General features: G+C 39.2%; 2 protein-coding genes and 3 long non-coding RNA genes across 8 annotated transcripts; 3 read left to right on the top strand and 2 right to left on the bottom strand.

The window, feature by feature from the left end:
* The first annotated feature begins 12,221 nt into the window (after nucleotides 1-12,221).
* On the top strand, nucleotides 12,222-38,488 carry CCDC198 (coiled-coil domain containing 198). 2 transcript variants are annotated; one of them, XM_042943344.1, is made up of 6 exons: nucleotides 12,222-12,470; nucleotides 14,932-15,014; nucleotides 28,020-28,106; nucleotides 29,455-29,553; nucleotides 30,366-30,525; nucleotides 38,242-38,488. In XM_042943344.1, exons 1-6 carry the CDS (start codon nucleotides 12,248-12,250, stop codon nucleotides 38,475-38,477), a joined length of 888 nt encoding a protein of 295 aa, XP_042799278.1. In that variant the 5' UTR covers nucleotides 12,222-12,247; the 3' UTR covers nucleotides 38,478-38,488. The 2 variants fall into 2 exon arrangements, with proteins under 2 accessions (XP_042799278.1, XP_042799277.1); XM_042943343.1 differs by having other exon boundaries at nucleotides 29,452-29,553.
* Nucleotides 38,489-88,620: 50,132 nt separating this feature from the next.
* On the bottom strand, nucleotides 88,621-107,382 carry NAA30 (N-alpha-acetyltransferase 30, NatC catalytic subunit). The gene is made up of 5 exons (XM_042943342.1): nucleotides 107,321-107,382; nucleotides 106,268-107,036; nucleotides 100,458-100,581; nucleotides 98,618-98,673; nucleotides 88,621-88,964 (listed from the first exon to the last, which is right to left on the bottom strand). The coding sequence occupies exons 2-5, from the start codon at nucleotides 107,033-107,035 to the stop codon at nucleotides 88,827-88,829; spliced, it is 1,086 nt and encodes a 361-aa protein (XP_042799276.1). The 5' UTR covers nucleotide 107,036; nucleotides 107,321-107,382; the 3' UTR covers nucleotides 88,621-88,826.
* On the top strand, nucleotides 107,369-127,179 carry LOC122222757. 3 transcript variants are annotated; one of them, XR_006203856.1, is made up of 4 exons: nucleotides 107,369-107,467; nucleotides 109,002-109,105; nucleotides 111,215-111,324; nucleotides 127,150-127,179. It is a non-coding gene; the product is annotated as an uncharacterized LOC122222757 (long non-coding RNA). The 3 variants fall into 3 exon arrangements; XR_006203855.1 differs by lacking the exon at nucleotides 107,369-107,467 and adding an exon at nucleotides 107,824-107,972; XR_006203857.1 differs by lacking the exon at nucleotides 107,369-107,467 and adding an exon at nucleotides 108,002-108,101.
* An 18-nt stretch (nucleotides 127,180-127,197) lies between these two features.
* On the top strand, nucleotides 127,198-140,816 carry LOC122222754. The gene is made up of 4 exons (XR_006203853.1): nucleotides 127,198-127,225; nucleotides 134,655-134,743; nucleotides 139,745-139,877; nucleotides 140,526-140,816. It is a non-coding gene; the product is annotated as an uncharacterized LOC122222754 (long non-coding RNA).
* LOC122222755 lies at nucleotides 131,908-139,241 on the bottom strand. The gene is made up of 3 exons (XR_006203854.1): nucleotides 139,166-139,241; nucleotides 134,551-134,734; nucleotides 131,908-132,042 (listed from the first exon to the last, which is right to left on the bottom strand). It is a non-coding gene; the product is annotated as an uncharacterized LOC122222755 (long non-coding RNA).
* Nucleotides 140,817-144,179: the final 3,363 nt, after the last annotated feature.

Below are 144,179 nucleotides of genomic sequence, written 5' to 3'. Positions count from 1 at the left end.
ACAAGATCCAAAATGGTCACTGCTGTTCTTCTTTGTGCCTATAATAAAGCTTCATTAGGAGCCTAATGAGAATTTAAGGACTTTTTTCCTTACGCTATTCTGAAGATCTAGAACTAATTAGACACCCAGAGTGCTTTTCCACAGAGCCTGGGGCAGAAGGGAGGGGCACAGGGAAGTTATCCATTCTTTCAATAAATGCTTACAAGGACCTGTTACAGGTTCTGCATTGAATGTTTAGAGGGTAGGGGTGAAAAACATCAGAGTATGATCATGACCCTGCAGGACTTTATAATTTACTACACAATAAAAGATGGAGCTAGGATTCTAGGCTGGATTCTAGGCTAGGATTCTAGGCTGGATTCTAGGCTAGGATTCTATGCTGGAATTCATATCCTGGTTAATACATTAATACATGCCATGCGACTCTGGGTGAGCGACTTGGCCTCTGCAAGCTTCCATTTCCTCTTTGGTAAAATGGAATAATAACGGGACTGCCATCATAGTGTTGCTGCAAGAATTAAATGAGATAATGTATTTAAGAAATTGTATAGAATGTCTACTGTAGAGTTAGAGCTCGTTGCACGCTAGTTACTATTGTTGTAAGTAACCAAAAGCAGGTAAGAATCACATTAATCATGAGAACCATGAAGATAAAGTTCCTGAAGACAAAAGTGTTTCGAATAGGAATATACTTTGAAGAAATCTGGCCCCCTAGAACTGGAAGTGTCATGAACCATTTGACAAGAATGAGCGCTGTAAGTCCTCCCCAGATAAGGATTCCTCTTCTCTTCAAGGGATCCAAACTCCGGCCCCACCTCTAGACCGGTACATGCTCTAACCCCACTGTGTCTTTGTGCCAGCCACTCCCTGGGCTCTGGACCTGACTTCGTGGCGCTGTTTCCTAGGGCCCTGTCCCTCCAAATGTAAAACCAATCTTCCTAAATCCTAATCTTCTCAACTCCAACTTCCCTGCTCCCCTGACCACAGGGCAGACAACGCCAGTTCTCCGCTATTCGCCCTGGATCCTCAGTTAGCCTTAACATTTTTCCTTAAAACTTGGGTTTTTCAGGGTCACCTGTGTGGCTCAGTCGGTTAAGTGTCCAGCTCTCGATTTTGGCTCAGGTCATGATCTTGCCATTCGTGGGATTGAACCCCGAGTTGGGCTCCATGCTGAGCGTGGAGCCTGTGTGGAAGTCTCTTCTCCCTCTCTCTCTGCCCCTCCCCTCCCCTCCCCTGCTCTCTCTCTCTCTCTCTGTTTCCCTCTCTCCAAATACATAAATAAACATTAAAGAAAAAAAAAGTTGTTTCTTTCACACAGATGTCTTTCCTGCCCTCTAGAAACAAGGTAAGATCACACATGTGACCAAAAGTCTGGGCAACTAGTTTTCTCTCTTAGGCATATTTCCATGTCTCCTTTGCTGGCCTGGCAAGATCTGTGAGTGGGGGGAGGGTATTAAGAGTTTCTTGTAGGTGGGTTGGACCTGCAGTCACGTACTCCAAACCCCTATGCTTGCCCTTTAGAGCAAACACAATCATTATTAGTTGGATGTCACTTTTTTGGAATGGAGGGGCCCATGAACTTTTCCCCTGGACCCGGATGTCAAGGACAGGCAGTGATGGTGCAGAGAAAATGACAGGCGCTGCCAGAGGAGCCTGCCTCCAGGGGGGCAGCAGCACGTCAGCCCTGGGCTCTCCCTGTACAGCTCCGGCCCCAGGATACACCTGGATATTGTAGAACAGCTCATCAGGCGAGGCAGAGTGTTAATGAAAACAGAGTGCATGGGAATGGCATCAAATCACTTGGTGCTTTGGGGTCTATTCTGGGGCTCGAGCAGATCTGATTGCATAATAGACCCATTTGACATAATTGGCAATGGGAGCTGGCAGTTTCTTTGCTTATTTGAGACCTGCAGCAGCTGGCACGAGAGACAAAGGGGGCCGGCATCATCTGGAATGAATCTAGGCAAATGCAGGAAAGGAGGAGCCATTCCTCCCCCTTGGCCAGCGTTCTAGGCTCTGTGGTAACGTCCTCTGTCCTGACCCCCTAGGCGTACAACCTCTGTGGCCCCAAGGGCCTGACTGATATCTTCACGTGGAACCTGCAAAGATAAGGTTATAAAGCCTGTGTATCATGGCCAGATCTAGGGAAATGCAAAGACGGACATCCCACTTCTTCTCCATTTATTCTTTAAAGAAGCCCTGAGACTCCTGTTGGAACAAGCTCAGCCCCTTGGTAGAAGTCAGATTTGTCATGGTCCACACTAATTTGAAACTTTGAGATTGAAATAGTTCCGTTGCATCAGAGTTAGGAGCACAGGCTTTGAAAGTATCACCCTACCCTTTATTCACTGCTGGTACGGGGGCGGGGGGGTGGGGGGTACAAAGCAGGATGGCAATGGATGGCTCGATCGTCACCTGGCAAACCCATGGAGCAGCCTTAGCATCCAGCCTCCCCAGTGGACACAGTCGGCTGCATACAGGACCAGCTGGAATCAGTGTTGCTAACTGATTGAACCTGCATCTAACAAGGCTTTAGACCTAAGCCCCAATTTATGGACAACTGAGGGGCTGGAGAAACAAGTTAAATGTCACCAAGAGGAAACAGATCCAGAATAAGGGATAGTCCACAGTCTCTTCAGCAAGAGACTGCGTGTCAGTGGCATGCAAAGGTGGGAGGGTTGCTTTAAATGAAAAGATTTGACATTTTAGACATAGAACAACCAAAAACACGAAACAAAACAAAAGGCTGTGGCCTCAGACATGTTACTGAGCTTCCCCGAGCCTTACATCCTTGCCTGCAAGAAGAGAATAATGAGTTCTACTTCACAGGGCTGTTGGGCACCGACCTAGAGGGGAGAGCCCGAAACCAGCCGCCATACTGGGGCACCTGGGTGGCTCAGTCGGTTAAGCGTCTGACTCTTGACTTTGGCTCAGGTCATGATCTCCTCGTTCGTGGGTTTGAGCCCCGCCTTGGGCTCTACGCTGATGATGCAGAGCCTGCTTAGGATTCTCTCTCTTCCTCTCCCTCTGCCCCTCCCCTGTTCAAGCGATCAGATCACTCTCTCACTTTCTCCTCTCTCTCAAAATAAATAAATAAATGTTAAAAAAAAAAAAAAAAAACCAAAAAACTAGCATCAGTGGGTATCAACTTCAGATCCAGGTACACACTACATCCTCCCTATGGATGTCTACAAGTCTGATCATGGCAGGCCTTCCTGCTTACCACTGATCAGCTCCTTTACATAACACCACCTAACCTACCCTGTTGGAAATACCGTCTCCCCAAATTCAAAGCCCCTCATATACTTGGTCTTCCTGAATTAAGGCCAGAAAAGTGGCTGGAGGCCTGCCAGCTTGGGAATGTAGTAAGACATGCTTAGCAGAGACTGGTGGTGCCCAGCCCCATCCCCTAGGCCTTTGCCATTTCGGGCACACTGCCAGCACTAATCACCCTGGGTCTCGGGGCTTTCTCCGATGGGTAGAGCCTGCTCTGCCCTCAAGAGTGTGGCCAGCTGGAAGTGCCAGGAAATCAACATCTCTCTACTGTCTACCTGACAGTTCTCGGCCAGTGACAGGAGTGAACATATACATAGCCCCTCTGGTGGGTGTCTCTGAAGTATGTTCATTTCCCATGAACCCAGAGCACTAAGTTCTTCTCACTCACAGAACAAGCTAGGGAACACCCCCCCTTATTAGCTTTATTATTTTTTAAATATAATTTATGGTCCAGTTGGCTAACAGACAGTACATATAGTGTGCTCTTGGTTTGGGGGGTAGATTCCCATGATTCATTGCTTACATACAACACCCAGGGCTCATCCCAACAAGTGCCCTCCTCAATGCCCGTCACCCATTCTCCCCTCTCCCCTGCCCCCCCCCATCAACCCTCAGTTTGTTCTCTGTATTTAAGAGGCTCTTATGGTTTGCCTCCCCCTCTCTGTTCGAAAGACCCCATGGTCTTCTGTTAAGTTTCTCATGTTCCACATATGAGTGAAAACATATGCTATCTGTCTTTCTCTGCCTGACTTATTTCACTCAGCATAATACCCTCCGGTTCCATCCACGTTGCTGCAAATGGAAGGATTCCATTCTTTCTTGTTGCCAAGTAGTATTCCATTGTATATACAAACCACATCTTCTTTATCCATTCATCAGTTGATGGACATTTGTCCTCTTTCCATAATTTGGCTATTGTTGAAAGCGCTGTTATAAACATTGAGGTACACGTGCCCCTATGAATTAGTGCTCCTGTATCCTTTGGATAAATTCCTAGTAGTGGTTTTTTTTTCCTTTTCTGAATTACTTCCCCCACCCCCCACCCCGACACATACCCCCTGTTTTCTAGGAGCACATCCCAAAGAAACCACTTGTACTGGAAGCCTTGTCTAACACCACATAAATGTGTTTGGCTTTTACCCTACGGGCTGTGGGAAGCTGTTGAGGTACTCACCAAACTGAAGCTATTAGTAGTGTTCTAGAGATCCAAGTTCTGCACCCCCACCTTCCCTTTCATTCATCACTCCTGGATTTTGAATCCAGTAGGGGTCTTAAGTGCTGTGTCTCATTCATGTCAGATTCTTGCCATGTAGTGCCTGGTGCAGTCAGTGGGCTGCCTCCAGCTTCTCAGCAACAGCAGCCTCCCCGCCTTGCTTCCCCAGGAGCAACAGGCAAGGAAGTTGGAGATACCCCTAGAGACTTTGGTTACACAGAGGTTATGCATTGTAGCCACCGTGGCTGTGAACTGTTACGTAGTAATTAACTAGTACTTTCTGCTTGGAGTCATCTGTGGTCTAAGTGTAAAATCCTACAGAGGGTGTCATGCTAGTTGTAGCAAGAAACATCTAGAAGGGACAAAGGTCTGAGGGAGCACCTGGCTGCCTATGAATCCAGTACCAGCGACCTAACCTTCCACAGGAAAAATGAGAGAGCCCTGGAAAAGACTCGTGGGAAACTGTATATGCTAATAAAGAGAATCCTAAGCCCCTGCCTTGCTTGGGCATGCTTGAGCTTTGCTGCCAAGATCCAGAACAAGCCATAAGCCCTAAGATCAGGCAGCTTGCCAAAACTGTTAGCAAGGCTTTGCGTACTGCTCTTAGAACTACTTTAGAAGGAGTATGGGTCCAAGTGGGTATTGGGATGGGAGATTCTTGGCAAATTTCTTCTCAGAAGAACCCTGACAACTTCTGGGTTACATTTTTTCCTTCCCGAGAGAAGCAGATGGAGTAAACTAAGATTGAGCCTGTCGTTCTATTATTCTATTGTTCTAAGCAAGATACACCAAGATTTTTGTCCCTTACTAGGATACAAATTGGAGCAAGGAAGCAAATTTAAGGTTAGCAACTTCTTCGCCTATATCCGTTTGTTTAGTAATCACGCTGATTTGCTTTTTGTTTGCATTTTAGAAAGAAAGAAAGGAAAGAAAGGAAAAGGAAAGAAAAGCAGAAACTTGTCCTATACGTTAAGACTGGATGTCATCACAGACACATAATTTCTGCCCTGAGGAAAGTAATACATGAGGTCAGAGTGGCCAGGAGCTCAGCCACAGGTAACAGGAAGCTTGCTGTCCTCACCACACTTCCAAGTGACCTGAGCCAGATCAAGTTTCCTGGGCCACCTGGACAAATGAAGACTATCAGACAGAAGGCCAGAGCAGTGATGGTGGTATTTCTCCTTTGGGTGGCATTGCATTGAATGGGAAAGAAATATAATATAGGAGGGTATGAAGGGAAAGGAAAATCTTTTGGGAAGGTCTCTTTGTTTGGTTTTCTCTACATTTCCTCTAGAAGCAATTAAAAATAAATAAAATACAGACTTTGCCTGAGCAAGGAGACATCCTTGACCTGTGCAGAACCCAGAGACAATGCATTTTACAGCACATCAGTGACAATGGGGATTTATGAACTTGGACGCTAGCAATGGTCTGACTAGCATTTAATTCCGTTGACACTTGCCACTAGCTAATGCTTCACTCTGGACCACTTTGGCCGACCCTGAGCTTTGGGACGTCTGGCTTACCGTGCACACCTCTACCTTGTTTTTATGCCTTCTTGAAAGCTAAAAGCTCTCATTTTCACTTCCGGGCCCACAATTTAAATTTCTAAAGGGAAAAAAAAAAGACTCTAAAATGTTTTGGTTTTAGTAGACATTAGTAAGAAGAAGCCTTTGCCTTAGGGGGAAAAAATGCACGATCTGCAATTTAGACCCATAGCCTCAGTGACTGTTTAGACCAGAGAAGGCAGATTAGAGGTTAAACTTCAGTGTAAATTCTTGAGACAAACTGTGGACAATAGTTAAAATGTAACCTTATTTTAGCAAAAGAAGGGAGGGAGGGAAGGAAGAAAGAAGGAAGGTTTCCTAAAGACGTCTTTAAAAAGATCATTATAACCAAAGGCTGATGTTCTCCCAATGAGAGATAAAATATAGAAAAACTCCTTGACCTGAGTGAAATCCATTAGCAATCCATTTTAAGAAACTCATGTAGGCACTGGCTGTCTTCAGAGTAGCAGGTTTGTGATGTTAGGTTTTAGCATTTAGCATTTAGCATTCAATAATGCCCTTGCAGATTTAGGTAAAGATATAGATTTGATCCAACTGATCTCATGTAATGGTTTATTTTTTTAAAAAGCTTCAAGTCACCCTTTTTCCATTTGTTTCACTTCAGCACTTCCACCAAGTAATTCTGGCTGTACTGTCACCCTCATACTCAATGTATGGATAAATAGAGAGGGAAATAATCACTAGGAGGAAAATTAAGGTTTGGGTCATACATCAACTCTGCTTAGTTGGCATCCAAACACATAATTCACATTGCTGAAAAGACTCCAGTGATTGCTTAGCCATTACAGATCAATTGCAGAAAAGCCTGTAACATTATTAGAAGCATAATTTAGGAATCCTAACAACATTTAGGATTTAAAACCTCACTTACTGAACAGCCAATGCATAGTAATTAACCCAGGTGTGAAATTAAATTCAACCCTAAGGAATAGTTATATATGTGTGGTTTTAAATCCTGTTTGAAGCCTTTCTAAGGAAATTGCATGCTAAAGGATCAAAAGGCAGTGTAACCAAACTGACTCCAAACCACCACCATTCTACCCTAAGGAAAATCACCTCACCATATACCATCTGCTTAATATAAAACATCCAATGTATATATCCATAGCCCATTAAGAAACTCATTTGTCCAATATTAGGCTGTTTGAATTTTATAATGCACTACCCGGTAATATACACAGCCATTGAGCATTTCTATACTTTTCTATTTGTCTGTAGCTACTCAGAACCTACCACTACTGCACTCACCATTTCCTGTTTGATCACATAGCACCTGCTGAGCTCCCTGCAGAAAATATGCCTTTCTTTGGCCCAGTCTCCTTATCTCCAAGAGCCATCCAATCAAGGTGGAGAGTCAAGAGAGTGGGAATGACCCTTGGGAAGTCCACCAAAACTAAGACAAGAGTTATCAAATCACAGTCCTATAAATCAAGCTAGGAAAAGTCTTCACACAAGAAAAAAAAAAATAGCTGTGGTCTTGTCAGCTCTGATTAGATATTATAGAGTAGATCTAGCTGTAAGGAAATGTAGAGATCACCTCACCCAATCTCTGATCCCAAGCTTCTACATAAAGCCCTCTGTCATTCAAATGTAAAACTTTCTACTATTAGAGAGCAGGAAAATCCACATATCTCCAATGAGTGTATATTGAGTTTCTGTAGAATTTAAATTCACTGCACAAGATTCCTTAAGCTTTGCACAAGACCAGTTAGGTGTAAAGCAAGAACAAAAGCAGAGATTTCTGGCTGTGAAAAGTAGCTTTGTAGCTTTATCTCCTTCCTTTGTATGTAAAGGCTGAGGAGGAAGGTTAAGAATAGGGCTAATAGGTGCTTGGCTCATTCCTTGTCTTGAAGAAGGGAGTGTCTTGATGGAAGGCATTCAAAGAAAGGTCCAAGCACTCTGAGCTTCTGCGGCACGGATATCACTTGGGAGCTCCGTGTACTGGTTGCCTATGGTGCTGCTCCACGTTGGGGGCTTCAATCCCTCACTTGCAAGTGTAGCACACGTGGTGGGGCACCTGGGTGGCTCAGTCCGTTAAGCATCAGACTCTTGGTTTCAGCTCAGGTGATGATCTCATGGTCTCGTGAGTTCGAGCCCTGCAACAGGCTCCACGCTGACAGTGCGGAGCCTGCTTGGGATTCTCTCTCTCCCTCTCTCTCTCTGCCTCTCTCCAGCTCGCTCTCTCTGTCTCTCTCAAAATGAATAAACTTAAACAAAATTTTTTAAGAGACTGATAAACTTATATTCTCATTTCATATTCACCATTCTTTTTTTTTAATTTTTTTTTAACATTTTTATTTATTTTTGAGACAGAGAGAGACAGAGCATGAATGGGGGAGGGTCAGAGAGAGGGAGACACAGAATCTGAAACAGGCTCCAGGCTCTGAGCTGTCAGCACAGAGCCCGACGCGGGGCTTGAGCTCATGGACCGCGAGATCATGACCTGAGCCGAAGTCGGCCGCTTAACCGACTGAGCCACCCAGGCGCCCCTCATATTCACCATTCTATTACAAATAGCATCATGTTATCACCTTTACAAGCAGTAATGCATATTCATAACCAGGCTAGAACTGGGGAGGGATCATTCTACACATCTTTGATAGTCTGGGAGTCCACGTTTTGGTGGGTGAGAACCTTTCAGTGTTTTCCAGTCTTACGGTTAAGAAATTACATCTTACATATAACCCCATAGGTGAGATTAAATTCTGGTTTTCCTCTTTTAGTGAAATTATTTTTCACCATCATCCTTATAAAACTCCTTTCAGCCTATGAACATTTTTTTTAATTTTTTTTTCAATATATGAAATTTATTGTCAAATTGGTTTCCATACAACACCCAGTGCTCATCCCAAAAGGTGCCCTCCTCAATACCCATCACCCACCCTCCCCTCCCTCCCACCCCCCATCAACCCTCAGTTTGTTCTCAGTTTTTAACAGTGTCTTATGCTTTGGCTCTCTCCCACTCTAACCTCTTTTTTTTTTTTTTCCTTCCCCTCCCCCTATGAACATTTTTTTAATGATAGTCCTTAAGCACCACTGTTTTCCCAGGGGCCCAAGTAATGTATACTTTCCTCATTAGTCTCTTTTATACTTAGGTGTAAACTCCTTTAGACAGGAATATGTCTATTTTAATGGATGCCAATGGTAGTAAGGACTCTCCTATTACATGTAGATGTGTTGCAATACTTTCTCATGAGGAGGAGAATACTGGCTAATGTTAATTGAGAGCTTAATGTTATGTCAGATATTATTCTTAGGGCTCCACATGGAATCAGTTGATAAATTCTTCATGAAGTATTATTAACCCCATCTTACAAATGAGGAAATCGAGGCACAGAATGGGTAAGTAATCCATGCAAGTTACAAAGCTTTAGAGTGGCCAGTAATAAAAAGAGAAACAAACACGGTATAAATCCACTTCTTCGATCTCATTTCCTCAACAAATATCCAACTTCCTTCACAAAGTCTCATATTCTCCACAGATATAGTCTCTTGAAATTAAATAATAATAAGGCTAAAGTTGAGGACAGTACCCTTCTCACTGGTCCATATTCATAAAGTCCACCATTTCCAGCATGATTTCTCGTTATCCATTCATTTGCCATCCTTCTCTTTCCCTTAAAAATACTTAAACTGTATCCAGAGATAAAGCTGATTCAAGTATTTCAATATTTGTAATTAAACTAGTCTCCAGTTGCCAGAGGTAAATTTGCTTGCAGGTACTGTTAATACATGATTCTTTCTTAGAAGTCTTTCTGCCACAGAGAAAATTGTGTGTAAAAAGCAAAGGGAGTAAGTAGGAAAAAATTAAGCTTGATTATCTTTTTAGATGAACTCTCTTGGCTAGTGAGATCCTCTAAATCCAAGGGAGCCCCTTAGCAAATAGATTTTGCAAAAGTAAAAAAATAAAAAATATATTTCTCTAAACTTCTCAATAGGGAAATAATGAAAACCTAAGAAATCTGTGATCATGAGCAATTAAACCTTGAAATTCAGTTTTGTTTCTAAATTTGAAAAATAAAATAAAAATCACCTATATAATTCCACCATTCAAAAATTACTCCTTGACCTTTCAGCACATTTTCTTCCAGTCTTTTCTGCCCATTTTTAAAACATTGTCAACAAGCTATCTTTGAGGGGTGCCTGGGTGGCTCAGTCGGCTAACCACCAGACTCTTATTCTCAGCTCAGGTCATGATCTCACGGTTTGTGGGATTGAGCCCCACGTACATCTCTGTGCTGACACTGCAGAGCCTGCTTGGGATTCTCTCTCTCTCCCTCTTTCTCTGCCCCTCCCCCGCTTTCAAAATAAATAAACAAACATAAAAAAAATTTAAAATAAGCTGTCTTTGAGAACTTAAGGTTTATTTGAACCATGTATTCAAGAAGTTTATCCCTGGGTATTTACTCAAAGAAAGAGAAAACACTAATTCAGAAAGATACCTGCACCCTATGCTTATTGCAGCATTATTTACAAGCCAAGATATAGGAGCAGCCCAAGTGTCCATCAATAGATGAATGGATAAAGAAGATGCAGGGCACACACATACACACACACACACTGGAATATTACTTAGGCATAAAAAAGAATAAGATTTAAGATCTTGGGGCACCTCAGTGACTCAGTTAAGTGTCCAGCTTCGGCTCAGGTCATGATCTCATGGTTCATGAGTTCGAGCCCGCATCGGGCTCAGTGCTGACAGCTCAGAGCCTGGAGTCTGCTTCGGATTCTTTGTCTCCCTCTCTCTCTGCCCCTCCCACTCACACTCTCTCTCAAAAATCAATAAACATTAAAAAAAAAGATCTTGCCATTTGCAACAACATAGATGGGGCTAGAGTTATTACACTAAGTGAGATAAGTCAGAGAGAAAGACAAATGCCATATGATTTCACTTATATGCGGGACCTAAAAAACAAAACAAATAAACAAACAAACAAACAAAAATAGAACATAAATGCAGAGAACAAACTGGTGTTTGCTGGAGGAATGAGAGAAATAGGTGAAGAGGATTAAGAGGTACAAACTTCCAGATACAAAGTAAGTCATGGACAGATACCATATGTTTTCACTCTTATGTAGATCCTGAGAAACTTAACAGCAGACCAGGGGGCAGGGGAAGGGGGGAAAAAGAAGTTACAGAGAGGGAAGGAGGCAAACCATAAGAGACTCTTAAATATTGAGAACAAACTGAGGGTTGAAGGGGGGTGGGGGAGGGGGGAAAGTGGATGATGGGCATTGAGGAGGGCACCTGTTCGGATGAGCACTGGGTGTTGTATGGAAACCAATTTGACAATAAATTGTATAAAAAAATTTTTAAAAAAAGTAAGTCACAGAGATGAAAAGTACAGCATAGTGTGTTTAGTCAATAATATTGTAATAACCTTGTATAGTGACAGATGGTAACTACTCTTATCATGATGAGCATAGTGTAATGTACAGAATTGTGAAATCACTGTGTTGTCCACCTGAAACTAATATAAAATTGTATCTCAACTATATATACTTCAAAAAAAGAAGAAGAAAAAGTTTGTCCCCTTGTCCCCAGGAAAGAAATTCTACTGTCTACCTGCCCTCCTGTAATATATTAATCAAAGGCAATTAATCAAAGGCAGTTGAAGTCATTGAAAGAAAAATAAAATTATTTTAGCCACTCTACTGTTACCTTTCCTATTTGGAAAACAAATTCTTCAGTTAAAACTAAAGGTTACCAAATAATGCTTAGCATGCACCCCCTCGTTTCTGAAGATGATTTAGCTATTCTCAGTTGGTAGCTCTTAACGACAGTATTGAAAGTTATGTGCAATGAAAGGGTCAAGTTTAAGACTTCTTTAAACCTCTGCTCTCCACCCCTGTGAATGGCTTCCTGATGTTAGAGATTTGTGTAATGATCAACAGTGGTTTTGTTTCTACTACTGAGTCTTTCAGAAAGTAGCATACCCAAGTCAATGTTTAACTGGATTCTTTGGGTCTGAAATGGCAGAGTGGGAGTTGAAGGGACATCTCCGTGGAAACCAGGCTCCCAGGAAGTGGCCAGAGGGGTTACTGTGGGGTGAAATAAAGCTTAGAAATATGTCATGAAGTGCTTTGCGCAGCTGGGGTAAAATTCTGAAGTACCTTAATTAAAACAAGCCAAGTTAAAGGCCCCACACCACTTCCCTCGTGGTTGTTCTTTGAGTATCTTTACCGTGAAATGGGCCTGAGCCACTCTAAGCCTCACCCTAGAGTGACCAAAGTAGCACCTTTGCAAAACAAAGAGGAAGAACTCCCCTCTTCCAGCCCCGTGGACTTTGCATTCAGTCAGAATCTGGAAGAAAAGAGTTCGTATTTGTTCACAGGACTGCAGGACCAGAACAAAGCTCTGGAAGGTCAGCTGCCGCCTCTACGAGAGACCTGGTATGGAAGATACTCTGCAGGTAAACGTAAGACCCATCATGAAATCTGTGTATTTGGGCCAAGGAGAGCTATTGACAGATGTGCCTGGCTGTCTGTTTCTATAACAATATCAGAAAGTTTCTAAATTGCTGAAATGTAAGGGAACATCTTTCAACTCGAGGCTGAGTGTTTCTCAATTGTAAGTATTCTGGGTACATTAGAACGGGTATGTAAACTGCACAGAGGGCTTCTTACCATTCTGCACTGGAAGGGAAAAAATCATTCTGTTTCAGCTTAGTTTATAGTGCTTTCGATGTTTATACCTAGCTTTGCCAGATGATTAAAATTATATAGATAAGATGTGATAAATTATGACAATCATATGTTTCAGTTAGATTCTAAATTCAAATCATTCTCTCCAGCCCCATTTAGTGCATCAGGCTTTGTTGTTTTGAAAGCAACCCTTTCGGAGTGAATTCATTCTAATGTGAAGTTGGAAACCACCCCAAACAGAATTGATTTATTGCAATACAGATGAGAGGATGAGTCATCCCCTCCCCAAGCCCACATTCTTCACGCAGAATATGCACTAAGTTCCGTCATTTGCAGAACTAAGAGAATTTTTCCCATTATGATTGGAAGCTCTGAGCCTGAAGTGGCTATAAATTATCCTGGGATATTTTAGAAGACACCTAACATTTTTATGAAAATCACAATGATAATTAAACAGAGATTCTCACTTGGGAAGAGAAATATAAATATATAATGTGTACATATGTGTATATCTGTGTAATTTTTTTCTTTATTTATATTCTGGATCGATAACACAAATAAGTTCCCATTATTGGTCACCTTGGCCAGAAAGCCTGATATTCTTGTTCCGTATCTGGTACATCTCATCTGGACTGATTGTCACGGCTATTTTCTGTAGAACTGACAACTCTTGACTGGTTGCATATGGCCTATTTTTATGTTCTCCAACTTCCTAAGCATGGGAGTGGGAATTTTCCTCTAGTTTCATTGAACAATTCCTTTTTATCCAAAAAGGATAAATAATTCTTTTTTATCCAAAACAATTCTTTTTTATCCAAAAAGAAGTTTTATCCAAAACTTCTACCCAGAGTTTTAAGATTCTGGTAACTGAATAGTGAAAACTAAGTCTAATGCATTAGAGTCCCACCTGAAAAATATTCTTATTTTTGAAATGACAAAATCACATTAAAAATAAATAACAAAGGGATGGTAAGCATCCTGATTGCCAATTTCAAAAGATCCATAGTCTAACCCCAGCTCCACTAAATACCAACTTGTATGAATTTGAGCAAATTACTGCATCAATTTCCTTCACCTATAAACCAAGGGTAAAATAACTGCCTGACATAGCCTATGCCATTTGGGATGAATTGAATTAAATAATGAGGTGTTATCACTGAAATCATAGTATAAAAATAAGGAGAAGTCAGGCTGCTGAAAAAAAACTGTTGCCAGAAATACATCTTTTAATCAAAAATGCTATTTCTTGTCATTACTGTTGTTTCTGTCTTGTTCCATATGCTGGCATCTCTTGAAAGAGAATAAGGACGTGGAGAAGTTTTTAACATGGTCATTCAAATGTTGTAAGGATAGAAACTCATAATTATGCAAGGATTTTTCTGTTTAGAATGCAAAGTGAAATTGTAGGATAGTCCACACAACAATCTAGAAATTAGAATGCTTCCAGATTTCTAAGAGGAAAAGACAAAACTTCATTCATGCAGCATTGGGCATGGTAGCAGTCCTAATACCCCAGGATAATTAAGCTAAAAAATAAAACCCATAATGGACCTCTTGAGTCCTAGCTCTCTCTGTTTCTAGCAAGGCTTAACTCTGTAGCCTGTTTTGTGTCATCAGGAAAGATTATTTATATATTGTATTATAGGGAAACTTGTGGGAATTTCTTTCCCTAGTTGGAGAGACTATTTAATTGGGAACATACAATACTAAACGTTGCATACTCCTATTATACACTCATGGTCCATTTTTTTATTACCCCTCTATCTAATACCTATCCATCCATCTATCTATCCACAATTCATCTCTTTCATCTGAAAGGAGAATTTATTTTCATTTCTTAAGGATATATTTTTTCTAATTTCCCAAATTTATTTTGTAGAGATTTCATGAAATGAAAACAAGTGAAAAAGTTTCTATTTTCCAGACCAAATTCTATGTTTGAACGATATTTGTAGTCAACACATTGTCAATTTTTCAGATTTTCCTCTAAATATCAATCCAGGGAAGAAATGAGGAAAGCAGAAATTCAATCCTGGATATGGGCTAATATTTTATCACTTGCATCCATGTATGACCTTTGATTTATGTGTTTCACCTCCACATTCAACATGTAGGTTGGACATATATAACTAAAAAGGTGCCAAAATGTATTAACAAAGTCTAATAATTAGCCCAATTTAATAGTAAATTTTTAAATGTTTTTTTTAATTTCTTTCCTAATCTTTCAAGTGCCCAGGGCCATGTATTTTGATATCCCACTGGAACACGGAGAAACAAGTATTATTAAAAGGCATCCACCCCGAAGACTTCAAGTAAGATGAATTTAAAAGACCTCATAAGGAATTTCTTGGATTTAATGGTAACATCCCTTTTTAACTATAACATAAAGAAGGGATATTGAAAATGACTAAGCTAATGAGAATGTTGTTAAAGAGAATGTCATCAATTGCAAAGACCATATTTCTTTAGGATTTCCTTTTGTAATGATTTCACTTTTAAGACCACCACCAAAAGAAGGAAATACAGTATCAAAGGCACAGGCATGATGGGATTCAAAAGACCTTTGCATTTTGCATTTGATGAGTTATAACAAACAACAGTAACAATAATAACAGCTAGTACTATTCTAATTACCACCTACTTCAAGTCAGATACACTCTGGGCAACTCGATCAATGTCCATCATTTAATCTTCACACCCTTTCTATGAGAAAGGAACTAGTACCTTTGCTTTGTAGGTGTGGTTTAGAGAATTAAGTAACTTGTCCAAGGACAGTGGAGCTCAGACATCAAACAGGTCTTCAAAGCCCATGCTGTTAACCAGCAGCATAGTTGATCTCTACAGACCTTCTATCCCTAATCTTTTATCGTTGTAAATGTTAACTGGTTGCTGAAATTGAGGACATTGGATTCCAAGGCAGCAAAGCAAGAGATTTAAATGCATTCACCTTAATATTTAATGAATTCTCTCTAGAGAAATATAAATTCTAAGGACTCTCATCCTAGATGAGGAAAGAGATCTGAGTGGGTACCTGAAAATGAGCATCAGCTAAGAGAAGGGTTTGGGCTCTCCTGTGAGCAGGATCTATCACTGACATTTGGAAAAAAAGGAATTGGAACCAAATCCCACCTGATACACAATTCACCCAGACATCTGGACAAATCCCAGAGGTATTTAAGCTCATGTGCTGGGGATTATTTCTGTTTCAATTGGTTTTTATTTACCTGTCTTCTCCAGAAGTTCACAATCATTTGAAATGATTATACCTTTTGTTCACCAAAAGAGCATCTTTTCCTAAAATATTAGAAACCTCAAAACTTTTTAAAAGATAAATAAAATATAATTATATCAAATTGATATATAATTTTAAAACTTTTGGGCATATCTTTAACTAAACTGGACAACTTAAAAACTTTACCTTTTATTCCTAAATCAAATGTAACTTTCCAAAGAGGTGTGCTTAATATAATGTTCCTATGGAGCCAGTGAGCTGAATAACTCAAGTAGAAGATATTACCATAACCAGTGAAAAGTATATGTAGCCATTTGTAGTTCACAAAGTACTTTTTAGATCTATCAACCCTAAATCAGCTAAAGTTAGGCTTTGATTCTCAAGTCAGTCAAGCGCAAAAAGGAGAACTTTGGTGTTTCAGAACAAAAGAGGGTATCCCCACATCCTAACCAACCCCCTTAAAAATGAAAAATCAAGAAAAATGAATTATTTTAGTGCAAAGACATGCTCAGTCTTATATCTTCAGTCTCTAACACTTAATATGTACTCCCAAAAAGCTTATGAATGAATGAATGAATGAATGAATGGTGAATGAATAGATGAATGAATGACAATGTGACCCATTATCCCTGGTAGGAACAAAAATCAAAATGCCTTCTCCCTGCTATTGAAGACCAGCAGCATCCTGTATTGTAAGTCTAATTGACTAGTTGACAACATGATGAATTATGAAGATATAGGAGTGTTTGTTGAACCCAAGAACTGGGAGGCACTTGGGCTTCAGGGAACAGCTTTGCCTTGGAACCTGAATGGCACAACTCTCTCTGTGTCTCCCCTGAGCTTTCCTTCATGCATTCTTTATTCTTCCTGCAGATCAACTTTCTTTGCTCCTCAAGATCACTTGGTGAAATATGGACAAACTTCAATTCCTGAATTTGTATTTTTATAGTTCCAGTCAAATAGACAGATTCACCTGGCTCTTTAGGCTCCAATTTGAAATTCCTAGGAGAAAAATATCTTATTGGTTCAGCTTTGCTCATGATTCTAGTTCTGTTCCAATAAGCTATCACCAGAGGATATGCTTATGCAGTAGAAATGTAGGCAGAGAAGCCCCCCACCACCACCATAAATTCTGGAAGCAGCTCCCAGAGAAGAGGGAAATCACTGGGAACTTGGCAGACATTCCCAAAGATATCAACTATAATTATCTTCACAAATGAGGCTCAGCACATTTTCCACCACAAATGGGTTTTTGAGAGAATAATAAATGCTGGGTTCCCATGACATGCTAATTAATAGCCTAATGTCTGCCAAAGAAAATTCTAAAAGTATTTTTAATTATTAAACCAAATCTAATTGCATCCTAAATAATTTTAGTTGCACATTTGGCACTCTCCACTTCCTAGACATCTACTCCTCAAGTAAAGAGCAGGTCATGAACTAAAGTTCTCCAACTTGGAGCTGCTAAGTTCTGGGAGCCTCTGCCAGGGAACTCTGAATCCAACGTGTTCATCTTGTGTTGGAAGTTGATCACCACTGTCCCTCCTGGCCTGATTCACTTTCTCCTCCAACCATCTCTAGTCCAACCTAAGGTGGAGATGGTCAAATGCCCCCACCCCCAGGGCCCCAGGTAATATGATTTCCTCAGATGACTCCCTCCCTCAACTCTCAAGATTTGCTTAAACCTTACCTTCCTAGAGGCTTATCACGATAACCTCTTGACAGTTGCAATCTTTACCCTGGCGATCCTGGGTCCCCTGATCCGCCGTGATCTTTTCTTTTCCCCAGAGTACCATCTAACACACCAAGAAATTTACTTCTCTAATGTTCATTGTGTATTTTCTTCATCACCTCCCTGACAGTGCTAGAATATAGTCTTTCAGAGAGGCAGGGATTTTTGTCTGTTGTCTTCACTAATATATCTAAGTGTCTAGAACAGTACCTGGAACATAATAGGTGCTCAATAAATACGAGTTGAATAAATGTTGAATGAATGAGTGCAAAGGGGAAAAGATGAGTATTAAGACTGCCGGGAAGAGACAAGGAAGCTGGTTCTGACCCAGACGGTTTCATTGTTTGTTACCAGTATTATATGATTTGCCACCAATTTATTCCCTTTCCTTGTCTTTTCTCTTTGCCCATTCTCTATTATATGTTTCTTTGTGATATGTGTGTGTGTGTGTGTGTGTGTGTATACATATATATATATATATATATATATATATATATATATATGTATGCAGGTAATTGGCTTATATTGCCTTATATGATTATGAAGGCTGGCAAGGCAAGTCCAAAATCCACAGGGCAGGCCATCAGGGAGGTCAGGCTGCAAATGCAGGACATGAGCTGAAGCTGCTGTCCACAAGTAGAATTTTCTCTTCTTCAGGGGAGCCTCAGCTTTACTTTTAAGACATTTCAACTGTCTGAATCAGGCCCACCCAGATTATCTAAAATAATCTTCCGTACTTAAAGTCAAATGATTATTGACCTTAATCACATCTCAAAAATAATTTCACAGCAACACCTAGATTAGTGTTCAAATAACTGGAGGCTGTAGCTGAGGCAAGTCCATGCTGACCATCAAAATACACTATGGGAGTTTTACCCTCCTATTATGAATAAGGTCTTCCCCCCACCCCATTTTCTTTTTTCTTTTCCTTTCTTCTTTTCTTCTTTCTTTTCTTTTTTAGAGATGGGGGAGGGACTGAGAGAGAGGGAGAAAGAGAATCTCAAGCCAGCTACATGCTCACATGGAGCCCAACACAGGGCTCAATCTCATGACCTGAGATCATGACCTGAGCTGAAATCAAGAGTCAGATGCCCAATTGACTAAGCCACCCAGGCGCCCCTCTCCATTTAATTTTCTAAATGATTATTACTTGTGAATAAGAAAGCTTTTGAATTTTGCAGATTGAATTTTGTGTTCCACAACTTTATTGAAATGAATTCTAATTATCTATAGATTCTTTTAGATTTGCTATGTAGATGACATCTGCCATAAATAAGAATAGTTTTTTCTCTTTCCTCCCAATTCTTATTCCTTCTTTTGTTTTCTTGACTTTTGCTTTGGCTAGAGTTTTCCTCCGATATTGAATACCAGCAGTGACAATGGGCATCCTTCTCTTATCTATGACATTAATACATATGGTTCGAAAACTAAGTACATTTGCAATAGGGTTTTGATAGATGCTGGTCAGAGTCCCAAAAGGAATCAGATGCCATACTCAAATTAGAATAATTCAAGGAAATTTTCTTTATAAGTAACTGTTTATGAGGTTTGGATCAAGGGGACCACAAAGGATATTGCAATAACCACTAGTGGCAGCTGAGGAATAACCATCTCTGAGCAAAGGGACTCAGAGAGTGAGACTCTTCTAGAACCTGGAAGGAGACACTCAGGTAGAGGAAGGTGCTTTGAGAGAAACAGGAGGACACAACCAGCCCAACACGCCCTTGCAGGAAGGAAGCCAGGGGGAGAAATACACTGTTCTCTCTTCTCTCGGATCTCCTGCCAGGATGTCTCAGTGGCTAAACCCAGTGGGAAGCCTGAAGGCAGAAGAAACTGGTTACTCACAGGCAGAGAACAGGGGAGAGAAATGTGGCAAGTGGACCTAGAGAACCAAGTGGGAGCTATCTGGCACAACGCCATTTATTAAATTGTTGACATTCCCTTTATTCCTAGTGTGGTAAGAGTTTTTCTTGGGGCTCGGTGTGAAATTTTATTGATATTTCCCCCTTCATCTATTAAAATAATCATATGAATTTCCTTTTTAAACCAGCTGATACAATGTAGTACACTAACAAACGTTATGATGTTGAACCATGCATATATTCCTGGCATAAATCCTACTTGGCCACAAGGTACATATACAAATACATGGCAGGATTGTCTATGCTTAGGCTTTTCACATCTATTTTCATAAGAAAAAATTGTCCTATAATTTCCTATACTGTCTTTTATTAGTTTTGCTTTCAGGGTTGTAGTAGTTTCGTAAAATTCACTGATTATCTTTTTCTTTCTTCAGTTGTCTATAATATTTGATGTAACACGGTTATTATCTTAAAAGTTTGATGAAACAGGCCTGTGAAACCACCTTTAGCCACCTGGACTTTTGGGAGAATGAGAAATTTTCCAACTAACTAAATTTCTTAGTTGTTTCAATTATCTTATTTCTTCCTGATTCAGTTTTGCTAATTTATATTTTTCCAGAGTATCATTAATTTATCCATTGAAGCTTTCAAATTTATTGTTATAAAGTCTTAGCTCCTTCATCTTCAACTTCTAACACACTTTTTCTATTTGAGTATAGTTGACGCACAATGTAATGTGAGTTTCATGGTGATTCCCTATCTCTATACTTAAGCTGTGTTCGCCTCAAGTGTAGCTCCCATCTGTATAACTATACAATGTTATTATAACACTATTGACGATGTTCCCTATGCTGTGCCTTTCATTCCTGTGACTTATTCGTTCCATAACTGGGAGCCTGTATCTCCCACTTCCCTTCACCCATTTCGCCCATTCCCTCCCCCTTTTCCCTCTGGCAACCACCAGTTTGTTCTCTGTACTTATGAGTCTATTTCTGCTTTTTGTTGGTACATTTGTTTTGTTTTTTAGACTCCACATCTGAGTGAAATCATATGGTATTTGTCTTTCTCAGTCTAACTTATTTCACTTATCATTATACTCTCTAGGTCCATCCATGTTGTAGCAAATGGCAAGATTTCATCCTTTTTATGAATACGAAGATAATATTCCTCGTATTCAACATTTTGGTAACACTTGTAAAACTAATCTTCCAACTTACATTTTGATGCAGCTCTCTTAAACCAGATAGAAAAGTAGAGAATAACTCAGCCTCTGATTTCAAGCTGTGATCTTTGCTCTAGTTTGCCATCTTACATGGAGCATTTTTAGGTCCCCTTTAATTTGTAGAAATAACTCACAGCCATCAGGAGGCCTGAATGCCATATGGATCAGCTTCCTCTAAGTATGTATTTTTTTTTCTGGCCCATGGAGATATATATCTCGTATTAAGGGCCAACCACATTTTTTTTTTTTTTGTTTTTGGTTTTATGTTTTAGTTTTCATTGCTAGATGTTTGGGACAAAGAAAATTATTGAAATGTGGATTCATTGCAATGCCTTGACCAGAAACTCTTCCTTGGGCTTATAATCTCTTACTCCAAGACTGTTCTGGACACCTTTACCTTCTTCCCAGAACCTTAAAGGGCATACATTCTTGAGTCATTGTGCCAAACAAATTTTGCAATTTCTTTGAGCTCCTGCCTATCTTTATCTTCCTGTTAGGACACAGAAGCAACCATCTCAGGTCAGTGCGTCACCAAGCTCAGTGACTTCTGCTTGATTTTTAATCTCCATTTCTGAATCTTTCAGCTGACATTTCACTTGATTTTCCTGACCATTTGTTTAATTTGAGAAGCCAAATAACCCAAAAACCTTTAGATAGATAACACATTTTTTTATACCATGAGACTTAAAAAAAAAAAAAAGTGTCATTCTACCCTTCCAATTCTCCAATAAGTCCTTCCCTTGTATTCTCTCAGATGATGAAGTGAGGCATCTTGCTTCCTAATCAGGGAAAAGGAACATTGATATGAACCCCAGAATTCTAGGGCAATTTGACTGGTTTCTTTAGAGAAGCCAATTTTCCAACAATATTTTCTGCATAGCTTCTCAGGCCAAGTGCAAATACTTAACGGAGGGATCCTACTTGTAATGTTCATTGCTGCCATCTAGTGCCCTTTGTGGAGGAATAGAGTGATTCTTAGTTTCTTTCCAAAGGCCAGGAAGAAAGCAATTGCCTAGAGAGGGTTCTTAAAGACACCTACTATTTAACCCTTATCAGAATTATGGGTTTAAATAAAATGAGTCTGAAAATAGAAGAATATAAATTTACACTTCCAAATAAAAACCTGGCCCTAAGTATTTATGGATAAGTTATTTTAAATAGGTGAAAATATTTAAATGGCTGGTTTCTTCAGACTCACATTTTCAATAATTCTCCACACACAAATCCTTTGTGGTCTACTCTGATGTAGCCCCTTTATTCACTTGAGGCAGTGTGGAAGCCACTAGACCCCAACCTGGAAAATCATCAGAATCCCTTAGAGATACATTCCAAAGAAACAGTTGAGAAGCTGGACTTCATTGAAATTAAAACCTGCTCTGGGATACCTGGGTGGCTTAGTTTGTTGAGCATCTGACTTGAACTCAGGTCATGATCTCTCAGTTTGTGAGTTCAAGCCCCACATTGGGCTCACTGCTGTCAGCATGGAACCCACTTTGGATCCTCTGTCCCCGTCTCTGGGATCCTCCCCAACTTGTTCTCTCTCAAAAATAAATAAACATTAAAAAAAAAAACAACTTTCTGCTCTACAAAAGACAGTGTCAAGAGAATAAGACAAGTGAGCATATGAAAATATGTTCAACATCATGTGTCATCAGGAAAATACAAATTAAAACAAGCATGAGATATCACCATACACATATTAGAATCACCAAAATCCAAACCACTGATGACACCAAAAGTTGGCAAGGATGTGGAGCAGCAGGAACTCTCACACGCTGCTGGTGGAACGCAAAATGGTAGAGCCACTTTGGAAGTCAGTTTGGTGCTTTCTTATAAAACTAAACATACTCTTTCCATACAGTCTAGCAATCATGAGCTTTGGTATTTACCCAAATGAACTGAAAATTTATATCCACACAAAAGCCTGTACGTGGAGGTTTATGGTAACTTTATTCACAATTTCCAAAATTGGGATATAACCAAGATGTCCTTCAGTAGATGAATGAGTGAAAAAACCATGGCACATTCATATGATGGAATATTATTCAGCACTAAAAAGAAATCAGCTCTCAAGCTATGAAAATACATGGACAAAACTTGAATGTGTGTTGCTAAGTGAAAAAGCCAATCTGAAAAGGCTGCATACTGTTTGAGTCCAATGATATTGACATTTCAGAAAAGGCAAAACAACAGAGGCTATAAAAAAATCAGTGGTTGCCAGGGGATAGGGAGAGGGAGGGAGGCATGAATGGGCAAAACGGGGATTTTTAAGGCAGTGAAACTATTCTGTAAGATACTACATTGGTAGATACACATGCCATTATACATTTGTGCAAACCCATAAAATGTACAACACCAGAGTGAACCCCCAAGTTAAACTATGGACTTTTAATGATAATGACATGTGAATGTAGGCTCATTAGTCATAACAGATGGTAAGGGATGTTGATAATGGAGGAGGTTGTACATATATGGGGATAGGGAGTATATGGGAATTCTCTGTACTTTCCACTCAGTTTTGCTATGAACCCTAAAAATTAAAGTTTATTATTTATATATATAATATATATATTCATTCCCAAACCTGTTAAGTCACAATCCCCAGTGAACAGTCCAGGATTTTTTTTTTTTAATTCCAGGAGATTCTGATGATCAACCAGGTTTAGGAGCACATAGAAGAGGAGGGAGCTGGGGATTTGGAACTAGACAGACCTGAGTTTGAATTCTAGAGTTGCCACTTTCTTACTAGGCAACGTTGGACAAGTTATTAACCTCTCTATAATGGGTAATCATCATAATTACCCACAGTGTTCACAGGAGGATCGAACGAGCTGACATGGTGTGACCCTGGGCGTGATAGACACAGGGGCAGCTGTAAAGGCACATGGGCCTCATCACCAGGAAGAACCGGAACCTGAACCAAGTCCAGGGAGTGGAACAAACACTTCCTTGTTCTCTCCCCTTCATGCCCCAAATCCCCCTTCAGCCCTTGCTGATTCTTCTTCCCACAGGTGCCTGGATATCTCCCCTTGATCTCTGTTCCCCCCACGTTCTGATCTGATCAGCTGTTACTTCTTACACCAGCAGGTCCCATTTGCCCATCATCTTTATGTTCTGCAGAGAAGAGGGCCAGACAAACCTCTGTCTTACTAGTACTCATCACCTCTCATTACATTCTTGTGCAGTTGCTATGTTAAAAAATCTACTTTCTCACCTAAGGTGAGAGTGGAACAGAGAGCCACTTCCTACCACAAATGCAAATTGCCTGGCACATGTCTAACCTAAAGATGAGTTCTTTCCCTTTGTCTCTCCTCCCCATCTCCAAATCCTTTCCCTTGTCTTCTTCCTTGCCCAGTGAGCTTTGGGTTGCTCCAGCAGAAAGGAATGCAGGATGTTTTCCCCAGAACAGCTCAGGTCCAGGCCCAGAGCAGGAAGTTGTTCTGCAGGGAAGTAGCTGGAGGTACAGGTCATGCTCCCCACGAGTGCTGGCTGCTCAGCATCCATTTCCCTGTCTCCCCCTTCTCTTTTTTCACTCTGATCACCTTGAAAGCCAAGCTGGCTTCCAGGTCTACCTCTTAATAATGCAACAAATCAGACTAAAAGGAAAAATAACTTCAAAATAAATTATCATTTGCCTGCATTGTTGGACTAAGGTGGGAGTAGTGCTCACACTGTTTGCCTCAGTGTGGCGTCTTCCTCTTGAGCCATCTCTTCTCCATGTCCTTGGCCACCTCATCCCCATCTACCAGCTTGTTAGTATTAGAGCTCCTCAAGTCTTGAGCCCTTGGCTCTGCTCTTCTCACTCTTACCCTCCTCCATGACTATGGCTTCAGTTATTCTCTACCCAGGGATGATTCCTGAACATGCATCTCCAGAACAGATGTCTCCTCTGAGTTCCATGCCTGTATATCTCATTATCTACTCAACGCGTACACTGGTACGCCTCAAACTGAATTTGTATCCTCCTGTTATATGCCATTCACACCTGGCCTTCCCCTAGGATTCCAATCTCAGTGAATGATAACACTATCCATCCCTTTGGATGCCATTTGGACCCTTCGCTCTCCCTCACCAACTAGAACAAATCTTGTTTGGTCAGTTTTTAATATTTGTGGAGCCCATCGATTTCCCTCCATGAACCCCCAACTCATCTCTGTGGTCCTCTTCAATGCTGTCCCCACATCTGTGACTTCTCTTCTCTAGTTTTCACAGTGCAGCTAGAGTAATCATTTTTTAAAAAGCAAATGTAATCACACCACTACTTTGCTTCATACATGTCAATGACTGCCCACTACTCTTAAGAAAACCAACATCTTACTTGACACATCTCCAAAAGCAGGGGAATTAAAAGCAAAAATGAACTATTGGGACGTCATGAAGATAAAGAGCTTCTGCACTGTAAAGGAAACAATCGACAAAACTAAAAGGCAACCGACGGAATGGGGAAAGATATTTGCAAATGGCATATGGGACAAAGGGCTAGTATCCAAAATCTATAAAGAACTCAGCAAACTCCATATCCGAAAAACAAATAATCCAGTGAAGAAATGGGAAGAAGACATGAATAGACACTTCTCTAAAGAAGACATCCAGATGGCCAACAGGCACATGAAAAGATGCTCAATGTCACTCCTCATCAGGGAAATACAAATCAAAACCACACTCAGATATCACCTCACACCAGTCAGAGTGGCTAAAATGAACAAATCAGGAGACTACAGATGCTGGAGAGGATGTGGAGAAACGGGAACCCTCTTGCATTGTTGGTGGGAATGCAAACTGGTGCAGCTACTCTGGAAAACAGTGTGGAGGTTCCTCAAAAAATTAAAAATAGATCTACCCTATGGCCCAGCAATAGCACTGCTAGGAATTTACCCAAGGGATATAGGAGTGCTGATGCATAAGAGGACTTGTACCCCAATGTTTATAGCAGCACTTTCAACAATAGCCAAATTATGGAAAGAGCCTAAATGTCCATCAACTGATGAATGGATAAAGAAGTTGTGGTTTAGATATACAATAGAATACTATTTGACAATGAGAAAGAATAAAATGTGGCCTTTTGTAGCAAAGTGGATGGAACTGGAGAGTGTTATGCTAAGTGAAAGAAGTCAGGCAGAGAAAGACAGATACCATATGTTTTCACTCTTATGTGGATCCTGAGAAACTTAACAGAAGACCATGGGGGAAGGGAAGGGGAAAAAAAAGTTACAGAGAGGGAAGCAAACCATAAGAGACTCTTAAAAACTGAGAATAAACTGAGGGTTGATGGGGGGTAGGAGGGAGGGGAAAGTAGGTGATGGGCATTGAGGAGGGCACCTGTTGGGATAAGCACTGTGTGTTATATGGAAACCAATTTGACAATAAATTTCATATTAAAAAAAAAAAGAAAGCTATTTAAGTAGTTAAGTTTATAGTACACCAACCGAATGGATAAAAATCTACATCATTTATAAATACAAGAAGAAGAAGAAGAAGAAGAAGAAGAAGAAGAAGAAGAAGAAGAAGAAGAAGAAGGCGGCGACCACCATCTTTAGATAGAATGCCCTATCAGGACCTACAAAACTTGGCCCCTGCCTACCTCTCCAGCCTCATTTGAGCCATTCTCCCCTGACTCTGAACAGCAGTCAACTGACTTCTTGCAATTTCCTCAACAGATCATACACTCTCTTACCTCAGGGTTATTGTTTATGTTGTTCTCCCCACCTGGAACACCTTAGTTCCCTAAAATTTCCTAAGTGTCCAACTTCTGCTGAAAAATTCATCTTCAGGAAACTTTCTTGGACTGCCTCCTTACTCCTCTCCCCCTTGTATTAATTTTCTAGGGCTGCTGTAACAAAGTACAACAAACTGTGGGGCTTTAAATAATAGAAATGTATTATCTCACAATTCTGGATGCTAGAAGTCCAAGATCAATGTGTTTTAAGGGTTGGTTCCTTCTGGGAGCTGAGAGGAAGAATCTGTTCCATGCCTCTCTCTTAACTTCCGGTGGTTTCCTGGCAATCTTTGTCACTCCTTGGCTTGTAGGAGAATCATCCCCATCTCTACCTTCACAGGTGTTCTCCCTGTGTGCATGTGGGTATGCAACCAAATTTCCCTTTTGTAATGAGGACACCAGACATATTGGATTAAGGGTCACCCTGCTCCTGTGACCTCATCTTAACTAATTATATCTGCAAGGACCCTATTTCCAAATAACATCACATTCTGACATATTGGGGGTTAAGACCTCAACATACAAACTGGGGTAGAGGGCACAATTCAACTCATAACAACTTCCGTTTCCAAAGTGGAGTCCTCTGGTTACATATTGTCATGGTTCTGCCCTGTAGACCTTTTCTACAAAGTACAGATCGCAGTTTGTAATTATCAATGAATAATCACACAAGCAAAATGTGTTTGTTCCCCCCATAGATTGTGAGCTCCGTAGGGACCATATTGCTTTTGTTGACCATTGCACCCCCATGCCTGGTACGCACTAGTTGTTCAGTACGTACTCACTGAGTAAACACATAAATTCTACAGCCTTCCAGGTCCCTGCCTGCATGTCAGCGTGGAGAGACCCACCTTTTGTCTCCTAGGCCTGCTCAGTCATTTCCCAACGTTCCAACTTCCAGAGCATTAAGTCATCGAGGCAAATAGGGTTGAAGGCAGATCCGTTGGTTCATCGGTTGCTTCCCAGTCTTAGTGATCCCTTGAAACTCCAATGTGATCTTCCCCACAAAGACAATCCCCTGCTAAGGAAAAAGAAAAAAAAGTGTCCAAGATTTGTAAGCCCATTGCACTTTCATGTAAATGTGCCTCAGGAGCACCAGTGATTATTACTGAGGAGGCTGAGGGAGATTCTCTGGAGATCTTAAAAATAGGTTACTTCCCTAAGGACTGAAAGAGTTCAGCTGGGCAGTTAAGGAATGAATAAAAGAAATTCCTGGTGCCTCTTTCATCGTTAATACTCTAAGACCCTTGTTGTTTGATAACTTTGGACTTGCTCCCTCGATGCACACAGAAAAGGATTCTTAGTCTTTTAACTCCCTGACAAATATTCAGATCAATAAGTCACTGGCATCGGTGAAAGAGAATAAAGAACCCAGATGAGTTGAAAACTCTTGCACAGATACAACTGTAATCCTGTTGAAATCGCCTTCCCTGGGTGCTCTCAGGAATAAGTGCTGCTTTTGCAAAGTGGTAAGATAGTTTAATGTCTGGCTTTTATGTTTCATCATCTCATGGCATGAGGAATGCTGAATACTCTAAATGTTGGACTTCTAGAAGCTTGAACCCATTGACCTGCCACAAGTAATTACTTCTGAAAGGCTCCTGAGCCAGCAAGAAGCCAGAACAACTCACGGAGCAAAGGTAAACGCAACGCTAACTGGAGGGGGTGAGTAACCGGGGGGGAGGGGTGGGGAGGGGCAGGGGTGGCCTGTCCTTTCATTTACTCCCTGCAAGAAGACCTCAAAGACAAATCAAACTATTAAGTCATTCAGAGTCAAGACTTCCAAAGCTATCCATTCTCTCCCAGGCCTGCCTCCAACTGGCAAAGACTCTTGTCTGTGAGGTAAACTCTGGGCCCTTCTCCACTTCCTGGTGAAAACAGGAAGATGTAGATAAGAGAGAGGAATTTTTCTTGGACACTGCTAATTCTAGAAGTGTTCACATTTATGAAAAATCTAGTATGACTCTCCTTTCATTTGTCCCCTCAAGTTAAAGCTTTCCCTTCATTCTCAGTCTTTTGGCAGAAATCCTATCAACAAGGTGTCCCTGACTTATTTACCACAACCTCACCAAAAAACGAATCCTTGGAAAATGTCTTCTAAGGAGCTTTTCCTTCTATAAGTTTGTTACTTTCTGCTGAGACAACTCCCCTCGTGTAGACATGAAAACTGTGAGATTTTCAACCCTTTCCACTCCTGATTCATTGTCAAGCCAGCAAGGTACTGCTGCACAGCTAGCTGATGTAGTCAAAGATGCCCAGGTGCATTTAGACCCTCAAGGTCATGTTTGTGCTGCTGACAGCACTGTAGAGATGGTCCCCTCGTGAGGCTCACAACAGCCAACATAGTCACTGTCCACAGGGCAGCGTAAAAGATATCATGGAGCACACCTGGCTCCCTTTCCTGGCCACAGCAAGGAATGAAGAAGGGTGTATTCACCCCTGGTTGCCCTCAGTAACTACACTGTCCCACTGGGGTTTACGATGCACCACGGGAGATCACCAAAGTCACAAATGATCAACTTCCTAATATTCCAGGGCTTACGTTGGTATATGAGGGTACAGTCTATGGAAATGCGTTCCACTTAGCCATTTGGTGGCTCCCCTCTAATTTCATGTCCAGACAATTAGTCAACAGCAGAAGAGGCATTTTGAAGAAAGAGGCCAGTTTTATCAAACCAGAACACATTTCTGGGGAGATAGGAATAAATGAGATGTGGAAAGATATTTCCATTTCAGATATGCAAAACTCTACAGGAAGCTTAAAAACTGTATTAGACACAGAGCAAAGCTTTAGTCACTGAGGGCTACCCGGAAAGGACTCAGTGGAGAACTACAATGATCCACCTTTGACATAATAAGAGATCTCTATGGATTATAACTGATGACTGATTAAGATCTCGCTCTGTTCCAAAAAGAATTGCAAGTTGTGGATTGCAGAGTCCGTAACAAATTGCCCAGTTGTAATGAGTGTGGCATCTTTCACAGCAGGAACTGGAAAAGACAATGCCAACTCCAGGATACATTCCCGGGAAAAGACAATATTTACATAAGATGAGAATGTTGGAAATGAACCGGAACAGACAAGAGGTAAGTATGAGGAGAGAGAAGAAGAGTGCCATATTTAGCACATTTACTCCACATAATCACTGCCCTCGCACATGAATGTAGTTTAGCATTCATCCCCAGTCTTTACTTAGCATTTTAAATTTGGTCATTGGCACCGAAGCTTCCACTACTGGAGCTGGAAAGAATCAGCAAGATCCCTTCTGCTACCGACTGTTGAGTCTTTTCTTTGTTTTCAGTCACAAGGACATATCTGTGCCCCAAGTCTGTTTTTTCTTCCTTTCCTATATTTTTTTTTTCATAAATTGCTCCTATGATGTTCTGGCTCCAGCAGGAAAATGAGGTTAGATCATTTTTCTTGATTTAGTAAAATAGAGGGGGGGTGAGTTGGTCTTTATTTTGATACCTAGGCAGCCCTCCATAATTCACACCATAGAATTATCTTACCAGAATGATCTCTTAGAACACACCCTTTTACAGTAATGTCTCCTGTAAGTGTCATATTCCAAATTCCTTACTCGAGTGTTTAAGCCTAAAGTCACTGTCTTCTGCAATTCTAAATACATCACTTGCCTGCCAACAAATGTTTTTACAAAGCTCCTCTTAAATCAAACCATAGCTTTTTGAGACTGTGGGCATATATTCTCCCCTTTCCTAACGAGCCTGTCCTGTGCAAAGAGAAAGTTTCCATACCATCTAATAGGAAAAAAAAAGTGTGTTCTGATTAGGGGACCACAGTTAAGCACTCAACTTGCAAGGTGACTGATCTGTTGACCTGTTCTGGTGACAGTAGCTGAGGGGGAGAACACTAATCGATTACAGTGGATCATTTTCAGGCCCAAGCAGAGTTGAAAAAAAGTCTTCACAGGGAGGCAAGGATTAATAAGCAAAAACCGAGGGACCATAAAGTCAAGAAAATCCTTCAAAGCATCCCAAGAAATGATGGCAGGGACCTTCCAACCTTTTTGCCAGATGAAACCTTGAACAGAAGTCCAGGTGAGTCATGAATTATTTTTTTTTTAGCAAAATAAAATATTTCCAGTGTTTTTACGAACTATAGAAATGATCCCTGAAAGTATAGTCTTTTTTCCAGTGTTTTTAAAGCTTCATCAAATAAACTTCCAGGGAGGGTGTGGGTATATATAGCAAGTAGCCTTGGGTTTCTGCTGATATGTGCTTCCTAGAATGTAGTGATCACACGATCACGTGATTTTGGGTGGCTGGGAGGAAAAGACAGAAGCTTTAGCACTGCAGTAAGATGTCTCTTTTTAGAGGCTAACTGTGCTTTACAGGCATCCTTGCAATCCTTGCTCCAACCTTGGGAAGGAAAAGGCAAAAGAGCCTCATCTTGTGATTAAAGAGAATGGACCACGTGGCCATATGCAGACACCCTCCCCCACCCCACTCTTCCCCCTGCAGCCCTCCCAGGCTCATTCAGAATGTCTAAAACTGAAGCCACCATCACTGCTCACCCCAGGCTTGCTCCGGGGGCATCTGCTGTCTCAGTGGGTGAGACCTCTCTCCACACTCTGGGCCACTCGAGCCAGAGACCTGGGGTCTTTCCAGCCCTTCAGCTCCTACTCCCAGCAGCTGGTCAGTCACAAAGTCCTGTCGATGTCACCTGGCACCGAACTCTTACCTCTCTCACATTCCCAACGCCACCCTTAGGTCATGTGTCATATCAGCCTCCTGACTGTGTTCCTCCCCCAAGTCTTCCCCTTCTTCCATTCACCCCTCTACCCTGATGCTTCTCTGTATGGTCCTCAGGCAACCAGCACCGGCATCACCTGGGGAGTTGTTGGGCCCCAGCCAGAGTGACCGAATCAGAAAATGTAGGGGCGGAGGCCAGCAGTCTGGGTTTTTAACCCCACCCTAGGTGATTCTGATACTCCTAAGGTTTAAGACCCACTGCTTTACTTGGTAATCCAAGTATTAGCCACAGACCAGCAACATCTGCATCACCCGGGAGTTTATTAGAAATGCAGAGCCCCAGGCCCCACTCTGGACCTACTGAATCAGGATGTGCATTTTATCAAGATTCCAAGGTGATTCTCATGCACAATAAAATTTTAGAAGCGCCACACTAATAGCAAAGTAATCTTATCAAATGCACATCTGACCATATCATTCTCTTGCTTAAAAAAAAAAAAAAATCCTCAGTGAAAATCCATCAGCCTGAAGACAAAGAAAAAAAAATCCATCAGCCTGAGGACAAAGACTTAACCCTTCACCCTGGCACTCTAAGCCTTCAAGATCTACTTGCCGCCTACCTTCTGGCTTTCTCTGCTGCCATTCTTGTGCCCAACTTTGCTTCCAGCCAGGCCAGATCGCTCAGTGATTTCCAACAGATAACCGTGTTCGTAGTCTCTGTGCTGTGTTGTCCCACCAATTAGAATCCTGTTAAGTTTGCCTGTCCATAGTCCCCCAGGGCAAACCCACCCTTTGAATATATAATATTTTCCACATAGCAAGACTGACCACTGAGAGATCTACAGAAATGCTGGCCATGTCTCTGGAGGTCCTGAGCTTCTCAGATGCAAAGTTGCCAGCTGAAAGAGACACTGCTCCTGCTCAAAGGAATAGGATGCTTAATCAATAAGTTCATCAAATAAGAAAAGGCTAAATAATTGAAAATCTACTTGGGGAATCTATTTAACCTATACTCCCAGTGCCAGAATGAAATATGCTATGTAGGCACATAGATAAACAACTGCGACAATTTAAAAAACATTGACCAAACAATCCAAAAAAGTGTCTCAGCTAAAGTTAGATACTTAGAGTCATGGCTTGAGGGCAAGCCAAGAAAAACCAACATTGGTAAAATCTTTGGAAGATGTCCCAGATCTGGAGGGGTCCAGGAAGGACTGTGGAGAAGAGGGGTTCTCTGCATTCTGCTTTTTCTTTTAATTTTTTTTAACGTTTATTTATTTTTGAGACAGAGAGAGACAGAGCATGAATGGGGGAGGGTCAGAGAGAGGGAGACACAGAATCCGAAACAGGCTCCAGGCTCCGAGCTGTCAGCACAGAGCCCGACACGGGGCTCGAACTCATGGACCGCGAGATCATGACCTGAGCAGAAGTCGGCCGCCCAACCGACTGAGCCACCCAGGGGCCCCTTCTGCTGCTTTTTAAAGCGGATTCATTTTGTTCTAATTAAGGTTTGTTGAGTGCTTACCATGAACCAGACACTGTCCTCGACCTGCAACATGCATTATCACTCTCAAGCCTCACGCAGCCTGTATAGAAGGAGTTACTATTCACCCTCATTAGACAGAGCCAGGATTCCAGGCCAGGTCTTTCTCCCTCCAGAAAGTTCACTCCACCCACCCCCAGCCCCTCATATATCTTCATGGGGACTCCAGGGACTTGGAGCTCTGTCCAGGACAACTTTGGCAAAGCCTACAAATATAAAAGTGTCACTTTTCAACCTTATCTTTCAAGAGCAGACTGCCCCTCTGCAAAGCCTACAGATTTCACCACCATACTAGGCACATGCTTGAGCTGTGATTCCTTTTTACTTATTCCCAGGGAGCATCGTTGCTTTCTCTGTCTTCTGAAAGCACTTCATTTGCTTTCTCTCAAAAGGGAAGCAAAGTCAAGATCATAGATTTACAGGAGCTTTCTGAATGCTAGTCCAGTTCAGGTAATTAAGATCCTGCTGTACCCATCTCCTCTCATTTAATGCTGTATTTGCCCATTCATGTTCCCTCTTTGGGAAGGTGGGATGAGAGTTTTAGGTCTCTTATAGGATAAAGTTCTGTCTTTGTTTTCTGCTGCCTGTTTAAAATAAAAATTTACAGGGGTCCTTCAGTGGCTCTGTCGGTTAAGCATCCAACTCTTGGTTTTGGCTCAGGTCATGATCTCACAGTTTGTGGGCTCGAGCCCTGCGTCAGGCTCTGTGCTGACAGTGCTGAAGTCTGCTTAAGATTCTTTCTCTCTCCTCTCTTTCTGCCTTGACCCTTGTGCTTTCTCTCTCTAAATAAATAATAAATAAACTTAAAAAAAAATAAAATTTTACGTATATTTTACATTTACATACTTTAAATACATTATATATTTACATAATGAATTACATATACTGTAATTATATAATAATTACATATAACTTATTATACAAAAATTACTTATAACTTATATGATGGCCCACTTGTTCATAACTTACACAAAGGGAACACTGCTTTCTGAGTGCACAATTTTATGACTTTTACCATGTTTATGTGGCTCCTGCCTTTTCCAGAAGCCATGATATAGTATCGTAGGTAGAAAAAGCAGTGAAGCTGAGGGCTGCCTGGGTGACTCAGTCGGTTAAACATCAGACTCTTGATTTAGGCTCAGGTCATGATCTCATGGTTTGTGAGATCGAGCCCCATGTCAGGCTGTTTGCTGACAGTACAGAGCCTGCTTGGGATTCTGTCTCTCCTTCTCTCTCTGCCCCTCCCCTGCTCTCTCTCTCAAAATAAATAAACATTTTTGTTAAAAAAATAAAGAAAAAACAGTGAACTTGAAATCAAAGTTCTTTATTTGAGCTCCCCAAAATATGTTTCTAAATGCAAACTCCATGGGAACAGGGGCTTCTTTTTGTTTCTAGAACGCAGTACCCAGTAGCCTCTCAATAAATATTGGCTATATTTATATAGCTATATAGCTTTATTCTGTATATATATATAGAGAGATTATTGCTCCACTGAAATTATTTAACCTCTTTGCCCCTCAGTTTTCACGTCTGTAAAATAGGAATAAAGTCTTGTCTACCACATAGGGTTTATGTCAAAATTAATCCAATATGTGTAAAAGCATATATACAATGTAAAGTGCCAAACACATGCATGAGAATATAGACAACTGAAGAAAGATGGAACTGATGTCTCACAGTGAAAATAACTGTATACTTAAGGGGAAGTATCACCTTAAATATATTATTGTCACCTTCTCAATTCTGGTCTTATCGGGCCATCTGCTCTATTATCTACTTAGTATTTTTCTTTAAAGCATCCTGGGGGTGGGTGTTTTATTTTTTTAAATTTATTTTTGAGAGAGAGAGAGACAGAGGGCAAGCAGGGGAGGGGCAGGGAGAGTGGGAGACACGAAATCCGAAGCAGATTCCAGGCTCTGAGCTGTCAGCACAGAATGCGATGCAGGGCTCGAACTCATGAACCACGAGGTCATGACCTGAACTGAAGTCGGATGCTTAGCCAACTGAGCCAACAAGGCACCCGGTGTGTGTTTTTTAAATTTAGCCTGTGAATGAAATAGCTGTGAAATTATGGATTTGATATAATGGTGATGCATTTTGCTAAGACATATATATATTATAAAATGCATAACCATCAAACTTTTTTAAGGTTTATTTATTTTTGAGAGAGTGCGTGAAAACAGGAGAGGGACAGAGAGAGAGGGAGACAGGGGATCTGAAGTGGGCTCTGAGCTGACAGCAGAGAGCCTGATGCGGGGCTCGAACTCGCAAACCATGAGACCATGACCTGAGCCAAAGTTGTACGTTTAACTGACTGAGCCACCTGCATACCCCACCATCAAATATTTTTGATTTTTTATATAATCCTCTTACTGTGGAAAAATCACTCCCTTTTCGCCCCAATGACCTCTGTTGCTTTCCTCTCTTCCCAAATTAATTTTGAAGTTGGATACACTTTTTCCTCTGCTCTGCTCAACCAAAACCCATTTAGGTTTTTAAACATCGTATTTTTCTTTTCTTTTTTTGTTAAGTCCAGCAATGCTGGAGAATCAAGCAGGGATTTATAAAAATCTAACAAGTAAAAAGAATCCAGCTCAGAAGTTCTCAAACTTTAATGCTATGTACACAGAACTATGTATATAATAATTTATGAATGATTTAAGAGATTTTCAAGGATAAAATTGAACATGTGAATTTGGCCTCACACTCTACTTTAGGCCTGCATTATCATAACATCAAGAGTGGTGTGGGACTTGAGCTATTATTAATATTGCATTAGATCCCACCATTAACGAACATTCTCTTCCTGTTCCAAAGTTCCTGCCTCTAGTCAGCAGAAAATCTCTGTTCCCAGTCTCCATGGTGCCTCTAACAGTGCTTGGCTCATTTGCAGAGCAGAGATGATTACACCCCCTGGCCCCAATGAATGAAATCATCCCCAGGTCCCAGTTACCAGTGCTTCTCACCACCCAACATTCTCTGATTGGCTTACTTGTTCACTCATCTATTCACAGACCCGCTTCCTGGCTTTGGTGCCTATGCAATAGTACAGACAACAAACAAACAATGACAGTACATCCGGGAGACCTCACAACCTGAAAGTCAGAAGGTTTCCATGAGGAACTGATATTTCAGCTGAGACAGGAAGTAGCTGGACAAAGGGGACAGGAATCCATATCTGTGTGAGGACCAAGGTGCTGGAACATTCAGAACTGTTTGTGATTACAGCACGCGCAAAGGCTCTTGACTGGGAAGAGAGATTCAGGTAGTGATCAGTGATGGCTCTGAGGCATAGGCAGGGCCCAGAGCACCAAGGTCTTGCAAGTCGTGTCAAATAGGGACTTTGAACTTGAGCTTAAGATCCACAGGAAGGCATTGAAAGGTCAGGGGAGCCACACAATCAGGCTTACATTTTCAAGCATCATTCTGTCCACCCTGTGGAGGATGAATGGGAAGAGAATGCAAGCGGATGTGGGGAAACAAGTGATAAGGACATAGCAGAAATGCAAGTGAGAGATGGTGCTTGGACCAGGAAAGTAGGGTAACAGGAGAAAAGGAGCTGAATGTGAGATATTCAGGAGATAACGAGGGGCAGAACCTGGTGCTGAATCAGATGTGCGTGTGTGGAGAGAGCAAGAAGGCCAGGAGGATTCTTGGGTTTCTCTTGAAGAACTGGGCAGACAATGGGGGAAAACTGGGGCCATTTGCTGGATTAGGGTAACTGGGAGAAAAAGTGAGTTTGCAAGAGAAAGAGAAGGTGAGTCTGACATGTTGCCAGGAGACATAAAAATGGAGGCATCCAGTTGTAGCTCAGGAGAGAGACTGGGGCCAAAGACATAATTTAACTGTCATTTTCTGTCACTACTATATGTATAGGCAATAACAATAATTATAATAACATTCAAGGGGGGATCAGGGTAGTCCCTTACTGAGGCAGAAAGGAAACTAATGACTCACAAAGCACAAATCCTCACACTGAGATGCTTGATTTTCTCATATAACAGTTTGTAACATCAGTTATCAAGGGCTTAAATGAAATATGCCATAAGGTTTGATAAACAATTATCCTTAAGATGAAATCCAAAAGTTATGGCTGGTTCAACTAGATGGAGGGGACATTCTGGGTTTTGACCCAGGATGATTTTCCTAGCTCAGAAGTGGCCATTTCTTTGGTTTACTTAAAAGCCTCCTTCCTTGAATAAAGCCCCTGTTGTTCTGAAATGCACTTTAAAAGGGTAGAGCTTAAATAAAAAGCTATGTACATATGTACATAAAATCCTATACCAAATAAATTAAATATATTCTTAAAAGTATAGAAAGTGAAATGAAATGCATGACCCTTTGAGCTCCCTAGTTCTATAGGTCTGGGGCACAGCCCAAGCATTTGTGTTTCTAAAAGACTCCATAGGTGACTCTAATATGAGGTGAGAGTGGATGTCAAGGTCAGAAAGTGTATATCATGTGCCTGGCACATAGTAGATGTTCAATAAATAGCACAAGGCAACATCACCTGTGCAATACTCTTGCCAAAAACGTGTAACCTTAATTTAATCACAAGGAAATGTACAAACCCAAATTTAGGGCCATTCTACAAAACATTTGATCTGTATTCTTTAAAATGCCACTGTTAGGGGAAAAGAAGAAGACAATGAAGGGGGGATGGAGGAAGAGGAAGGGGAGGATCAAGACTGAGAATGAGGGAGAGAGAGGAGGAGGAGGAGGAGAGAAGGAGGGAGGAGACAGAGAAAAAGGAAAAGAAACAGAAAGGGAAGTGTCTTGAATTAAAGAGACAAGAAAATAAAATTCAATACATAATCCTAGATTGGATCCTGGATCTAAAAAAATAAAACACAAACACACAAACAAGAAGCAGTTATAAAGACCATTACTGGGACAACCATGAATATTAGAATGTAGACCATATATTAGAAAACAATAATATATCAATGTTAAATTTCCTAAGTAATTTCCTAATAGTTATATTGCAGCTATGTAGGAAAAGTGCCCTTGCTGTGAGATTTGTGGTGATGTATTTGGGGGGATGTAATTGCAACTAATTCTCAAATAGCTCAGCTGAAAACGTGTGTACATATGTTCATGCATGTGTATAAAATGAAAGCAATATTGTGACAAAATGTTATCAATGAGTTGGGGCATATAGGAAGGTATTATATTATTCTTGTGACTTTCAGAAGATTAAAAAAAAGTTTTTTGAGAGAGAGCGCATGAGCCAGAGAAAGGGGCAAGAAGGGGTGGTGAGAAAGAGAGAGAGAAAGAGAATCCCAAGCAAGCTCCATGACCAGCACGGAGCCTGATGTGGGGCTCAAGCTCATGACCGTGAAATCATGACCTGAGCTGAAATCAAGAGTTGGACACTCAACTAACCCAAGCTCTCCCAAATATATATATTTATAAGAACATCAAGCAAATTATTATGTGTTCATAAAAATCTAGGCACTTAATAAACAAATAAGTCATTGTTAGGGGGAGAAATTCAATAAACTTTAAATTTTCTGTAGGAAATTCACAGAATGAAGATTTGGGGGAACATCAAGCAAGGAATGACTGTCGCCCCCGGAAAATTGGCAAAATGGAAATGTGGCTCCGTGAACAAGAGGCTCGGGGACAGCTTCTCTGGGACAGTTCTAGTTCTGACTCAGATGAGTTAAGGAAAAGCGAGAAGAAACCACAAGCACTGGTCAGGACCAGGACAGAGAGAATCCCACTTTTTGACGAGTTTTTTGATCGAGAATAAAAATGCTATTCACTGACCTAGACATTGTGTGCATTGAAAGTTCGCTTTCCTGTAAAAATTCTTCAGGTTGGTTATATGAATTATTTGGAGGAAACCAATCACTATCTCTTCATTTGGAGTCTTACGGTCAACAGGTCTGTCATGTATCGTTAACTATGCTGCATAACTGCCTCAAAACTTAGGGCATTTGATTGTCCCTCTTTTCTGTGTCTTGCTGGGCTCAGCTGGGTGGTTCTTCCGCTGGCCTCTTGTGGGATCTTTGATGTAGCTGAAGTCAGAAGGCAGCTGGACTGGAGTCATCTGGATGTTCAACCAGGGCTGTGAAGCAGTGGGACCCCACCCCTACCCCATGTAGTCTTAGAGCCTCTTTATGTGGTTGCTCTGAGTGGTCTTTCCATCAGGGTAGTGAATTTACTTTTATATGAGCACAGGACTCCCCATGGCAAACGTTCCAAGAGGAGGAAGCAGACCTGCCCAGCCTCTTAAAGCCTCAGAATGGAATGGGCTCCCCATCACTCTTACCACATCCTATTGGTTAAAGCAAGTCACAAGCCCAGATCATATCTGCAAAAGAGAGGTCTACACGAGGGCACGGATTCTGAAGTGGGGTCTGTGGGGTTCATCTTTGAGACTCGCCACCACACCACACTTTTAAAAAGCAAATTAGATCTTATAAAACAAATGGATGGGAAAGTAAAATGGATACAAATGAGTTTTTAAAATGGATACAAATGAGTTTTAAAAAAGTCACAGTAATGCTACATTAGACAGTAAACTCACTGAAGTATTCTTGCGAGTTAGCAACTTGTTGTAACAGAGGGGCTACAGGAAAGAGGTGGAATAATGCCAAGTGCAGAAGGTCTTTGCGAATAAAAGCTCAAAAGTAAATGAAGATCTCTTAGATTACGATGTACATCTTAGGACTCTTTAAAACTAAAAGGAATCTTAGAAATGTTCAGCTCAAAAGTTACTATTAACAAAAATTCAATTTTTAGGCAATTTTAAAAGCTTCTTTTGTGTAATATTAGACTCCACTTTTAGCATAATCTAAAAATAGTTTTAAGCCATCCAGAAGCTTCCAAGAATTTAGTGAAACTTTAAAACAAACCAAAATAAAAACATGCTTTTAAGCCTTCACTGGGAAACTTCTAAAAAGAAAATAGGTGAAACACCACCCAAATTTGACACCCAGTACATTCAGCGCAGTCACTAAGAAGCTAAGAAGCCTGAGTGTCAGGGGACAAACATTCGTGTTCTTGCAAGGACAGAAGGCAATTAGGTCACCCCTGGGCATTTCCGCTCCCACTCCCTACTTTTCTTTTTGCATATTTCCTGCAAAAGAATACATTAATTGTTTGACCAGCCAGTCTTCTTGAAAAAGTAAGATCTCTGAGAGAAGAGACAAGTCCAACCTCTTCATAATGTCCTCACACATTATGGTGCATCTGGAAGGCTTCAAACAGATGCTGACGATTAACGGGGATTAAGCATATCCTCATCGCTCTGGGCTGTGGCTTGAGACTGGACAATACCCCTTCCAGAAGCTCCCTCGACTGAGAGCTACATCAGGACATGGACCATGTCTCCTCCCTGTGGCATCCCCACTTCCTAGCAGGACATCTGGCACAGGGTTTATTATTAAATGTTTGTTGAACTCATTAATTTCTGTGTTGAGTTAACTAGGCAATTAGAAATGTACTGGTTTCTCTCCAGCTATGCAGTTGCTCATCCTCATTTCCATCATTTCCCAAGACTCCTAGAAATACACGGTTGATTATGCAGTAAAAAGAAGGGAATTTTTGTTTCAAAGGCTTCTGGAATTTATACACTTAAATGGAGGGCATAAATTAAGCACTGCCTTGGGTTATTGGAGCTAGACACATATGCCAGTGAGGATGTCGTAGTTCAAAATATTTTTCGGGACTCTATCAGGGCAATGCTTTCTCTGTTTGAGTTTATTTGCCCACTCCATGTGGAACTCCCCCTCATTTAATTATAAAGTCAAGAATTTGAAATTATAGTAATAACTACTAATGTGCATGGACTGCTTATTGTGTGTCGAATACTCTTGGGGGAAATGCTTTATATATTTAGTCCTCACAACAACTTTGTGGGTCAGAATTAATACCATCCCTATTTTATAGATGAGGAAACGGAGGCACAGAGAGGTTAAGTAACTTGCCAGAGTCACCCAGCAGAACTTCCTTTTGGAGGAGACTGTTGCTGACCAGAAGGGACCTGATGGGATCCAGGAGCACCCTTCTCCACTCCTTAATTTTACCTCAAACTCACCAGCGGCAACATGTGGCATTCCACATTTTTTTTCTAGTACGTGGTGGATTTTTTGGTTTTGGGGGGCTTTTTGTTGTTTGTTTTTGAGAGGGATAATACCGCACTGGAAAGGGCCAGAGCTTTGCGGGATTATTTTTCAGCAAGGAAGAATTTCCTTGGAGGCTGATAGCTTCACTGTGGGCACAGGGCAAGATAAGAACACCTGAGAAATAGCTCAGGAGGGAAAGTTTCCAGGAAAAGGGAGAGGGGCCCACAAAGGCAGATGAGAGAGCCAGGACAAGCTTACCTTCCTCACCGTTTGGTCCGGGAGCAGGATCGTGAGCAACCCCACCGGAAGCCCCATCCAGGATGGGATTCCGTTAATCAAGACACTAACAACGATTAGGATCTACGGGCCCACCTTTTCCTTTACCTGGGCTGGGGTAGAACTCGGGCATTGGGTTGGTGCTTCCTTTCAAAGCTCCCAGGTGAGGCTAAGGTACAGCTAAGGTTGAAAAGCACAGCTTTAGCAGTGCACTCTATTTTACCAAATATATCAACTTTTGCCTTTAAAAGCAACAACTTCTGAGTTAATTTTTCAAAGGTAAGGACATGAAGCCTGGAGCTCCACAAACAGTAAGAGAATGTTCGTTTTGTTGGTAATTGTCTCAGAACACCAGCCCTTTACTTAATCTTGAATTTGTTTGGGGGCAATGTAGGGCCATCAGTAAATACAGCTGTTGCTGGTGAAAACCATAAAATTCAGGCTGGAGGCAAAGTTGTCAATTTTCTTCAACTGAAAATCTCCTGCTTTGGAAGGAAAAAGGGCTTGTCTATGGCCACATGCAGGCTTTCTCTTGTGAAAATAATATTTTCTTTCTTGCTCTGAATTTTTTGTGAGAAAGAGAAATGTCCTTTTTTGGTACCCTTTTGAAAATGTGCTTTTTAAAATTTTTTCTTTCAATTAGGAGGCCATTTTTCCTATCTATTTGGATGGTAGTTCTGAGTTACTCTGCTGGGTTTAACTAAAGATGACTCTTGCATTATAAACAAATGGATACCATTTTCTGCTTGTTCAGAGCCTTTAAAAACAGAAAACAAAACACTGGTTTTCTAAGCCACTCCTTTTCTTTCCAAGACGGCATACCTATCATCAAATCATAATTAATATCAACTATTTTCTGCCTCGAATGAACAACAAAAGCCTATTTCCACACATTACCACAAAATATCACGAATTTAGAATACTGTAGGGAAGACTGGGAGAAGGTAGGCTAAGAGGTAGGTTAGGAAAGGTCAGAGCACTAAAAATGTGAATTACATCTCATTTTTTTTTTTTTTTGAATTACATCTCATTTTTAAAGAAACATTTTTTTTTACTCAGGTGCGGAATAAGCAAAAACATTTGAAAACTAAGATAATAGTTAAGGGTTTTTTTTTTTTTAATTTTATTTAAATCCAAGTCAGTTACTATAGATGCCGGCGAGGATGAGGAGAAATGGGAACCCTCTCACACTGTTGGTGGGAATGCAAACTGGTGCAGCCACTCTGGAAAACAGTGTGGAGATTCCTCAAAAAATTAAAAATAGACCTACCCTATGACCCAGCAGTAGCACTGCTAGGAATTTACCCAAGGGATACAGGAGTACTGATGCATAGGGGCACTTGTACCCCAATGTTTATAGCAGCACTCTCGACAATAGCCAAATTATGGAAAGAGCCTAAATGTCCATCAACTGATGAATGGATAAAGAAGATGTGGTTTATATACACAATGGAATACTACATGGCAATGAGAAAGAATGAAATGTGGCCTTTTGTAGCAACGTGGATGGAACTGGGGAGTGTTATGCTAAGTGAAGTAAGTCAGGCAGAGAAAGACAGATACCATATGTTTTCACTATTACGTGGATCCTGAGAAACTTAACAGAAGACCATGGGGGAGGGGAAGGGGGGGAGTTACAGAGAGGGAAGGAGGCAAACCATAAGAGACTCTTAAAAACTGAGAATAAACTGAGGGTTGATGGGGGTGGGAGGGAGGGGAAAGTGGGTGATGGACATTGAGGAGGGCATCTGTTGGGATGAGCACTGGGCATTGTATGGAAATCAATTTGACAATAAATTTTATATTAAAAAATAATAATAAATAAATCCAAGTCAGTTAATATATAGTGTAATAATAATTGCAGGAAGAGTTTATTTTTATTTTATTTTATTTTGAGAGAGAAAGAGGGCGCAAGTGAGCGAGGGGCAGAGAAAGAGGGAGAGAGAGAGAAGTGGGGCTCACCCAAAGCGGGGCTCAAAGTCACAAGCCATGAGATCATGACCTGAGCTGAAGTCAGATGCTTAACAACTGAGCCACCCAGGCCCCCAGGAAGGGTTTATTGTTAAATGTATAATTCTTAATAACTCTGCAACTCATTCATACTTTCATTCATTCATTTAACCATGTATTCAACAAATGGATTTTGAATATCTACTACATGCCAAGCACCAGTCCAGATGCTGAAAATACAAGCCATAAACAAATAAATTTCCCAGTGGGTTATGTGACAGTGGGAAGCAGATAGTGGAACACGTGATACAATTTTGGGTCATATTAAGCATTGTGAAGAACAATGAAGAAAGTAGGAGGATGGCATGAATAGAGTGGACTGTTTCAAGGAGGCACTCAGGGAGAGATGCTCTGAATGAAGAGAGGGTATAAGCCATGAGAAGACCTGGGGAAGAGCAAGTACAAAGGCCCTGCGGTGAGAATGAGCTTGTAATGCTCATGGGCCAACAGGAAGGCCAGAATGGCAGAAGAGCAAAGGGGACACTGTCAGGGCTGACATCAGTCAGAAAGGTCATCAGGGCCCAGATGAAGGGGAGCCCAGAGGACCACAATATGATGATGAGCTCTATGTGTAACAGAATTTCAAAGACAGAAGGGCCTGGTCCTAATCTAGACCCACATCTCCAATATGATCGTGAACAAAGGCACACAGACTCACTAAAGTCACATGGCCATAGCTGACTCACCTGGGGCTGACTCTTGACCCAACTGAACTGGTTAGAGAGGACCTCAGGCTATGCTTGTGGCAGGAACCTCTGCGAGCAAGTTCAGGAGCAATGGATAGTAGTGTTCTGCCCTGTGGGCCAGAGTACAGGAACATTGCTGTAGTCAACAGAGACTGAGGGAAAGGGACCCGTCAAGGCCCCATAACACATGTGTTCCTTATTCCCAACCCTCCTGAGACCCTGTTGCCTCCCGCTCTTCATTCTGAGACTGTATCCTTCTAGTAAATTCTATCTTCTGCTGGGCCAGGTCCAGTTGATTTTTTATTTCTTAAAACCAAAGAATCCAGGGGTGCCTGGGTGGCTCAGCCCGTTGAGCGTCCGACTTTGGCTCAGGTCATGATCTCGCGGTCCATGAGTTCGAGCCCCGCATCGGGCTCTGTACTGACAGCTCAGAGCCTGGAGCCTGTTTCAGATTCTGTGTCTCCCTCTCTCTCTGACCCTCCCCTGTTCATGCTCTGTCTCTCTCTGTCTCAAAAATAAATTTTAAAAAAAGTTAAAAAAAATAAACAACAACAACAACAAAGAATCCAACTAACAGGTACCTTAAACAACACCTCTTTGCCTTACGGCATAACACTGTGGTGTGCTAGAATTTGCTACAGTGGCCAGTTTCAGCTCCCAAGAGGAACTACAAGGATCTCTTTCAAATCCATGTTCAGTGATGCCATGTCAGCCATAGAGGGAGTATTTACATCGTAAAAATTGGCATATGTTACAAATCAGGGCTTTTTTTCAGAGAGCTGGATGTTAAGTATTTATCAGCACACCTGTCTAGAGGTGAAGACCAACAGGGTCTAGAGTCAGAGCCCACAACCCAACTCTGCCACTTGTTGTCTTGGGTAAGCTATTTAAACTCTCTGGCCACAGTTTAATCATTGTAAAGTGGAAATAATGATAGTGACGGAGAAATAAGATAATACATACACGATGCTTGGAACAGTACCTGACACATAATAATAACTGCTCAGTACATGTTAGTTAACTAGCAGTATTATTCCCATTGAAATTAGAAACAAAATTAGAATTTCTGTGGTTCTAGAAATCTTGTCTGTTCGCCAAGACATGAAATAGAAGCCAGAAGTACATAACTATGAAACCGTGAAAGCAAATGTATCATGATTCACAGATGATGTGATTATATGCCACTATGCAAAGGAATCAAGGACAGGCCTTGCTGATGACCTTATCCTCGTGAGGGGTGGGGAATATCTTAACAGTGCTGCCCTTTGTCCTCTCTGGCTTTGGCTCAAAGATACTCATCTTGAAGATATGGGGCACTGACCTCCCTGTCCCTAGCACTCATCCCAACCTCACTGGCCAATGTTACTTCCCACTGTACTCTTAGCACTGGCCTTGCCTCATGTGCAAGTTCCATGGTTCTGTCCTGCCTACTTGGGTCCCACCTCAGTTTGGATGGTGTTACTCACCCTCAAAGAATCAACTCTATTTTCTATGCAGTCCCTGAGGTGGGCTGTCCATCCCACATCCTATGCAGAGTCCCAGTGGCTCTCAATTCTCATCTCCCTCCTATCCCTTTTCGGAGGCCTTGGAAAATTTTCAGATATTCTCTCTGTAACCTGCAGGACTCAAGGCTTAGGGAATGCAGCTGGTAAGGCCCCGTCTGCAGGAACATGCTTTGTTGCCATTATTCCTCTGCTGCAGCCCCCAGATGTTGCTACAAAGAAGGTCCATAATTTTTTTAAGAGGACCTTCCCCCTGCCCCTAAAAAAAATATGTTTCTATACACCCTTCAGACAGAGACAAAGCTTTTATGCTTTTAGGTCAACAAATGTTCCTAAGGGCAGGAATAATAGCCAAAATACTTAACTATACTCAGAGGACAGGTAGCAATCAATCAGTATGGTTCCAGCCTGGTTATCTAAACAGGACTTATGGAGTTAGAATCTACCTATGATCTCTACAGTATCCCTCAATGATCATGTTAAATGTAAATGGTCCACAACACAATTTAAAAACAGATGGCCAGATTGAATTAGAGAGCAAGAACCAACTCTGTGTTATCTACAAGAAGCCAGCTTTAAATATAATGTCACAAATAGCTTAAAAGTAAAAGAATGAACAAGGGTACCATGTCAACACTCATCAAAAGAAATCTGGAATGGTCATATTAATATTAGACAATGTAGGGGGAGGAGCCCAGGTGGCAGAACAGCATGGAAGTTTTTTGTGTGTCTCGCGTCCATGAAATACAGCCAGACCAACACTAAACCATCCTACACACCTAGAAAACTGATTGGAGGATTAACACAACAATCTGCGCAACCTGAACCACAGAATTCAGCAGGTACGTGGCACGGAGAGGTGAACTTGGGGAGAAAGAAGCCGGCGGCGGGCAGGGAGCCACTTTTGCAGGCAGATAGAAGATGGAGACTGGGGCGGGGGGAGAATACAGGAAAAGCACTCCTCCCCAAAAGCAGCTGGAGAGAAAGTGGAAAATTGGAAACAGCCACAGGGACTAAACTAAAAAGGGAGAAAGGAGAAAGGAGAGTGTTTAAATTCCATTAAGACTGTAAACAAGGGGAGCACAAAATCTGCAACGCCACAGCTCGATACTTGGCAGTGCTCTGGTGGGAAGGGCGAATCCCCAGGAACAGGGTGGGGTCCAGGAGGTTCTTGGGCCACACGGGGAAAAGCGGTTCCACTGCTGGAAGGACACTTGGTAGAGACTGTTGAAGCCACCTGGTCACAGCAGACCCTGGAAAACAGCCACATTCACTGGTGCTGGAACGAGGTTGTCAAGGGTGAAGCCTGGTGCCAGGTGTGTGTTGTAATTTTCCATAATCCCTGAAATGCTGCTGCTACACTATCTCGCAAACTTTTTCTGGGGCAGGCTGGCACCTGGCCGCAGTCTCAGGGCACTGGCACAAGCAGGGTCCAGCAAGTGTTCCTGGGTGCAGCCAGCATTCGGCCATTGCTCAGTGAGACCCTCCCACAGAGGGGTGGAATGGGTCAAAGCTGCAGTCCTTCATAAATAAGGGGCCAGGGAAAACAGGTGCATCTGAGACAAAACTCGGGCGAGAGGTACAGCCTGGGGCTTGGTCACGGACAGTGAAGGAGCAGGGAGTGGACGAAAACTGAAGACAGAGGACAGGTGCGCCATTGCTGATCAGGGAGAACAGAGTTCTGATACTAGAGACTGGGTATCTGAGACGCCATTTTCACAGCTCCCGCGAACGCAGATACGCACATACAAGCGCGGCAACAAACCACCCCAGTAGGCTAGCAGTGCTACCCAGTGGAGAACGGAGCCATTACACTGAACCCCGCCCAATTGTGCCAACCTCACTCTTCAAGAACACAAGTCTCACCGCCTAGTTAGTTTATGGACTATAAAGCACTACATAGTCTGACTTCCAGGGTAAAACGAAGTAATTTCAGTCCTATTTCAATTGTTAGCAGGTCCATCTATTAAATTTTCTTTCTGTCTTTTTTTCTCTTTTACACTATTTTTCTTTTTCTTGAATACAGAAAGAAAAAAAATCATTTTTGTTTTCAATTTTTATTAAAAATATTTTTCTTTGGGGTGCCTGGGTGGCTCGGTTAAGTGTCTGACTTCAGCTCAGGTCGTGATCTCACAGTCCATGAGCTCAAGTCCCATGTCGGGCTCTGTGCTGACAGCTCAGAGCCTGGAGCCTGCTTCAGATTCTGTGTCTCCCTCCCTCTCTGACCCTCCCCCGTTCATGCTCTGTCTCTCCCTGTCTCAAAAATATATAAACAGTAAAAAAATTAAAGAAAAATAAAAATATTTTTCTTTAATTTTTTTTACTATATTTTTACTTTTGTGTAAATGTTTTCAAATTCTATCTTCCATCATTTTATTTTAGTCCACTTCAGTGTATTCACCTTTTCAAATTTTCAAATGATTTCCTTTTTTTTAAACTTTTCTTTTTTCACTTTTTCATTTCTTTTCTTTTTCTTGAATGCAGAAAGAGAAAAAATTCATTTTATTTTTAATTTTTATTAAAAATATTTTCCTTTAATTTTTTCTACTATATTCTTTACTTTTGTGTAATTTTTTTCAAATTCTATTTTACTCCCATCATCTCATTTTAGTCTACTTCAGTGTATTCATTTTTTCAAATTCTCAAACGATTTCCTTCCCCCCCACCTTTTTTTCTCTAATCTGTCAAACCACTTTCAACACCCAGACCAAAACAAACCTAGGATCTAGCATCATTTATTAGATTTTGTGTGTGTTTTTAATTTTTTAATTTTAATATTTTTAATTGTATTTTAATTTCAATTTTTCTACCTCATTAATTCCTTTTCTCCCTTCAAAATGACAAAACGAAGGAATTCACCCCAAAAGAAAGAGCACGAAGGAACGACAGCCAGGGATTTAACCAACACAGATACAAGCAAGATGTCTGAGCCAGAATTTAGAATCACGATAATAAGAATACTAGCTGGAGTCGAAAATAGATTAGAATCCCTTTCTGCAGAGATAAAAGAAGTAAAAAATAGCCAGAATGAAATTAAAAATGCTATAACTGAGCTATGATCACGGATGGATGCAGCGGTGGCAAGGATGGACGAGGCAGAACAGAGAATCAGCGATATAGAGGATAAACTTATAGAGAATAAAGAAGCAGAAAAAAAAAGAGGGAGATTAAGGCAAAAGAGCACGATTTAAGAATTAGAGAAATCAGTGATTCATTAAAAACAAACAACATCAGAATCATAGGGGTCCCAGAGGAGGAAGAGAGAGAAATAGGGGTAGAAGGATTATATGAGCAAATCATAGCAGAAAACTTTCCTAACCTGGGGAAAGACACAGACATCAACATCCAGGAAGCACAGAGGACCCCCAGTGGATTCAACAAAAACCGACCATCAACAAGGCATATCACAATCAAATTCATAAAATACTCAGGCAAGGAGAGAATCATGAAAGCAGCAAGGGAAAAAAAGTCCCTAATCTACAAGGGAAGACAGATCAGGTTTGCAGCAGACCTATCCACAGAAACTTGGCAGGCCAGAAAGGAGTGGCAGGATATATTCAATGTGCTGAATCAGGAAAATATGCAGCCAAGAATTCTTTATCCAGCAAGGCTGTCATTCAAAATAGAAGAGATAAAAAGTTTCCCAGACAAACAAAGTTAAAGGAGTTTGTGACACTAAACCAGCCCTGCAAGAAATTTTAAGGGGGACTCTCTGAGGGGAGAAAAGATGAAAAAATATATATATATATATATACATACATATACATATATTTGATATATATACATACATATACATATATTTGATATATATATACATATATATACATGTGTATATATATATATACATATATATATATGTATATATATATCAAAAGCAACAAAGATTAGAAAGGACCAGAGAGCACCACCAGAAACTCCAACTCTACAAGCAACATAATGGCAATAAATTCATATCTTTCAGTACTCACTCTAAACGTCAATGGACTCAATGCTCCAATCAAAAGACATAGGGTAACAGAATGGATAAGAAAACAAGATCCATCTATATGCTGTTTACAAGAGACCCACTTTAGACCTAAAGACACCTTCAGATTGAAAATAAGGGGATGGAGAACCATCTATCATGTTAATGGTCAACAAAAGGAAGCCAGAAAAGCCATACTTATATCAGACAATCTAGACTTTAAAATAAAGACTGTATCAAGAGATGCAGAAGGGCATTTTATCATAATCAAGGGGTCTATCCACCAAGAAGACCTAACAATTGTAAACATTTATGCGCCAAATGTGAGAGCACCCAGATATATAAATCAATTAAACAAAAACATAAAGAAATTCATCGATAGTAATACCATAATAGTAGGAGACTTCAACATCCACTCACAGCAATGAACAGATCATCTAATCAAAAATTCAACAAGGAAACAATGGCTTTGAATGACACACTGGACCAGATGGACTTAACAGATATATTCAGAACATTTCATCCTAAAGCAGCAGAATATACATTCTTCTCCAGTGCACATAGAACGTTCTCAAGAATAGATCATACACTGGGACACAAATCAGCCCTAAGTAAGTACAAAAAGATCGAGATCATACCGTGCATATTTTCAGACCACAACGCTATGAAACTCGAAATCAACCACAAGAAAAAATTTGGAAAGGTAACAAATCTTGGAGACTGAAGAACATCCTACTAAAGAATGAATGGGCTAACCAAGCAGTTAAAGAGGAAATTAATAAGTATATGGAAGTCACTGAAAATGATAACACCACAACCCAAAACCTCTGGGACGCAGCAAAGGCAGTCATAAGAGGAAAGTATATAGCAATCCAGGCCTTCCTAAAGAAGGAAGAAAGATCTCAGATACACAACCTCACCTCACGCCTTAAGGAGCTGGAAAAAGAACAGCAAATAAAACCCAAAACCAACAGAAGACAGGAAATAATAAAGATGAGAGCAGACATTAATGCTATCAAAACCAAAAGAAAAACAGAACAGATCAATGAAATCAGAAGCTACTTCTTTGAAAGAATTAACAAAATTGATAAACCACTAGCCAGTTTGATCAAGAAGAAAAAGGAAAGGACCCAAACAAATAAAATCAAGAATGAAAGAGGAGAGATCACAACCAACACAAGAGAAATAAAAACAATAATAAGAAAATATTATGACCAGTTATATGCCAATAAAATGAGTAATCTGGAAGAAATGGACAAATTTCTAGAAACATATACACTACCAAAACTGAAACAGAAAGAAATAGAAAATTTGAACAGACCTGTAACCAGTAAGGAAATCAAATTAGTAATCAAAAATCTGCCAAAAAACAGGAGTCCAGGCCAGATGGCTTTCCAGGGGAATTCTACCAAACATTTAAGGAAGAGGAACATTAAGGAACACCGATTCTCTTGAAGCTGTTCCAAAAAATAGAAATTAAAGGAAAACTTCCAAACTCTTTCTATGAAGCCAGCATTACCTTGATTCCAAAACCAGACAGAGACCCCACTAAAAAGGAGACCTATAGACCAATATCCCTGACGAACATGGATGCAAAACTCAACAAGGTATTAGCCAACCAGATCCAACAATACATTAAAAAAAATTATTCACCACGACCAAGTGGGATTTATACCTGGGATGCAGGGCTGGTTCAATATCTGAAAAACAATTAACGTGATTCATCACATCAATAAAAGAAAGGACAAGAACCATATGATCCTCTCAATAGATGCAGAGAAAGCATTTGACAAAATACAGCATCCCTTCTTGATAAAGACCCTCAAGAAAGTAGGGATAGAAGGAGCATACCTTGAGACCATAAAAGACATATATGAATGACCCAACGCTAATATCATCCTCAATGGGGAAAAACTGAGAGCTTTCCCCCCAAGGTCAGGAATAAGACATGGATGTCCACTTTTGCACTGTTATTCAACATAGTATTGGAAGTCTTAGCCTCTGCAATCAGACAACACAAAGAAATAAAATCCAAATAGACCAGGAGGAGGTCAAACTTTCACTCTTCGCAGATGACATAATACTCTATATGTAAAGCCCAAAAGATTCCACCAAAAAACTGCTAGAATTGCTTCATGAATTCAGCAAAGTTGCAGGATATAAAATCAACACACAGAAATTGGTTGCATTCCTATATACCAACAATGAAGCGACAAAAAGAGAAATCAAGGAACTGATCCCATTTACAGTTGCACAAAAAACCATAAAATACCGAGAAATAAATCTAACCAAAGAGGTGAAAAACCTATACACTGAAAACTTTAGAAAGCTTATTAAAGAAATGAAGAAGACACAAAAAAATGGAAAAAGATTCTATGCTCCTCGATAGGAAGAACAAATATTGTTAAAATGTTGATACTACCCAAAGCAATCTACACATTCAATGCAATCCCTATCAAAATAACTCCAGCATTCTTCACACAGCTAGAACAAATAATCCTAAAATTTGTATGGAACCAGAAAAGACCCTGAATAGCCAAAGTGATCTTGAAAAAGAAAACCAAAGCAGAAAGCATCACAATCCCAGACTTCAAGCTATACTACAAAGCTGTAACCATAAAAACAGCATGGTACTGGCACAAAAACGGACACTCAGGTCAATGGAACAGAATAGAGAACCCAGAAATAGACTCACAAACGTATGGCCAGCTAATCTTTGACAAAGCAAGAACAAATATCCAATGGAAGAAAGACAGTCTCTTCAGCAAGTGGTGCTGGGAAAACTGGGCAGCGACATGCAGAAGAATGAACCTGGACCACTTTCTTACACCATACACAAAAATAAACTCAAAATGGATGAAAGGCCTCAATGTAAGACAGGAAGCCATCAAAATCCTCAAGGAGAAAGCAGGAAAAAACCTCTTTGATCTTGCCTGCAGCAACTTCTTACTCAACACGTCTCCGGAGGCAAGGGAAACAAAAGCAAAAATGAACTACTGGGACCTCATCAAAATAAAAAGCTTCTGCACAGCGAAGGAAACAATCAGCAAAACTAAAAGGCAACCGACAGAATGGGAGAAGATATTTGCAAATGACATATCAGATAAAGGGTTAGTATCCAAAATCTATAAAGAACTTATCAAACTCAACACCCAAGAAACAAACAATCCAGTGAAGAAATGGGCAAAAGACATGATTAGACACTTCTCCAAATAACACATCCAGATGGCCAACCAACATGTGAAAAAATGCTCAACATCACTCATCAGGGAAATACAAATAAAAGCCACAATGAGATACCGCCTTACACCTGTCAGAATGGCTAACATTAACAACTCAGGCAACAACAGATGTTGGCGAGGATGCGGAGAAAGGGGATCTCTTTTGCATTGTTGGTGGGAATGCAAGCTGGTGCAGCCACTCTGGAAAACAGTATGGAGGTTCCTCAAAAAACTAAAAATAGAACTACCCTACGACCCAGCAATTGCACTACTAGGTATTTATCCACGAGATACAGGTGTGCTGTTTCAAAGGGACACATGCACCCCCATGTTTATAGCAGCACTATCAACAATAGCCAAAGTATGGAAAGAACCCAAATGTCCATCGATGGATGAATGGATAAAGAAGATGTGGTATATATATACATACAATGGAGCATTACTCAGCAATCAGAAAAGAATGAAATCTTGCCATTTGCAACTACGTGGATGGAACTGGAGGGTATTATGCTAAGTGAAATTAGTCAGTCAGAGAAAGACAAATATCATATGACTTCACTCATATGAGGACTTTAAGAAAAAAAACAGATGAACATAAGGGAAGGGAAGCAAAAATAATATAAAAACAGGGAGGGGGACAAAACATAAAAGACTCTTAAATATGGAGAACAAACTGGGGGTTACTGGAGGGGGTGTGGGAGGGGGGATGGGCTAAATGGGTAAGGGCCACTAAGGAATCTACTCCTGAAATCATTGCTGCACTACATGCTAACTAATTTGGATGTAAATTAAAAAAAATAAAAAATAAAACAAGTTAAAAAAATATTAGACAATGTAGACTTTAGAGTATATAACAGACATCATGACTATTAGCATCCAAAGTTACATATCCTTTAAGTTTAGCAAGAACGGAAATAAAATATCATATTGCATGCTCCCCCCAGCATGAAAATCAAATCCCCAAAAGGAATCTAATGGGCATGCTGCATCACATCCCCACATTTGGGAAGGCAGGTCCAAGTGATTGAAAGCCTTGCAGAACTACATGGAGTTGGGATGGGCATTTTCCCCCAAGAAGGGATTCAAGAACACTGAATAAAAGCAGCATATGTCCATGACAAATGGATGTTTCTGGACTGGCTATGTCCCTAACACATCACGCAAGTATAAAGCATAGCAATGGCGCCATCCCATCCAAGAACAACATGCCAGTGATGGAGGAGATAGTGGGAGTTCTGAAACAGACTTTTACTAGGAAATGACTCTCTGAGAGAATGGATAAAGAAATAATTTCTCTTCAGAATTTATCAGCACAAACTCTAAATTTGGAGATTCTAGGAACTAGAAAAGATGTTATTGAATCCAGGTTTTCAGGAAGGAAACACAATGTTATTTTACAGTGTCCTGTGTTTTGTACCCCAATGGACTTACACAAATGTTCCTGTCATCCTTCAACATTTCCCAAAAATAATTTCCTCCAAAAATATAATCCAAACCTTATCCCACCATGTAAATTTGGGAACTCTCTCCATTGACGTCTGGTTTATAAGACATTGAAAGGCTTCTTGAGGGCAGGTAAGACTTACGATCAAGTGAAACACCTAAAATCACAGACTCTAAATGAAGGGGAATTTAGGGACCTTCTATTCCACCGTCTCTCCCACAGGGGTTGAGATAACCGAGCACTCATAGTGACCTTCAGGAGAGATTGGTTGACCAACTGATTATGATACACACTGATTTAGCTTCTTTGGTAAATGTCTTAATAACTATTTGGAAAGAGACTTGTTTTTCACTCAGTGTGTTTTGCAATATAACACAGACACACACAGGCACACACACACAAACCAGCCACCACCCATCCCACCCTCCAAAAAAGAAGCAAGAACCCCCAATATTTCTGTCGTTTGTGATCTACTCATTACTGGCCTTCTTCAGTCTAAGGGTTGTAGAAGTTTGCCACCTACTGACTTTTTGCTGAAGTACCTTGTTCTCCTTGAAATATTGCAATCATAATTCAATGTTAGAGACATGCATTGAGGTCTGTGGTTTTTTGTAACTATTTCCCAATAAAGCGTGAAGAGGTTTTTTTTTTTTTTTAATTTTCTTAAAATAAAACCCTGTAAGAAAGAGAACCAAAAGCTCAAAGATCTCACACAGATATGAAAGTGTTCAGTGCTAATGTTCATTTGAAGGCCCTCTGCTGGTCATCCTTATTGTATGTACTTCTTAGTTGGGAAAAGGAAGGAAGGAAGGAAGGAAGGAAGGAAGGAAGGAAGGAAGGAAGGAAGGGAGGGAGGAAGGAAGGAAGGAAGGAAGGAGGGAAGGAAGGAAGGAAAGAAAGAAGGAAGGAAGGAAGAGGAAAGGAACGTAATCACAAAAAGTTGAGGACAGTGAGATTGTTTTCTAACGTCTTTCAGTCCTCTTTCCCACTCCAGCATTTCTTTCCTTGCTTGTTTTCTTTCCTGGGAAAATGGGTATTCCTTATTACCCTTTCTGGAAAATAGGTCAGTGGATTTGGCCCTGACCTTCTGTCTTGTACTGAGTTGGCTTCCGTTTTTTCCATTATTCTTTGCAAAGTCCATATTATCTAGCTTATGGCTTCTTTCCTGACCTAGTATTTCAGAGATATTCCTAATATAGGCTATGTAATACATACCAAGTGTTTAAAATAATATTTAATTACCAATAAGCTTGGAGCTCTTAGAGGTAGACACATAAAGCCATCCCAAGTATTACACAGTGATGTCCTACAGACCAGGTAGTGAACGTGTCAGGACAAGATGCACCACCCACCAAATTCTGAGGGCAGAGTCTATCCCACTACTTATTTTCTCTTCCCTATTCCCATTTTTTATTTTTCTCCCCATCTCTCTTTCCTCTTCAGAATCTGTTGGGCTACACTGCATCTCTTCCCTTTATCCTGCAGGCTGAGATCTTCCCTGGAAATACTGGAAAATAAAATATCTGTCTATTTGTCTACAGGTATGGGAAAGCCAAACCACGGAAGTTTTGAAATTCCTTGTGGATATCTGATTCTATGATAATCAATCAATTCACTATAGATCTGATTTAAAACATACCAATATAGACACAAATGAATTGCAAGTTTTTTTTTCAGTAAGTGAAAACTAGTTAATAAGGACTGACCTATAATAACCATAACTTGTAAAGGGGTATGATTATAATGATAATAAAACTTAACATTAGCAAATCAACATGGCGGTCCAAAGACAAGGAATAGGGAGATCACAGCAAATATAGACAATTAAAAGTATTGCCAGAGTTAGAAACCTTTGAAATGTGGATGACAGTCTTTGCCACAGTTTCTTAATCTAAATGTCAAGAGAGTAACAGAAATCCTTGATGATATACAGATACATCAAATCCTGAGCAGAAACTCATGGTTTCTGGTCAGAGATTTAAGGTTAATCTAAGCCTTGTAAATACTTTTAAATATTATGGAATAGAACTTCTTCTCAATGAGTACCTACTACGTTGCTGCCCTATTGCTGCATAACAAACCACTTCAAAATTCAGTGGCTTCAAATAATTATTTATTGCTCAGATTTTGCAGTTTGGACGAGGGTTGGTAGGACAGCTTACTTCTCTACGTTTGACATCAGTAGGGGCACTTCTGGCATTGGAGGATTCACATCCAAGACAGCTCACTCACATGGCAGGCAAATTGTTGGCTATAAGCTGGGAACTGTCAGCCCAGGGCTTCAGTTCTTTTCCATAGGAGTCTCTCCATGGGCTGCTTAGGCTTCCTTATGACATGGCAACTGATTCCAAGAAGGAAATGGAAACTGTCAGTCCTCTTAAAGGCTGGACTTGAAATTGGCAGTGTGACTTCTGTCATGTTTGGTTGGTCAAAGCAGTCGGATTCAAGACTCAGGCTCAAGAGGATGGGGAATACATTTTTCTTTCTTTTCTTTTTACATTTTTCATATGTATAAATTCAGCCTTGGAAATATTAAGTAACTTACTAATATTATGTGGATGTAGAGAAGCTAGAAAAGAGAACTGAGGGAAATTTTCCTTTTCCTTTACCACCCAAGACCATTTGCCACTTCTGCTTCATGCAGAGTCCCTGGAGAAGAGAAGAGAAACAAGGGGGGACAGGAACAGAAGGCATAAGGGAGAACTGCAGACATTGTCAAGAGAGTTGTTTCTCCAAACATCACACTTAAATGCAAGCTCTATGGGGGTAAGGACTGCTGTCTGCTTTGTTCACTACTATAGACCCCACACTAGCCTAGGACAGGTGCTTCACAAATATCTGTTGAATGAATGAATGAATGAATGAATAGGCAGTATGAAAAGACCACCTCAAGTTCTAATCCAATGAACAGACGAGGTAGAGGATTTGGAATTGTATAAATATTTTATATAAGCAAAAATAGAATTAAATAAAAAATTAAAAAGCATCGTCTAAATATTGAAAACAAATAAACCCAAGTATATCAAATTGGTGGCATGACCACACAGAGAATCACTATTTCAAATAACTCTGAAACACAGCATTTTAACTCCATATCATGAGTGGGATATGCGATAAAAGCCTAAAGGTAAAAGAACCTAAAGGTAAAAGAAAATAAATTGTATCAGTTACCATACTGATAGTGATAGTATTTGAAATTACCATGTGTTTGTTAGACACTACAGCACGTAAATAATAATGAACCAAGGTTTTCAGCATGACAGCTAAATATAAAATCAAAGAAGTTCGGTAAAACTCTATACTTACAAATTTGAATTGGAAATTTCAATATGAATGCATATTTTTTTCTTTAAAAAAAAATATATTTCCCAGCTCTAGCCCCTAAAAGGGCCTGAAAACAGTAACAGTCTAGTAGCTTTGAGTACAACCTCCACCCAAATTGTGTCCTCTAAAGACTACATACTACAGAAAGAAGTCAGGACTGCTTGGAGAAACGACTGATTCCAGGAAACAGCAAGAATGTGTAAGATGATCCTGGGCCACTTCGTTGTGCAAGAAAGTGAAGAAATTATCAAGTACCACTGCAATCATATTTAAGGGTTACCATTTGCCGGGGTGGCTCAGTCAGTTGAGCGTCTGACTTTGGCTCAGGTCACGATCTCACGGTTCATGGATTTGTGGGTTCGAGCCCCGCGTCCGGCTCTGTGTTGGTAGCTCAGAGCCTGGAGCCTGCTTCACATTCTGTGACTTCCTCTCTCTCTGCTCCTCCCCTGCTCACACACTGTCTCTGTCTCAAAAATAAATAAAGACTTAAAAAAGTTTTTTTTAAATAAATAAAGGTTACAGTGGCCTTCAGAAGGGGCTCCAAATGGCCAAAGATGGATCAATTTGAGTAAAGAGAGTAACCGCAATGAATTACAAATATGAAATATTAAAAAAGATCTATTCGTTTATAATAAGTAAAATAATAACTCAAAAGACAAACATAGTTATCACTTTGGAGATTTCCTTTTTTTTAAAATTAATTAATTTATTTTTGAGAGAGAGCATGAGCAGGGGAAGGGCAGAGAGAGAGGGAGAGACAGAATCCCAAGCAGGCTCCATGCTGTCAGTTCAGAGTCTGATGTGAGCCTTGATCTCACAAACTGTGAGATCATGACCTGAGCTGAAACCAAGAGTCAAACACTCAAACCGAGTGAGCCACCCGGACGCCCCATCACTTTGGAGGTTTCGACCACACCAACTCATGATTCTTAAAACTAGTAAATAACAGGAAGGAACTAGCAATTAATCCTGCCTTTCCTGTATAAATTGGATTTCAGCATAACCAAATAGCATGAAAGAAAATTCTTGGTAGAAATATTCCTACTAAATAAATGCAAACAGAATGGTAGAATTAGATGGACACCACTTTGCAACCCCTAATAAAAGAATGAATCTAAGCAGTGAAAATCGAAGAATACTAAATCTGAAGGTGAAAAGCTAATGGTAGTTTTGCAATGGAGAGATCAGACTGACATACCCTGAACTTATTGACAAATCTTTTTCTTTTTTTAATGAAGGGTATATCAAGAGCTGTGAAGGGTCTGAGATTTTACCCCATTTGCAAGATAACAAATTAACCTGCCAAATTTCATGGAAGCTGATTAAATGTATAGACTCTGAGTTAAAGACTGTGATGTTTAATTTTATGTGTTGACTGGGCCATGGGGTACCCAGATATTTGCTTTAAACATTATTTTTGGGTGTGTCTGTGAGGTCGCTTCTGGATAAGACTAACATTTGAATCTGTAGACGGACTAAAGGTTGATTGCCCTCCGCAGTGTGGGTGGGCTTCATCTGCTCCACCCAAGTCCTGAATAGAACAAAAGGCTGAGCAAGAAAAAATTCTTTCTGTATTCAAGCTCAGCTGCCACAATTGGTCTTCTCCCACCTTCAGACTTGGATTCCAACTGAAACTTACACTATCAGCTTTCCTGCTTCTCAGGCCTTTGGACTCAGACTGGAACTTATACCTCCTGGGTTTCCCAGCTGCATGACTACAGATCTTGGCCTTGTCAGCCTCTGTAATCATATGAGCCAATTCCTTACAGTAAATAAGTCTCTCTGTCTGTCTCTGTCTCTGTCTGTCTCTCTCTCATGTGTGTGTACGTGTGTGTGTTTCTCTGGAGAATCCAGTCTAATACCAAGGACTATCAATTACAGCAATAAGCAGTGGCTATTTTTAGTATCATCATTTTTAAACTGGTTCCCTGAGCCCCAGTTCTAATAGAGCAACACAAAAAGGATCAGATGACCTTGTATATTTAGTGGGTTGTTTTACAGGACAGGAATCCCAAGTTTAGGGAATTCTGATATTTCATACTGTACAGCAAGCTTGTCTGTCCTTTGCTCCAGCAACAGATACTATCTCTTTCTTCTAAGACCGTTCATAGGCAAACATCCTTGAAAAGATAATATAGACAAAAAGCAGTTAAGCTTCTTTCTTGCAAAACATGGAGAAACGCAAGAGCCCCACGGAGAATTGTCTACCAACAGTCTAATCTGTGGATCAATCTTCACATCACTAAAAATGGGGCGTCTGATGTCTCCTGATGTGATACAATAAGAAGTACACAGCACCACCTAGGAGTCATCCTTGCCAAAGAGGAAGTATCTGGATCTCATCAAGTCTAGAGATCTCACTGCTAGCTTGAAAATAATAAAAGAACAGGTAGAACAAGGGAATAAAAGATCAAGTTGGGGGAGGAGGCGATCAGCCAAATCTAGAATATAGGAAATCGTATGCAATCAATGACCCAGTTCCTTCAACAAATCAGCGGAATTTTCGAAGATGGGAGGAGAAGGACAGACTCAGGAGAGGCACCTGGGTGGCTCAGTTGGTTAAACATCCGACTCTTGATCTCAGCTCGGGTCATGATCTCACGGTTTGTGGGTTCGAGCCCAATGTCAGCCTGCTTGGGATTCTCTCTCTGTACCTCCCCCACTTGCTCTCTCTCTCTCTCAAAAGAAATTAATAAACTTAAAAAAAGAGAGAGAGAGACTTCAGAAACAAGGCGATGTGTGGATCTTGTTTGATCCTAGCCTAAATGAATCAACTGTAGTATAGTTTTTAGAAAATGGAGAAGATATGAGCGTGGATGGGGAATTAAATATTATTAAAACTACATGAAAGAATTATTATTGCTAAGAGTTATGTTTTAAAAAATCCTTGTGTGTAAAGCTAATTACTGAACTATTTGTGGATAAAATGATATGATGTCAGCATTTGCTTTAAATTACCTTACCACCACCATCACCAACAACAAAAGTGGAAAGAGAAAGATGAAACATGACGCTATTAACTGTTAAAGCTGGTGATAGTACATGAAAGTTAATAATACTGTATTCACCTATTTAATTTTGAAATTTTCTGTTGAAAAGTTTAAGAAATAAAACTGTGGAAGAATGAAAAAAGCAAAAACAAAAGTGAGAGAAGTGAGTTACAAGCATAAAAGGTGGGGGGGGGGGGCGGGGGGAGGCCCTGGCAGAATTGCTTTAACTTAGACTTTAGTGGAACATCTCAGATATTTGGAAGCCTGCCCTTCAATTTTTTGACTTGAAATAACTTCCATTTTTCCTTTTCAATGTGAAATAGTTCATACCTTTTGTCCAATGAGAAGATAGAATTCCTATGGCCAAACAAACAAACAAACAAAAAAACCTTAAGTGAGGGAGAAGAATGGAGGTAGGGAGAAACAGAGGAGCGAAGGGAGAGGGAGACACTGATACAGATGTATCCCCTTTTCTCGTGGATTTTATAGTCTAACAGAGGAAACATCCGTTAATGCAATAGTTACATCTATGAGTGTTTAATTATTATTGGAGGTAAATGCTATGAAGTTATAGAGGATATTTCTATACGAATGAACAGCACAAGAACTTGTGAGGCAAAAACACCCACCCTAAGGAGTAACCCTGATGGTTCTGAGATCTGACGAATAAGCAGACGTTACATAGACGAAAGGGTTAGGGGAAAGCTGTTTAGGACAGTCAAGAGAGAAGGTGTTGACTTAGGATGCAGGGAGGAGAATACATTGAAGGGGGCACCAGAGTATACAAAGGAGGGAGACCCTAGGAGATCCCTGCAGTGGCCCCACCAGAAATACTGGTGGTTTATGCTAGAATAGTGACAATGGAGATAAAGAGAAGTGGACCCATCGGGCAGATATTTAGAGAGTAAAATTAATCCATCTCGGTGATGGATTAGATATGATGATGGGTATGGAAGTTTCATGTTATACTCAGTATTATTTCTGTGGTATACACCCAAAGCACTGACTTTTAGGGGCGGCTGTGCTAGTGCATCACTGGATGGGTTGAGTTGTAGGGTGCCAGGAAAAGGGACTGAATTGGTCCCCAAAAAGGACTGATCCAAGTATTTTACATGAAATCTGGAAGACTATTAGGAGAGAGCTGGGGATGCTGTCTAGCCCATGCACCACACTCACATATATTCACACCCACTGCCACACCCTGAGGAAAGAGGAATCACTTGAGGTCAGGAGATCTGGCTTGAGTTCTGGCTCTGGCTCTTAGAAGCTGGAAGACATTGGTCTATTCAAGTTTCTGGGTCAGGAACTCAGGTGCTGCCACTGAGGTCTATGGACCATGCGATCCTTGACTCATGTAATGGGCACTGGGCTGGAATCTTGAGAGGAAGAAACTGGGGGAGGTGGGAGGCATCCAAAGTAGCAGTTTAGATCTGGAAATGATGAGTTCCACAGTAATCCTTGGAGAGCAGGCTGGTCTTTTCTTATGAAATCACACAGTGGTCCTTTTTATTGTACAAATGTAAAGAAAAAACCCTCTATGAAATATTTCCACTCCAGAAGAGGATCTTTGCTTTCACTTTGCATAACCAAGGCCTGGTTCCCACTCCACCCATGAGAGGGAAAGACCCAGGATTGTCTAGCAGGCTAGAGTCTACTGTTTTCTCTAACAATTGTAGATCTGGAGAGAGGGGAGAAGTGTGCTGTGTAACAGCTCCCAGCTCTTACTGCTAGGCTTACTTTCATCCATGAATAACATCCCTTGGAAGGGAAAACAAAATCAAAATACAAGAGGTTCCCCAGTATAGTGTTTATTGCACAAAGCACTGGACTTAAAGACAAAAGACCAAGGGGCACCTGGGTGGCTCAGCTGGCTAGGCGTCAGACTTCAGCTCAGGTCATGATCTCACAGTTGGTGGTTTGGAGCCCCACGTTGGGCTCTGTGCTGACAGCTCAGAGCCTGGAGCCTGCTTCGGATTCTGTGTCTCCCTCTCTCTCTGACCCTCCTCCACTTGTGCTCTGTCTCTCTCTGTCTCTCAAAAATAAATAAAAATGTTAAAAAAAAAAAAAGACAAAAGACCAAGAGTCAAAACTCTTCACGTCCACTTACTAGCTGTGTGATCATGTACAAATTTCATATTCTCTGCATCTCCCTTTCCTCATCTGTGGAACTATGATAATAAAGTCCCCTCCTCACCAGGTAATTATGGTGATTGAATGCAACACTCTGTGAAGAAACTCAGCATAAATGATTAAAGAGGGGTTGATTGATAGTTGCTTTCTTTCTGCTGAAGAGTATAATTTTTCCAGTCATGTGTCCTTGTTCTACAGGGAAAACCAAAGAAAGGAAATACACTTTAAGTAGGATCATGCAGCATGTGTACTCAGTCTGTCTCCAGTCACTTCTGAGCCTTAAAGAACACTAACCAGCCAAACCCAAACATCTCAAAGCCTGGCCCTTCAAGTTGGCATGCTGGAGGACAGCCTGCTGCAACTCTGCTTGGTCAATCAAGGTTCTGGCTTTATGCCACCCTTGTTGGACACACTAGCACAGCCTTGACACATTGGTGATGAACAAGCATAACATTTGTCCTGCAGTTGTAGGTGCTGGAAACCAAGGTTCATCCCACTGATACACTTGTTGACTGCGAAAGCTTTGCTGAGTCCTAATGAAAGAAGATTTTAACTGCCTCCATTTTCACCCCTCCAAACTTTCTAATTGATTAAGTTCTTTCCAGCTTATCTCTTAATGGGCAAAAGACTCCTCAGGCAGGACATCTCTTGATGGGAACAAAACTACCCTCTCAGGCAGTAAGGACTCTCCTGAGCCAGGAAGACCCCATGTGACTGACCCCAAGACAATGATCGACTTGAATTTTACTGCCCACCTGCATGTAGCTTTCTCCCACATTTTTCTTATATAAATCTGGAAGTACTTTTGGCCCCTTGAAGACAGTCTTTGAGACGCTAGTCTGTGGTCTTCCCGATGTTGGCCTCACTGAAATAAATTCCTTTCTTGTTTCACCGCCACTAGTCTCCCTGCCTTTGGCTTTTGTCCATGGTGAGTGGCAGAATCTGATCTTTTGGGGTCCCCAGAGCCGGGTGCTCTGGCAACGCTGAACTTTGGCTACACTAATGAACAATTCTACCTTGCTTATGACTAGGAGTGATCAACTACAGATTCTAAACTGGAACTCTCCTAGATTTGAGTGAAAACATGTTAATCCAGTATTTCTCAAGGTGTGGTCCCTGGGCCACCTGCTCCTGAAACTTCCAGGGGTCTCATTAAAACGGAGGCGATCCCCAGAGCTACTGAATCAGAATCTCTAGGTGTGGGCTCAGGGATCAGCATGTTAACCTTCACCACAGGAGTTTGGATGCTCATTAAAATTTGAGGGCCCGTTAAACAAACCCTTTCAAACTACTAAGGCTTAAAGGGCTATATGTAATAGATAATACTTCAAGCCAGAACAGTGTTTAAGTATACTGAAGTGCTGAATTCCAAAATATTGGTTATAATTTTAAAACGGAGTGCAATCTGAGGGGTGCCTGGGTGGCTCAGTCAGTTAAGTGTCCAACTTCAGCTCAGGTCATGACCTCACAACTCTTGAGTTTGAGCCCCGCGTCAGTCTCTGTGCTGACAGCTCAGAGCCTGGAGGCTGCTTCAGATTCTGTATGTGTCTCTCTCTCTGTCCCTCCCCTGCTCACGCTCAGTCTCTCTCTCTCTCTCTCAAAAATAAATAAACGTTAAAAAAAAACGGAGTGAAATATGAAATGTGTAAACTGGTGGCAAAATCTGATTTTTGATATTTTACTACATTAATCAAACACATTGGTTGTACTAAAATGGGCAGGTCTGTCCATAAGGTAATAAAAATGATTTACTAATGGCTTCAATAGAGTGTTACATCAGTCTCTGATAATTAGAAGAAGCACAGTAGATAACCACTTGCCACGTGTAACAAGTGAATGTGAACCTTTCTTTTAGGCTTTTCCTTGCCTGCTATGAACTTAGAATTGGATTTAAGTAGGAAAAACACTTGACATTATACTGAGTAGCAGAATCTCCACTTCAAGCTTCATTAAAGAGAATACATGCCATCTCTTCCTCTTCCATATCCCTTAGTTAAGATATAAATTTGGTCAGTGGGGCTGGAGCCAAAGAGGCAGGCTGTGTGGTTAGGACATTGGTTACACACAGGAGAACTGACCGTTGGATTGGAATTGAAGGAATCAGCAGAAATTCATGGTTTTTAACATATACACATAGATGGAGAGATGAATGGATGGATGGATAGATAGATAGATGGATAGATATGGATGTGTATATGTGTGAGTGTGTCATATTTCCTAGTCTGCTGAGAAGACCTAAAAGCCATGACATTCCAGTACTAATGATCACCATGGTCATGGTTTCTAAATTACATTCTCCACTAAAAGAAACCAGGACACTTTAAAGAAATGACTGATTTCAGGGCTGCTGCAGGGAAATAGCAGATGAGCCTAGAATGTGGTGTTGTGCCAGAAAGTAAAGAAGTGTTCAGAGAATGTTGGGGCGTGTCAAAAGGACATAGGAGCCAGCCTGAGGCGCTAATAAGGAGAGCAACAGGTAATAACACACTGAATAAAACAGAAATCCATGGGGCGCCTGGGTGGCGCAGTCGGTTAAGCGTCCAACTTCAGCCAGGTCACGATCTTCTGGTCCGTGAGTTCAAGCCCCGCGTCAGGCTCTGGGCTGATGGCTCGGAGCCTGGAGCCTGTTTCCGATTCTGTGTCTCCCTCTCTCTCTGCCCCTCCCCCGTTCATGCTCTGTCTCTCTCTGTCCCAAAAATAAATAAAAAACGTTGAAAAAAAAATTAAAAAAAAAAACAACAGAAATCCATGAGTCCGTACAGATAAAAATTAATTTATAAATAAGTGAAAGGAAATGAATTATAAGGATTCTAAATAATAAATATAGAGGGAATATTGGAATTAGAAAATCACCACTTGGAAACTATCATGGCACTAATTTATTTAATTCTGAAATCACCAGTGGGTGCTAAGACTAATGAGTGAAAATTTGATGAAAACATAATATTTAGACAATCCCAAAGGATCTGCCCACAAAACACTTATTCATTGCTTTTTAATAAATGAGTAATAGTTATTCATTTTATAATAAAATAACCAGGAAGATAACCAAGGGACAAAAGGGAGCAGCAACAGTAATGGGACAAATAAACACTATGTGCCTCCTGATATTATACACTGAGAGGAACACACATCACTTCCGTAGTATTCCTGCCAGAAATGTATAATCTGAATCCAATCATAAGGAGACACCAAAAAGAAAAAAAATTGAGAAACATTTCACAGAGTAAATTTTTAAAACTGTCAATGTCACAAAAGATAAGGAAAGACAGGAAAGACTAGGGAACTGTTCTATATTGAGGGAAACTAAAAGAAATGACAACTAAATATAACACATGATCCTAGATTGGATCCTGGACTATTAAGGATATTACTGGGTCACTATTGGGACAGTCAGCAAATTTTGAGTGCGGTCTGTGGATTAGATGATAGCATTGTTCAACATTAATTTCTTGTAGTTATATAAAAGAGAGCATTTATTTTTAGGAATTATACATTGAAGTATTAAGGGGGAATAACTCAAATGGTTTAGGAAAAATTAGGAATATCCATGAAAGAGGAAATGATAAAGCAAAAGTGGTAAAATGTTAAGGTAGAGGAGGCAAAATTTGTCAATGTCTTGACATGTTCTTTCTCTAAGGCTTGCATATTAAACTGACAAAAGACAGATTAACAGGAGAAAAAGATTTATTCATGTACACATGGGAGCCAGTAAAAGAAGTAGCTGGCTTCTTAAATGGTTTAAGGTAAAGGCCTATAGAGTAAAAGCTTGGTTGGTGAACATAATTCATTCCAGAAACATGCTTGTAATCCAAAGCACTTGTATATCACAGTGAATTTCCCCATAAGAAATAAGGGGAACTCAGATGATTTGTTCCACAACCCAAAAATATTCATATAAAAATGATTATAGTACTGGAATATAATATAAAATAATAAAGAAAATACAAAATAGAAAGAAAGGTAAATAAATTAACCTGCACTTACCTTGAAAAGCATCATGACTGGTGTGAGGGAGACCAGAGAGAGGAGTGTTATTGTGTAGAATGACTTTCACTATCACTACCGTACTCACTGCTATCTATTGGCTCAATGGAATTTTGTTCTGCATGGGGGCCATTGTATACATGCATATGGATGTTGACTACAGTACATTATTAATAAACTCTTGTCAGATCACAACCAACACTGCAGATATACAAACAATAATAAGAATATTATGAGCAATTATATGCCAATAAATTGGGCAATCTGGAAGAAATGGACAAATTCCTAGAAATATATAAACTACCCAAATGGAAACAGGCAAAAATAGAAAATTTGAACAGACCATAACCAGTAAAGAAATTTAATTAGTGATTTTAAAAAATCTCCTAAAAAACAAAAGGCCAGGGCTGAATGGCTTTCCAGGGGAATTCTACCAAACATTTAAAGAAGACTTAACACCTATTCTTTTGAAGCTGTTCCAAAAAATAGAAATGGAAGGAAAACTTCCAAACTCATTCTCTGAGGCCAGCATTATGTTGATTCCAAAACCAGACAGAGACCCCCACTAAAAAGGAGAACTCTAGACCAATGTCCCTGATGAATATGGATACAAAAATTCTCAACAAGATACTAGCCAACCAGATCCAACAATACATTAAAAGAATAATTCACCACAATCTAGTGGGATTTATACCTGGGAGGTAGGGCTCGTTCAATATCCACAAATCAATCAATGTGAAACATTAATAAAAGAAAGTGTAAGAATCACATGATCCTCTAAATATATGCAGAGAAAGCATTTGACAAAACACAGCATCCTTTCTTGATAAAAACCCTCAAGAAAGTAGGGACAGAAGGATCATACCTCGGGACCCCCGGGTGGCTCAGTTGGTTAAGTATCTGACTTCAGCTCATGTCATGATCTCACAGCTCCTGGTTTCAAGCTCCACATCTTGCTCTGGGCTGACAGCTCAGAGCCTGGAGCCTGCTTCATATTCTGACTCTCCCTCCCTCTGCCCCTCCCTTCTCACGCTCTCTCTCTCTCTCTCAAAAATAAATAAAAACATTTAAAAAGAAAGAAAGAAAGATCATACCTCAAGATCATAAAAGCTATATACGAAAGACCCACCACTAATACCATCCTCAATGGGGAAAAACTGAGAGCTTTCCCCCCAAGGTCAGGAACATGAGGGATGTCCACTCTCACCACTGTTATTTAACATAGTATGGAAGTCCTAGCCTCAGCAATCAGGTAACACAAAGAAATAAAAGGCATCCAAATTGGCAAAGAGGAAGTCAAACTTTCACTCTTTGCAGATGACATGATACTCTATATGGAAAACCCAAAAGATCTCACCAAAAACTGCTAGAACTGATTCATGTATTCAGCAAAGTTGCAGGATATAAAATCAATGCACAGAAATCGGTTGCATTTCTATACACCAATAATGAAGCAGCAGAAAGAGAAATCAAGGAATTAATCCCATTTACAATTGCACCCAAAACCATAAAATACCTAGGATTAAACCTAACCAAAGAGGTGAAAAATCTATACCCTGAAAACTATAGAAAGCCTTTGAAAGAAACTGAATAAGACACATAAAAATGGAAAAATATTCCATGCTCATGGATTGGAAGAAAAAATATTGTTAAAATGTCGATACTACCCAAAGCAATCTACACATTCAATGCAATCCCTATCAAAATAACACCAGCATTCTTCACAGAGCTAGAACAAATAATCCTAAAATTTGTATGGAACCAGAAAAGACCCTGAATAGCCAAAGTGGTCTTGAAAAAGAAAACCAAAGCAGGAGGTATCACAATTCCAGACTTTTACCTGTATTACAAAGCTGTAACCATCAAGACAGCATGGTACTGGCACAAAAACAGACACTCAGATCAATGGAACAGAATAGAGAACCCAGAAATGGACCCACAAACATATGGCCAACTAATCTTTGACAAAGCAGGAATGAGTATCCAATGGAAGAAAGACAGTCTCTTCAGCAAGTGGTGCTGGGAAAACTGGACAGTGACATGTAGAAGAATGAACCTGGACCACTTTCTTACACCATACACAAAAATAAACTCAAGATGGATTAAAGACCTCAATGTAAGACAGGAAGCCATCAAAATCCTCAAGGAGAAAGCAGGCAAAAACCTCTTTGATCTTGGCCACAGTAACTTCTTACTCAACATGTCTCTAGAGGCAAGGGAAACAAAAGCAAAAATAAACTACTGGGACCTCATCAAAATAAAAAGCTTCTGCACAGCGAAGGAAACAATCAGCAAAACTAAAAGGCAACCGACAGAATGGGAGAAGATATTTGCAAACGATGCGTCAGATAAAGGGTTAGTATCCAAAATCTATAAAGAACTTATCAAACTCAACACCCAAGAAACAAATAATCCAGTGAAGAAATGGGCAAAAGACATGATTAGACACTTCTCCAAGGAGGACATCCAGATGGCCAACTGACACATGAAAAATGCTCCACATCACTCATCATCAGGGAAATAAATACAAATCAAAACCACAATGAGATACCGCCTTACACCTGTCAGAATGTCTCACATTAACAACTCAGGCAACAACAGATGTTGGCGAGGATGCGGAGAAAGGGGATCTCTTTTGCATTGTTGGTGGGAATGCAAGCTGGTGCAGCCACTCTGGAAAACAGTATGGAGGTTCCTCAAAAAACTAAAAATAGAACTACCCTACGACCCAGCAATTGCACTACTAGGCATTTATTCACAGGATACAGGTGTGCTGTTTCAAAGGGACACATGCACCCCCACGTTTATAGCAGGACTATCAACAATAGCCAAAGTATGGAAAGAGCCCAAATGTCCATCGATGGATGAATGGATAAAGAAGATGTGGTATATATATATATATATATATATATATATATATATATATATACACACACACACACACAATGGAGCATTACTCAGCAATCAGAAAAGAATGAAATCTTGCCATTTGCAACTACGTGGATGGAACTGGAGGGTATTATGCTAAGTGAAATTAGTCAGTCAGAGAAAGACAAATATCATATGACTTCACTCATATGAGGACTTTAAGGTAAAAAACAGATGAACATAAGGGAAGGGAAGCAAAAATAATATAAGAACAGGGAGGGGGACAAAACATAAAAGACTCTTAAATATGGAGAACAAACTGGGGGTTACTGGAGGGGGTGTGGGAGGGGGGATGGGCTAAATGGGTAAGGGCCACTAAGGAATCTACTCCTGAAATCATTGTTGCACTGTATGATAAGTAACTTGAATATAAATTTTAAAAGATAAATTAAATAAAGAAAAAAGAAAAGAAAAGAAAAGAACTGTCCATTGGTGCATTGCAGTGACAAAAAATACACTAGTGCCAGTTGTGGGCACCTTCCAGCGTTCTGAAAAATCACTGATTTCTACCATGGCCTGAGACGGAGCATCTGAGCATGGGAGACGATCACCCACAGTCCCGCAGTGAGAGAAAGAGAGAGGCAGAGAGAAAAGAACCGTTGGCTCAGTTGTGAGCATGTGACATTAGGCATCACGTGCTACCAGTTTCGCAAGACATTGCTCGCCTATCAAGTTAAAATTTGTTAGAAATGTTTGCTGTCTTCCAGAACACTGGAACACTCACAGAACAAGTTAGTCGCAATCCAAGGCTTTATTGTATACGAAACTTGATAGAAGGAAAGGTGAGAGAAAGACTTTTCTGCGAGGAATAAATAGGTTTCTTTAGGACAAACAAATGGGTGTTTAGAACAATCGAGAGATAAGAAAGTGATAGTGTTTGTCAATATAGGTATGAATGGTTTTTCTGTCTCCCTCAGGGACAAAAAACTCCTGGGTGAAGGAATTTGGGTTAGACTTTATTTATGTTTTCCCTTCTGGGAGTAGATCTTCCCAAAAGAAGGAATTTATTTTACAGAAATTGCCGCTTTTAGTTAGATCAGGAAAGCTCCAAAAACGCTTCTTTCTGCATCTCTTTATTCTCAAATCATCTTGATACCAACTCTGAGGTTCTGAGTGGTTACCTACATTAACAATTGGGAAACCTCTTTTTTTTTTTTTTTTTTTTAGAGAGAGAGAAAGCATGCACAAGCAGGGCAGAGAGAAAGAGAAAGAGAGAGAAAGAATCTTAAGCAGTCTCCACACACAATGTGGAGCCTGCTGAGGGGCTTGATCTCACAACCCTGGGATCACAGTGTGAGCCAAAATCAAGATTCGGACTCTCCACCAACTAAGCCACCCAGGTGTCCCAACAATTGGGCTATCTTGATGGACGATATGTAGGAGTCCTTTGTATTATTATTTGAAAATTTGAAATTATTTCAAAATAAGTTTTTAATGTGTACCCTAACCTCATAAATTGGAAATTTAATTTAAAAAAAATATATATATAGTCATCTTGCTTTATTCAATTGCCAACCCTGAAGGGAAGATTAAATATAAAAGGAAAGATTTTTTTTTAATTTTTATTTATTTATTTATTTATTTATTTATTTTTAATATATGAAATTTATTGTCAAATTGGTTTCCATACAACACCCAGTGCTCATCCCAAAAGATGCCCTCTTCAATGCCCATCACCTACCCTCCTCTCCCTCCCACCCCCCATCAACCCTCAGTTTGTTCTCAGTTTTTAAGAGTCTCTTATACTTTGACTCTCTCCAACTCTAACCTCTTTGTTTTTTTCATAAAAGGAAAGATTTAATTTCCATAAATAAGTGAGTAGTAAATGTCTACCCTTGAGGAAGAGAGCCCTGTAAGGAACATTAGTAACTCAATCCAGGAGGAACAAGGTATTGTCCAGGATGCTCAGAGCTCTTCAGGAAGAAATGCAGCCCCACCTGTCAGACAACAGATCTCAGGCTGAGTGTAGGATAACCCCTTAGCTGAAGCCTCTGCTGACAGCTTCCTGGTATATAACCCTTTGCAAAGATGACCTGGGTCCACAGTTTGATTCTCTTGCCCAAATTCCCTTCTTAGAAACTTACATAATATACAGATCTTCACGTTAAAATAACAGGTCCTTGCTTTTTTTACTTTGCGGAATGCAAGTCCCGATATTTTCCACTAATAACAATAATAATACAAGCAATTCACATGTATTAAATACTTACTCTGCGTCAGGCCCTCTGCTAAATATGTTACATGCATTGTTTTATTTAATCATGCCCATTTCTCTGTGAAATAAGGACTATCATTATTCTCTTCCTTTTACAGAAGAGGAAACCAGATGCTCTGAGTGATTAAACTCTCCAGGATCACAAAGCTGTTAAGTGGCTGCATCTGGGTTTGAACCCAGACTTTCCAATATCAAAGCAGATACAATTAACCATGATATAAGATGCTGTGCTATGCCTCAACATTCTCGGGTTCCCTCTAGACTCCAGTTTGTAGTAATAACTCAGGGTCAAAATTCTGTGACATATATACCATCTCAGTTAAGAGAAATCCTGAGATGCCCAGATGGAAGTCATCTCAACACAAACCCAAGAAAGAGGGGAAGTGCTCTGCAAATAAGAGCTACCTTAGGTCAAAGCCGATTCCCATACTGCCAATGCCTTTGGTTGCTTCATTGCCGTGGCAAACTGGTAAGTGTTAGCTATCTTTAGTTCGCATTGGTTAAAGGGCTGACAGAAGAGGTTGTTTATAAAAGATATTGAAGAATACCCATCTCCAATTTTAATTAATTTTCCTTTATATTCTTAATTAGAGACTCTTGACTCAACATCCTTATTTCCTCACCTGAGTATTACATATGGCAAATAGCTACTCCTGAACGGTATCTACTAAAATAAAATGGGAGTATCAAGGGCCAGGACCCAACTAGAAGAAAATCATGATCCCCAACTCCTAGTTCAGTCCTAGGAGTTCTCAAACTTCTTTTCTGCTTCCATACACAATGGATGATAGTTAAAGTGTGACACACGTCCTTATACGTTTTCTGGAGGAATGCTACCCATTTCTCTTTCATTCAAGAAAGGATATCAGAATCATGTGAACTCAAGTGACATCATTACAGGGATGCCATTAACTCTAATTTATGAAGAAGAACACCTTTTGTAAACTTCTATGTGTTAACTATCATCAAGAGTAAGTCACAAGAAGCTAGGGAAATGATATATGTTATTTGTATATATTCTAGGTTAAATTTATTGCTTCCTATTAAGCGCTATTGTATTTTTCCCTCTTCTTTTTCATTACTTCATTTTACCTAGATCACCATCATAGCTGATTTGGGGGAAGCATAGTAGAAGCATGAAGTCTATTAGAAATTTCTTCTGCCCAAGAATTCATACTTATCAAGTCTGGATCTCTTCATCGTCAGCTGGGAGACAGGGATGGTGAGGACTGAGATATAGAAAGCAAGGCTAAGAATCTCTCTCATTCTCTCTCTCTCTCTCTATCTCTCACACACACACACACACACACACACACACAGATTTATTGAAGTATAATTGACAAATAAAAATGATATGTATTTAATGGGGTGCCTGAGTGGCTCAGTCAGTTATGTGTCCAATCTTGATTTCTGTTCAGGTCATGATCTCATAGTTTGTGACATCAGACCTGCATCAGGCTCTGTTCTGACAGGGCGGATCCTGCTTGGGATTCTCTCTCTCCCTCTCTATGCCCCTTGCCTGCTCACACATGCACTCTGTCTTTCTCTCTCCGAAAATAAACATTTTTTAAAAATTGTATGTATTTAAGGTGTACCACTTGATGTTTTGATATACATATACATTGTGAAATGATCACTGCAATCAAGATAAATAACATATCCATCACTTCACATAGTTACTATTTCCTGTTTCCCTTTTTCGTATGTGTGCTGAGAGCACTTAAGGTCCATGCTCTTAGCAAGTTTCAAGCATACAATACAAGGTTGTTAACTGTCACTTTGCAGTATGTTAGATCTCCAAAACTCATTCATCTAGCATAAGTGGAACTTTGTACCCCTTGACCAACATCTTCCCATTCCCCATCCTCCACCCCCAGCTTCTGCCAACCATCATTCTACACACTGCTTCTGTGAGTTTGACTATTTCAGTTTCCTCATATAAGTGAGATCATGCAGTATTTGTCTTTCTATGTCATCCCCACATACAGGACTTCTCTGGTTGTAGACCATTATCATCTAGGCCTTGGTGGCCTGACTTTGGTCACATTTGTCTCAAAGGTGACAGGTTACAGATCAAGGTCCAAAAGGATCAGAGGATGGGTTCTTCAGCCCAGGTGGCAGCCACTAATTGTGTTGTCTTATATTTGGATTCTACCCTTATATTCCCAGACTTCAGAGAGCCGCGCAGGTTGATGTCACAGGTACTCCAAGCTCTGTCCTTGGTCTGCCTATGTGACATAGGCTCTGAATACTTCATTATTAAATGATGATGATGTTGATGATGACAAATTTGAGTACATCATGTCATAGCTATTGGTAATGTTTAATCATTGCCACAAATATATGAAGTAATTTTTATTATTTCTATTTTCCAGATGAGAAAATTGAGGTTTGAAGTGTTTAAATAACTCATCTAAAGTCAAACAGAGACTTTATTTATTTATTTATTTATTTAAATTCAAGTTAGTTGACATACGGTGTAGCATGGGTTTCAGGAGTAGAACCCAGTGATTCATCACTTACATATAACATTCAGTGCTCATCCCAACAAGCTCCCTCCTTAATGCCCTGCACCCATCTAACCCATGCCCCCATCTTCCTCCCCTCCAGCAACCCTCAGTTTGTTCTCTGTATTTAAGAGTCTCTTTATGGTTTGCCTCCCCCTCTGGTTTTGTCTTATTTTTCCTTCCTTACACTATGGTCATCTGTTGTGTTTCTTGAATTCCACATATGAGTGAAATCATACGATATTTGTCTTTCTCTGTCTGACTTATTTCACTTAGCATGACACCCTCCTGTTCTATCCACATTTTGCAAATGGCAAGATTTCATTCTTTTTTTATTGCCAAGTAGTATTCCCTTGTATCTATATACAACCTCATCTTTATCCATTCATCAGTTGATGGACATTTGGGCTCTTTCCATAATTTGACTATTGTTGATAACACTGTTATAAACATTGGGGTGCATGTGCTCCTTCAAATCAGCATTTTTATATCTTTTGGATAAATACCTAGTAGTGCAGTTGCTGGGTCATAGGGTAGTTATATTTTTAATTTTTTGAGGAAGCTCCATACTGTTTTCCAGAGTGGCTGCACCAGTTTGCATTCCCACAACAGTGCAAAAAGGTTCCTCTTTCTCCACATCCTTGCTAACATCTGTCGTTGCCTGAGTTGTTAATTTTAGCCATTCTGACAGGTGTGGGGTGGTATCTCATTGTGGTTCTGATTTGTATTTCCCTGATGATGAATGATGAGTATTTTTTCATGTGTCTGTTAACCATCTGGGTGTCTCCTTTGGAAAAGTGTCTATTTATGTATTCCTTCCATTATTCACTGGATTATTTGCTTTTTGGGTGTTGAGTTTGATCATTTCTTTACAGATTTTGGATACTAACCCTTTATCTGATATGTCATTTGCAAGTATCTTCTCCCATTCTGTTGGTTGCCTTTTAGTTTTGCTGATTGTTTCCTTCACTGTGCAGAAGCTTTTTATTTTGATGAGGTCCCAGTAGTTCATCTTTGCTTTTGTTTCCCTTGCCTCGAGAGACATGTCTAGTGAGAAGTTGCTGTGGCCGAGGTCAAAGAGGTTGTTGCCTGTTTTGTCCTCTAGAATTTTTGTGGTTTCCTATCACATGTTTAGGTCTTTCATCCTAAAGACCTTTTATCCATTTTGAGTTTATTTTTGTTTATGGTGTAAGAACATGGTCCAGTTTCATTCTTCTGCTTGTCACTGTTCAGTTTTCCCAGCACCACTTGCTGAAGAGACAGTCTTTATTCCATTGGATATTCTTTCCTGTTTTGTCAAAGATTAGTGGGTCCATTTCTGGGTTCTCTATTCTGTTCCACTTATCTATTTGCCTGTTTTGTGCCAGTACATACCGTCTTGATGATTACAGGTTTATAATACAGCCTGAAGTCCAGAATTGTGATGCCTCCAGCTTTGGTTTTCTTTTTCAAGATTGCTTTGGCTATTCAGGGTCCTTTCTGGTTCCATACAAATTTTAGGATTGTTTGTTCTAGCCCTGTGAAGAATGCTGGTGTTATTTTGATAGGGATTGCATTGAATATGTAGATTGCTTTGGGTAGTATCGACATTTTATACTACAGTCTATACATTTTATAGACGTTTTAACAATATTTGTTCTTCCAATCCATGAGCATGGAATGTTTTTCCATTTCTTTGTAACACACACATGATTTGAACCCAAATCTCATTGACTCCCAAGCAGTGCTTTTCACCCTGACTTGATTTTGACTGGGTTGATTTTGCCCTTTCAATATCCTTCCCCTAAACCTAGACCCTGGCAGCAGCTCTGGTTTTCCTGCCACAGTCCTCCAATATTCCATCATCCTTGACAGGCAGAAACACAAAGATGGTCAGTATTGACGCCATTTTCTAAAAGGGCCTCAGTCTCTCCACAAGTCTCTTGAGTCCTCCAAGCATGCCTATGTCGCAAACGGGCTTCCTGGAAAAGCAGACCGTGGGATGGAGGTCAGCATCCTGAAGTTTGTCAGGAAGTACTTTTAGGGAGCAGGATTGAGCAGAGATGGCTGGGCTGGCATGCAGCCCCCACCAAGTCTCAGCCAATCGAAGGGGCGTTCTGGTGCCGGGATGGCTGTTGAGCACAGGGCCACCGGCCTTTCCTGCCCGCATTACTCAGGCTTTGGATATGCGCTGCCCTAGGAAGGCACGGAACATTGAGCACAGCAGATCTCTTTGGCTGAGATAGTTCCTGAGGGAGGCTGACAGCTGAGGATTGTGCGGGCAGAACTCCCAGTAGCAGGGAAGATTAAGGGGGTATTTCCGAGGGAGCTTTGTAGATGACACCTCCTCCAACACACACACACACACACACACACACACACACACACACACACACACACATATCCACGATACTCACAAATGCCTTTGGAATTTTGTCTTTCAGAGCAAGGACAAAGAGAGGCTCCAAGATGCTGGTTATGACCCGAAAAGAGAAAATTGGGCTGCTGAACAGATCCAGCCAAGTTGCACTACTCGTGTCGCCCAGTTTTCAGCTGCTTACAAGTGAGAGGACTTCTCCCTTGTTTCCTAATGACTCTTTCAAAATTTGCCTTCTGGAGCTCTGACTCACCACACATCTGAAAGCTTATTTAAGTGTTCCCAAGCTTCCCGTTCGAATATAGGGAGTCTACTGGGAGAATACAAATAACTCTAGGACCCCCTGGCCTTCAGTTAGCCCCTTCTCCTCCCTTCTCGAGACTTCTGCCATCTTGGACCTCACAGACTATGTGATGTGAAAGGAGTGGAGATTTTTCTCTACAGTGCTAGATGCCATGACTGGTACATAGTGGGTGCTCAGTACAGGTCAGCTGCCCAAATGATGTGTTCTAGCTGGGGATTTAAACACCTCTTCTATTTTGGGATGAGCACTGGGTGTTGTATGGAAACCAATTTGACAATCAATTTCATATATTAAAAAAATAAAAAATAAAATAAAACAAAACAAAATAAAATAAAAACCACACACACACACACACACACACACACACACAAAACACCTCTTCTAATCCTTGCAACAATCCACCACTCAGTCCCTCAGTCTTTGTGCTGAATGGTTGCCCACTGTCTGCCCAGTGCAGATTCATTTTCCAGGCTCGGACTTGGTACCAAAAGGATTGAAATTACTTCCCAGGTGTCCCTCTACCTAGGTATCCAAACACATAAGCTAGCTGGTAATTAATTTAGTTAAATCCTTGAGGCCTAAAAAAAATTAAAAAAAAATAAAAACCGAGCTCACACATAGCATTCCAAAGAGAATTCAGTACTTCCCAACGAAGTCAAAAATACGGTTGGCTCACATACAACACGCAGAAAAGTCAATCACAGTTTCCCCTTAGTGAAGGCAAACTAAGCAAAAAAGCTACCTATCTCTAGAGGTAGATGCAATGATTTTTGCTAACACTGTATTTTGGAAAGATAATATCCTTACAAGATTTTTAAATGTCTTTTTGTAAGAAATAAAATCATTCTGTGTTAAGACTCAGAACCCTCTCTGTATCAATTCACAAAAATCTCTAATATTCTTTCCCTTTCTTCTATTTAAATGACAAGACTCTTGGCCCTTTTGCTTCCATCAATTTTTGTTTTTTGGCCTTCTCCTTGCTGTCAAGAGGCTGATGTGACTGAAAAGATGTGTCCTGTTCTTGGCTCTGCCAGCAGATGGGCTGTATAGCTGACTTGACAAGTTTCTTTGGGTGGGGGAGACAGAAGTGACATATTAGGTGGCCAAGGAATGGGAAAATTTAGGTTATGGGTTAGAAAAACTTGAAAATGTATACTGTAAGTTTTAAAAGCACCATCAGGTTTTTTTTTTTTTAAGTTTATTTATTTTTGAGAGAGAGAGAAACAGAGAGCAAGCAAGGGAGAGGCAGAGAGAGAGGGAGACAGAATCTGAGGCAGGGTCCACGCTCTGACCTGTCAGCACCAGAACCCGATGCGTTACTCGAAACCACGAACAGAAGATCATGACCTGAGCCCAAGGCGGATGCTTAACCGACTGAACCACCCAGGTGCCCCAAGCACTGTAAGTTTTAAAGCACTAAAGTTATTCCTCATAACTGAAGTTACGTGCAAATAACTTTAAAACAAAATAAGCGTCCAACTGCATTAGGTTTTATGAAAAGTTATTTCATTTGGGACAAAATATATACATCAGATATCTCAATTTCCATCCAACTTTCTTCTTCAAATTTATAGGTCTCATTCACAACTTAGGGTTAATTGTAATGTGTCTGAGGATTTGAATGTTTGACATGATAAAAAGAATCTTTATGGTCATAAATACAGTAGGCCTTTGCTTGTTTCTCTTTTTAAAAGAGCAGGACAAAAATTAAGAAAGAAAATTATCTGGGATCTTACTGATTCTTCAGAGTTTTTGCCTTCTTAACATGTCTGTAATCATAAAACAAAACAGTTTGGCAATTACCTCTGCGTTCCACACAGAGCTTCAGGGTGGCCCATAAGCCTCACAAAAGCCATTTGACTGGCCCTGTCTTCTTTGTGCTTAATGTGATGGCTGGCCCAGAGCAGGTCCCCAGTAACTGTTTAATAGGTAATGGAATAGAGCTGTTGCCTCATGGCAGGAAATAATCTCTCATGACCTGATGATGTAAAGGTAAAGAACATTGGCAGGAGATGCACACATCCATGAAGAATGTTGGAAGAGGAGAGAAAGGGAGGGAGGGAAATACACAGATTGTCTACCAGTTAACACCTTTGATCCTTCTGATGATGTTAAGTCTGAAAACGTTCTGTTGTGCACTTTAAAAAGTAATCTGCATCCATTAATACTTTTAGGTAATAAGCATTTATTTTATGCCTAACATGTTCCAGGCACTGTTCTAGGCAGTGAAAAAATACAGCCATGGACAAATTCCCCACTGTCATGGAGTTATACTTCAGTGGAACCTGTATCACCAACCTGAAAGGCCAATAGTGATAACCCCATTTTTATGAGTAGGGAAATGACACAGGTTTTCTTCCATACTATGCCTGACATGCCTGAACTGTCCGGTGTTATCAAGTGGCACCGTTTCTGTATATTAGCATCCAAATGTATTTAAAGGCAGCTTTATAGACAAACCCAATCACTTTACACTGTATAACCAGCAACTGATACTCTAATTCAAGCAAGTTTTTACCACCAGGAAAATGGTCTATTTGAAAAATACATACATACACATACACATATAAATACATACACATACACACATATATACACATATATACACAAATATAATCTAATGTTTGCATTAATGTAGGCTTAGCACTATGAAGAGAATATTAATATGCCCCCAATTTTGCATGGTGTTTTGAACTATTTTTACATACTTTAAGTAGACTTCAAACTTGATTAATAATCAAGGTTGCTTTTCTATGAACTCCATCCTTTCCCTTAAACAGAAGTATTTCCATGGGCTTATTTGACTTTTAACAAAGTGAAAGTTTACTGGAAATATGGCAAGAGTTACATGCTAAAGCAAAACATTTGGAAAATTTAAAATTAAACAAATATATAAATGAGTGTTCAACCTTTACAGAATGAGACAATATGCAAGGAAACGTTTTAAAAAAGAAACCAAATTCAGTCCTCTTGAAAGATACTATAGACCTAATGATTAGACAACAATTAGATATTAAGAACCACTTGATCCTAAATCCTTCAAAGGATTGTACAAATTGGACCTATTGAACAGTTTGAGCATTTAAATTTTATGCTGAATCCAACAGCTGAATTTAAATAATTTAGTAGAATTCTTTAATGTTTTAATTTTATCCACCAGAGTGAAACACATTGGATTCTACTGTCTTTCGGTTTCATCAAACACTGAGTGTGGTGGGAAGAAAACCTGATCAAGGAGACTCAGGAGGCCTGGGTTTGGGTCTCATCACTGTGTATGACCTTAGACAGAAGTGTCATTTAAGCACTTGGAGTATCAGTTTTATCTTTCCATCTCAACAGACCTTTTTAAAGATGGAATTAGGGGTGCCTGGGTGTCTCACTCAGTTAAACATCCAACTCTTGATTTCTGCTCAGGTCATGATCTCAAGCTCCATGGGATCAAGCCCTGTGTCAGGCTCTGCTCTTACAGCACGGACACTGCTTGGGATTCTCTCTCTCCCTCTCGCTGACCTTTCCCCGCTCCTTCCCGTGCACACTCTCTCTCAATATAAATTCAAAAACTTAAAAAAAAAAAAAGATGGAGTAAAGGTAGGTGAAACTGCTCTGAAAACTGTAAGAAGGCATCTCATCGCATCCAACTTACTACTACTATTACTCTGCTGTTCTCCCAGCATTGGAGAGAGAACACTAATCACAGCTCTCTCCAACTCCGGGCTGAGGGGGTCACACCCCAGCAGCTACAAGTATCCCGTATCAGGCCAGACCACACTGATCCTCTCCTCAGTTGCACAAAGACGTCTAGGTGTTCTTCTGTGTCTCCAGTCAGTTGTTCTTTTAAACAAAATGAAAACTGGACTCACTGATTTGAGAGAACCAAGATTCTGTATGTAATTCACACTCTATATGCATTTAGTGTAAGCTACACTACCAAAACCTTCACCAAACCTCCTGATTTGGTACATTCCTAGCAACTCTAGCCACGTAGTTTAGGATTTCCTTAGAAGTTCTGATAATTGATCGATGGATGAATGGATAAAGAAAATGTGGTATATATATACAATGGAGTATTACTCGGCAATCAAAAAGAATGAAATCTTGCCATTTGCAACTACGTGGATGGAACTGGAGGGTATTATGCTAAGTGAAATTAGTCAGTCAGAGAAAGACAAAAATCATGACTTCATTCATATGAGGACTTTAAGAGACAAAACAGATGAACATAAGGGAAGGGAAACAAAAATAATATAAAAACAGAGAGGGGGACAAAACAGAAGAGACTCTTAAATATGGAGAACAAACTGAGGGTTGCTGGAGGGGTTGTGGGAGAGGGGATGGGCTAAATGGGTAAGGGCCACTAAGGAATCTACTCCTGAAATCATTGTTGCACTATATGCTAATTTGGATGTAAATTTTAAAAAATAAAAAATAAAGTTAAAAAAAAATGAGTGGGTAGACAAACTGTGGTATTTCCATACAGTGGAACTTTTCAGCAATATAAAGGAATAAACTATTGACTCAAAAAAAAAAAAGTTCTGATAATTGCTGTAACAAATTTGTCCTTATTTCTCTGTTGATCCCTTTTTGACCACAGTATTGAGGTGTTTGGATATAGGGTGATCCTTATCCTTTCCCCACCATGTTTTCTTCCAAAAGAAAAACAAAAAACAACAACAAAAAACCCTGCATTCACTTGCGCGTTCATCCCCATTAAAATTTTGTGCCTATTTTACCAACCATATCTTTTCCTGCTCACCCAAGTGCCTTTTCTGCCATGGTTTGTTGATATTTCAAAAGCCCAAGCCCTTCTCTTAATAGTCATTCCTTTGTCACTGTTGGCAATTTTGCCAGATTTATCAATTCCATTTCTTCCCCAATGTTTCTCCATGTTTTCCCACAGGAAAACACTAAGTACTTGGGGTACTAGGTACAGCCCCTGCTTTCACCCTTACTCTGCCTCCCCACTTACTCTTTCCCTTTGTCATGTGTCTGTACCTCCAAATCTACTGTCCTCGTAACAGAAATCTTTCATCCTCTTTGAAAAAAGTAGCCTCCACTCTTAAGTACTGAGAACTAAGGATTGATGGGTATGTGGGGGAGAGGGGAAAGTGGGCAATGGGCATTGGGGAGGGCACCTGTTGGGATGAGCACCGGCTGTTGTATGGAAAGCAATTTGACAATAAAGTATATTCAAAAAAGAAAAGAAAAAAGTAGCCTCCTCTGTTTTCATTTTATTTATCCTCCACTTCTTATACATCTCAATGCTGCCATGAAAAACAATTTCCTAGAAATTGGAGCATTAATACTGGTTGTATGATGACTAAGGATTACTATGTGTAATGGTATTGTGGTTTTGCTTTAAAAATGAGACCTTACCATTTGAGATAAGTACTGAAATGTTTATAGGTAAGATATAATCTCTGGGATTTGTTTTGAAAAGATACGAGAAGGGGTGGTGGGGAATGATAGGGCCAGACTGGCCATGCTGTTGGACCTAGCTGAGAGAAGTACATGAAGAGATCACTATACTCTTCTATTTTAATATTCTCTATAATAAAATGGCAGAAAGTTTTTTCCTCTTCACCTGCTATAGTTTGGGCTACTCTCATAAGATCTAACATAATATTTGGATGACTTTTGCCATTTAAATGTTACTACAAAACCCAATGCCCAAAATACAAAATTACTACATCCTATGGTATATATACTAACATTATGTATACCAATATTAAATACCAATAATACAAATTACCATTTATTCTTTACTATGCACTAAGCTACTAGGCATTGTTAACGTGATTTACATAAATTATCTCAATTTATTCTTCACAATATGCCTATCAGGTAGTAATCACTAAAGGCTCAGAGGAGGTTAAGAAACTTGCCCCATATCATAAGGATGGAAATAAACACTTTAAATAAATGTTCATTACCAGTCCCAAATATGAAGAATATAATTATTCCCACAATAACTCAAACACAATGCTCACATTCATATTGATGTACTTCATTTCCAAATTATCATAAGCTATCAAGTAGACTTGGCCAAAGACAAGGTTGAAATCAATTTACATTTACCTAGTTAATACTTGGTGGACTTAACAAATTTTATTTGCATTCACAATAAAATCAAGTATAACGCTAGCTGACTGTGCAGTCACTGTTTACAACCACAGTTGGAGGGAGGGAGGTAGCAAAGTTTAAAGGCAGCAGGTTTAGCCCCCTTAAAACAATCAATAGCTGTGTGCAACCATGGGAAATCTGGCCCTAAAGATGGTGGTGACCAATCCCCTACATGTTAGGCCACTGAATCCTGAGTAGTTCACATACATACACAAAATTTAGTGATTATATCTTAGATCAGCTTTAAAAAGGTTCATGCAATTGTGGATTTTAATGCAGCACAGTTCCTTAACATTGTCATTACGTCCTTAATGGAACTAATGCATTCCTAAACATATATTTTCACAAATTATTTCTACTGGCTTTAACTAAAAAACTGAAGATATTTTCATCTGGAAAATATCTAAATCCCAGGAAATAAAACTTAAGAATCCCTGTTTAAGGTACAAAATTGTTTTTTCAGTTTGTGCAACCTGCTGGCTTTTTAAAGAGTGTTTCTTTGGCATGAAAGGAAAACATAGGAGACATACAAATCTTTGTTAAGCTGTAAATTAACAAATCAGGGTACACGCTTCCTGAACACAGATCTCACTAAGAATATGTTTACTAAAAAAACAAAAACAAAAACAAAAACCCTCAATGGGACCAGAAAAGGCTATAAAACGTTTTTTTAAGAAATTTCAAATCGATTCACTGTGTAACAAATCCAGTAACAAATGTCTTTATACAATTTCTTTAAAAGCCAGGTCCTTCTCCTAGCATATGGCAAATTCTTTTATTTACAAAAGCGCACATACAGAATCTCAGGAAATTGAGGTATTAGAAAATTGAGATATATTTATACAGCAGAGGTAGTAATGAAAATCCATAACTAAAAATGAGCTTATTTCTTGGCATTATCAAAACCTTACATTATAACCCCTACATTGTTTACATTTTCTTAAGTAGTAGAAGATAGATTTTGGCACTTTGGTGGTCTTTGTTATCCCTAGGTCTTTTAATTTGACGATCAAACACTGATTGCTCACAAACATATGCTTTGAGCTCTTTCTCCAGCAGTGTTAACAAGCTGTACCAAGCCCAGCACTCCCTTTGGCCAGGTGTTTTCCACCCCCCACTCCTGCCCTTTTGATGAATTAAATGAACTAGATGACCGACTAGAATCAAAGGTAACACACAACGTGGCCAGAGAAAACAGCAAAATTAATCTTGTTCTCTCAGAACCAAAAAACACTTGCCTTTCCATCAGCATGAATGATCTTCCAGAATTAAAATTTAACTATAAATATGATATACTTTCATATTCGTTTGACCACTGGTAAAATGAGAAATGCCCAACCTCATTTAGGGATGAAATGACCTCAAATTCATATAAACTGAGAAATTATTAGGCTTAACTATGTAAAGTATCTTAACACTGAAAAGACAGGACAGTCTCATCAAAAGCTCATTTTTGGCACTTGAATTTGTGCATCTCTGCAACTCAGAAGACTTCCAAATAAAAACTGAGAGGGCTCTCAGAAGGGCTACATCACAATGGGGGCAGGGAGAGAGGTGGTGTCAAATACTGTATTGATGCAATAGACAGTCAATAGAAACAGTGCAGCTATACTCTTGCTTAGAGATCACTTTTAATCATGACCCTTCCATTTCATAGTTCAATAAATTAGTAGCCTTAAAAGTCCTATTGAAAAAATTCTTTCCTTAGTTACTCTCACTTAAATATTACCTAAAGCTATGCTGTCCAATAGCCACTAACCGCATGCGACTTTAAATTTCAATTAATTAAAATCAAAAATTCTCTTCTTCAATCATAGTTGCTTCTCTTCAAGGGCTCACTAGCGACATGTGACTAGTGGCTACCATACTGGAGAGCACAAAGAACATTTTTATTATTGTAAAAAGTGCTATTGGATAGCACTGATCTGAAGAAAGTGCAGTGTGCTATATGCTCATGAGATTTTTCACTCTTTTTGAAAGCTGTTTAAAAGTATCACTATATCTCTGGGCTACAGATCAACAGTGATCTCTGCTCATAGCTGTCACAGGACGGTGTCAACTTTCCGACCATCACTCAGACAATTTATGAGGTACTCAGGAGTTTCATGTAAGACTCAAGTAAAACATGAACTCAAGATATTTTCACTATCTGACTATAAAAGAACAAAGTGAAGATTGCATGGATGATGAAAGTAATTCAGCACTCGTATTTAAAACAGATCTCTTTCTTCTACTAATATCCATAAATCTTCAAATATAAAAGCATGCATAACTACCATTTAAAGCTTCTCATGAGAATGGGGCAAATAGCCCAGATATTGCTCTATTTTACTTTGGTGTCTTAGCAAGGGGGCGGAGCTGGGGGGGGGGGGGGGGGACATTACTTAAGTACAAACAACAACAACAACAAAATAGTAAATTAAAATAAAAACAGTCTTAGGAATTGCTACCAAACAAGGACAAAAAACCAAGTTTCGGTTTTAGGCATGCAAAAATGCTCTCATTTGTATTGATATCTGATATCTGAGTGGACTAACTTTGAATACTTTTAGGAAAATCAAGTTCATGTTATTTTCAAATTTACTTTGTCAGAACACAAAGTAGATAATAATTATATATCACTTCTTCCAAATAATTCTTGTATGGGAGGCATGAAGTGGGGAGCTGAATAGATTGCTTTTTTTTTTTTCTTAGTAGGTAAAAGCAGAACAACTCAATCATAAAATGCACACAGCTGTATCTAAAAGAAAAATGCAAACACAACTTAACCAACTTTATTTGACTGCATCTTATTTAGACAGCTTGCACATTTCAAATCCCATTAAATCTCTCTCTCCAAAAGGATATGGGACAATAGAAGAAAATTATGCAGCAATATCCAGTCATCAAACAGCAGTCCAATATTTTGAAATACACGTGATATTTTATAGATACTCAACTCATATCTGACGTCAATATAATTTATGGTTATGTTTTTACAAACCTGAAAGCCCTGTAACATTATAGCACTCATTTTAGTGATGTCATGGTGCACTGAAAAGTAACTCTGATGCACTACCAATTTGCTTTTATCTATGCTCCTGGAAAGTGATGAACTTCATGATTTTTAGACACCATAATAAATATACACATCCAGTCTTATACATGTCAGCCAATACCATAACACAGGGCAAGGTAAAGTTAAAACATGTGACAAACAAACTCCTTTACACAGATTTGTCAAGCAAGTAGGGAGGGTAATTGACTCAGTAAGTAGGGAGGGTAAAAAAACCAATTTTTTAATAATTTTACTTTTTTAATTTTGTTGGCTTCAACTTCAAAAACTACTGTCTGGTTTCTGATCTGTGGACTCCCCTAGAATAGTTTCATCCTAATGTAAGGGAAATTACAATCAGTCCACACATCAAAAAATGGTAGCATACCCGTTAGCTTCTTCAATACTAACATATATAGCTTCATGGTAGCATGTATAAAATGTTCAGCAGTACGAACTGCCAAACCAGTGTCAGTGGATAGTACAGTCAGTCTTTAAGAGGCAGCACCCCGTTAAAAGAAAGTTGCACCAATCTTGCTCAGTTTTAGCCAAGTGAACTCACGCTATCAATTTTAAATGAGATTGTTTTAAGATTATATAAGAAAGATGAAAGCCCAATATCAAAAAGTAAATGAATGTTTGATGCTGCTTCAACTGGAATGGAGACTTAGTTTTGATGCTGGGTTATCATGCTAGACATTAAAATTTTAGTCTACTTAAGTAAACAATTATTGTATACCCAATTAAAGACATAAGGTAGACATTTCTGTTCAACATACACCAGGCTGAACAATACGGCAACCATCTGACTTTTTAGCCACATGGTTAAGGTCACGTTTACAAACACCCAGTCAGTTCAGCGAAACCTGGTCAATTCTGGGAGAAAAGGTCAGTAGAGATGGTTTCATTGACAACCCACCAAAACATAATGGCTGAAATGAAAATCTAGCATGTATCTATCTACTTTAGAACTGTCCCCATTAGGGAGTCAAGCAAATGTATGTTCATCAGCAATCATTACTAATGAATCAGCAAGTCAAATATAAAGTGGTGAGATAAAATTTGATAACCCTTTTAGTTCAGTTCCCTCCATATCAACAGATATGGCATCACTATGATTGGCATTCCTCTAAATGCTAGAGCCCAAATGACATTTGATCAAAGACATACTCAAAACAGTCAGCTGGAAAGCTGAGTATTGAGTGATCGTTATATTTTAACGCCATCAGTACTCTACCCATTAAACTTTCAAGAGCAATATAAGATGAAAGAAAAAGTTGACTTTAAAAATGAGGAACTATAAATGATCCCACCAGCAGGAAGATTTTATTTTCACCAAATCTGTGTATCTTTATTTTTAAAATACTTGTTACCATGTTCACTTTCAAGACACTGCACTGAGCAAGGAGCAGCTTTCCTTTAAAAAAAAAAAAAAAAAAAAAAAGGCAACAAACTTTCCTGAAAGGGGGCTTTTACCAACTGTTAATGGAGGTAGGGTTTTTAAAAATACAGTAATTATAGCCATAAAATAAAATTCAAACCAAATCCTAGAACAGAAGTAAAGCATATCCAAATTAAAGAAAAAACAACATAGATTCCTACAAAACATTTTTCACAGAGAATCAATCTTTTTTTTTTTTTTTATGGGTACCTAGGTTTTCCAGTTAAATTATCCATCACAGGTTTCCTGACTCAGTTGAAAGCAATTAACTTATAAATTTGTTACACTGCACAGATTGACCAAAATACAATGTAACTGAACATGGTGATAACTATTAAGAAAACCCATAAAACTCACTCCAAAAAAATACTCCAATTTTCCCTTTTGTTTTTCTGGAAACTAAGCAAAGCTTCCCCAAGAATTTGCTTAAGTAAGTGAAAAGAAAATAAAATCAGTTTAAAATGGATACAATGAACCTTCAAATTTATTTCCAAGACCAAGAACCAAAAGTGAAACATTTTAAGAAATGGAAGCAATGTGAATCCAAATCAAGTGGGAAAAAAGTTCCAGCTACTTTGTAAAAGCTGTTCTTCACAGCTTAGCAATAATTTTGATTAAATAAAATCATACCGATTTACATTAATTTTCTATTCTTTTCCAAAAATTCCCTCACTCTCAAAAAAAAAAAAAAAAAAAAAAAAAAAGTGCATCCAAAACCCAGCAATTCCCGGCTCCATCAACTTTTCTCATCCCTTTTGAGTCATTTCTCAAAGATTTTCCAAGTAGATTCAACTTCTTACTGTAAGGAAAGAAGGGACTTTACAGTAAACCACTCTGTCACTCACCTGGAAAAAAGTATCCAAATTATAAAAATCTGAAATAATTTATTATCAAATTTAGAATTTAAATAAAAACAAAAGTTTGCTTGCAAAGGCCTGAAAGAAAAGGAAAAGAGAGCATGCATTCAAAAACTAGAGATGAAGACAAATATACTTATCTACACAGGCACTGGCAGACGCAATTTAATTGTTATCTTTACTCATTGTAAGACACACCCAACCCTACATAACATTTTTTTTCATTCACTAATCACTGAGGTACCAATATCCAAGAATGGAAAATTTAATATTGAAAAAATAAAACCTAAAATTGAAGCTTTTCCCCCACCCCCTTCAGAAAACTATGGCAGGTTTCATGTGAAATGTTAGTATACTTAGAGATTTTTACAATCTACATTGGCTTTTTTAGGAACAAAAATCATGTTCCACTTACTGGTTCTGTGACAAAATGATCACTGTGTAAATAACATTGTCAGCAGACTTTGCAAATGAACAAACAAATCTTGGCTATCAACTGGCACATCTTGCTGGTACCAAAAGAACTCTTTAAGTTTAAAACAATCTCTTTTAATTCAGAACAAATGCGCCATGCCAAAGTGCAACAAATATTGTGCGACACTCAATGAGACACTGACAGGTAAGAGCTGCATGGAAATTACTAAATCCACCTGCAAAGCAATTCTGTACAAATTGCATTGCATGCAAAGGTCGATTCTGCGTGGTTGGAAAGTTGTTCCTTGGTATCAGTTTCTCAACGCAGCCACAATTTAAGTCGCAGTGCATCAACTCCATTTAAATAGTATCTGAACAGCCTCTTATCTCGAACAAAACCAAGATTTTCATAAAGTTTCAAAGCAGACTTATTCGTTATTTCTGTTTCCAAAACAACCTTCAAAAAAAATATGAGAAAACTAAGTTATAATTTTATATATTTGAAATTAGCTTATAATTTTCTTAAGTCGACAAATCACAAAGTAAACATCAAATATTTAAGAAAAACATTCCATATCGGTTTTAAGATTGATGGTGAAAACAACAAATGTTAATGATGTAAAGAAAGAACCCAGAAAATGGTCATCGTAATAGTAATTTTCTCTTGGGGCAAGAGGAGGTAGGAATGTGGACATTTTCTGTTCTATTGATTTTTGTGATGTTTGGAATTTTTAGCAATGAGAATATACATTTTATACTAAACCAAAGATGAATTATTTCCCCGTGGAGAAAAGTAGTGTGACAAAAAGATGAAGAAAAGAAAAAAAATCAACAATACAAACTTTAAGAAAATACAATTTGACCTCCAACTCCTTACTCCTATATTTTCATTAATGTGTCGTCATTTATCCTGACAACAACTACCCTATTTGTCTAGAATCTAGACCAGAATCTGCAAATTACGGCCCTGGAGCCAAATGTGTCTATTGCTTGTTTCTGTCAATAAAGCTTTATTGGAACACAACCATGGCCATTTGTTTACATGATGTCCATGACTCCTTTTTCAACACAAGGCAGAGTTGAAGAGTTGCAACAGAGATCTATAGTCTGCAAAGTCTATAATATTTACCCATTAGGCTCTTTGCAGAGAAAGTTTGCCAATCCTAGACCAAAGATACCCAAACATTAGTTAACTGGATTGCAGACACCCTCCTCTGGAGTTTCTGAGTAGATTTGGGGTGGGGCCCAAGAATTTATATTTAAAAAAAATTGCCAATTGATGCTGATGATGCTAGTTGGAAAACAACAGTCTGAAACCATTGACTATACATTATGGACATCAACACCGAACAGAAGAACACATAAAATATTAACTTCTGAGTTGTTTTTAGTATTACTGAACAATGGCCCTGACAATGAAGAACTGACACTTTTTGAACATTGTGTGATTTTCTTTTATTATTATTATTAATTTATTTCTACCTTCCTCTACCCAAACATCCTCTATCCCATCCTCCTACCTTTTATATACACAGCTCTATTTGCCTTTCTATTGATTCTCAACCTACCTCATTGAGAATTGTCAACAAAGTGAGCCACAGTTACTGTTGGGATGTCATAACCCTCAGGTGTTTGAAATGAGGGCAAAGTATTTGAAAAAGGGCAAAGTATAATTAAACAAGGGTCCAAGTGAAGCCTATGAGTCACTTTCTATCACAAGCTACCAAAACATTTGACAACTATTCAAGTAGATGTAAATAATAGAGAAGAAAATGTACTTCATCATATCCAAAACTGAACTCATGATCAACTCCTCCTCAATTCCACATATCAGTAACAATGCCTCAAACCTGAAAACCTAGGAGTCACTATTGAGCTTCTTTCCTCTCTACCCACCCCCCCCCCCCATATACATCCAACCACTATTTCTCTTCTCTCTTAAATTTCTCAAATAACCTCTTTTCCTTCTATCCCTACTCATACCACTGTAGTCCAAGCTGGCATCAACTTTCACTGTAATTACAAGATACTCCTAACTCAAAAAGTCTCCCATTTTCTTTAAGTAGAATGATGTTCTTGTTAACCTCTGTTTAGAACCACTTACTGACTCCCTTTTGTCCTCAAGATAAAGTTCACAAATTGTAGATAATCTAGGGGCACCTGGATAGCTCAGTCAGTTAAGCATCCGACTCTTGATTTCAGCTCAAGTCATTATCTCATGGTTTGTGAGACAGAGCCCCGCATCAGGCTCCACATTGACAGCCATGATCAGGCATGTCAGTCATTGACAGTCATGATCATGTGAAATTGTGATTTCACAATTCATGAGACTGAACCCACATCAGGCTCTGTGCTGAGCCTGCTTGGGATTCTTTCTCTCCCCCCCTCTCTTTGCCCCTCCCACACTCTTTCTCTCTTTCAAAATAAATAAACTTAAAAAAAAGTTCAAAAAATAAATAAAGATAATCTAAACAAACTTAAAAGGCCCTCAAATTATGGCATCTACCTACCTCACCAACTTTGCTTTAGGTCTACCCCCTGGTTCTCCATGATCAAGACTAAACTTTCAGTTTCTGGAACGCACCTTGATCTTTCCCACCTTAGATCTTTCACATAAATTGTTTTCTGTCTGGAGGGATGCTCTTCCTGTCCTCTTTGCTTTTGGCCTTAGCTTGTTACTTCCAGACTGGATGGATTATCCCTTTCTTTTTATACTACCCCGCTGACCTCATTCAACATTTGATGAACATGTCATCTCTCCTAGCTGATGAGCCCAACAAGGGCAGGATCATGTATACCTCCTTCACAGCCATTTCCTGTATACCTAACACTGCCTGACAAATAGAAGGCTCTCAGATATGTTAATTATATGCATCCTTAGCACCTTTCATTATATTACACACATTACTTAAATATTAAACAAAAGTATCATTAAACTTTTAAATGACCAAAGGACTTAAAGAGAAAGCATCATCTTAAAGCAACTGAGCAAATCACATGCTAAATCTTGAATTTTAAAAGATCTAAAAACAGGTAATTAATAATTCAGGATAAAGAGAAAATGTTCCTAGGAAGGAACATTTGTCTTATTTCTTTTTTTTTTTTTTTTTTCAACTTTTTTTTTTTTTTTTTTTTTTTGGGACAGAGAGAGACAGAGCATGAACGGGGGAGGGGCAGAGAGAGGGAGACACAGAATCGGAAACAGGCTCCAGGCTCCGAGCCATCAGCCCAGATGCCTGACGCGGGGCTCGAACTCACAGACCGCGAGATCGTGACCTGGCTGAAGTCGGACGCTTAACCGACTGCGCCACCCAGGCGCCCCTGTCTTATTTCTTTTTAAGTTTATTCTGAAAGAGAGACAGACAGACAGACAGTTCTGTGCACTGTCACCACAGAACCCAATGCAGGGTTGATCTCACAAATTTTGAGATCATGACCTAAGCCAAAATCAAGAGTCAGATGCTTAGCTGACTGAGCCACCTAGGCACCCCCCTAGGAAGAACATTTAAAGAAATGTTGTACAGCAAACAAGCTGGTTTAAGATAAGAATAAAAGTCAACAATTTTTCTCTACTCTTAAAAATATGGAAATTTATTTTTTAGTAATGTATACCATCTTCCAGTCTGGGACAGTCCAGTCTGATCAATACAGGTTTTCAATTTTGAACAAATCTCTTGGGTAACTCCTAGAACTCTGTTTTAGGCCACCACCTAATTACAGCTAAAATGTTACATCAAAACAATATGTGAAGCAATAAAAGTACAACTCAAAACTTGGAACTTGATTTCACAGAAAAAGGAGTGACAGGTTTGTTTGTTTTTTTTAAGCTAATATTTACTGATGGCTTACTAAATGCTATGTAAAGCATTTATATGCATTGTCATTTTATATCCATTTGTGATGTTATTTTCATAAATATCCTATGAAATAGATACGATTTTTCTCCAATTAACAAATGAATGAAACTCAAGGCCACCAGTAGTGCAAAAACAGACCAGACTCCATATCTGAACTAGACCTCATAATATCCACTCTTCTGTGCCTCCCCCTGATTGTTTCCCCAGAGTAAACCAAAGTGGCAATGGAGATCTAACCTACTTACGACACAATGAAGGGGACCTAAGTCCATGTTCATTAGTATTTGGCAACTGAAAATATTAAGACACATCTGAGGCTAACTATGGCTACATAAATACACACTTGAGGTGTGGTAAAGAGTTGAATTCGCCTTTGTTGGCATCCTAGCAGATGAGTGAAATACAGCCCAATTACACAGACACGGAATTATACAAAGGGCTGACCTTATTTAAAACCAAAGGATAGTCTCGGTACACTCACATTCTGTCAATAAAGAGATCATCTGACAAAATAGGAAATGTCAGAAAAAAGTAACTTTTTAATACTTAATCACTTAAATTCTCTTAAATTAAAAGAGAATCTGGGTTTACAATGAAAACTCAGTATGAAACTATTTGTTTAGTCCACATCATGGGAGTATTACATAGGAAGCCAAAGGATAATGAGGTTATTTTGGTCCCAAAGAAACTTGGCAAAGTTGAATTCTACTTAACAGAAAAAAAAGATTACAGTGAAGTTCCACGGATTCTCTTAGCAACAAACCACTGTCAGGATAAGCCAAACTATTACAGTTTAGAAAGCCTTTTTTATTTTAGGCTGGAACTGCTGGAGGGAGGGCAAGCTGTTCACTGTTAGAACCTAAACACTAGCTTATCATCTGGCACTTCATAGACCTTATACTGACACTGCTGAATAAACTTTATTGTTCTTCATAACATTCCTTTAAGATCAGAATTACTACCACACTGCATACACAAAGAGAAAGACTATAAAAAGTTAAATGACTTGCCTACAATCACACAACTACTAAGTGACAGAAGATGAATCTAGAACCCAGGATTCTCATACCCAGTTCTTTAATTAGGACAGACTACTCGATCAAAAAATCCTTATAGTTTAAATAACTCCATTTTACTCTGTTCTTTACCTAGCAGCCTCTGTTTGATAGCCAAAATAGGTTTCCAGCGAAACTAAAAATGTTCAACATATAATTGTTAAACATAGAAAGCTTAGAAGTCACCTTCGTACATTATCAAAAAATAATAAAAATACCTTATATTTATACATAACTAAATACCATATGTATTTTGTTACTATGTAACAGATTACTGGTTATGCTAAATTAGACCACTGTTGGTAGGAATGTAAATTGGTACAGCCATCATGGAAAACAGTACGGAGGTTCCTCAAAAAATTAAAAATAGAACTACTGTGTGATCCAGCAATCCCACTTCTGGGTATATATCCAAAGGAATCAAAATCAGGACCTCAAATAGGTACTTAGTATCAAATATATACTCCCATGTTTATCACAGCATTATCACAACAGCTAAAATATGGAAATAACCTGTATGTCCAATATCTGTCAACAAATGAATGGATAAAGAAAAGGAGCATATACAAACAATGGAATATTTTTCAGCCTTAAAGAAATCCTACCATTGTGGCAACATGGATGAACCTGGAGGACATAATGCTAAGTGAAACATATCAGACATAGACAAATACTGCAGGATATCACTTATATGTAGAAACTAAAATAAACTCATAAAAGCAGAAAGTAGAATGGTGGATCCCAGAAGAAATGGGAAGATGCTGGTCAACTAAAAATGTTTAAAGGTCACATAGAGCACATTTAAACTCAAGAAATGTGGTGTATTCTCATCATATAGGAGTTAATTCTGAGTATTGACATCACAGCAATCATACTTTAAATCTAAAAAAAATTTCTGAAATTTAAATTCCCAGAGATGAAGACTTCAAAAGGACATCTATAGATTAAAGGTAAAGCACTGTTCATCATGCTGACCAATCACCCCATTCTAATTTATTTCAGGAAAAAAGCACATAAAAGTAAACACTGTGTGGGTTATTTTAGATATACGAATCCTACTTTAAAAATAACATTCTAGGGGTGCCTGAGCGGCTCAGTCGGTTAAGCATCTGTCTGACTGATTTCAGCTCAGGCCACGATCTCAGTGGTGAGAAGGAACCCCACATTGAGGTCTATGCTGGATATGGAGCCTGCTTAGGATTCTCTCTCCCCCTATCCTTCTGCCTCTCCATGCGTGCATGCACTTGCTCTCTAAATAAATAAATAAATAAATAAATAAATAAATAAGACATCCTAGAAAACTCATTCATGCTATTTGTGTGTATTTTTCTTACTATTTCCCCTAATGTAATACACAAAGCCAAGATGCTTGTCCTAGTAGCCACCAGTATGGCAGCAAGAGCATGTGTGGGTGTAACCAAATTCAAGCCAGATCAGTAATATGGGTAATGCATTTCTCATTCATGAAGCAACAAATCCCTTTCTTTTTTTAATGCTATAATTTTTTAGACAGCTCCAAATATACAGAAAATGAAAAACATCTTTTAGTTATGCTGTTTTAACATGTCTAATTCTGACATAAAAAGTTAGGAAAGTCATAGTAAGGCAAAATGAAAATATCTATTAGATCAGGAGAGTCTTTCATTATTATTTGAACAAAAACATGATCTACATTTCAACTCTGTGATTACTAACTTTGGTTTAATACGCTGTGAAATTATTTTAAAAATGACAAGAGCAACCAAGAGCAATATAAACTCAGCTCAAGGTCACAAATTCTACAAATAGAAGAGAAAGTAAAAATTGACTGGATGTGCATGGTAAGGCTTCACAGAGATTTCCAAATACCACTCTCTTTACAGGTGCATAGATTTAAACATTTCTATCTTTATAAGAATAATAATAAAAAAAAAAAAGTACAAACTAAGTAGTAGAAAATGTAATTTAAACCCCTTTTCAAATGTATTTCTGATAATTTGTCAAAACTCCTTAACACTTGTAAAGAAAGGAAGGTTGGCCTAACTTAATAAAAGTAAAATTACATGTTGGTTACTTCAAAATTGGTCACTGTATCCTTAGAGAATTAAAATTTCAGTTTTCCTCAGAACAATGAATTATATATGACTGTTTTTATGTGCAATTTTTTTTTTACCAAAAGGTACTTTAACTGATTAATAATGCTGTAGATACTTTTTAAAAAAATTTTTAATGTTTATTTATTTTTGAGAGAGAGAGAGAGACAGAGTGTGAGTGGGTAAGGGGCAGAGAAAGAGGGAGACACAGAATCCGAAGCAGGCTCGAGGCACTGAGCTGTCAGCACAGAGCCCAATGCGGGGCTTGAACTCATGAACTGTGAGATCATGAACTCATGAACTGTGAGATCATGACCTGAGCCGAAGCCAAACACCAAACCGACTGAGCCACCCAGGCACCCCTCCCTGTAGACACTTCAAAAAATTTTACTATGTACAAAAATAAGATAACTGCTCTTCCCAGAAAGCTTATAGAAAGCTCAAAGAGAAAGACAAGTTAACAATTACGCAAGTCGAAATTCACAAGTACATTAAAAAAAAAAAAAAGAGGTACAGATAAGATGCTGGTGGCACAGAACTAATTGATCAACCATCATATCGCAAATGCCACGCTAAGTACTAAGAATACAGCAGTAAACAAGAAAAGGCATCTCTGCTCTCCACAGTGGCTAAGGCAGACTCTGAACAAGTAAATTTCAGTGAAGTAAATTTTACAAAAAGAAACGTTAAGAAAACCACAGAAACTACACAATTGATTCTGTCCAGAAGGATTAAGGAAAACTTTAAAAAATTGTTATTGTATTGGGTCTTAAACACTCAGAAGTAGTTTAACAAGTAGGAGGGCCAAAAAGCTACTAGGCCTAGCAAACACATCAGTGAGAAAGTAGTTACAATGGATTGGAAGGGGAAGAAACCAAACCAAATGGGTTGAAATTGTAATAAAAGGAAGTGGAACCAACAAACACAAATTAACTACCAAGAATTAGAAGAGAGAGGGGGATAGAATTGTTGCTTATATAGTTTAAAACTCAATGAAAGGGAGATTGAAAGCCTTATAAGAAGTAAACAAAATTCTAACCCTGCATAGAGCAAATCCTTTATCTGAACAATATGGAACACACTAAATTTTGTTTAAAACATGGAAGAGTTAAAAACAAAACAAAACAAAAAACATAGAAGAGTTCTTTAATTCAAAGGCAGAGTAATTCAAACTGCAAAAACGTAAGTTCATGGAACTATCCCCGTTTCAGATTAATATTAAGTAAAACTCATTGCTTCAAAGGAAATTCAGAACAAGATCTTTAGGCCCACAATGAAAAGAGTATTTCTACCATAAAACGTATCACTAATTTAGGACCTTAACTTTGAGACTAAAACAATATAACCCAAATCTCCGTATCATTCCCCAGAACTTTCAAAGAAAAACCAATACCATTTAAACATTTGCTCAGTTAAGGTAAGGCACACACCCTGTCTCGCAGGTAGTGACTAGGATAACTCACAAAACGCATAGCTATAAGGAACATAATACTCCTTGTTCATAACATCCCTGCTCACTGGAAACCACTCTATTCAGGAGCAGTAGAGGATCAAAACATGGTCTTATCAACCCAAAGATTTCTCCAAATTCTTCAGCAACTTTTATGAAGCTTGACTTCTCTTCCTGATGAGCTACACCAGTGTGACTATGGTCCAAACAGATCAACATATGCAGTCCAATCCTCTTCTGCAAATTTTAGTTACATTAAAATGGTCAGGGTCACTGCATCTTTTACTTCTTGGTATTAATAGCTGTGAATTATATGAGATCCTCCACTGTATGTGAATCATCTTATTTGAAATAACACTGAATGCCCTGATATCTTAGGATGACTTCCTCCGTGCTACCCAATGTATCTGTAGGCCTACTCATACAACCATTCTTTAGTGTGGCCTGTCAGAATACAAACTAACGTGAACAAGGAGCATGAGAATAGTCTAGGGTAAATCTCTGTATTCTGACATGGAAACACGTTCACGAGACACTGTTAAATGAAAAAAGTAATTATTGCAGAATAATAATTATGGTTTCGTTTGTATAAAGAAAAACTATTACACAGCTAAGATGTGTGCTTAGAATGTGAGGATACATATTTAAAGATTAACAGTAGCTATAAGTGGAAAGAAGAACAAAGCATTGAAGAGTGTGAGGACAGTGAAAGAAGGGACTTTGCACCCCCAAATATACACATACATATAATGGTTAATGAGTGTGTATAAATTTTGAACAGAAAAAAACCCACCTTAAAAAATTATCAAAACAAGTTACAAACTTTTGAGGAAAAATTACCTAATTTCAAGTATTTTGAGAACTCTCTAAGGCATATTCGCCCTCTAATAACAAAGACAACTGTCCCTTGTAACGTTCATAAAGTTACTAGCATCATACAACTTTGTTCCTTCATAGTCACCATTGCTATATTAAAAACATCTACACTTCTCTAGTTTATACTTATTCTCTTCCACCTGAAGCAGTAAATTGTAACATTCCCAACCATCACCATTAGTTATGGAGCACTCACCATGTGTATGGCACAGTGCTGTAGGATACCAAAAAATTTATACCTGTGGTTAGGCTGTACAAACAAGCTAAACAGAAAAGATGCTCTTAGGTGAAAACATAGACAGGTCTAATTTTAAAAGTGGCTGTCTTTTTTTCTCCTTAGCCTTATCATTAGCTAATGCTGATTTTTTTTTTTCAAACATGAAATGCCTTTCATATGAACTGACAGTTGGCCCATAGATTAAACAAAAAAAAAGTTATTTAGAGACAAACTAAGGCCGATATGTAAGGAAATTACAGTAAGATATGTAATAAGAGACACCTTAAATGACTTAACTGATAACAAATCCTCTGAATACCAATTCCTCTGAATACCAATTATTTACTGAAAATGTCTAAGATTTCACCTTTATGTTTTGACAAAGAACAAATTTTAGCTCCCATTATCATCTTAGAATTTGTTCTAGGTCAAAACTCAAGTGCTTTTCACCACAAGCTACAATGTTATAATAATAGTTTGCAATGAAATTTGCAATACAATTTATTGTGGGATATTTATTTAAAAACCAAACTGATAAAATACAGACTAGGAAAAAAGGTTTTAAACATTTAGAAAGACTTACCTCATCACAGTCTCCTTCAACCATGGCATATATAGCTTTCTTAACCAAGTTAGTACCTAGAATATAGATCTGAGTATTAATGAAGGAAAATTTAGTTGCTTAAGGATACCTAAATTATCGTATTTATAAGCACAGAAATATCAAATGCTGGGTTCTACCTTGAACGCAGACAACAGACTATCTTAAGTGAGAAAAAATTCAGATTCAAACTGAGAGCCCAACAAACCTACATATAGTAATATAAGTTCCCTCTTAAAAGACATAGCTCCTTAGGCATCTCTTTTTCTCAGGTGTAATTATTTGCTCCAAGCAGGAGTTTGTGCTCTTCTGTTTGAAAGTAAGAGAAAAGGGAAAAAAGAAAAAGTCAAGATATGGTACGGCCAGAACAGCCCAGGAAATCCTTGAACTAGTCAGAAGCTACAAGACCCTTGGGCCAATCTTGCCAAAGATCACACCAGAAACTGCTGTGGCCCAGAGTGGACCCAAGACACTGGGTTGGTTCCTACAAACCTTCCAGTGAGTCCGGGCATTCCCAAATGATGCCAGTGGTGTCTCTGTAAATGTCTAGCTAAATGTATCCTGGTTTAGGGTCAGATACATGTGGTACATTAAAGGGAAAAAACTGACAAACCTGATTCTAAGAAAACCAAATTGTTAGGAAATCTCTTCATTTTCAAACCATGTACATGAGCAAGAACACATTACATGGGCCAAACAAAATGTCTGAAGGTCAGGATGCAATCCTCAAGCCACCAGTTTCTGCCCTCTGAACTAGACAGATAATTGCCAGTCATTTGCCATGAGCTCTTATCAGCTCTTTTCAATGCATCAATATAACAGGTCCAATTCATTAAAAACCCTAGCAGTAAACTCTAACACTGTAAAAAATAAGTTGGTTAAATCTAATGTATTAAGTCAGCATACTCTCAATGATTTCTCATGACCTCTCAGACTGTATGAAACTCTTAAATTGGACAATAATACTCGTATTTGAAACAACAACCACAAACTACAAGTGACAAACTGCTAGTAATTAAATACCGGAATAGGCATCAATTCTTCTTTCACAAATACTTACTTAGCTTCACTAGATCCCAGGATTTGACATGCTCTGACAAGTGCTCAATCCCCCATCCCGAACAAAGAGCCAGTAGGTCCTAGACACTAGGACAGTAGTTCTTAACCAGGCTTATATCACAGTCAGCTGGGGACACTTCAGTCCTACTTCTAACAGGACACACAACATTCTCAGGAAGAGAGACCGAAACATTTGTTTTTAAACCACCCACATGATTCTAATGACCATTATAAATCATAAGTAGAAGATTGACTGAAAATGCCAGGAAAAGTAGACCCAAGAAAGAGATGAATTTGGGAATAGTAAGAAACAATTCTCCTGGTCCTCCCTGAATTGCTAATATAATGTTTGAGGACTAGAACTAAATAATGGTAACAATTTCTCCTTAATTTTGCTTTGAGCTCCACTTAACCCAAGTATAGACAGCTCCTAGAGGGCTGTGATCAAGTGCCCCAAAATGCTATTAAGAGCTGCAGTACGTAGTACAATGCAAAGCATTTTGAATGGGATCAAAAAAATGTCTGGAAGTAAAAACTGATTCACCTGTTACTTATTAGAAAGATAATTTCTCAAACAAAACATTAATTAAGAAAACAATTCATTTTAGGAACATTTTGAAAATATTTTGAAATAAAAATAACCTTAATTTTCTCCCCTTAGCTTCTTTCTCATTTCTATACATTTACATTTAAGTCTTTTGCTTCAAAAAACAAAAATGAAAATAACTTATGCATTCTTTTAGTGACATAATATTTTCCTTACCAATGCCATTTCTCCTGTACTTGGAATCCACGGCTAACATGGCTATATAACCTCTGCGGAACATCTTTTTGTGCATATCCAACTTGCAAACGATGGCACCTACACACTCCTCCCCTACCATGGCCTTAAAAATAAACAAACAGTTATGAAGAATACATTGCCGTCAGGTACCGCACAATTACCCAGGGAAACAGCAACCAACCACTGGTCAGCATTTTTGAGGAAAGAAGAGAGAAGAATTCTAGTAACAGAGCAATCACAGAAGTTTCAGAAATCTAAATCCCAGAACTCCTTCAGAAGTTCCAGTTTTAAAATCTTTCAACACTGTTTAGGGCATAAATGTCTTATGCTCATTATCAAAGCCTGGGGGGAAAAAGCAAGATTTCCACAAAGTTAATGCTCAAGTACTTTATAAGAGGTGCTTATAATTATTTGCAATAAAGACCTACATATTTAAGATTTGGGGAGAAATACGTGAAAGTAATTTTTTTAAGAAAATGTCTCTTCAAAAGAAAGAAAGAAAATGTCTCTTCATTAGGGTATAAAATACTGTGAAACTTATCAAAGTACTATAAACTTAAATGTAATTCTAACAAAGTTTTAGTGAAGGACAGAACACCTAATATTTATACTACCTGACAGTAGAGTTCGATTTTGAGCAGGAAAAAAAACAAAAACAAAGACAAAAAAATGCAAACGACTTTCACAAAAAAAGATGGTTATTAAGGTATTCCTTGGATCCTCCCCAAGGGTTTTTGTTAGTGAAGGACTACAAAGACTAGATATTCAATGGTCTAGTCACTCCCGACAATGTCATTATCACAAAGCTCAAAGAATATCTAGAACTTAAAACCAGAGCTTCATATTAAAGTGAAAGCTTTAATTTTACGGAGCTACTTTAATAAAAATTTATGTCTTTCCAGAATATTAAAGGTTAAATGCTGAACAAATGCTAATAATCCCCCATTTTTATTAAGATTTCCAGTGTTACCATTGAAAATAAGTTTTTCAAAAGTTCTGTCACTGATGAAAAGTTCTAGTAATACTGTATTCTGGTAAATATCAATAGGGCAATAGCTTTAATTGTTTAATAATGTGTCAGCTAGTTAGAAATATTTGTTTGCTCTAAAGAGCACTCATTTAAAAAATATGAAAACTTCAAATTATCTCTTAATAAAATAAAATTCCCACAAGAAACTATTTCAACAGCAAAAACCAGGAATTGGTTTAAAAAATTTAAAAGCCCATTTTACACTTAATTTTAACTTAATTTTGATGTGACATTTAATTCATCATTCTGTAAAATGATTAAAAAGACTTTTTTAAACTGTGAGAAAAATCTTTTAGATAATTCCAATCCATTTCACACAAACCTGAACTAGGTCAGAAAAATCCTTTTGAAGGGATATTAAATTGAATAATCCACTTAATTCATTTCTGTTTTATCACACAATCCAAAACTATCTTGGACAATAAACCTCTAAAACTGTTATTTCCATTTTCATTCACAATAAATCAATCTGGTTCTGTAAAAGGTGTTTTCAAAAACTAAAATTTCTGGGGCACCTCGGTGGCTTAGTCAGTAAAGCATCTGACTCTTGATTTTGGCTCACGTCATGTTCTCACAGTTTGTGAGTTTGAGCCCAGCGTCGGGCTCTGCACTCAGAGTGCAGAGCCTGCTTGGGATTCTCTCTCTCTCTCTCTCTCTCTCTCTCTGTCGCCCTACCCAGCTCTCACTCACACTCTACTCTCTCTCAAAATAAATAAATAAATAAATAAAAACTTAAAATTTCTTTATGAAATAATAGCTGAAATACACACAAAAGTGGCCTGGTTGAACAACTCTGACAGCATTTTCTGATTTTAAAATAACTCATCTCAAATATATGTGGTTGTGTATACATGTATGTACATACATGTTAGGCCCAAAAGTACATTTTAAAACTTTTTTAAGTAGGCTTCACGCACAGCATGGAGCCCAACGTGGGGCCCAAACTCACGACCCTGAGATCAAGAGTAGGACATTTAAATGACAGAGCCATACCCAGGCACCCCACATTAAAAAACTTTGTGACCTAAGGTTGTAAATTAGGGAAAACGGAAATCTATATAAATCTATGATATAAAACTGTAGGACAGCTACATTTCACAATTAATAAACCATCTCAAAGAAGAAAGAATCAAAACCACTAGACACAATACATTTGGACAATACTTCCAAATTGGATAGGAATTTCAAACAAATCTTCTTTTGACCAAGGTAGTAAAAGGCGAACAAAGTATTTTATCAGTTCATGCTTGGACTAGATTGACTCTTCCTAATTAAGAATATGTAGGAGCAAAAATCAAGTGGTACTCATCGTTAAAAAATAAAAGCCCAATGTGGCACCTGGGTGGCTCAGTCAGTTAAGCGTCCAACTTCCACTCGGGTCATGATCTCATGGCTCATGGGTTCGGGCCCCACGTCAGGCTCTGTGCTGACAGCTCAGAGTCTGGAGCATGCTTCAGATTCTCTGTCTTCCTCTCTCTCTGCCCTTCCCCCATTCATGCTCTGTCTCTCAAAAACAAGTAAAAAATGTTAAAAAAATTTTTTTAAAAATTACAAAAAAATAAAAGCCCAATATATAATGTACTCTTACTAATAAGATATTCATAGTGAGGAAGGCCTACCCTGCTATTTTTTCCTGAGAAACTGCTGATGAATATGTAAGAATTACTAAACTGCTTATCAATTTTTCCAAATAAAAGCTTCTCCACATATATTTGGAAGTCATACTATTAAATGTGTTCCTTTTTCAAGGATGGGAACTGAAAAAAATCTTGGCAAGATTAAGACTTAACTCTACAAGGCCAATTGCTTGTCAATCTACAAAACTTGAAAACTACAAGTTGTATGAAATAGAAATTCCCAAATTCCAGAATGCTATACATAGGAAAACAGAGGAAGCCAGAAAGTTAAATTTAGAATAAACAGAAATACTATAGTACATCACTGGTAATAAGTTTAAGAAGTTCAAAAAGGCACTAAAAGATAAAAATACCATGAACTCAAAAATGGCAAAGATAAATTAGTTAAGAACAGAAAAATTGACAGGGTCTCCCATTTGTATAGTACTCTACTATCACATCTGTTACAATTATTAGAAGAGCCATAAGAAACTGTCATTTTTGTTAGTCAGGTTTGGTCAAGTGCTGGCAATTTTCTACGGAAGGTTCAACCTCATACATTCCATTTGATCCATTACAGGTTATATATAGAAACCAAAAACATTTTGGAGGTTTTTAATCTCTTGAGATTATTGATGTTTGCCAGGACAATTTAACTTGGGGACACAATGATCTTCCCTGAAGATCAAGGGTATGTCATTTTTCAGATTCTTACTTATTTCCATAATGAGAGGTCAGGTAAAGTTCTAACTTTACCTCTCTGCCACTAAATATCTGAAGCTTTTTTTTTTTTAAGATTTTATTTTTAAGTAATCCCTATATCCAACTTGGGGCTCAAACTCACTACCCTGAGGTCAACAGCAGCATGCTATGGGGCACCTGGGTGGCTTAGTTGGTTAAGCATTCGACTCTTGATTTCAGCTCAGGTCTTGATCTCATGAATTGTAAATTAGAGCCCCATATCAGGCTCTGTGTTGACAGCATGGAGCCTGCTTGGGATTCTCTGTCTCCTTCTCTCTGCCCCTCCCTGCTGGCTCGCTCGCACTTTCTCTCTCTCCCTCAAAAATCAACATTAAAAAACAAAAAAAGAGTCGCATGCTCCATGGACTGAGCCAGCCAGGCACCCCTAAATATCTGAAGATTTAAACATTTTTTAAGTCACTCGGGTCCTTAATTTTTTTTCATTAAAAAAAAAATGAAGTTGCGCTAGATTATATTTAAGACCCGTTAGAATTCTAAAATGATATGATTTAAAATAAACATACACACTTATATTTATTTTAAATTGTTCTTAGAGGAAATTCAAATTTTTTAAACGCCAACATAAAGGCCCCAATTCTAAGTGGCCTCTGATTAACTATTGTTTTCTGTTCCATATCTCCAGATACATACTTGCGCTAATAAATCTTAGATGTCAACCACTTGTACATATCTCAATTTCCAGATATTCAGAATTTAATATTAAACAAACTATTAAGAACTAAAGTACAAATTAGCTGGCGAACTGGAAGGATTCTACGTAAAATCAAAACTAAAGTTTAATATTAGGTTTATCAGAGTCGAAAATGGAAGACAAGTTGAGAGAGGTCCAGGTAATATCAGAACCCAAAGCTGACTAAATATTATATATACAACTATTTTCTGTAATTAATAGAAATACATATTTCAATTTAAGGTTTGATTCAGTCATATACTTTTGTGGGTAAATTTACAATTAAATCAATCTACAATTTTTAGCAATTACAGTGGCATTTAACGACACATATATAGTGCTATAAAATCATCCCCATATTCACTGACATAGGCATGTCTTAGAACTTCTATGTTGATACAATGGTTAGAATCCTGTAAGAGCAGTTTTGTAGAATATAAGATAGTTCCTACAGTTTAAACAAATATACTAAATTGAAGTTTAGCAAAGTGAACATAGAAAACAGCAGAACTACCATTATCTACAATTCTGAGGTTATATTTTTAGATTACCACCAACATACAGAATCAGAATCAGAAAGATGGATTTCTAAAGAACTGTCATAACATCTTGGGGGGATGTGCAACGAACTGCTAAGTGCAATTACGTCAATGCTAAAACATAAATAGTAGTAGCTTCTCCCTTTACATAGCAAAAAATATGTCTTAAAAGCATGTTGCCTTTCTTCGGTGAAATTCAAGAAATAAAATGCTTGTGAGGACACGATACAAAACATACCTCCAGTTAATATTTAAGTGAAAGGTTTCAGAATAAAATTGGTCAATATTTTTGGGAAGAAACTATTGGTATGGCCAGTACTACATAAATTAAAAAAAAAAAAAAACAAGAAAACTATTTAGCTTGTTTCATAGCCAAATCTTTTTCACTTACATGGAAATCAAAAAATTCTGTCAACTGTGCTTTACACAGCCTGTGTCACTATTAATATGTACGTATATGGATGATCAGTTTCTTAAAGGAAAAAATGAGATTAGTAACAGTTTCACACTTAAGTTTCCTACATTCCACAAAACGGTATTTTGTTCGAGCTTCAGGGTCTTTCAGCCACCAGAAGTGTTAGTAGTGCCTTCTACAATCTAGCACCAGAAAGCAGGCTGGCTACAACTGCTAATTGTCCTGAATTGTCCTGTCGAAGTAAAAGGAAACAATCTCCATAATTACAGAAAACGCTTGTAAGATTTAATTCCCCAATGTGGCCACAGCAAGTTTACTGACAATCATGTTCACCAAAACATGTTTATGCATACACTCTTCCCTGATTACGGCTGTAATTGAGAGATTAATAAAGCCTGTATCCGAACAGAACCATGTTCAAATTAAATGATTGCAAAGTGCTTTGAGGATGAGGGAGGGTAATTAAAGACGGTTAAACATGATTATAAGCTAATATAAACAGAATCGAAGACCCCCAACATGCATCATACAGGCTTGTTGCATTTACATAAGTACCAAGTTAAGCCAGATCAAGAAGTCTTACCTTCAAAACAGTTTCATTAAAAAACTAGGAGTGTGGACACGCACTTTACATCATGTAACGTACTATGAAACGCAGAAGTATACATCCACTGCCACTCTCAGCCCTCACACTCCCTGCCCTGCACGGCCTGGATCTCTCTGCTGCGTTCACCCTCTTTGCATTCCATCCACTTACCAAGAAGCACAGCTGTGGCCAGTTGTGGATAAAATATCTATAGGTATAAATGGAGTAGGGTTCAGACAGATCTTTGGTGATCAGTCTCATGATATCGGGCATTTGTAGCTCGGATTCATATCGGACATAACGTATCGTCCGATCCTCCCCAGGCTCAACCTCCCGGCCTGAGGGGCTTCTTAAACTGCAGCCGGCGGTCAGGGATGAAGACAGCAGCCGCACCTGCTCATCTTCCTCCTCCTCCTGCTCGGTGCCCTCCGCCAGTCCATTGCGGGCCGCCGCAGGATCGCTCGCCGCCACTGCCTCCGCCGGGCTGGGGAGCGCAGTTCTTCCATTATTGGGGAGGCAGTGAGGGGGGCTCTCGCCCGAGTGTACCCCAGCTCCTTTTGTTGCAGTCGCTCTGGGCCCCCCGTCGGGGGTGGCCGTGGTCGTGGCCGCCTCGGCCGCGCTCAAAACCTTGCTCTTGAGAGAGGCGGCCGCCCGGAGGTGCCGCAGTTCGGGGCTGATCAATCCGTTGAGCTGCTGCTGCTCCTGCGGCGGCTGAGGGCAGCGGAGGCACGGACGCCCCTTGGCCGCCGCCGTCGCCTCGCCGCCCGCCGGGCTCCTGCCGCCGCCGCCGCCTTCGTGCTCCTCGTCGTCCTCCTCGTCCTCGCTGCAGCAGGCGAGGGCGGCCCCCGCCGGGAAGGGACAGCGGGGCTCGGCCGCCGCCGAGGCCGGAGGTGCTGGTGGTGGGAGGAGGCTGCTAGGCCCAGGCGGTACCTCCGCCATCCTAGAGGCGACACAGACCGAGAGGGGAGGCCATGAGACCCCGCGGACGAGCGCGGAGCAGAGAGGGCTTCGGGCGGGGGGGGGGGAGGGGGGGCGGCGAAGGTGGAGGGGGGGGAAACAAAGGCAGAAACCGTCCCTCACGGAGCAGCCCCCCCAATTCCGCGCCCCCCCCCCCCGCTCTTCAGCGCCGCCCAGCTGTTCAGCCGGCCACCGTCCCCGTCCGCCCGCACCCATCCGCTGGCCCTGTCACCCCCGGCCCCTCCCTGTCCCCTCCGCGAGGCTCACCCCGCACAGGTCCCCGCCGCCACTGCCGCCACTCCTCTTCCTCCTCAGCCGCCGCCGCCGCCGCCTCCGCCGCCGCGGCCGCCTCCACCGCCGCCAAGGTTCACACTCAGCCGCCGTCGCCGTAAAGCGCCTCGGCTGTTACCCCGGGTAAAGTTTCCTAGGCCTGGCTTTACGACACTTCCCTGCCTGCCGGCTGCCGGGGCCAAGGGAAAGGGGCGTGGAGGGAGGTGACCTGTGGAGGGGCGGGGACGAAGGTGTCTCCTGTGGGCTCTGGGGGAGGCTGCGTGCTAATGGGTGGGGCTGTGGGGCGGGGAAGTCGCTGAGGGCTTTGGAGTCTCCGGCGCCTAGTCCGCTGTCCTCGGCGTTGGGACTCCTCAGCCCGCGGAGCTTGCGACGCAGGACCGGGGAGAGATAGGCGGGACGGGCGCTCCCTCTCCCAACCCCGTCGCCCCCACGGAGCTGTCGCGAAGCCCGCCCGCTTGTGGCTTGTTGACCACGCCACTCTCCTAAAAATGCTCTTCCTCAGCAGTGCTACCTTTGCCCTGACCCGAGGAGCGGCGGGGGAGGAAGGCAGAGAAAGGAGGGCGGTTACCCGAGTCCCTTAAAAATGGAGCAAAACGGGAGAAAATCGAAAGAGACAGGAAGTTAAAAGGTGTTGAAAACTGGTTTGTTTGCAGTGTGAATTAAGTTTAACTACTCTGCCCCTTTGAGACCAGAGACGGTGGACAGATAGTCCTCTTCCTCTCTCCTTGTCCCCTTCACTCCGCCCAGGAATTTAGAGGTAAATGTGATTTAAAGTGCTAGACAGATGCAAGCACGCCTGGGGAAGAGTTAGAGATGGTGGAAGAAAGTGACAACGTCTGGTAAAGCACACTCCTAAACTTGTGACACAAATTGTCACCGGGAAAGACACGTCCTGAACCTTCTCCCCAGTCACTCCACCAAGTGGTCTGCCCAGGCGGATGCAGATAGAACAGCCGCACGCACTTGAACATGTGGCTGCGCTCTTTCCCCTGTAGTCCGCAACCGGTGATTTCCAGCAGTTCTGTTCTTGTAACTCACCAGCCCACGGAGCAAACCCAAGTTTTTTGAAAACTGATTTGTAGAGCTAGTCATGTCAGCAGCAGATGGATGTTTTCAGGGACATAATCTGTGACTGATTGTGTTTACAACTTTCTGCCTTGATCTAAACTCTAGAAAGCGGCCTCTACTGTAGCATAGCAGTTAGGTACAATTGTTAGGATCCTTGTCACTAAAGACAGCAAGGAAAAGCTATCACGTTCCATCTAGAAGTTCAATCTGTAGTGATAAAAATAATGTGTTACTCTGTGCTAGCACTGCTGTAAGTATCTTGCATGTATTTATTAACTCATTTATAGGTTTTTACAAAAACTAATTTATAGGTTTTTGTAGAAATACTGGCATTTGTGTACAAAGAGATGTAAATGTTTATTTCAGCCTTGTCTATAATAGGAAAAAATAAGTCCAAACCACCTAAGTGTCTATCAATACAGGATGATTAAGCTTAAGATACCAAAATACTATAGTTAATTATGTTATTTTTGAAATATAGTTAATTATGTTAATTTTGAAATTATAGTTAATTATGTTATGTTTGAAAGATTGAATATGATAGAATATATTGAATTATTAATAATAAAATATATTGGTACACTTCCAGGTACTATGGCTGCATTGCAAATTACGCCCACAAGGTAGTGGTAAAAAACAACCATTTATTATGCTGACGGATTCTGTGCGTCAGGAATTGAGATAGCACAGCAGGTATGACTTTTTTTCTGCTCCCTTATGCATAGTGCCTCAACTGGAAGGCTGAAGATGGGAATCCTCTGAAAAGTTTTCACTTCCATGTTGGTGATTGATACTGGCTGGAGGCTGCAGGCTGGAGACCTCAGCTCAACTCCCTGTAGACCTCTGCAGGTGGTTTTTTTTTTTTTTAATTTTTGGGACAGACAGAGAGAGACAGAGCATGAACGGGGGAGGGGCAGAGAGAGAGGGAGACACAGAATCGGAAACAGGCTCCAGGCTCCGAGCCATCAGCCCAGAGCCTGACGCGGGGCTCGAACTCACGGACCGCGAGATCGTGACCTGGCTGAAGTCGGACGCTTAACCGACTGCGCCACCCAGGCGCCCCTGCAGGTGGTCTCTTAATGTGGACTTGGTTGGGCTCCTCACAGCATGAGGGTTAGGTTCTAAGGGTGAGTATCCTAAGAGAGCGAGAGCCAGGTAGAAGCATATTATGGTTTATCTGCCTTAGAAGTCATGCAGTGTCAATTCTGCTGCGTTCTCTTTACCCAGGCCCTTATAAAGCCTCATCCAGGTTCAGAGGCAGGGGAGATAGATTCTACTTCTTGATAGAGAGAAGCAAAGTTTGTAGAGAACATGTGGGACCAGAAATACTGCTGTGGCCATTTTTAGAAAACACACATTGTCTTAAGTGCTTAAGACCTCCTAAACACCCTAAGGAGGTAAAATAAACTAATAAGTACAATGGGATCCCATTGATGGTTTTTAAAAAGTACAAAATAAAACCATATTTTCAAATGTACATGCATTGTTTAACAATACATATTTTTCAAATGACATGGTTTCTAAGTTTAACCTGGGGGGCCAGCCAAAGAAACAATGATCTGTTCAAGTAGTGCAGGGGAAAAAATGGCCAAAGTGTCTCCACACAATTCCCCAAGACATGTTTAATTTTTACCTAGCAAAATGCCTCTCCGTATCTGTGGAATAACCCTGTCCTAAGAAAGATACGACTCCACTGTAATGAATGAGCGGCACCAAATCTTACTGTTCTTTCCATATTGTCACGAGCTTTCCCACACCCAGGGGCTCACTTAATGTTGTCCCACAGTTATTTTCAGAGAGATGAGAATTATAAAGACCTACTTGAGGTCAGTGACTGAGTCTTCTTCACTTAGTATTCACATATTTAATATATAAAAGGGGACCTATTGGGTTTTCTTTTCTTTTTTTTTTTTTTTAACTACATTATGCTATTCTCTCAGCAGTGCAGGATGTTTCCAATTACAAAGTAAATTCTGGCCTCCTTCCTAGTTAATAAGCTAATAGGATCTCTGACATCTAAGCTCCAGTGACTGTTTTACATCCCAGTACTAAGATCCCAATGATGATCCATCGACATCAGAAGACTTCCCTAAGAAATCTGTCCTTATATTTGTAAAGTATTTTCAAACTCATGTTTGTGAGTAATATGCTGATATGGTGATAGCATTATTTTACGTATAGAAATAGGATTAATTCACTTCAGCGCTTTGGGCACGTTTGCCTATTTTGAGGCATTGAAAAGGCAACTATCTCCGTGAGCAATGACTTCATGGGAAGGAGGAAGAAATGGTCTTGGAGCAGGGAAGTGTAACAAGGGACAGTCTTTTATCTGGATAATTAGTATTTTCATTGCTTGGCAATATCTTATGATACAATAGTCAGTTACTATTGTCTTTGTTCTCTTTTGAATAATGAAAGGACACACCTTAAGTTTTTTTTTTTTAGAAGAAAAAACTCCTCATTAAATCAACTAAAATAACCAACGTCAATTTTGAAACCATATCCTCAAGCAGCTTCCTTAAGTTAGCTTGAAAGGAGAAAAGTTCCTTCCTAATTCTAACAACAGACATTTTTCTCTTATTGGCCAGTTTTCATAAAGGTAACTGGGAATGAAGATGTTAATAACAGAGAGATGTTTTAAGTTATCTTGACTCAGCAGGATGTCATGTTATGTGCCATGGGCACATATACTGAATAATTTAAATATTTGTATAGTTTTATGTGCCATGTGGCTCTTAATCCTACTAATCCTATGTATTATACATAAAGCCTTGAATATGAGTGTTCTTTGTTTTATCCTAGATGAAAGAAAGGGGATACATCGAATTTGAGGTCTATAGAATTTAATCAAAGGATGAATATAAGGATGTTGTTTTACCACCTGCAATCCTGGAACATTACGAGATTCCCAGGTAAAGTGCTTTAATTAACAACTTGATTTTTCCCTTTGAATTTGAGGAAGTGACGTTCTGTTCTTTTAATGCTCTGTCCCTTTGAGAGCAGTGTTTGGCAGTCCCAATTGTAGGCACAGATTTCGTTTGTATAACTGAGGCCTCGGGGGAGTATGAGGAACCGGAGAGGACTATGGGCAAATGGTCACTATTTCTGTTACTTTCAACCTCGTACTTTCATAACCTGCCAAGGGCAGGGACAGGCTGATTCTCCTATCTCCACCTGGGTAAGTGAGAGGTGCTGGGCAGAATCATATATTCCTATATATTAAAGCCATTGAAAAATTTGGTCTCCAATTTAGCTATGCTCTCAGCTGTTGGTACTCTAGAGTTGTTTTTACCAGTTTTCGAGGCTAGCTTCATCTTTGACCACTACTTGTTTCACACTCTCCTTCTCAGCAGATGCCCCTGCCTCCACGTCGCTAGGAAAAAGGAACTCTTCCAGAGACGCACTTGCGCCACTCCCACCCCCCCATGTCAATAAATGCATCTATATCTGCACTTACCCTTATATCCTTCCCCCTCAGTTTTAGAGGGTAGATGACTCAATTCTTCAAGACTAATACCTCTCTCTAGTCTCCCTTTTTTTTTTAAGTTATATATATATATATAACTTTATTTTTTAGAGCAGTTTTAGGGTAAAAAGTAGAATGATACACTGTTTACAGTTTCTTTCAAGTCTCCTTTGGGACCTGTCCCATCATCGTTCTCTCTCCTGAATTTTCAGTGGTACGTTTGCTGGCTGTTGCCTCAAAGCTTATAAATGCACCCCATCTGGAGACTCCTCCTACCATCCTTTCTCTGCTTTCCATCACAGTGAAACTGCTAATCTGTAGTAGGGAGCCACAGTCTGCACTCAGGCGCAAGTCTCTTGTTAGCCAATCAGTTGGCTTCCACCTCAACCCTTCCACGGTCACCTCTCCGGCAAAAGTCACTTGTATGTCCCAAAGGCTAGTCCCATTAGTCTCTTGAACTCTCACGTCACTTTATTTTCCCATGGCATTTGATCCTGCTATGCCCTTCCGAAACTCCTTCCCTTGGCTTCTGTCCTACCACACCTATGCCCTCCTCCTCTGAACACTCCTCAGTTTTTCTTTTTTCTTTTTAATTCTTTTTTAATGTTTTTATTTTATTTTTGAGACAGAGAGAGACAGAGAATGAGCAGGGGAGGGGCAGAGAGAGAGGGAGACACAGAATCCGAAGCAGGCTCCAGGCTCTGAGCTGTCAGCACAGAGCCCGACATGGGGCTCGAACTCACAGACCGTGAGATCATGACCTGAGCGGAAGTCGGACGCTTAACCCACTGAGCCACCCAGGCGCCCCTCCTCAGTTTTTCTTGATATAGTAGACAAAATCATCACAGCAGTAGCTAGCATTTATTATGGGCCTACCATATGTTAAGTATCTTATAAGCAATAACCCATTTTAGTTCTCACAATAGCCCTATGAAATAAGCAGTATAAATTGGTGGTTAGAAGCCAGACCAGAATTGGGTGACTGGCCTATTCCTGAGTCGGTCACCGGAAACCCAGTTATTGGGTATACTCTTACATCAATGAGGCATATTTGAGGCTGAGAGTAAGATGAGCTTTTCCTGATATATATGGCTGGGGACCAGGGGAGGTGAAGAAATATCTATAATAAAATTGGGGTTCAAATCCTGGCTCTGCCACTTACTAGCTATGTGATCTTAGACAACTTAATGTCTCTGAGTTTCAGATTGTTCTTATCAAATATGGGTAATACTGCATGCCTCATAGAGTTTTGGAAGGTTAAGTGAATTAATATATATAAAGTGTTCAGACTAATTTAAGCACATGGCGTGCCCTCAGTAGATGTTAGCCATTCTCCCATCCCACCCATCTATCCTCAACATTTCTGCCACTGTCGTCCTCATAAAATGCAAACCAGGGGTGCCTGGGTGGATCAGTGGGTTAAGTGTCATTGACAGTGTTACTTCAGCTCAGGTCATGATTTCACAGTTCATAAGTTTGAATCCGCATCGGGCTCTCTACTCTCAGCACGGAGCCTGCTTCAGATCCTCTGTCCCCTGCTTTTACTGCCTCACCTGCTCTCTCTCAAAAATAAATAAACATTTTAAAAAATGTAAACCGATTATTTCAGTCTTTTGCTTAAACTTCTTCAGTGACTCCCCATTGCCTAATAATGAAATCTAATTGGGGTGCTTTGGTCACAAATAACAGAAAAACCAACTCAATCTAGCTTTTAAGAAAATAAGGGAGTGAACTAGATCATGTAAAAGACTATCAATGACAAGGTGACCTTTAGGGTTAATTGGTTCAATGATATTATTTGAGAACCCAGGTTTCTTTCTCTCTCCTGCCTTTCATGAAGTCAGCTCCATCCTAAAGCTGCTTTCCTTCCTACTTGTAATACGGTTGCCATAAGTGTTTGGGGTTATGTGTTTCTTGATTCATGCCCAGTGAAAGGAAGGGACAGGTTTTCGGTAACTCACAGAGTTATTTTCCCAGGAGCCTCTAGTGAACCTCTCTTGGTGTCCCCTTGATTATAATTGGTCATGTGCTATTCCAGAGTCAGCCAGTGGAAAGAGACTAGGTTTACCCCACTTATTAAATATGGATAATACTAGGCTACCTGGGACTAAGAGTGGGTGAGCTTCTTTGGAGGCATGCATGTTGGGGGAGAAAGGTGTATACTAACAAAACTGAGGTTCTGTTAGAAAGAAGAATGGGGAATGGATGTTAGGAAGGCCATGTTTTGTGTTCACTGCGTAGACCAGACGCTCTTGATCATCTTATTTTGAAGCACAAGTTATTTCTTGCCATTCACAATTTCAACTGAAAGCATTCATTTAATAATCGTTGTATATATGAATGAGTGAACTTTGAACCAAACTACTACTTGTAATACCCAAAATGTGTAAGATGATTTTCTGGCCTGTGTATCTGTGCTCATCCTGCTCCTGGTTTTTAAAATCATTACCTCCACCATTCCTAATCTCTCTCTCTCTCTCTCTCTCTCTCTCTCTCTCTCTCTCTCTCACACACACACACACACACACACACACACACACACACACGCCTACCTTCTCACCACTTGCAAAACTGACTTCTCCCTACTCTGAGTTCTTCCGATTTCTGTGACCAAACTTACTCATGGCTTCTTTGCTCTTCTGTGGCTTCTTTTAGAAGACTTTTTTTTTGTTAATGTTTATTTATTTATTTTTGAGAGACAGAGAGACAGCACACAAGTGAGAGGCAGAGAGAGAGGGAAACAGAGAATGCCTCTGTTTGAGTGAGGCTCAAATTGACAAACTGTGAGATCATGACCTAAGCCAAAATCAAGAGTTGGATGCCCAACCAACTGAGCCACCTAGGCACTCCTAGAATAGAAGACTTTTAAGGATGGGAATTGTGTCTTCTCTTTTTACTGGTAGATGCATAATACATAATTCTGAATGCATGAATCAAAGATTGATCTTGCTCTACACCTTTTCAGATTGTAAATGTCTCTGAGTATAAATGTCTTTAAACACGTTTATTTATACAGGACTTCTCATCACTAGAAGTGGTAAGAAAAGTATCTTCAAAGGTCCTAAGAATCTAGTAGTATCTTCTAGGGTCTTTCACTTCAGATTCTTTTTATTAAAATAAACACTTACAGGATTGGCTAGGGGTGCATACTTGTCTTTCTCGCATTGGTCTGAAGTTGGAAGCAGGGACGAAAACTGGAGAAGCTGTCAGTCATCAATCAAGTCCTGGTCTTTGGGGTCAGTTGTTACAAAAGTTGGTTTGGATTCCCACATTGTTAGCAGAGGTAGCACTCTGGCTTCCTCCAGGTCCAAATCAGAGCAGCCTGGCTTCCTGGGTTGTTCACTGTAGATGGGGGTTGGTGGGCAGGTTGCTCCGGGTTGTGGGTCAGAGCTCTGTTTTTATGTGTGTCTGGCCATTGTTGGCTACTATAGTCGGTATCAGAAGTCAGGAATGTGGAGGAGGGTCAGAGAGAGTTTTGAGGTGCTGGAAATATTCTATAATCTGTTGTTTTTTTTTTTAATCTGAATGCTGGTGATTTCAGGAGTGTATACTTTTTATAGACATTTATTGAAGTGTAAACTTATGATTTATGTATATATGTGATATTTCAATACAGAATTTAATTTTTTAATAATTTCGTTAAAAGTAAAAAAAAAAATCACTTAGAGATGCAGTTCTTATTGTTAAAATGAACCACTTTGAGACGACGTGTTCAATGACAACACAACAGTCTGCACGCACATGACTGACTGAATTGTTTGGGCTGCGGGTCACCCCAGCTTGCATGAAATGCTTTAGGGAAGAGACACTTTCATCACTAGGGACCTGAGTCTGGAAACCAATCCAGGAAAAGTAAGTGATTTTGTAGATTTTGTTTGAATATTGCATTAAAACACAAACTATGTGAAGCAAAGTAGTTGTTTCATTACTTTCTTTCTGAATGGGAAAATATAGAAACAAGACATTAAGAAGCTAGGTTTAGAAAGCAAAAAGAGAGCACAGTGCTAAGAATAGTGTTGTGTTCATTGGGAATGTGTAGGTCTCTAGTCTTAATATATTTTGATTTGTTGTTCATTTTCATATGTGTACAAAACTGTAAAATCTAAAATGCAACCCTAGTAAAGAAATAAAAAGAATATGATAGCCAAGGTATTTGTTATATTTATACACTGTAATGGAAGTCCCTAAGTAATCTATAAACTCACAGCTGCTTCTCAGAGTTCTTACAGGAGAAACCTTTGAAGTTCAGGGAGTGGTTAATGGCTCCTTTGATCTTCTTAGTCCTTTTGCACTTCAGGGAGCTTTGGAGGAGGGCAACTTTGCTTATCACTGAACCTATTGTTAAGCTAAAAAAAAAAAAACAAAAAAACAAAAAAAAAGCAACTTCCTAGATCTATTGAGATAGGTGGTGCAGGTGAGGGACTTTCCCAGACTAGCTGTAGAAACTGCTCCTTCTGGCCTGTTTCAAAGAGGCAGTTCTGCCCAAATTACCTCTCCCCTAATCAACTTACAGTACCTGTATGGTTGGTTAATTGCCTCCACCCATCCTTTTTTAAAAATGTCCATCTTATTTGTGTTTGGCATATTAATATGTGCATTAATTTACTTTCCAAAACTTTTCATGAAATATTCTTTAATAGAATTGTTTTCCCTTGAGAAATATGAAAAACTGAACATGAGGATATTTGAGAAGTCAGATTCAAGATGATTATAGTTCTTGGGGTGCCTGGGTGGCTCAGTCGGTTAAGCAACCGACTTCGACTCAGGTCATGATCTCGCGGTTTCATGGGTTCGAGCCCTGTGACGGGCTCTGTGCTGACAGCTCAGAGCCTGGAGCCTACTTCAGATTCTGTCTCCGTCTCCCTGTACCTCTCCCCGCTCATGCTGTCTCTCTCAAATATAAATAAACATTAAAAAAATGTAAAAAACATAAAGATGATTAAGTTCTGTAGTGTCTTCTAGTAGCATCTACATTAAAGGTCATTGTATCATTGAATCTATTAAGTATAAAATATTTGCATTTTTACATCTATTCGGTAAAATATTTTTATTTAAAAAAAATTTTTAATGTTTATTTATTTTTGAGAGAGAGAGAGAGAGAAAGCGTGAGTGGAGGAGGAGCAGAAAGAGAGGGAGACACAGAATCTGCAACAGGCTCCAGGCTCTGAGTGGTCAGCACAGAGCCCGTGGCAGTACTTGAATTCACTAACTGTGAGATCATGACCTGAGCCGAAATCGGATAGTTAACTGGCTGAGCCACCCAGCCACCCCCAGTAAAATATTTTTAAATATATATGTGTGCTCTATGAAAAATGTTCATGCCTAGACTTTTGTCTTAAAACAATATTTGAAACAACTGCCTGCCCATAAACGAATTTGTCTTTATATTATAAAGTTTTTTAAGATAACTTCTGGTGTTTTAAACAAGGTAATACATGCTCATTCTGAAGAGAAATGCTGAGAAGTGTAAGGAAGAAAAGTGCCCTTTTTTTAATGTTTATTTTTGAAGGAGAGAGAGCAGGGGTGGGCGAGAGAAAGGGGGACAGAGGATCCAAAGCAGGCTCTGTGCTGACAGCAGTAAGCCAGATGTGGGGCTTGAACTCTCGGACCATGGGAATCATGACCTGAGCCAAAGTCGGCTGCTCAATTGACTGAGCCACCCGGGTGCCCCAAGAACAGTATTTTACATGTGATGATGCTCAGAAGGAATCACAGTATATGATGCATTTTCTTCCAACCTTTTTATTATGTAAATATATAATATGTACTTTTATGTATGGGAGTGATTAGCTTATTTTGTATATGTAGTTTGTATGCTTTTATAAAAGGTATTGTATTATTTTCTTATGTCTTTAAAAATTATAATTATTTTATGAATTATAATATATTTACTCCCCTATTTTTGGATGAAAATATCTTTTTGTAAGGATTAGAAACAATTGGTTAATGTATCAGAGTATCTCTTTTTTCCCCATAAGGGGCATGAAAATTAATTTGAAAAATCTCTTGAAATATATACACACATGCACATGTATCTGTTAAGTGAGAATAGGATTCAGGACTACAGTGCTGAATGAAGAACTCAAAGCATCCCCAGGACCACCACCATCACAACGTGTATCATCTTGATATTAATATGCATTTTCATCAGTGAGAGTGAGTCTTTAGAGAAAGTTTTGGAGAAGCTGGATATAATCAAACAATCTCACTTATTCATCCATTTATTCAGTAAACATCTGTTGCTCCGCTGTTAGGCATTGTAGGTATCAAGGTGAAGGGCAGACTTAGCCCTTGCCCTCACAGACCCTATAGTCCTGATAAGGACAATCAAACCAGAGAATTTAGTAACATACAGAAAGGGCTATGACAAGGAAAGCAGTGATTATGGTAGGTGCTTATTGTAAGGGCAGCTGTATTTTCCCAGTGAAGGCAACATTTAACCAGAGACTTGAAAAACAAGCAGGAGTTAGCTAAACAAAAGAGACTGGATGGTCAAAGCCTGGGGAAGATCAGAATGCCTGGAAGGTGGAGTGAGGAAGCAGAAGAGGAAGCTGGAGATATAAGCCAAAGCCAGATCTTAAAGGGTGTTGTCAGCCACCATAAATTTAGATTTTATCTCGAGAGGTACTGGGAATCTGTTGAAGGTTTGTTCTTTGAAAAGATCACTCTCTCTGCAGTCTTGAAGATGGATGGGAATGGGAGGTAAGGGAGACAAGGATTATTGCCGAATTACAGGTGGGAAGACCAGCTCTTTAGCTATAATCTGACCGCAGGGTCCTTCCTATGTGATGGCTGGAAGTGAAATTCTGTAACCATCCTTTTCATTCACCCATTCATCACATTTAGCTTTTCACCCTTTCAAACCAACCTAGCACATATTAAGCACTAACTAAATGGTTGTTGCTTTTTTGTTCCTTTATGTGTTTGGAAAAGGAATCCATCACCTAACTCTACTTTTGCTCTTCTTCTAAAGAATGAAGTGTTAGAAGAGAAAGTATCCATCCTAAGGGACTTACCCACTTTTTTTTCCTAATTGAGGGACTTCTCCACTTTCCTACAATGGCTCAACTATCCTGAGCCTATTGCCAAAGTCTTCATTTCCTTTATAAAAGCTTTCTGAGCTTGCACAGAAAGCCCATAAAATTCCTGATTTGTATAGAGGACAGTGCCTCGATTCTGCTCGATTTTGCAGTAACATGCAGGCTTCCCCCCCATTGTAACAGTAATACATGTTCAACATAAAAACATGGAAAACACAGAGAAGTGGAAAGAAAAAAAGCCACACAGTGCCACCCTCAAATGATAACCATTATTAATATTTTGAGGCATTTTATTTTAGTCTTTGTCTATAGTTCAGGGAGAATTGCTTTTAGATCATTGTGATACATACACACACACACGTATATTTATATTCTGAATTTTTTAAACTTAACATCATAGAAAAAGTTCATGTTATTTTAAATATTACACTAAAATGTTAATTGTTGCAAAAATTTCACTGTATATATTCCAATCAAATTCAACACACATCCATCTTTAGGTTGTTACCAATGTTTGCACTATAAATAATGCTATGATGAGTAGTTTCAGCATAAATTTTTGGGGTATTTAGGATTGCGCATTTGAGATAAATTCTTAGAAGCAAACCTAATAATCCTTTTTTAAGGCTTTTAGTATATACTGTCAATTTGATTTACAAAAGGGAGTGTACCAAATTTACTTTTCAACATATGAAAGTACTTGTTCTATTATTATTATTATTATTATTATTATTATTATTATTATTCAGAGAAACATAGAGCATGAGCTGGGAGAGGGACAGAGGGAGAGAGAGAATCTTAAACAGGCTCCACTCTCAGTGCAGAGCCTGACGCAGGGCTTGATCCCACAACCCTGGGATACTGACCCGAGCTGAAATCAAGAGTCGGACGTTCAAACGACTGAGCCACCTGGGCACTCCAAGAGTACTTGTTCTAATTAGACAATATTAAAAAGAAAATTTTGCTAATTTAATAGGCAAGGAAAAATGTTTTCAAAATAATTTAAAATTTTAGCAGTGTATTTATATAATAATAACTAAGTAAGCTAAAGGGAGAAACTGACTGCAAGGATATTAAGCCAGACTTATCCTAACAGACAAATTGGCTGCATCTTCCATAACATGGTAAAATGAGTACTAAGCGTCAGGGTTTTAGTATTCCTTGACATAATGCTAGATTTTTCTTTATATATTTACTTCTGCTTGACTCTGCTTCTCTTAACTTTTGATCACAATATTTTATAAATTAACTCAGAGATTTAAAGGAATAGGTATACCATAAACCATAACACTAACATTAACTACTGATCATGATGTTTTTTGTTTTTTAATTTAAATATTATTTAGTTAACATACATTGCAAAATTGCCTTCAGGAGTAGAGTTCAGTGATAAATCACTTAATACAACACCGTTATTGTATGTGCCCTCCTTAATACCCATCACCCATCTAGCCCATCTCCCACCCACCTCCATCCATCAACTCTCAGTTTGTTTTCTATCATTGAGTCTCCTGTAGTTTGTTTCCCTCTCTTCTCTTTCCCTCCTCCTTCCCATATGTTCATCTGTTTTGTTTCTTAAACATATGAGTGAATTGCTGATATTCCACATATGAGTGAAATCTATGGTATTGTCTTTCTCTGGTTGACTTATTTCACTTAGCATAGTACATTCTAGTTCTATCCATGTCGTTGCAAATGGCAAGATTTCATTCTTTTTGATGGCTGAGTAATATTCCATTGTATATGTATGTATGTATGTATATATATATATATATATATATATATATATATATATATATATCACATCATTATGCATTTATCAGTCAATGGATATTTGGGCTTTCTCCATAGTTTGGCTGTTGTTGATAATGTGCTATCAACATTGGGGTGCATGTACCCCTTCAAATCTTTATTTTTGTATTCTTTGGATAAATACCCTAATAGTGCAATTGCTGAATCATAGAGTAGCTCTATTTTCAGTTTTTTGAGGAAGCTCCATAGTGTTTTCCAGAGTGGCTGCACCAGTTTGCATTCCCACCAGCAGTGCAAGAGGGTTTTCCTTTCTCTGCATCCTTGTCAACACCTGTTGTTTCTTGTGTTGTTCATTTTAGCCATTCTGACAGGTGTGAAGTAGTATCTCATTGTGGTTTTGATTTGTATTTCCTTGATGATGAATGATGTTGAACATCTTTTCATGTGTCTCTTAGCCATCTGAACGTCCCCTTTGGAAAAGGGTCTTCTGCCCATTTCTTAACTGGGTTATTATTTCCTTTTTGGGTATTGAGTTTGAGGGTGGTTTTGAATATAAGGCTTTGAAGTTCATTTAGCAGTGATTTTATTTTTTTATTAATTTATTTGTTAATGTTTCAAGTTTTTATTTAAATTCTAGTTAGTTAACATAATATTAGTTTCAGGAGTAGAATTTAGTAATTCACCACATATATACAGCATCCAGTGCTCACCCCAAGTGCCTTCCTTAATACTCATCGATCATTTAGCCCATTACCCCATCTGCCTCCCCTCCAGCAACCCTCAGTTTGTTCTCTATAGTTTTCTTTCCCCTATGTTCATCTGTTTTGTTTCTTAAATTCCACGTATGAGTGAAATCATATGGTATTTGTCTTTCTCTGAATGACTTATTTTGCTTTGAATAATACTCTCTAGACCCACCATGTCATTGAGTGAGTTAATTTTAGATGGAAAAGTTAAAAGCTGAATACTAAATTGATAAAAATAATAATGACTTAACTAGAGAAAACACAAGAGGGCAATATTGCACAACAATAAATATGTTTGTATCAGATAAAAAATAATTCAGTATTTTTAATCAACTGTAATTTTTTCAATAGACGTTTAAAATCTTGTCAATATGTGTTATCTTTTTATTAACAGTGATAGAAGAGTGACTTTGCAAGAAAATTTAGTGCCAACATCAATACAATGAATTTTGCATGTGTTTGAGTTATGTTTTTTAATCCTCAAAAGAAGTGAATCTACTTTCCATTGACCACTACATATTGCCTGGTTTCAGTTTATATAAAAGCAAGGAAGTTGATCCACTATAGAAGTGACACCAAAAATAAAATATTTTTTTTCTCCTGGAATATATATTTCAAAATGGAAATCATTTCATTTTTTTCTGACTAGGAATATGTGATCCATTAAATCTCCATGAAAGAGATTTTTCTTTAAAAACAATTTTTTTAATAAAAAAATTAATGAAATGCTAAAGGAAGAGCATGTTCTAATGATTAGATAAGCAAACATGTATGTTTTTTTACATACTTTAATTTCCTGACACTTGAATAAGACTATAATCTTGATTAACCGACTAGGCCCTAAAAATTAAGAGCATGAGAAAATGAAATGTTTAAGACAATTACATGCACCTTTGTATGTGCAAATTCTCACAGATCTTGATTTCATCTACAAAGCAAGCACAGAGATAGTGTCTGTGTGGTCATACTTCCCATACCCTTAAACTAATTTGGAGTTTAGAGTGCCAAACAGGAGAGAGAGAGAGAGAGAGAGAGAGAGAGAGGGAGAGAGAGAGAGAGAGAGAGAGAGAGAGAGAGAGGGAGGGAGGGAGAAATAGGTGTTTTTCTGAGCATACTGGCGGGAGCAAGCCCAGAGAATTCTGTGATCAAGTACCTGGTACTTAGACAAGCAACATAACATAGTAGTTAATCACATGGAGAATGAATCCTCAGTTTCTGCCACATACTAGCTGTGTGACTTTGGGCAAATTCTTAACCTCTCTGTGCCTTATTTTCCTTATATGTATAGTGCAGTTATAATCATTCACATCTCATGAAGTTTATTTTGTATATTAAATGAATATATAAATACTTGGAGCAATGTCTGGTGCAAAGTAAGCTTTATTTAATAATTTCTATTATGCGAGGGAGCCTAGGAAAATCTCTAATGGAAATAAGAACCCAGATATTAAAAAATGAAACAGGCAGGAACCCTATTTGATATACTGAACCAACAAGAAAAAAAAACTTGAGATTATAGCAAGTTTTCTTTTTGTTTTTTAGTTTAATTATTTATTTTTGGAGAGAGAGAGAGAGAGAGAGAGCACAAACTGGGGAAAGGCAGAAAGAGACGGTGAGAGAGACAGAGAGAGCTTGACATGAGGCTCGAACTCATGAACCATGAGATCATGACCTGAGCTGAAATCAAGAGTCAGATCTTAACCAACTGAGCCAGCCAGGCACCCCAGTTATGACCATTTTTCAAGGTAAGTTTGGCTAAGGGTTTTCTATAGTTCCTAGGGAGAAAGACTCAGAAATTAACAATAGCAATGTACTAAATGCTGTAAAAGTTTTGTTCACATTAGCCATGTAGAAACCATATCTGCTTCTTCCTCCACTGTGAGGAATGGTTAGTTATTCTAAAGTCATTTGATTAATGCCCATAAAACTCTTTATTAAAGAGACCCTTAAGGTCCAGTGCTCTTACTCACAGAATCCGAACTAATGAGTATGCTTCAAATGGTGGAGTTAGGATACAGGTTTCCTGAGAAGGCAAATGAGACAAGCAACACCTTCTAGAAGGAAATAAGCAGAGGCTTATTTCTGTCATATACAACATGACTTGTGGTACAAGATGGTTCGGTCAGGTCACTTTCATATTCAGAAACTAGTTTCTCTTCAGGCAACCCTGAAATTGGAAACCCAAGATATATGAGTTCTATTCTTGTCACTGCCATTGCTATGTTCTGAGCACAGGCAAAGGATTCTCTGTGATTCTTTTTGTTCTTTGAGTGAATTTTTCATGTCCTTTATCATGGTTTCTAAGTTGTTTGAAATATAGAGTAGATAGTTAAATGAGTCATTTAAAAAATTATTAACAATGCTGTACTTTTGCTTTGTAGTATTCCATCTATATTTTAGTTTCCACTTTGGATAGAGTGGTTAAACTCTGGCAATATCTTGCTAGGAAGAAATAATCACAGTAATTTAAGTGCTTGTGCACATTTCTACAGAGGTCATTTTGAAATATCAATGAAAATTTCTATCGTATCCCTGTGGTGCTTGACCAATTCTGAGTGCTATTGTAGTTTGAGAGGGTGCCCAGTGGGCTGGGAAGATTTCTTTAGGGAAAATTGCCTGGCTGACTTTATTATAAGTTTATCTTGGTGAATTACTTAAAGTTATAGCTTTAACTTTTCAAGTTCTGGCATTTAATTTCCAAATTCTGGGCTGAGCAGATTAGACCAACCAAGATTGTAAGAGACTGATTATAAATGCAGCTAGCACTGTGCAAAAGATAAACACAATCCCCATCCTCATTGAGCTTAAGGGAGAGAAAGAGTAAACAAGTAATTGCACAACTAATTATCAAGTTAAAAACTCTGAGTAAAAAGTCCTGGGAGCTATAGAGCATGTGACAGGGTATGATCATCAAGTAGATTATGAGAAAAGACTTTTTGTTTTTTATGGTATACATTGGTATTTTTGTTTATTTAGTTAAATATGTTATCATACTGAAATAAATAGCTGCATCTGTCTCCACAATAAATGTATCTATTCCACAGACTTATAATTTACAGTTTGCTTATCAGGGTTCTCCAGCTTCAAATTGCATCTTCACCTTCTGCCTTTTCTACACCTTTATATAAGCCATTTCCAATTGTTGATACATTCTTTCTTCAAATATGCTAATATCACAGATCAAGTTATATGAAAGGAAGAAATTCTTTTAGCTTCAGAGTCTTGTCTTTCACTGTTTGTTGACGTCATTTGTCAAAATCTGGGGTGTTTGGGTGGCTCAGTTGGTTGAGGGTCTGACCCTTGGTTTTGGCTTAGGTCATGATCCCAGGGTCGTGGGATCAAGCCCTGCGTCCAGCTCCACACTTAGTGTGGAGCCTGGTTGGGATTCTCTCCTGTCTCCCTCTGCCACTTTCCCTGTTCATGCTCTCTCTCTCAATAATTAATAATAATAATAATAAAATAATGATAATGATAAAATAAATCTGAATTTGTGGGTTCCTTAGTGCCCCACTACACTCATGGCAAAAACAAAAACCATTCAGAAGTTAATGTATGCTCTGATCAAAGTCCTGTGCCTTCAGAATGAAGTAGCAGGAAACAGCCACCTAGCCAAGTGGTATAAAAATTTATAGCAGTGTTTTTCACAATAGCCAAAAGGTAGAAACAAGCCTAATGTCCATTAACGGGTGAATGGATAAACAAAGTGTCATATGCAATGAACTATTATTCAGCATTGAAAAAGAATAAGGTTCTAATACATGCTACAATATGAATGAATCTTAAAAAAAATCATGCTAAGTGAAATATGCCAGACACAAAAGGACGAATATTACATAATTCCACCTATACATGAGATACTTAAAACAGCCAAATTCATAGGGATGGAAAGTAGATTAGAAGTTACCACAGGCTGTTGGGAAGGGAGACTGGGGAATTCTTGTTTAACGAGTATAGTTTCTTTTTTTATTTAAAACAAATTTTTTTTAATGTTTATTCATTTTTGAGAGAGAGAGAGAGCACATGAGCAGGTGAGTGGCAGTGAGAGAAGGAGACACAGAATCCAAAGCACGCTCCAGGCTCTGAGCTGTCAGCACAGAGCTGGACGCCAGGCTCGAACCCACGAACTGTGAGATCATGACCTGAGCTGAAGTTGGATGCTTAACCGACCGAGCCACCCAGATACCACCTGAATTATACACTTCATGGCAAATTTTATGTAACATATATCTTACCATAATAAAAAGATACAAAAACAAAACAAAAACAAAAGACTATCTGAAAAGTTGGGAGAATGAGGGGAATACAGTCACCTGTCCAGAAGCTGTCACTATGGGATGCCCAGTGCCTTGTATGTCAGTATTGTTTCTGTTATAAAGCGAAAACATTTTTTTAATTTTTGTGTTTTTCTTTCTACACTGAATATTTTCAACATTTTTAGCTACCTTGTAGTTGTTTTATTGTCCATCCAAAGTATTTTTGCATGCAAGGAATACTGTAGTATTATCGTCATCATCATTATTATAAAATCTTGGATTGCTTTCATTGTTCCAGTATCCTATTTATTTATTTATTTATTTATTTATTTTTAACGTTTTTATTTATTTTTGAGACAGAGAGAGACAGAGCTTGAATGGGGGAGGGTCAGAGAGAGGGAGACACAGAATCTGAAACAGGCTCCGGGCTCTGAGCTGTCAGCACAGGGGCCCGATGCGGGGCTCGAACTCACGGAGCGCGAGATCGTGACCTGAGCCGAAGTCGGCGCTCAACCAACTGAGCCACCCAGGCGCCCCTCCAGTATCCTATTTATATTGAGGGTTTAGTGTACCTAATATTAGCCTGTAACAACATGGATTACAAGGAGAGTGTGGTAGGAAGGACAGTGCTGTAATATTTTGTGTGATTCTATTGAGCTTTTGTTCTTAGCATGTCCTTTCTGTCAGATGGAATTGCAATTTTTTCACCTAGTTGTATGCCTTTTGGAGATGACATAGGCTCGTGTTGATCTCAAGAGGATGCCTGGATTAGGACAAGGTCTACAAAGAAAGTGTAGGACTAAATATGGTCCTTCCAGTATGAGAAAACTCTTTTTACAGAATTAATAAAAATACATGCAAACCCTTTTACTTCTAACACCTACTTGGTCCTGTAGAAATATTTTAATCACCACATGTTGGGAGCAGGGCAGACTTGTTTTGATTTAGAAGAAAAAAAAAAAAACACTCAAATTCATAAGTTTTGGAATTAGCTAAACCTCTTTAAAAACTTGCTTTATGATATAAAAGGATCATAAGAAAATATACCATTATTCTTAAAATTATGGAAATTATTTAGAGATATCTTTTATTATTTAAAATTATCAAATAATATATTTTCACTTAAAAAGCCAACAACAATGGCAGATAAAGAATAAATATGACAGTTTCCCACTTCACCCATCGCAGACAATCCTGGTCTTCTGAAATAACCAATGTTAACAGGTCTATCTTTTGTCTACCTAGTATATATAAATAAAGTAAATAATAATAAATAACATAACAATAAATAAAATAATATATGTTATGAATATAATAACAAAACACATTGTTCTGTAACTTGGTGTTTCCTACATTTATTTGTTAAAATATTTAGGAAAGAAAAAATAGATTATTATTGTAAATATTGCCTCATTTCTTTGTTTTTTTGTTTCTCATTTCTTTTTGTTTGTTTGTTTCTCATTTCTTATGTTTTGCCCAGTGGGGAGCCCAATGCAGAGCTTGAACTCACAACCTTGAGGTCAAGAGTCGGAAGCTTAACTGACTGAGCCACCCAGGTGCCCCACCTCTTGTTTCTTTATCCATGAAATAAGTATAAACAATAGAAAAACCTCAAAGTGGAAAAAAAAAATTGTTTATGTCTGTTCCCCTGTTTTATTGCAAGCTCTTTCAGGTCAGGGACTGTGTCTGCCCAATCTTTGTAGCCTCAGAACCTAACACAGTGCTTGGCACAAGATAAATGCTCATTAAACATTTGTTAAGTATTGTTGACTCAATGGGCAGTATTTATCATCTTGTATTGGTAGAGTGTGGTCCTACAATGTGTGCTTCGGGGTACAATATATTGCTAATGCAGTGATGTGCTCATATAGTATGTGAACCTGGGCTGTTTAAGATACCACTACATATCACATGGTGAAGGCCACAGGCTACTACCTGCCTTGAGAATTCAGGAATCCAAAGATATGAATCACGCACAGATGGTTTTCTTCTCTCAGAGCCCGGTAGAGGTGACATTCCTCTCTGTCAGATTTCTAAAATGCACACCATGAGCTTCAGGGAATCTCCGAATCCTAGATGGCTTTAATAAACAAAGAGTTTGGAAGGGCCTTTTAGTTTTTTGTGTAACAGTGTTAATCTGCTAAACATTTGTAAAGTCTTAATCTGCAGAATATCAAGTAGAGGAGCAGTTGTGTTCTCAGGATAGGGTGCCACAGCAGCAGTGAAATTGCCACACTGTATAAATATGGATTAAACACAAAGAATAAATAGAAATTTAGGTACACTTAATTATTACGTACTTTTGCCCCTAACTTCATTTATCCCTTTAATTTCAGTGTTTAAAAATTACTATTGTGAAGCATAGTCCATAAAATGCTATTTTAAATTTATGACAATATAATATTTTAGCAAGTTCCTAACCTTGAGTCCTGTTGCTGTTGTGTGCCTTTGGTCAGGAAATCACTTGACTCCTTATTATTGGCTTAGATTAGTCAAAAATAATCAGCTTGCATGACTTTAACCTTTAGTCTTTTGGTAGTGGTTTTGTGTAACACTTTGTTGAGGAAGACGAAAGGCTGTGTCTCAACTCTACCAGAACGTGCCATGATCATGATGAGTCAGCATATCTGTCATGGACATGCAAAGGAGGAGGGCAATATATGTATGGTGGTTTGTGCAAGTGCTCTTTTTTGTTTATTCTGTTTTAAATTAATTTTAAGGTTTCTTCCATTCTAAAATATAAACATGGAAATAAATTAATAATATATTATCAGTGAAAAATTATAATTATGTACAAGTCCTTTCTGTGTATACATATTTTAGCATAAAATAAATTCTGGAAAGATACTCATCAGATTATTACTTGATAATCTCTGGATGATGGAAATAAGGATATTTATGTATTTTTGTCTTTATTTTCTAATTATTCTTCAGTGATCATGTTTTGCTTTTGTAATAAAATTGGGAAACTTTTTAAAATGTCTGATTTCCAAAATGTACTTAAGTGAATCTGCAAATTATAAATTTTAACAGGTATAAAATTATATTTAATCAAATCATGTTAGATGAATCATTTATTTATTGCAATAAGCAAAATAAATCTAATAGACATTGATATTATCAAATAATATTTTATGCACATGCTGAATACTAGTATCTAGGAAAACTTTCTTTATTAAATTTTAAATTGAGGGGCACCTGGGTAACTCAGTCAGTTAAGTGTCTGACTCTTGATTTTGGCTCAGGTCATGATCTCATGGTTTCATAATTTCAAGGCCTTCATCAGGCTCTTCACTGAGGGTGTGGAGCCTGCTTGGAATTCTCTCTCTCCCTGTCTCTCTGCCACTCCTGTGCTCTCTCTCTCAAAATAAGAAAATTAATAAACATAAAAAATAAATTTTAAATTGAATAATTATACATCTGACAGCTATAATTATACAATTATATGTTATACATTAAAATCTCCAATAGTACAAAAGAAAGTACAGAGTAAAAAATAATCTTCCTCTTACCTGAGACTTTCTGTCTTCCTTCCAATGACCATCACAATCAGTGGTTTCTTGTATATCATTATGAAATCACCATATGATACATAATCATACATATGTATGTATACTTTCTTCTTCCAAACAGAAGCATACCAAATATAGCATTGTATATTTTTTTTTAATTTTTTTAACGTTTTATTTATTTTTGAGATGGAGAGACAGAGCATGAACAGGGGAGGGTCAGAGAGAGGGAGACACAGAATCTGAAACAGGCTCCAGGCTCTGAGCAGTCAGCACAGAGCTCAACGCGGGGCTCGAACTCACGGACTGTGAAATCATGACCTGAGCCGAAGTCGGCTGCTTAACCGACTGAGCCACCCAGGCGACCCAACATCGTATATTTTTATTTGCTTTCTCTTGATAATATGTGTTAGAGATCATTTCCTATTAGCTCATGTCGTTCTATTCCATTTTTTCTATGGACTGCAAAATATTCCATTTTAGGATGAATCCTAATTTGTTCAGTTAGTCCTCTGTTCATCAACAGTTTCCAAAATTTGTTTTAGCTATTTCAAACAATGCTGCCTTGAATAGAGTTGCTCATTTATATTTGAGCAGTTGTGTGAGCGTTCCAGAGGAGAAATTGCTGGAAGCACAATTGTTAGGTCAAAGACATGTGCATTGAAAACATTGATAGGCATTTTTCAGATTACTCTCTAAAGAAGTTTTACTAATTTACATCTTCACTATCTTGAATGAGAATGCCAGTTTTATTAAATCAATGCCAACAGTTATTTATAGGTGGAAAATGGTAACTTGTTATAATTGCCATTGCTTTAATTATGAGTAATATGATCTCTTTCTGCATTTTTTTATACCTTACTCTGAGAATTCCCTGTTGCTGTTCATTCCTCATTTTTCATTGCATTTTTTTTTCTAAGAGCTCTTCCAGAAATGGTTAATGAGTTAACAGATGATACTAAAACATTATCTAAAATTAGTTTCTTCTAAGAAGAAGTTGTTTGTCATTGGTGTCTTGAAAAACAGATTCCGTTCCACTTAGTTCAATAAACACTTAAGGGAAGCTTTCCAAATGCAGAGCCGTACCCTCCACGGGGACAAAAAGATTAAATGGATAAAAGCCTAGCTCAGGAAGCTCACAATTTAATACAGAAAATGAAAACAAAAAGCTGTGCTCTTAAAATAATATTATGAGGCTGTAGGAAGTGCAAGAGATTACTTTAAACAGATTGGAGTCAGGGAAGGTTTAATGGAGTAGGTGCCATATGAACTGGGCCTTGAAGGACGAATGTATTAGTCTCCCAGGGCTGCTGTAACAAAGTACCACAAACTGGTGGCTTAAAACAGCAGAAATGTACTATCTCACCGTTCTGGAGGCTAGACATCCAAAGTTAAGGTATTGGTAGGGCCATGCTGCCTCTGAAACCCAGGGTAGAATCCTTCCTTGCTGCTGCCCAGCTTCTGGTGGGGGCCGGCAATCCTTAGCATAGGGTCACCGGTCATATTGGATTAGGACCCACCCTAAATGACCTCATCATAACTGAACCTGATCATCTGCAAAGACCCTATTTCCAAATAAGATTACATTCATGGTACGGGAGTTGGGACTTCAACATGTCTTTGAGAGGGGGAGGGAGGGGATACAGTTTCATCCATAACAATGGGTAATATTCCAACAGAGGAAAAAGGGAGGGCAGTTGGTGAAGGGTAGGTATCCTAGGAGAAGAGAAATGAGTAAAGACTTGTCAGTACAGGGCATGTCCAGAAACTTCAAGTACTTTGTCCAGTTTTTTGAGAGCATGTTGCAACTAAGAAAACTGTGGGAGAGGGTCTTTCCCATATTCTCCAGGGAACGGTCAATGACTGAAGCTTTCAGTCATTGGTGTCTTAGGGAGATTATGCTGTAGTTTTGTGGAAAAGTAATGAGGGAGAGAAACTAATGGAGGCAGGAAAACCAGAGAGGAAATCATTGCAGCTGCCTCAGAGAGGTCAGGCAGCAAACACCAGACTTCCAGAGACAGTGGGTTAGGGTACATGCGCTCACCTTCAGACCCTCTCCACCTGGGGCACAAAAGGCCTGCTTGCTTGTGATTTGAAAATTTCCATAATCCAGAGGCTCTCCCCACCCCACCAGAAGATTGCTTGAAATATACCCATATATTTCTTTATCTGACTGGGTTGCTTTATGAGTTGCAGTATTGCACCTGACAAAGGTCACACATGTTGCTTACTCTAAAAGAGGCCCCAGGGTTGTTTGTGACTCTTTGGAAGGCCTTTCTTTCTGATTTTTCCTTAGCATTTTCAGAACGACTCACCAAAATATCTTAAACCAGGAAGTGAAATTTGAAAAACGTCTTCTCCTGTAAGTTCTTAAGAGGTTTTCTGTACCTTTTGCTCAAAAGAGTATATAAAAGTGGGTTAATGGCTGAATTAAGCAGTGCCAGCCAGGCAGATATTGTCTGTATCTGCAGAGGAAGTGTCCACCCACTGTTTACCATTGTGCTTGCCTGCGATATGCTTACAATTATGTAGGGGATCCAACAACAATAGCAAATAAAAGTCACAAGAAATAGATGAAAGGTACCATTGTATGTTGTGCAGAGGGGTTGCACATTTCAAAATGTCCTGTTTTCTGCCCCAGGGAGAAGAGGAGCTGGGTATGTATAAATTATCAGCCATCCCCCAAGACTAGTAGTATTCCTGTCTGGGGCTGTTTCTCTTACGATCCTCAAATACCTTTAGAATCTTCTTGGCTGTTCTTTACAGAGAAGGCTATACTTGGCTTCATCTTCCTCAGCAATTGACTTTCAATGTCATGTAGCCAATTGGCTTGATCCCCGGCTACTTCTGCTGCTCCAGCATAACTGCAGCGTGCCAACACATAGGTAGGAACAAGAAGACCAAACCTTTATAAACCTGAAATGGGTTAGCCTGAGTGCCCCGTGTTGCAAGTAGCTGGCTGATATTCAAAAGACTGCCATCTTATAAGGAAGAAAATTTGAAAAAGCAACTTAAATTCAGATCCAAATTCCAGTGCTAAGGCTTGTTTTAAAGATATTTTATGTGCTGTGCCAGACACCATGCATCTGTCTGTGCACATTGTAGGCAATGTGTACGCTCAAGGTACGTGGCAGCCCAAAAAGCTAATGCCCAGATAGGCAGGACTGAATGCAGTAGGCTGAGCTCTAACTGATAACATAGCATTTATAATCACAAGGTGGTCCTGGTAGTAAAGCTGCATTCAAAACAAAAACTGCACTAAAAATATTTGTTATCAAGATCAGGGACTTTTGATTATCATACATTGTCTTAATGCAACGGTTTTAAATTCTAGTCCCAAAAGTATTCATTGCCCTCTGGAAGAATTGGATGTCAGTTTTGCGGAGTGTAATTTGTGCTTTTTTTTTTTTAAATATAATTTATTGTCAAATTGGCTAACATACATTGTATACAGTGTGCTCTTGGTTGCAGAGTATAATTTGACTTTAAGATAGAAATAGCTTTTGTAGACACGAATCTACAGTTTATTCATTTATCCAACATTTTTTAGCACCTTCCTTTGGTGGGAAATAAAGTACCCCTTAATCTATTCAATTAACTTTTAGAATAAACAAATATATGAACATCTTAACAGTAAATATCAGCATAGGAAAATCTACACAATGCTTTTTTTTTTTTAACCATAACTAAGAAGTAATAACCACACTGCCTATCCTTGTATTCAAGAACATTGTGAAATAAAGATCACTTTAAAAAGGCTTTTCTCCTTAAAATATAATAATAGGAAAGAAAAGCATTCAGGGTCACTATTTCTTAGTATTGTGTGTGCTCAGGTAATAAGAACATTTATTTAAAGAAGTATATATTTTTTGAAGTAATAGCAACAACTATAGCAAGATTTGGAGAGAATTAATTGCTTCATGTTTTCATGTTTACCCCTTTTCCCTTTTTGCTTCTCTTCATTTTTTATCTACTTCTCTCTTTCCTTTTTCTTTCATGTTCTTCCTTGATTTTGGTTCTTTTCCCTTTTACTTCCATTTTCCCTTGTTTAAATTTCCCCCTTTTCTCCCTTCCTTTTTTCTTTTTTCCTCTTGACTCTTCTCCTCTTTTGTCATCACATTTTAAAAATATAGCAGCATATGCAATATAATTATTATTTTATTAAATATTAAACATATATTAAATAGTTGTTAGATATTTTAATACAAAGCTTCCCCAAACCCAACCTGTAACAAATAAAAGGATAAAACTCATCAAGAAATTGGACCTTTTCTGCCTCTTTCTCATTTTACATAATGTTTACAAACAAGTGACTCCACTTTTCCTGTTCAAATGTCAGAAGGTAAAAATAAAAAAAAGTTAATTACTTTAATCAAAATCAGTTACAATGAGCATTTAAAAGAAATCACATAGCTTCTGTGATATTGTTTCTCTTATCTTTATATTACCAAAAACAACACCCTTGGTTAGTAAGAAATATGGACATTATAGAATAAAAATATGTGGTGACAGAAAATACGATTGCAAGAAAGTTTCCTGGGAAAAATGGTTCCTAAGATCAAAGCAGAACCTGAGACACTAGCAAGGCATGGTGACTTCAAAGGTTGTTCTCTGCATAGCTGTGAATCTGCTTTAGGTATAAAGCTTGCAAGAACTTGGGCATCCTGAGAACATTCCAGATTAACTTCCCAGTTTGACAGAAAGCAATTATAGGCTCTGAAAAGGAGGATATTTTGAAACTAAAAGCCCAGATATTCATTTCTTTTTTTCTGTCTTTTCTTTTTCTTTTTTTTTTTTTTTAAGTAGGCTTCATGCCCAGCATGGAGCCCAATGCAAGGCTTGAACTCACAGCCCTGAGATCAAGACTTGAGCTGAGATCAAGAGTCTAGCGCTTAACTGACTGAGCCACCTGGGCGCCCCCGAGAAGTTCATTTCTGAAATGTTCCCTCTCATGGGGAATCTTTTCTCTGGTAAAAACATGGCCAGACACTCAATATTTTTTTTGTTCAGGAATTGAGGTTAATAAACTATGACTGTTCAAACAAGCAAGTAAACAAGTAAATAAATAAACTATGACTGTTCAAATGGAGGAAGAATGGCAGCTGCAAGTGAATTCTAATTTGTAAATGCATTATATACCAAAGATTACACCAGCGATACCTGATGTCCTTTCCTTTAAGTTTTGCTACTTAAACCACTCAACTACCTCTCCATCTCTCTCATTACTTTTGATCAAATTGATTCAAGGATGCTTCATTATGACCCTCCTCCTGCACATGTTCTGAGACTTTCTCACTGTGCTCTAAGGGCAATACCGTTGAAACGAATATACTAGGGTACAGATTTGATATTTCAATACAAACCCAATATACCTTTGTATTGAAGTGAAACAAAGGTCAGTCCCCCTTTGCGCATTTACATCAATTTCTCTTCTTCTCTTCTTTTGTCTTCGGTGATGCCATTATTTCGTCTACAGAACTCAGAAGTTATTGCCCATGTTGTGCCCGGCATGTATCTATGAAGATTTGCATGCTTCTTTTTCTACATGGATCTTCCCTGCCAAAGGTAATTTTGGTTTTACTGTGGATTAGGACTTTCTTCTCCTTTGCTCTCACATTATAATGTCATCTATCAATTGTCCAACAGTAATTTATCAATGAGGTAAATTGTCCTCATGATGGCTTATCCATGAGCACCAGTGACCTATTCCTGCTCCTTGTTTAGGGCTTGTTGCGACCCTCTGTGTCAAGAAAACTAGAGTTGCAGAGCCACATTCTGCCCACAGGGACGTTAAGGAGGAAGTGAAACAAGCCATCCCGTAAGCAGGATTCCAGCCTCCTCGGCTCACCCTAGTTGAAAGGATCTACCACCATGTTTAAAATTCTCCACTTCATTTTCAAGTAAATCCAGAGCAGATTACATGTCCTATTTTTGTGCTAATGTTTAATCCTCACAGTACCCAAGGTAGGAGAAGTACAGGTGTAATCACTCAGTATCCTCTTCTGAGGGAGAAATGACTCAAAGGAAGAAGATGAGCTATAAGGTGCTTTCCAGCCTGATAAATCCCGTCTAAAGCACCTATAATGGTGGCTGTGCTTAAAATGTTGTATCAGGGGAAAAAATTATGTATTGAGTCTATAAAACGGTACTTACTTCATAGGGTTGTAATAAGGATCAAATGAGGTAACATCTGCAAATATTGTCCATTAAGCTACATTTTCTCACTATTTAATATACAAATAGCGTAAGGCTAGGCAGTATTGTGTTTAAACTAAACAAGAAGTGATTTTTAAAAAGCATGTATTTTTTCCCCACCCAAATCTATTATTTAATTCATTTTCCCAAACACAGGTATTTGGTAAAGAAAATGGATTGTCACTTTTAGGAACCTAATTTTTTACATTATGTTATTCTCAATAATATACTGTCTTGATCTTGAGACAAAGTGTCAGAACAGAACATGAACCAAAAAAAAAAAAAAATAATAATAATGTTTTGACTTTCTCCTTTTATCTCACTCCCTTAATGTGAAACCATGTAAATACTGTTCTGTTTTTCCATTCTGATAATACAGAGGAATCTCAGAAATCAATTGAATCTCCAAGAAGGCATTTTGTAATATTTGCATTCACAGCAGGCGACTGAAATATTACTTCCTTTGGACAGGTGTTTTTCTATTAATTACTGTGGCTTAAGACTATATGAGCCTAATATTAAACAATTTTCCCTCATTGTTTTTGTGTTCCTTAGAGCACAAACCAGAAACAGGCAGTCTAATATACTGTGGGTGAGAGTATAAATTGATAAATTTGGAGGTTGACTTAACAATTTTTATTAACATTTTAAATGTGCATACTCTCTAATCCTGCAATTTCACTTCTAGAGATTTCCCCCAAAGCAATTTTTGCACAAGTACCCAAAAACATACATCCTAGGTTGTTCACTGCGGTGCTATTTGTAATGGAATAACACTACCCAACTCAAAAGCCAATTAGTAAAAGGGCTGATTAAATAAAATATTGGGGCGCCTGGGTGGCTCAGTCGGTTGAGCATCCGACTTCGGCTCAGGTCACAATCTCGCGGTCCGTGAGTTCGAGCCCCGCGTCGGGCTCTGTGCTGACGGCTCAGAGCCTGGAGCCTGTTTCACATTCTGTGTCTCCCTCTCTCTCTGCCCCTCCCCCGTTCATGCTCTGTCTCTCTCTGTCTCAAAAATAAATAAAAACGTTTAAAAAAAAATAAAATAAAATATGATACATTTAGAGAGTAGACTAGTATACAATTGTTAAAAAGACTAAACTAAATATGCATGAAAAAATATTGAGGAATGGACACAAAACCACTAAAAGTGATTATTTCTCTAGCAGAACCATTATGGAGGATCTTTACTTATTCTCTCCATTATATATTTTACTAATGGTTGAATTTTCAAAATAACAATAAATTGTTTTGTTAGCAAAAGTGCACACTCATGTAAGCATATCATAGATACATATAAAAGCTCTAAAGACAGTGCCAGGCAAACCAGAGTGGTTCATTGAGGTGAAGCAGGAATAGCATTCTGCCTCTGGACTTCAAGTCCAGTGTGCTTTTTTTTTTTTTTTAACGTTTATTTATTTTTGAGACAGAGAGAGACAGAGCATGAACGGGGGAGGGTCACAGAGAGAGGGAGACACAGAATCTGAAACAGGCTCCAGGCTCTGAGCGGTCAGCACAGAGCCCGACGCGGGGCTCGAACTCACAGACTGCGAGATCATGACCTGAGCCGAAGTCGGACGCTTAACCGACCGAGCCACCCAGGTGCCCCAAGTCCAGTGTGCTTTTTAAAAAATAACACCACTTACATTTTTGTGCAAGCCACATACGGCATCGGTGGGTATACTTATGGAAGGAGGAGGGCCATGAGATCAAGTAAACTCTGTTCTTTATGACCCCAGGACTCCTCCTTCCTCGGCTCCTACTGGCGCTTGCTTAATGAGTCACTCCCTGGCCTCCAGCCTCTGGGCACCCTTGAGCAGCCTATGGTGAATGAGCTTGTTCTCTTGAGGCAGATCCAAATGAAAATTAGTGCTGCCTGTAGGACTGCGCTGAAAAGCATCCAGAGGACAAATCTGGGACATAGCAGCATGATCAAGTAGAAATGCTGGCCATGAGTGAGGGTGATACCGCACTTGGGCCTTGCATTTGCTAATTCAGACCATAAATATCACAACGGGTATCATCCCGAGAACTACCACCACTTCCACAGCTTTTCCCCAGGGTTAATAACTTAGGACATTAAGAAGTTTTTGAGGGGTGCTTGGGTGGCTCAGTCACTTGAGCGTCCAACTTTTACTTTGGCTCAGATCATGATCTCATGGGAGTTCAAGCCCCCCATTGGGCTCTCTGCTGTCGGTACAGAGCTGGCTTCAGGTCCTCTGCTTATCTCTCTCTCTCTCTCTCTCTCTCTCTCTCTCTCTCTGCCCCTCCCCTGCCCCTCCTGCCTCCAGGCTCTTGTGAGCTCATTCTCTCTCTGAAAAATAGATAAACATTAAAAAAAAAAAAAAAGAAAGATTTGGAAACCTGGCAAAACTGAAAGCAACCCTCCAACACATCGTGTTCTGAGTAGTCATTTGAGTTGTGGCCTATTTGGTTTCTCTGAGTGGCTTTGGAAACTATTGGAGGATTATCAATTGCTCAGAATTGTTCTACTTTCTTTGAATGGTTCATTTTTCCTTGGGTGTTAAGAATTTTTATAAGCTTATTTTCTGTATTATCACAATGTCTTGGAATAATAGAATCATAGATCTATTTCATTCTTTTGTCACCGAGTGTAACTATACTCAGACTGACCCTGTTCTTACTCTTTTATCTTCAGGAGGCTCTATACCTTTAAAATTTGGCATCCTTTCTTTTTATGCTTACTTCTGTCATACGTGGATCTACCAAAGTACTCAGTATTACCTTATTTAAAATTTTTTTTTTCAACGTTTTTAATTTATTTTTGGGACAGAGAGAGACAGAGCATGAACGGGGGAGGGGCAGAGAGAGAGGGAAACACAGAATCGGAAACAGGCTCCAGGCTCCGAGCCATCAGCCCAGAGCCTGACGCGGGGCTCGAACTCACGGACCGCGAGATCGTGACCTGGCTGAAGTCGGACACTTAACCGACTGCGCCACCCAGGCGCCCCAGTATTACCTTATTTTAAAGTCTTATCACACATCTTATTAAAGTTACCTTCCAAATTCAACTTTTGCATATTATATCTTCTCAGTTGAATAAATAAATGTTAAATGGTAATCAATAGGAAAGTATTAACATTCAGTATTACACTGAACCTAACTAATGATAAATACTGTCCTTTTAAAGATTCCTGAAAATGTGAATCTTATTTGCCCAAGTCCTTATAACCAATGGAAATACCTTTGATAATTATGAGTAGATGCAACAAAACCTTTAAAAATAGTGTTGGAGGGAAGGGACCAGGGGTTTATACAGGTAACTACTGAATCTATTTTTTTTCTGTAATTAACATTCTTCTTAGTATATAGCCACCGAGCTTCAAAGAGGACCACAAGTTTATAAAGAAGCATTCCATTTCTCTCTTACTTTTTGTTTTGGATATATGAGAAAGGAAAGAATGGAATATCTCACTTTGGGCTCAGAAGACAAATAATTATATTGATAGTTTATTTCAAATCACATGTATCTCCTGAGACAGCTATACTTCACTGTGGATTTCTTTCTTTCTTTCTTTCTTTCTTTCTTTCTTTCTTTCTTTCTTTCTTTCTCTTTCTTTGTTTCTTTCTTTTTCTTAAGTAATCTCTATGCCCAACATGGAGCTTGAACTCACAACCCCAAGATCAGGAGTCGCATGCTCTACCAAGCGAGACAGCCAGACACCCCTTTACTTCAAATTTCTTAATAGGAGATGCTTACAAGTCTGTTCTTAAAAGTCTGATTCTTACAGACACTGTTTTGGGCTGGGATCAATAAAAGACAAGACTTACCAATAAGATTTCTGAACTTTCACTTGAACTGGTCCAAGTCCGAAGCAGAAAGCTAGGAATGATTCCAAGGATTCTAGGGCACAAAGGCAGGGATGTTTGTGATAACATAAACTGCGGCCTGTTTGAAGAACTGTTGAATTTACTGGGTCCTAACCAATTATCTCCTAATCTATGTCATTCCCAATTAATGAACCCATGCATTCCAACCCAGTTCCTTACTCCTGGGGACTAGAAAACTTTTTACAAGTCAAAGATTACTTGATATTTACTAATGAAGAAATGTGAAAAGATCACTCCCTTTAAAATTCACTTCACACAGGCCAGATTGTGCATAATGCCAAATTTACTAAGAATTAAGAACATTCATCTTAACATTTTGCCTAAACCTCATTCTAAGTCCAATGGAACTTTAAGAAATTCTAATTCTCTCCATTGCACACACACACAAATACATACACACAAACCGTGTGTGTGTGTGTGTGTGTGTGTGTGTGTGTGTGTGTAAACTGAAGTTGCAAGCTATTTTTCATCTGACTTGAGTAAAATTATTCTTATCAATATTTTTACATGTCTCCGAAGAGAAATCCTTTTTCAAGAAGCTAATCCCATTTATATCTGTGGGAATGGTAGTAAAAACCGTAAAGTACCTACACTGGAGATGTCATAAGTGATATAGCTGCTGTTTCCAAGGAATCCAAGCTCAAACCACAAGGTTGGTACACAATCAAATCCCGGTACATGGGTCCCTTTGTTCAAAACTCCGAACTCCAAGCTTCATTGTGAAATATATCTAAAGTAAACTGAGGCAGCATGAAGTTACATGTGCTATTGCTGTCCTTATTACACTGAGGCCAGTGGTGTTTGATATGTTTTGGGGTGAAAAGGAACAGGAACTGTACTCTTAAGATTTTATCTTAAATCTGTCTAGCTCACTTTTTTTAAATGTTTATTTATTTTTGAAGTAGAGAGAGAGGGAGAGACAGAACTCGAAGCAGGCTCCAGGCTCTGAGCTGTCAGCACAGAGCCCACCATGGGGCTCGAACCCACAAATCATGAGACCATGACCTGAGCTGAAGTCAGTCGCTCAACTGATGGAGCCACTCAGGCATCCCTGTCTAGCTCACTTCAAAAATTTTTTCAAGTGACATAAAATTAACATACCATAAAACTCTCCCTTTAACATATAATATTTAACACACAGTTTGGTAGATTTTTGTATATTCAGAGTTGTGCAACCATTACTGCTGTCTAGTTCTGAAACATTTTAATTCTCGCAAAAGGAAATCCCCTACCCATTGGCCGTCACTATCCCTCTCCTCTGAGTCCCTGGCAACCACTAATCTGTTTTCTGTCTCTATAGATCTGCCTATTCTGGACATCTCGCATAAACGGAATCATAGAATACGTGGTCTGTGGTGTCTGGCTTATTTCACTTCGGAAAATGTTTTCAAGGTTCATCCGTGTTGCTGGAGGTATTAGTACTTCATTCCCTTTTGTAGTTAAATTTGATTGTATAGATATACCATATGTTGTTTATGCATTCATCCATTGATGGACATTTGGATTGTTTCCACCTCTTGGCTCTTGTAAATAGTGCTGCTGTGAATATTCATGTACAAGCATTTATTTGAGCGCTTGTATATACCTACAAGTGGTATGGTAATTCTATGTTTAACGTTTTTCTTTTTGGTTTATTTATTTATTTTTGAGAGAGAGAGACAGAGAGAGTGAGTGGGAGAGGGGCAGAGAGGGAGGGAGAGAGAGAATCCCAAAGAAGGCTCTGCACTGTCAGCATGGAGCCTGACGTGGGGTGCGAACTCACAAACCATGAGATCATGACCTGTGCCGAAACCAAGAGTTGGACACTCAACCGACTGAGCCACCCAGGCACCCCTCTATGTTTAACTATTTGAGGAACCTAGTAGACTGTTTTCCACAGGAACTACACCATTTTCCATTCATACTAGCAATGTATGAAGATTTTAAGTTCTCCACGTTCTTGCCAATACTTGTTAATTGTCTGTCTTTTTGGATACTGCTATCCTAATGGGTAAGAATAAGTCATATGTTTTTGTGGTTTTGATTTTCATTTCCCTGATGACTAATGATGTTGACAATCTGTTCATGTATTTGTTGGCCATTTGTATATCTTTTTAGAGAAATATTTATCCACATCCTTTGCCTTTTGTTTTTTACTTGGGTTGTCTTTTTTATTGTTCTGATTTCTTTTTACGAGTTTGTCAAGAGACAGTCATACAGACATACCCACCATCAATATCTAAGAATAAAGGGAAACTATCAGATTTCAATAGAGAAAAAATCGAAATTTTCATTGCTTCCATCATAGAAAGAGATATGCTTACTAAATTTCCTTTTTAAACATGTAGTAAAAGGATGAAAGTATTAATATTTTTCTGTGGGTTAAAAATATTTGGATAGTACAATTGTATTCGTAATATGTGAATTAACAATATCTACCTTACAGGGTTGTTGTAAGAATTAAATACATATTTAGTTCACCCTTATATCCCTAGGGCTTACTACAGTGCACGGTATATAGTCGAAACTCAATATTTGCTGAATAAATTCATGAAGTACCCAATGGAGTCCCACAAACATATCAATATGTATGAGTTCCCTCCCCATCCTCTTCAGGAGACTTGAAGGAGGGAAGAATAACCATACTAGCAGAACTAGAACCCTCTGAACTGTGTGGCTTATGGTACATTATGAAATACTATAAGATTTATGGAGCCAAATGGTTTACAGGATGTGAGTGCTGGAACTCTACCTGTCTTCAGTGAAAAATGGGAGTTGAATATGTTAGAAAGTGCTTGGTTTTGGAAAGGTGAAAAGACCCCCATAGTGTTCCTAACTTCGTGATACTGAGTCGCTTGTCTGTGTATTTTCTGATTTGATATTCAGTATGTCAGTCAATTAGACCCCCAGCGAGGAGGCAGCCACCATCACAGTGCCATAAATGGAGAGTGGAAAAGCTAGCATGTCAGGCCACTCAAGACACTAAGGTGGCTTGCAGGCAAGGATGTTGTTTGACTTTTGGAAACAAAAGTGGTTGCAAAGCCACTATCACAACTGATATTTGACTATTGAAATTTCAATTGATAATTAAAATGTCAGATAATCTCTGTCTCACAACCCCACTCATACAACTGGTTTTATCTTCCAGCTATATTAAGAGAACATGCATAAATCAGGAAAATTCATTACTCACCTTCTAATATTATTGTCAACGTGCATAGTCCAACATTACCAAAAGAAATCCTGCTTACACGCTTTATAAACAGTATTTGATATTCGACCTGAGAAAAAAAGCTACTTATTGCAAATTGAAATTTTCATTCTCTGCGATATAAAATTGCCTGTTAGGGGCAAGACAGTTTGTAATACATGGAAAGTAGAAATGACTTACTCATACAGTTTAAATTAATGCTACATGAATAACTGAAGGCACAGAGTAAAAAGCACTAGTTATTTTATACTTAAAATTAATTCAAAAAATATTCTGATATATTAACAAATTGAATTTGCACTTTTTAAAAGAAGATCTTATGTTTTGAAAAGACTTAACATTGTTAAACACTTGAATAATAATCTTTGGAACAAAAGGAAATGTATCTCTTAAAATTTTTAGACACAGAGAAAAAAAACATTGTGAATCTACAAATCTTTTTTAGTTCCAAACATAAACTGTAGTTAACTTTTTTTAATGTTTATTTTTGAGAGAGAGAGAGAGAGAGAGAGAGAGTGAGTGGAGAAGGGGCAGAGAGAGCGGGAGACAGAATCTGAAGCAGGCTCCAGGATCTGAGCTCTCAGCAAAGGCCCGATGCAGGGCTCGAACTCATGAACTGTGAGATTGGGACCTGATCTGAAATCAAAGTCAGATGCTTAACCAACTGAGCCACCCAGTCTCCCCTATAGTTAATTTCTTTTCTTGAAGATACACCAGGCAGAACTGAAAGACCAAGATATTCTGGTAGTTTGGATGAGCACCCTAAGGAATACATCTTCTAGCAATGACCTGAGGCTTAATATCTGCTAATCCTAATGCTACTGGAAGATACTTCTTACCTTCCTGGGTCTGGAGAGCAGAATTTCCTTTCAACTTCTGATATTTTTTTAGCAGTTGCTGCCTGTGGTTGAATCACCCAATGATGCACTGTTAGCCAGCTGTGTGTCCTCGTTGCGGTTTGTCTGTCTTAAAGGACATTCAAAGAAAAGGAATGGCACGTTATATATTGGTGATCTTTTTTTCTCATGACCGAGAGATCAAGAGTCACATGCTCTATCTACTGAGCCAGCCGGGTACCCCTTATTGGTGATCTTGTTAGCTGAGATTTCAGGTAGACTTAGAGCTAATGGAAAAGGATGTGCATTGTGGAGTAGAAATAGCAGATGTTGTAATGTTGAAACCATTAGAAATAATAACATTGAAAATAATTTTTATGAGAACAGTTAGGTAAATGGTTGGTTTAGCTAGTGCTCAAATTCTTGGAAATTGAAGCTACGGAGGATAATTACGTGGCTTTGCAAGCACTCTGTTACTCTGAAATAGCAGAGGGTTTTGTCTGATAGGCTGTAGGTGCGGAGAGATGGCGGATGATAGCCATGGAATGTCATCCCTGGAACAACGGGGGGCTATGAGGGGCAGCCGGGTGGCCTGCATAGGCAGGCGGAAGCTGGCCATTGTTCAAACATGACCAGTCACAACTACAGCTCTCAATAGAGCTCATTCTAAATTTGGTTTTTGTAGGGCGCCTGGGTGGCTTAGTCGGTTAAGCATCCGACTGCGGCTCAGGTCATGATCTCACAACTCGTGAGTTCGAGCACTGTGTCAGGCTCTGTGTGGACAGCTCAAAGGCTGGAGCCTGCTTTGGATTCTGTGTCTCTCTCTCTGCCATTCCCCACTCACTCTCTGTCTCTCTCTCAAAAATAAACAAACATTAAAAAATATATAAATCAAATAAATTGGATTTTGTTTCTTCGTTATGTTTTT

The sequence above is a fragment of the Panthera leo genome, chromosome B3 (assembly GCF_018350215.1).
Source record: "Panthera leo isolate Ple1 chromosome B3, P.leo_Ple1_pat1.1, whole genome shotgun sequence".
In the NCBI taxonomy this organism is placed as follows: domain Eukaryota; kingdom Metazoa; phylum Chordata; class Mammalia; order Carnivora; family Felidae; genus Panthera; species Panthera leo.
This window is presented reverse-complemented; position numbering and strand designations above follow the sequence as displayed.

What these genes read in the sequence shown, in the direction of transcription:
- NAA30 (XM_042943342.1), bottom strand. Translation starts at nt 107,035, where the DNA reads ATGGCGGAGGTACCGCCTGGGCCTAGCAGCCTCCTCCCACCACCAGCA. An exon ending in GGCCACAGCTGTGCTTCTTG is followed by an intron (nt 100,582 to 106,267) that starts GTAAGTGGATGG and finishes TTTATTTTTAAG; the next exon opens with GCCATGGTAGGGGAGGAGTG. An exon ending in TTGAAGGAGACTGTGATGAG is followed by an intron (nt 88,965 to 98,617) that starts GTAAGTCTTTCT and finishes TTTTTTTTGAAG; the next exon opens with GTTGTTTTGGAAACAGAAAT.
- CCDC198 (XM_042943343.1), top strand. Translation starts at nt 12,248, where the DNA reads ATGGGCCTGAGCCACTCTAAGCCTCACCCTAGAGTGACCAAAGTAGCA. An exon ending in GAACAACTCACGGAGCAAAG is followed by an intron (nt 28,107 to 29,451) that starts GTAAACGCAACG and finishes CATCTTTCACAG; the next exon opens with CAGGAACTGGAAAAGACAAT. An exon ending in TGAACCGGAACAGACAAGAG is followed by an intron (nt 29,554 to 30,365) that starts GTAAGTATGAGG and finishes GATCATTTTCAG; the next exon opens with GCCCAAGCAGAGTTGAAAAA.